Genomic DNA, 102,983 nt, shown 5'->3' with positions numbered 1-102,983 from the left:
AGGGAAAAACCGGAGGACCCGAAAAAAAATCTACGCGACCAATTGGAGAACATGGAAAGTCCAAATATACAGGCAACAGGGGCTTCCTCCAGCAAACTCCACTTTCTTCCCACATGGCGAAACACTCATTAAGAGAATTGGCCAAACATTCCGAGGTGTGAATGACCCTCTTGAAATGGAATCAGTTGAAACAATTGAGTGAGGGCGTCATTCTGGCACAGACTGCTGGTGTAATTGTTCAAACTGCCACGCGGTGGTTGCAGTCTCCAATGTATTGATAGGGACAGTGAGTGCAATAGATGTATACTGTACTGTCAGTATCTTGTAAAAAAAACAATAAATCCTTTGCGCATTCCTTGCTTGATTTTACAGACATCCATGCTTTTAACGGGTTGCAAATGCAGCGTGATATTTAAAAATCACTGACGATTAAACATCAACATTTTGTCACTGCATGACACTGCTTGTTCAATCTTGCTTCATTTGCCGTCATTAGCTGGCTATGCCACTTGATAAATTAGCTCTGAGCCTGGGGAATTAACACAAGTCCTAAAGGTGCCTTAATTAAGCTCTTTGTTGTAGCTTCATTCCTAATATAAGCCAAGAATGTGTGTCCCACACGTGACGTCACTCCACATGCCGCACCCCTCCCCAATAACCATTAGCGGGTGACGTCACTCCACATGGGGCAAGCCCCCCCCCCCCTATTAATAATCATGAGCTGAACAATTTTTCTGTTGAATGTCAGATTTACTGCAATACACACCCGTCCTTGGACGGCCAAACAAGCTAGTTGATTATAATACACAACTACAAATGTCCGCTTATTTTTATATTGAGATGTTAAATTGTATATACGAGCACAGGTATCCCTCGATTTACAAACGTTTGGCTTATAAAGATTTAGCGTTAACGCAACATTACATATTATTGGCACTTTTGCGATGAACGAAATCGAATTTCCTCGTGAACGAAACGTCACGTGGCACGGCGCCACACGAGGTCAAACAAGAAACACCCCGGGCGGCTGCGTCACCCACCCGTGGAGCAGGAACGCCTCCACGTCGCCTTGACAGCTCAGAGCGATTTGTGAGTTCCCTGAAAATGCTATTTTTTTCGTGAAATTTATTATTCAATCGATTTTTTATATTTATGTTCTTCGTTATCATTTTTGGTTTTGCGGAGAGTGATGTAGGTGTATATTTCTTGTTATTTTCCGAGTTGAGTTGGAATGACTGACTGAAATATATCTCAATTTTTTTATTTAATTAGTGGGAGAAACCATGCCAATTCACGTACTATTATTTTACGCCTGTTTTTTTTAAGAACACCACTCGTGTAATCTTGATTTAAAGCTTTCGTGACTGCAGGAATTCATATTCTTTGGGCCTTTCGGTAAAGTCACGTAGATAGGTTCAAAGAAACTAACAAAAAAGCTCACAACACTCGTGATGTCATATTGTTCCCATGTGCCACACATCACGTCCACTCTGCACCTGCACTGACTATCTGGTGCAATCGACGTATCGGGTTCTAGTGTTAGGATACGGAGTGGGGAGTCTATCCAGCAGCGGATGTACAAAGGGCTGTGAATTGTAGTGCTAATACCGTTAATGGGATTGAATGGGGGACCGGTTGGTTTACGTTTGCAGGATTCAACACGTTTTAACTGGTGGGTATATAATGTGAGTATACATTTTGCAAGGCGATGAGTGATTTCATTTTTGGGGGGAAAAGTTCATACCAAATGTAGTAAAAAAAATAACTTAAAATGAAATGCGATTTTATTATTATAAAAGTGGTGGTTAAAAATAATAAGGATGAACTTTAAAATAAAGTTTGCAAGTTGTTGAGCAATTATACCAGAATCTACTCACATGAGCATAACCGTACTCTTTGGTTCTTTCGGTAAAGTCACGTAGGTGAAACATTAAAAAAAATCACGACGTTTCGATTGCAACACAAGCAATGAGCATAACTGTTTTAACCGTTTGCCAAAAAAAAACGTGAAAAAGTGTTCTCTCATGATCAATAATTCTGAAATTAATAGTAACTAGCTTATAGCCCGTCCAAGGACAGGTGTATTGCAGTAAATCTGACAAATCTTGACTTAAAGCTTTCGTGACTGCAGGAATTCATATTCTTTGGGTCTTTCGGTAAAGTCAGGTTGATAGGTTCAAAGAAAATAACAAAAAAAAGTACGACGTTTCGATCGCAACACCAGCAGTCTGCTTGTGTTGTGAGAAACTCGGAGGACAAGCCGAGCGCGCCCAGCATTGCCTCACTCCGACTAGCAGGCAGGAACATTGTGACTAGCAGGCAGGAACATTGTGACTAGCAGGCAGGAACATTGTGACTAGCAGGCAGGAACATTGTGACTAGCAGGCAGGAACATTGTGACTAGCAGGCAGGAACATTGTGACTCGCAGGCAGGAACATTGTCACTCGCAGGGAGGAACATTGTGACTAGCAGGCAGGAACATTGTGACTAGCAGGCGGGAACATTGTGACTAGCAGGCAGGAACATTGTCACTCGCAGGCAGGAACATTGTGACTAGCAGGCAGGAACATTGTGACTAGCAGGCGGGAACATTGTGACTAGCAGGCAGGAACATTGTCACTCGCAGGCAGGAACATTGTGACTAGCAGGCGGGAACATTGTGACTAGCAGGCAGGAACATTGTCACTCGCAGGCAGGAACATTGTGACTAGCAGGCAGGAACATTGTGACTAGCAGGCAGGAACATTGTGACTCGCAGGCAGGAACATTGTGACTAGCAGGCAGGAACATTGTGACTAGCAGGCAGGAACATTGTGACTCGCAGGCAGGAACATTGTGACTAGCAGGCAGGAACATTGTGACTAGCAGGCAGGAACATTGTGACTAGCAGGCAGGAACATTGTCACTCGCAGGCAGGAACATTGTGACTAGCAGGCAGGCCGTGCAGAGATAATAAAGAGACTCGAGTCAGAAGGAACAGTGCTGGATTGTTCATCGTTTATCGGGTAAATAATCGGGAACCTTTCGGGCGCGAAGTGTGTGTTGAGCGTCGTGATTGTGTGTTCGGTGTGGTGTACTTGCAATTTCACGTTGCTCGCTCCTCGATATTACTCGGGCAGGACAACCGCTGCCTTTGCCTGCGTGACTCCGCCGTAAATACACGCTTCGCTGCTTCTTCACCCTCCGTGTACGTCTTCTCCGAATGCACGTGTATTCTTCAGTCGTGAAAGGCCTCCCACCTCGCTCTGAATGCAACATCATTTGTCCGAGTACTCGTCTCTCTGTGCACAGTTGTCACTCGGGCCCGCATTGCCATACGCGTGGGCACTTTTGTGGTCTCCAGAGCTGGACTGCGTGCAAGCCAGCAGGGGGCAGTGCAGAACATTGAACTGAAAAAGCACAGAGCAATGAAGTGAATGCTGCCGTATGTTGATGTTAAATTCAGTCATCGAAAGACTTAAGCCTCCGTTGAGGAGCTTTATTGGTCAGAGTGTCATCAACACATTGGCACGTATCGATAAAAAAAACTCATATCTGAATAAACGTGATAATGTTGTCGGGGGATGGAGGGTTAAACACTAGACACGTGTGGAAAAAAGAGCTTCATAGCTCATTGGAATTATCTTGGATAAATAGAGATTCTGATTCTAAATATAATGACAATCGTTTTGGGCATAAAATGACCACGTGGCCCAATAATTGCGCTGTACTGTGCGCCTACTACGTCCACGTTCCCCACCTTGACGAATCCACACTGACCGGCGGAGTGAAGGATGCTCATTCAACTCCACACAGCGACTCATACAGCGTGGGGAGCCCCTCAAACAGCAGTGGATTTACAAGTACATCGAGACGTGATAACACACCGTGGAGAAAAACATGAATCTACGAAATAATTCACTGGGTGCTCAGCTAATATGAAAATTGATACAAACCCGTTCATTGTATATTATACTTCTACAGTAGTTGGACAATTCTACTTTTCGAAGACGTAACGCTAATAGGGGTACCAAAAGGCGAGGCTTACACTAAACAGCACTTTCACAGTTTCATACACTCCGTTGCGGCCATCTATGAAACTAAGAGGCGATCACCAAAACAGAAGCAGTGGACGTTTCACAGTGTTACCCTTTACCAAGTCACGGTTCTTTCGAGTTCTTCACGGACTGGAAGTCAAACTCACACTTCACGCCGCTGATGCTGTCCACGCTGGGCTGGCTGCTGACCTGCTGCTTGTGGCGAGACACCGGGCACGAGGCCTCGCAGCGGCTCGTGCCCGGCGTGGCCTCCTCTTCCAGCTCCCTTTGCTCGCAAGCCCCCGGCGCCTGCACGACGCCTCGCCTCGCGAACTCCGGTGCCGTGAAGCGACGGAGCAGCCGGGTGCCCAGCGCGTGCAAGGGAGACGCCCTCGCGTTGAGCAACGTGGCCGGGCTCTTACCCTTGCGTAGCGGCAGGAGCTTGTCGGCCGGTGCGGCCACCGCCAGCGGGCTACTACTGCAGGGTAGGCTGCTCCGCTTCTGGTAGTAGCAGTCGTTGAATCTCCGCACGCCGTCGTCCACCTGGCAGTTGCTGAATTGCAGCCGCAGCTGCCCGACGTTCTTGCTGGCCTTGAGCGACGATGCCTGCTCTCCGTGGAGAAGCACCTCCGGCAAGCTGCGGCGAGACCTGGAGGGTGGGTGGTCCTCTATCTGCGACCTCGCACCGAGCGGCTCCATCGCGGCCGGCGGCTTCGAGGCGTCTCCGGGAACAGCCACCGGGGGCAAGAAGCTACGGCGGTTGTCGTGTACCCTGGGGACGCTCTGGGACTCCGCTGCCTTCGGGACGGGTTCTCCGCACGAGCCGGTCGGCGTGTCGTCGCCGTCAAACTCCTCCTCGATGGAGTCCATCGAGTTCAGCCGCTGGCGCAAGATTGAGAGTCGCGACGCGGCACGGGGGTTTCCGCATCGAGCATCTGGTGATGATGATGTTGTTGTTGTTGGGCAATAATCTGCTGCTGATGATGATGTTGCTGATGTCTGCGGCGTAAAAAACGATGTTGACAGTGGTTCCTCCAAGACGTCTGGTAACGGAGCCCGGCAAGGGGTCCCGTAGCAGCGTGCCGGTCTCGCGACCTTGAAATGCGGCCCGTCGGCTGACAGCGCGGTTGTCCATCGCCCATCAGCAGGAGGCGGCGGTGCATCGACTTGTGTCGCGGGCTCCACGTGGCTTCTGGACCCACCGCATGCGGACAGCACCGCCACGCAGTCGTGGTGGCCCAGCCAGCGAGCCACCTGATGGGGCCGAGGGATGGGTGGATTCGTAAACGCAAAGGGCAATTCTCTCAGGAGTATTTACTTAAGTACTCGCTGAAGGCGACCGCCGTGCATGCATAACAGGTGTTACAGGCTTTCGTGGTGACGTGGTGGGCAGCAGAGGGCGGTGCAGCAAAAGCAATTGTTTTACAGTACACGTACCCGTGTGCTCCCACGTCTCTGTGGTTATGCCTCACCATCGCCCCGCACTGAGCCAGATTGGTGAAGTATAGTCACTTAACTCCCACGTGGGGAGGCCCTCCTCCCAAAGTGGGTTTACAGAGCGACGTCGAAGTATATTTGTTATGCTCGTTGTGCCGTGTATTGTATGAGTATCACAGGCATGTAACGATGCTTCCCCGCAAAAGATTCGATTAAACGTCACGAAGCATATAATCAACATGGTGTTTGAGAATCGATTATTTTATATCGGCTTTCAAACCGTCTCTTTTGTACTGTTCCTCGTTTGTACGGTTATTTTTGTTCCTTTAGTCCAATGGTTCTTAACCTGGGGGTGCGAGATGCCCTTTCTGGGGGTGCGAGACACGTTCAGATTGTTTTAGAAGGTGAATCATCGTAACACAAATTAAGTGCAACTAATTTGTTTCATCAAACCCATGTATGTATTAACATTATACTTTGTATTAGGATTGATAACCAAAGGGGGTGCAAGGCTGCAGTGACGTTTAAGAAGCACTGTTTTAGTCCAATGTCACACTGACAGCCCTTAATCAACACACTGCTGGATGAACGTCTTCACGCTGCTCAGTTCGGGTTAGTGAAGGGGTAGGTGAGAGTTTAAATATCACTCGCCACCGATGTTAGCCGTGGTCAGGGGCGGAGCCAGGATTTTGACTTTGGCGGGGTTGACTACAATATTCTGAGATATCCAGAGTAATGTTTTCCAATGGGCGCCACAAATGTATAAAACAAATTTGATTGGATTTGAACGCGGAGTTTATTAATAGGTCGGAGCCGCTGATGTGGCTAATAAGTTCGATAAGTTCGAAAGGCTGCCGCTCAAGCAGCCTGCAGGGCAGCACAAGGTGGCAGACAGCATTTTGCAGCAGCCGGATATCCGGCTATCCCGATTACCGACTTCCCAAAATTTCAGGGGGGGCTGAGCCCACCCAGCCCCCCCCCCACCAGCCCCCCCTGTGGCTCCGCCCCTGGCCGTGGTTGGGAATCAAAGTCATGTCGCCTGTGGTTCTCCTGCTTCTAGATGGAGTTTCCAGATGCAAGTATTCACGAATGAGCCATGAACTTATGTAATGAGCTCATGGACTTAAATGCTATATTATTTCATGGCGATGATGCATGCCGATTGCGCTTGTAGAAGAGGTTTTCAATTACAGTGAGGGAAAAAAGTATTTGATCCCCTGCTGATTTTGTACGTTTTCCCACTGACAAAGAAATGATCAGTCTATAATTTTAATGGTAGGTTTATTTGAACAGTGAGAGACAGAATAACAACAACAAAAATCCGGAAAAACGATGTAAAAAATGTTATAAATTGATTTGCATTTTAATGAGGGAAATAACAAATAAGTATTTGACCCCCTCTCAATCAGAAAGATTTCTGGCTCCCAGGTGTCTTTTATACAGGTAACGAGCTGAGATTAGGAGCACACTCTTAAAGGGAGTGCTCCTAATCTCAGCTTGTTACCTGTATAAAAGACACCTGTCCACAGAAGCAATCAATCAGATTCCAAATTCTCCACCATGGCCAAGACCAAAGAGCTCTCCAAGGATGTCAGGGACAAGATTGTAGACCTACACAAGGCTGGAATGGGCTACAAGACCATTGCCAAGCAGCTTGGTGAGAAGGTGACAACAGTTGGTGCGATTATTCGCAAATGGAAGAAACACAAAAGAACTGTCAATCTCCCTCGGCCTGGGGCTCCATGCAAGATCTCACCTCGTGGAGTTGCAATGATCATGAGAACGGTGAGGAATCAGCTAAGAAATACACGGGAGGATCCTGTCAATGATCTCAAGGCAGCTGGGACCATAGTCACCAAGAAAACAATTGGTAACACACTACGCCGTGAAGGACTGAAATCCTGCAGCACCCGCAAGGTCCCCTTGCTCAAGAAAGTACAAATACATGCCCGTCTGAAGTTTACCAATGAACATCTGCAAAATTCAGAGGACAACTGGGTGAAAGTGTTGTGGTCAGATGAGACTAAAATGGAGCTCTTTGGCATTAACTCAACTCGCCGTGTTTGGAGGAGGAGGAATGTTGCCTATGACCCCAAGAACACCATCCCCACCATCAAACATAGAGGTGAAAACATTATGCTTTGGGGGTGTTTTTCTGCTAAGGGGACAGGACAACTTCACCGCATCAAAGGGACGATGGACGGGGCTATGTACCGTCAAATCTTGAGTGAGAACCTCCTTCCCTCAGCCAGGGCATTGAAAATGGGTCGTGGATGGGTATTCCAGCATGACAATGACCCAAAACACACGGCCAAGGCAACAAAGGAGTGGCTCAAGAAGAAGCACATTAAGGTCCTGGAGTGGCCTAGCCAGTCTCCAGACATAAATCACATAGACAATCTGTAGAGGGAGCTGAAGGTTCGAGTTGCCAAACGTCAGCCTCGAAACCTTAATGACTTGGAGAAGATCTGCAAAGAGGAGTGGGACAAAATCCCTCCTGAGATGTGTGCAAACCTGGTGGCCAACTACAAGAAACGTCTGACCTCTGTGATTACCAACAAGGGTTTTGCCACCAAGTACTATGTCATGTTTTGCAGAGGGGTCAAATACTTATTTCCCTCATTTAAATGCAAATCAATTTATAACATTTTTGACATGCATTTTTCTGGATTTTTGTTGTTGTTATTCTGTCTCTCACTGTTCAAATAAACCTACCATTAAAATTATAGACTGATCATTTCTTTGTCAGTGGGCAAACGTACAAAATCAGCAGGGGATCAAATACTTTTTTCCCTCACTGTATGTTGATTCAGGCTGCCATCAGTTGTCCGGCGTTAATCAAAAACACGGTCGCTCACAAATGAAATGGAACAAAAGCTGAAAAATTCGAGAGAAAAAAGCTTAGAGAGAAGCATGCTTGGAATTGCTCCGAGAGACAGAAAGGGAAAAGCTTGATTACGGGCACAACCCAAATTTTTTCAGGCATCATCTTGGCTGAATGAACTTGGCCTGGGGCAGAACGCGCATCGCCAGAAGTGAGACAAAGACCCCCCGTGGAGGCTTTAACCGCGACACCGCTGCCCACGCACACCCGGTGCCCAGGCAACTCCCATCGCGTCACCTGCAGCGCCGAATGCCCATCGCGGTTGGGTCGGTGAACGTCGATTCCGCGACGGTCGAACGCGCGCACGAGGCTCCTCAGCACCCCCGCGTTGCCGGCCGCCGCTGCCTGCACCAAGGCGCTGTCGCCCCAGCGGTCCTCGAGCGCCGGGTCGGCTCCTCGCCGCAGCAGCAGCTCCACGAGGGCGGCGCTGGCCGCGGCGTCCGGCAGCAGGGCGGCGAGCATGAGCGGCGTGTGGCCCTCGGGACCGCGCGCGTTCACGGGCCGCCCGTCGAGGGCGTCCAGGACGAAGCGCGCAGCGCGCACCTGGCCCCGACGCGTGGCGTCCGCGAGCGCACGGGCGCCCGACGCCTCGTCCGACGGGACGGCTGCCCGCCACGGTCGTCGCTTCATGCTCCTTTCGGTCGGTGCAGCGAGGAGTGTGTGGTGGTTGTTGTGGTTGTTGTTGTTGTCGTGGTTGTTGTTGTGGTTGTTGAGCGGTTAGAGCGCTGCTCTGCGAACCCGGCGGGCGACCCGAGTTTGATTGCCGCTCACGGCCAACGGCGGTGACGATTATCCGAACCGGTCATCGGCCTCCCCGATGGTCGATTCAGCCTCAAATGTGTACCTGGTGCGGTGTCTAAACATCACCACTGAGAAGACAAAGACGGCCGGGCGTGGTGTTGGCCACCAACCCCCTCGTGTGCCGTGCCGGCCTTCATAGGTGCTCGCTAACAGCACTTGCCCCTACAGTCTGTTACACGTCTTTGTCCTTGGTGTTGCTTCCACTGATGATGGTGATGAGACTTGTGGTAGGTTTATGAAGGCGACTTGTGTACTAAAGTCGGCTGATGATGATTATTCTGCTGTGGGAGTCGATCGTTGAATACGATTGCGCTGAATCTATGAGTGGTGCTGGTAGTTAATATTGCTTCGACTGACTGATGATGATAATGATGGCGATATTAGTAGGATAGTCTCTTGGGAAGAGTTGTGTACAGATACTGTATTGATAGAATTCAATTGATAATTATGACGAGTCCATTATTATTATTAGAAGGCAAGTGGTAGACTGGTTATATAGGCCATCAAGTGGAGTATAATCTATTCGTTTTTTTAGAGTTGTGCCTTATAATTCATTTTAGATTGTAGTGTTCAAATTTTTATAATCAATTCACAATAGTAGAAGAGTAGTATTCATCGTCTTCAGCTGATGATTGTTATTGGTCGTGCACTCGTAGCAGACATACGCTAGTACTAAAGTAATCGGAGGCTAATTATTGAGAGTGGTGTGTCAGGCTAGCATAAGTAGTGTAGCGATGTGCACTTACTGCTAATTTGTATTTTTTATTAAATTATTATGAAATGACCATTAGTTGAATACCGGTAGTATTAGTCCACATTCGCAATGCTACTCATACGGCAAGACTGCTAATTGTAATTATATTATCAGGATATTATTCATCTGCTGCTCATTCGTTTTTTTCTGCTGTGGCTGATAATTCCAAAGACTGTTCTTATTGAACTACTGTCAGCACTATTAGAGTATTAGCTAATTCGGCAATTTGTATGAATGACGCTACATAGATTGAAACATATAAAACTATGATTTTTAAAATGAGAATTCAACTACAATAATTGCCCGTCTGTTGTAATTGCTAACGCCAACGTATATTCTTATGCCGATCGTTCTTAGATTACGATTTCTGTTATTAATATTCCACTGCTGCTAATCTGCTATTGTTTGTGATTACAATAATATTTCATCCTATTTATTTTGTAGACTATCATCAATTATTTGCACGTCTTAAACTAATTGTGTGTTCAAACACTTCTGTTGATTTCGTACAGAGATTGCCGGTTACAACAATTGTAGTCGTTGTGGTTGTGGAGGTGTTGTTAGGTATCTTGCTGTTGCCCTGTCGTTCCACTCTACAAAATCGTGCATTATTGTTTTTGTCTTCTCTTGCCGAGTTGCTTACCAATTAATCTTACCCTGCAACTGACTGCAAAACGTCATTCATGTCTGGATAATTGTCTGTGATCATTCTGCACCCTCGCTAATTCTTGCACCTGTGCCAACTATATCCTTCAAATTACTCGTTATAGCTGCATGGACTTAATACATTCTGCCTTACGATTAAAATAATATATATATCGTATTGTTTAAAAAAAAACATCACCACCACATTGGTGGTGGTGATGTTTTTTCACTGCCTTGTAAAAACGTTTCGGGGCAAGGGCCCTTAAATGTTCGTATACGTATTTCGTCGATTATCTTGATTTGAAGCTTTCGTGACTGCAGGAATCCATACTCTTTGGTTCTTTCGGTAAAGTCACGTAGGTAGAAATAAAATTAAATCAAACAAAAAGCTTTCCTGACCGCATAGACGCGCGTTCGCGAGCCCAATCAATGGAGAAGCAGCCGTGTTGGTCGAGACGCGTCTCCCGCTGTGTGGAGGGAGCCGTGTTCACTCGCCGTGGCTGCTCTGTGCTCTCTCGAGGCGCTTTATATTCTCGTGCCACCCACAGGAGGTACCGTATTGCCCGGATCAAAAGACGCATCCCACCCCGCCACCTCTACCCTGCTGTATCTTAACGTTAACAAGGTTGGGCGTGCGGCTATTTCTCACGTTGTCTCCCTTCGCCTGCTCCGCAGGAGGTTCGTGGGCTTCGTTGCCGACTCTGACGATGCCTGTTGTATGTTTGGAGTTCGCGTGTTCTCTCTCTCTCTCTCCCCGTGGTTGCGTGGATTTTATTTCCGTGTGCTCCGAATTAGCCCCCCACATTTAGAAACATGCGTTTGTATTCATCGGTTGCGACTACACATCCCCACGTGTGATGGTGGTGATATCAGCCACTTCGATGCGCTACCACGCGTGGCCAGATAGCCTCTGAAAAAGAGCTTATAGCCCAGTGGGTTTTTACCTTGTAGAATACAATTGTTTAGTGTGTGTGTGAGAGAATCGATTTGTATAACTTTATTGATGCCGGTCACAAGTTTAGGATGCATCTTACTTTCGGGAGCGTCTTATAATCCATAGAATACGGCAATAGCGCAGAAGCACTTGACGGCCAACGCACATACACTACAGAGACATAAGATCCCCTGTCGACACTTGTAAGACTGTCAGGACCAGTGCTTATTAGCGAGCATGTATTAAGGCTGACACGCCCGGCCGCCTTTGCCTCTCCAGTCTCGGTGTTTTTATACACGGCGCCAGGGACTCGTGTAAGGCTGAGCCGACCTAGGAGAGGCCCAGAACTGGTTTACGTATTCACCACTGTTTTTGGTTATAAGGGGGATTGGAACTCGGCTGGCCGAGTTCATAGGGGAGCGTGCTCACCACACGCACACCGCACACCGCACACACACGTATACACAAATGCATAGGCAGTTTGTTTATTGGCTCCTGAATTGTAATGTCAAACATTTCCTTGGCGTTATTACTGAAATGTTAATTCCCCTGTGATTTTAGATAATCGCAGTTGTAATTTGCATGCCAAGAACATGTTTTTTGGCGAGATACTCCACAACCAACGTGTATTGAGTACAAATGCAATATACATAAATATTATAGCTATTTGTCATATTACTCCATCTTCACGATCATTTAAGACAATAAACTCGGCTCAGAGTAGTTATTCTTTGTAACAGGCAACCTTGTCAAAAACTCGCGGTGTTTGGGGAAAAAAATCCCGGTTTTTTCCAAAAGTATTGAATTCCATAGAGAAAGTCCTTGTCCAGTGTAGCACCTCAGATCGTGATATATAATAATATATCCAAGTTGAAATCAATGTCAAAAGTCAGCTCTTGTTTCTTTACACTTGGCAGGTATTTGATAAAGTTTTAAATAATTTTGAGGGTTTTTTTCCCTCTCTCTCCATGATTGTACTATCGGCGTCACGCGTCCCGAGACAAAGAATCAGTTTGGATGTCTCGTAGAGACATGCAACCCCATTCGTGCGAGAGAACGGCCCACGGCAGCGAGCACCACGGAGCGACATCTGAGAGCCCTTCAAAATGACCTCTGTCTGCACACTAGGGGGCAGCACTCTCACACTCGCCCTTCGACCGAGAGTTGGGCTCGTAGCATGGCAGTCGAACTCATTCTCGTTTTAATCTTCAGACCTGGAACGTCTCCGAATTAAGTGCCGAACTAAATTTATTGTAATCGGGTTATTGTTGTGTTCAGCCACTGGTGACCGGGCTAAGATCATAAACTGACAACACTTGAAAACCCAGTTTAGCAACACAGCTGCCTGGATTCGAACCAAGGTTCTCACTGGTGCCAGCTCAGCGTTCTCTCCGAAGAGCCACCTGGTCTGCGATTATTATTGTTTAAAGACAAGGGTGCACCTTCAAGCCATAATTACATATCACGAAGATCGTCCCTAAATCTTGTCCCAAAATAATGCATGCAACAAGCCACATGATACTCGTTCACGTTAAATTTAAATCGTACTCCAGTACTATAAACATCATCTATGCCTCGAGTTTCCTGGCTGGCTGCTGGCTGGGCTCCTGTCCACCTCAACAATAATTCAATTGTTAGTGGCAACGAGCAGTTGCTACTGAAACTTACTGGACATCTGTGAGAAAGAGCTGTTGAAGCAGAGGAATAAGTTTGGAAGACTCATAATAAATAGCGACACCGAAAGAGTGACAAATAGGGAATACTGATACGGTTCATTTAAAATTGCTGTAAATGTGAAATGTGTGCTCGTATTCATGTCGTTATTTTTCCAGAATAGTTTCTTTTTTAAACCCTAGAGAATACTGTAAACACACAAAAAATACTCACAACAACGTATTATCTTGCCATTTGATTACGTTAAAAACGCGGATTAATTAGAGATGCCCCCGAGCACGGAAGGATTGTGAGAAGAGATGACAACTGCAACGGTCTCTTGTTTTCCATTGCAGAGCCACGGGTTCTCCTCTACCAGTACATTTGGATAATTTGTTTTATTTAAAGCCCTTTGGTAATCCACTACCGGGCTAAGACCTCCTCCATGTTAATCTTGGCGGTTGTTTGGCCATGCTTCGCCACGCTGGTCAATGCGGTGAAGGCGGGAGGAGGGCAATTGGGATCAGTACAGGTTCAGATATCACTGACCACTGATGTTAACCGTGGCCGTGAATCGAAATTAATTAATTGATGTATTTTGTATCTTAACAAAAGCAATAGCCCATTGATACAACACAGTTTCTACAATTTTGATCTAAAGCTTTCATGACTGCAGTGATTCATACTCTTGGTTCTTTCGGTAAAGTCACGTTGAAGGGAAAAAATAAAATAATAAAAAATATATAAAACAATAAAATTCTCACGACGTTTCGACTGCAACACAAACAGTCATCATCAGGTGTGAAAACCAACGGCAAGAACATTTGAAAGAAGTGGCGGTCTGTAATAATTTATTTATGTTTAAACGTTAGCACCACGGATAGCGATTTGACAGTTTGTTTGGATGGACGAGTCCATCTATGTTCAGAAAAGAGGAGGGGGGAGACGAAAAATTAATGTATGCTGTCTGAAAGCCACCGTAAGCGTGAACAATCAATTAAGACCCGAAATGGTTTATCAAATCCTTCCAATGATTGCTAAGCCAGAATCCATCTTCTCGGTTGAAATTGTCTCTGTGTTTGTATATGTGGATAGCTTCATGAACGAATCTCTCATGGTAGCCAGATGGCTTGCAAATAACCTCTGTCTTGGAGAAGTCAATGTCATGTGAGCCTACTGAATTATAACAGTGATCTGCCACGGCCGAGGTGTTGGTCCTACCGTGATTAAGGTCTGCTTTGTGTTCACGAGACATGTCGTTTGGTTTCTCCAATGTAACTACTACCACAGAGGCAACTTAGTTTGTAGACACCAGGGTACTGTATGTCCGGAATCACATCTTTTACAGACGGAACCAGATCACGGATTTTATGTAATGTGTTTATACACAAGATCCAGGTCCGTTTCAACACATTACATAAAATCCGTGATCTGGTTCCGTCTGTAAAATATGTGATTCCGGACATACAGTACCCTGGTGTCTACAACCTAAGTTGCCTCTGTGGTAGTAGTTACATTGGAGAAACCAAACGACATGTCTCGGACCGCATTCGTGAACACAAAGCAGACCTTGAACACGGTAGGACCAACACCTCGGCCGTGGCAGATCACTGTTATAATTCAGTAGGCTCACATGACATTGACTTCTCCAAGACAGAGGTTCTTTGCAAGCCATCTGGCTACCATGAGAGATTCGTTCATGAGGCTATCCACATATACAAACACAGAGACAATTTCAACCGAGAAGATGGATTCTGGCTTAGCAATGATTGAAAGGATTTGATAAACCATTTCGGGTCTTAATTGATTGTTCACGCTTACGGTGGCTTTCAGACAGCATACATTAATTTTTCGTCTCCCCCCTCCTCTTTTCCGAACATATATGGACTCGTCCTTCTAAATAAACTGTCAAATCGCTATCCGTGGTTCTAACGTTTAAAAATAAATAAATACAAACCGCCACTTCTTTCAAATGTTCTTGCCGTTGGTTTTCACACCTGATGATGACTGTTTGTGTTGCAGTCGAAACGTCGTGAGAATTGTATTGTTTTATATATTTTATTATCTTATTGTTTCCCTTCAACGTGACTTTACCGAAAGAACCAAGAGTATATATACAGTTTTTACATGTATTTTTTTGTGAATAAAACGAACATAACGGCAGAACAATAATTAACATGCACGACTTCAGTGAGTATTTAAATAGATCAGCCAACGCAAAAACAGAATAAGTCAAGGCATCGTCTGCAAGGCATCGGTCTGCTTTGAGTTAGCGCCGTCTCCTGCACTGCGGCGATGAATCGAAGTAGCGGTGGGTGTGGGGTTGGATGATTTAAGATAAACGTCGCCTATATTTAATGAGATCTCACCAAGGGAAGGCTGCAATCACCCTGTCGCCGCCGACGCTACATATCCGGTCGGTGTGGGCGGGCACGGCACGGCCGCAATGATTGACAATCCGACCGAAGCTCCTTTTGTATGTAACAATGGTACAGCGCGGGTTGTCGCGGGGCTGCTTACGATACAGTTGACTGCACCCCCCGTTGCACTTTGAAGCCAAACATGTCGCCGTGTTGTAAGAAGAATTCATTGGATGGCCCCCTTGGAGTCAATTCTGACAATTCCACGTCGAAATTTTGATTTAAAGCTTTCGTGACTGCAGGGATTCATATTATTGGTTCTTTCGGTAAAGTCACGTAGAAGGGAAAAAAATAAAAAATAAATTTATATTTTATTATTTTATTGCTTCCCTTCTACGTGACTTTACCGAAAGAACCAAGAATATGAATTCCACGTCTCTTTGCGGAAAGGAATTGGGCAACCGACTAATCCACACTCGGGGCACGAGATCCAGACTGATGAGCGTGGCGAAGTATGGTCCAACAACCCTCATGACCGACGGGGCATGCAGAGGCCAGTAGTGAATTGAATTATTATTACAGTACCGCATTAGTATTATTATCGGGATGTATTTTTAAACATTCGCTCTTTATAAATGACAGTAAACGGTTCCTATATTTTGTATACTCAGTATTAACGTTCAATAGAAAACTCGGACTTCTAGCCGTATCGACAACCAAAATAACAAGAAGAGCCACTTTTCGTTCGAATTCGGTCAACCCCTCCCGTAATGTTTCAAGGGCCGCAATGCACGTGGTAAATGCGAGACGGTGGGTCCTTCATAAATAACGTCACAAGTCCTTAAAGAGCTACAGGTTGCCGACCCCTGATATAGGCAACAAAATAAAACCTTTGAAGCTTGGGCGTACCAACTTTAGCTTAAATATCAAGCGAAACATGAAATCAGCATCGGTTGTAATTAATTCTATTAGCCACAGGCTGCATCAAGGATATATCCCCTCCCCCACTCCCACCTTTACCGCATGCTGCACCTCAAGTGTTGCATAGACACAAATATTAATTAGCTCTCGCCAATCGCAACCGGTCTCAGGCACCGGTCGCCGGGCGAGTTCGTGCATTCATCGTCGTGTTTGGTGAGAATGACAAAGGCAGGGACCCCAAGGATTAGGCCGACTCGAGTGTTGGGGGGGGGAAGAGATCTTTCTCGTGCTCGGCCTCGCTGATAACGCTCGCGGGTGTACAGAGCGACCCGCATAATGAAGACACCCACACACACACATAGCGTTTTGCCCAGCGCGCACGTGCAATGCACGCAGCACATGAATAATGACAGTTCATACGTACAGCATCGCGCGTGAACACGGTGTGCATGGCCAGCTCATCTTCAACAACAACAACATCATCATCATCGTCGTAATTATCATCATCTACAGCTGAGTTGGTCTATATGTTAAATAATGTACATTAAATGATCTTAAACGTCATATTGTTTAAAGTAAGGTTTATTTTAAAAATAACTGAATATGCAAAGGGAAACAATGTTAGGGGTAAATTCAGTGGGGGGTTTACAATAAATCAGGACTACACTGTGCACATGGGATGTAGCTGTGGTTTCATAGGTGAGCACACTGGTTTGCAATTTAGAGAGACCGCCAGTTATATACTATCTGCCAGCATGGCAGTGAAAACAATTGTCAAGTACCTTGAATCATCCCCGCCTCTGTCCACCGAGTACTATAAATGGGTACCACGACAGTTAGTCGACCTGCGGTTAAAGTGTGGGGACTACCACCTCTTCCAAGACATCTGGCCTGCCAGGAAGAGTCGGTAAAATAACCCTCGAGCGGAGACTCTTCCGGCGCGAACAAGACTTTGCAGGGCTGCACCTTTATCCTCTTGTACAGCAGCAGCATGGATACGCGGTGTGGCCAGATATGGCGATGCTGAGTGATGGGTACCCCCTCGGTGCGCATGGATTTTCTCCAGGCACTTTGATTTTCTTCCACCAGTCAAGCACACAATCGAATTGGCCACAGATCTCATCGTAGCAGGAACCTCCTGACAAAGATCAAAGCGTCTTTGCGACTCAGTGTTTCTCGCCTGAGTCAAACGTTTTCATTATGTTAAACTTGTAATAAACATGATCGCGTCACAATATAATCCACGGAGGGGGTTGGGGGGGGGGGGGGTCTGGATGAAGACTTCGCTGTGCTTGAAAACTCTTCGCCTGAGGTTCCGTTTAACCGCAGAACATGACAAACTTCCGACGTGCACACCACTGATGAATGCCAAGTCCCGTTGATCCGTCACGAGGAACACACCATGGCCTCTTGTATTGTTTTGTCTTCACCTATCGCTCATGGCGCTCCTGGCGGCGATGATTATTACGGTGGAAACACGCGTGTCACGCGATAATAGCTGGATGACTTGAGCATGCAGCGCAAGCGTGTTGGGAATATGCCTGAGGACTAACCCTCCGTACAATTAGGTCTTTTAATTACAATTTTTAATTGCGATGATTCATATTGCACAAACGTTAGCCCCCGCCATGGTGCCTATGAGCGCCTGTGATCCACCACTGTGGAGGCGAGGGTTGATGGATCGCACAAACGTTGCGAGACCTCGTTGCCATGGCTGTCGAGGTTCACTGCACCTATAATCGGACTTGCCAAGGAAAATTCTGTGCCGCAAATGTGACCTCAAACTTTTCTACTTTATCTGTATGGGATAGGGTGTTGCCCCCCCTCTCCCCCCTCCTATGCGTGGGGTATCTCTGGGTGATGTAGTCTCCTCCCACGTTAATGGAGATGGCCAAAGCATATCTATGTAGGGCCACAGAGCTTGGGCCAATTGTTGACGCCGGTTCTGGCCGCCTTCCCGATTGCCTGTGGTTTCACGCGCCTCTGAATCTACGGAAACATGTGCAGCGAGTTAAACATTTGAAACTTTAACTTTTGTTTTTTTTTATTTAACGAGTTTCACTGACGCAGTGTCTGCAGTCCGAGAAATTCGCAATATTGTAAGGAGCCCTGCACATTCCCTCATTGTACTAAGTAGCATTGCCACATCAGCCTTGCGTATCGCTGTTGATTAGACAATAAACACACGCATGCTTCTTCGCGTATCCTTCAAAATACCCAGCGTTTAATGATGAAAGGGTGAGGTTGAGAACACATAATGTTCAGAGAGCAGTCCATTTATCTTCGTTGTTGCGACGTAACGTACCTGGGTCATGCAGATGGCAATGAGCCTGGTAAATGCCATCAAAGCCTTCAGCACCTGCGGCTGCTGGACAGCGACTTAATTAAAGAGCTCGCCTTTTGACACTAATTGCATCTCGGTGAACTTACCCGTGTGGAATCAGATTACACGCCAACATAGCCATTTAAAATCCTGCTACAGGTCAAATTCAGCCCTTAGCGCTCATGTTTCATCTATTTTTAGTTTAATCCATCCATTGCACTATTGTTGTTATCATTGGTATTGTGCTATTTGGAGTCAAGCCCATGACACGAATACGTTTTCTATTCGGAGTTTTTATGTAGGAAGGTCTCTAAAGCATGATGTCATAGAACTAATTCTAATTTCACATCCATAAGTCGTTTTTTTCCACAATAGACGATTCATATATTAAACGTCTTACAAAGAATGTTTGTCGCATGGTAATTATACATTGTAATGCTCAAAATTGCTTTTAATAAACCAAATTAAACGTTTTTCTTGCAGTCATTGGAACTGCTTTTTGTGTTTATTGTCCCCCCCACTGCCCCACCTCCGTTTAGCACGGTTGACTATGTACGGTGCGAAAGAAGGTCAACATACACACATACCCATTATCAACACGCTACATTTAAGACGCCAGTACCCAAATCCGAACTCTGGGTCTCAGCAATGCCGACTCATTGCTCTGAAACGTCGTTAGCCCCATGAACCATCTGGCCACCACCTCTCACAATGGAAACGTGTTTAAGTACAGTACACATGTTACGACCATTACATATGTTGGACGTTCATGATAACAAGTAATGTTATATCAGTGTGGCATAGATGTCTCTAAACCTGAATAATGAATACGATGTTTGGGTTCCAGTTAAAAGTTATACATTTTAAACGTCCCCTGTTGAATGGAACTGCTATATTATCATAATGGTTGCAATACTGAAACGCAGCATACACAATGTGACCGAAGTAAAACGCGTTTAATCAGTGCCTACTGCTATCTATGACACGTGAATTTAATACGGAGACTGATTGATGTAATCATCCCACAGAATAAAAACGGGTGCAAATAGAAAAGGAGCAACACATGAAACAACTCAAATGAGCGACATATCAACTGTTAAGAAGAATGAGGCTTGTAAAGAACACATCCAAAAGAGCAAGACACAAAACAATAATTACAACTAATTTTTTAAAAAGTTTACCAGGTAAAACCCCACTGAGTCATATAGTTTTTTTTTTCAGAAGCGACCTGACCACGAATGATAGATAGCTCAACGAAGTGGCTTATCATCTGGAAATGTATAGCAGCCAACTACTCTAAACGCACGCTTCTGAATGTAGAGGGAAAAACCGGAGGACCCGGAGAAAAATCCACGCGACCAGGAGGAGAACATGCAAACTCCAAATATACAGACGTCAGGGTCGGGATCGAACCCACACCGACCTTCTGAATATCAGTCGAGTTATTCAATATCTCGCCGCAGCGGCGCTAGATGACCCATCGACGAGACTGGTTACACAATGACAGCCAAAGGAGGGAACTCACCCGCAAGTGTGATCGCCGTGGAGATGGAGCGATAAGATCAGCTCAAGCGCAGGAGTGAGATGGATTGTGGCATCCAGCAGTGAAAAGATAAGCAACGGCCGCGCATGATGATGACAACACTATGTAACACAATTTCTGTTCCTGGGTAGTGTTATTTCGTAATTGCTTATGCCTAAAAAGTATAGAAAAATGCTATTATTCCCCACAAACTTTGCTTTTGTGACCAATACAGTAATATTTAGAAATGTACCTATTTTCAATGAGAAAATGGGCGAATTTGTGTATTTTCGTTCACATAAAGTCAGAACAAAACAACATATGAATACAAATTTACATGTATTTATACTAAAGAAATACAAACATTACTACAAAAGATTTAGAAGTGAGTAGTTTTTCGACATTTACGATTATACTGTAAATCACTTTCACAAATCAGCCCCCAAATGTAGTCTCCCATCATGTTCTCGTTATACTGTCCTTGCAATGGCGTTCAAAGTCCAGTATATCAAGGATATGGACTTTGAGGGACATCCTACAGCCCATTGTGTTGTAGTTCTTCACCACAGTCTCAACCAGCTCCACATAGTTTTCGACCTTGTGATTGCCCAGGAAGCCACGAACTACTGCGACAAAGCTGTTCCAAGCCGCTTTCTCCTTACTAGTGGGCTTCTTGGGGAATTCATTGCAAACCAGGATCTTCTTTATCTGTGGTCAGACGAAGACACCTCAAACATCTTAGCAGATGCTTCCACAGAGTACTTTGTCGCTCTTGTCTTGATAAATTGGCTGCAGACATAGCAACATGAGTCTGCCGGATGCTTGCAGCCTCTTGATGCCATCTCAGAAAAATGCAGATATGTATCCACTTAGGCAGCTGGAACTAAACTGAACTGGTGTGCCTAAGGCCCTTGTATTTATACTACTATTTATATTACTGGAAAGTTCTAGAATGTTCTAGAAGTTACTCCAAGTTTACCCAGCACTGAATCCATCTGGAATGTTCGGGAAAATAGGTAAATTTCTAAATATCACTGTCCTGGTCACAAAAGCAAAGTCTGTGGGGAATAATATCCATTGTCTGTACTTTCGAGGCAATTCGGAAATAACACTACCCAGGAACAAGACAAATTGGTATACGTTATTATTCTGATCCTGATGTGAAATTCACCAAATCAACCACGTGGCGGCAATGTTCTCTATCTTTAGTGACGTTAAAACCCATAAGCAAACTATCGCGATTTGCACGTTAGGGGGCAGCCTTGCATCATTAATGCGAGCGGATGAAATAAGTTTTAGTAAAGTGATATGCTGCAGGTAACAACGTTGTTTTTATTGACCCAGGAAAGCCTCACGAGTCTCAAAACGCCTTTTTCATGATGCTGTTGCACTGGGATGTTTGGCCAATGCCATTAATACGTTTTTGGAATGTAAGAGGTAATCATAATATGTCACCCAAGCAATCCCAGGTGTATGATCCAGGGGGTAAACGTACAACATTTTTGCACAGATGCATTTTGTAGTTTATTGCTGCACTGTCCATCTCCTGGTCACCTAGCAATGACTAATTGTCCCAGGGCAGACTCTCATACAAGTGCTGAACTCACCCGGCCCAAGCCCTGCGGAGCTTACAAGTATCAGACGGGATGGGGCGCGTTCAGGGTTGGTTTGATCGTGGGTGAAAAATAAATAAGCACTTCGGGGATCCTGCGGACGGCACGTCATCGGATTCCGCAACTGTGGGGGAGACAAATGTCTTTATTACGCTTTCAACGAAGATGAATGGTCTAATGCATTCTCTCCGCCCGTCTGTCTATAAACAAGAATTCTCGAAAAGATTATCCAATAGCAATACAACGTCAAAAGGAAACCGACCAAATTCATCCAAGGGTACTTAAACTAAACGTATTATTTTATTTTACCAGGTAAAGTCTACTGTGCATTAAAGCTTTTTTTCAGAAGCGACTTGGCTATTACAAATGATAGCTCAGCGAAGTGGCTCATCGGGAGGAAATGTGTAGCAGCCAAATACTCTAAACGCGTGTTGATTCTAAATGTGGAAGGAAAAACCGGAGGTGCCGGAGGAAAAACCACGCGACCACGGGGAGAGAGACACGCAGACTCCAAATATACAGCCAGCGTCAGGGTCGGGGTCGGGATCGAACCCACGACCTCTTGCATACCAGGCGAGGTGGCTAACATCTCGGCATCTTGGTGAGACGTTAACTACCTCGAACTGAGCGCCTAGCGCGAAAGCTACCATTATTATTCTGAACGAATCGACTACTTTCTGCAGGGCAAAACTCATGCTGGAACGCATTCAAGAAAACCATGCATATGCACGTTTTTTCTCCCTTTGTTTGTTTCCCGAGTTAACAACTTCATGGCATGCGCACGTAGTGTGGACGGGCGATGTGTAAATGCTTGACTGAGTTAATCCAGGTTTGACGAGCGGTAATACTGCATAGGCGAGGCGAGGAAGACGTGGGAATGTTAACACATCCAGGGTGAATGTATAGCAAATATCATGCCAAATCATAACTCCGAGACATATAATGAAAACAATTGTAAACACTGTATACCAACGCATATGACTTCCAGAGACGATCGTACATTCTAAAGATGTTCAAGAAAGCCTCGAAAGTCGAAAATTGGCAACAATATAAAAATCGTAAAACCAACATTTTTACAACGTGGGCCACTCAAAACTACGCTTTTTTTCCTATTTGAACAGGCTCAGACTGAAGTTTTACATTGCTCTCATTCTCGTGTTGTGATACGCGACCTCCATCAGTGAATCCAGAGTCATTTGCTCCCCGTGGAGTGCGAGGCTCAAGTCAGTATGAAGGTAGCGATATTCCACCCCCCCCACCGTCTCCCCAATCGGTGAGCAGCACATCCATGGAAAAATCTATTGGAGTACTTAGGGGGGACCCTTACGCACGTGAGTTCACTGTTTCCACGAAGCGTTCCAAATGCTTGAGCGGTGTCAGTCGTGGACGTGAGCTGTAAGAACACAAACACGGGAGACACGGAGATCTCCTCCACCCACTCGTTTCCCTTCGCTCACCAGACCGCACTCCCTCATCCTCACCCAGAACTACAGGAGATCATCGGTTCATTGTCTGACAGACTGTTGGGGCAAGCGTTGTTAGCAAGCACCTATTAAGGGCGGCACGGCGCGCGCAACGGTGGGTGGCGTCGTCAGCAGACTCGGCACCCACGCCAGAACGCCTTTGTCTCCCCCCCCCGTGCCAATGTATGGAGACATCACGCCTCTCGCCTCCTCGTTTACGACTGAGACGACAACCTGGGGGAAGCTCAAGGATGAGCCACGACCACCACTCGCCATTAATGGTCTCCGTGGGCCGAAAGTTCGACTGAAGTCACCGTGCTTTGTACCGCAGTGCACTCACCGCCGCACCGCTCCCCACGTGCCACAGGCATTGTGCGTTCATACCCAGCGCTTCGAGAGGCTACATACGACCTTAATTTGGCTTTGTACCCAATTACAATTTGTTGTTGTTGTAATTTCCTTAACATCAGGCGTATTTTGTTTTAACTCAAGAGGCCAGGGCGAGTGTCGTTTGCAAGAGTAAAGTTGGTCTCCAAAATGACAAAAAAAAACAGAGAAACATAAACGCCAAGTAGAGCAACGAAGTAGAGCAACCGGATACCAAAATAAAACACCGTGTCACACGGGGAATGGAAAATAGAGCAAAAAATATTGCAACGTTATAAATCAAAGCTTAATATCACATTAACTGCAGCGCAACACTGAATGTGAAATTCCGACATTCGTTGCTAATCTGGGATATAACTGAGTCCATCTGGTCGTTTCGCAGTGTGCACCCGAACACGTGCAGCAGATACAAAAACAAAGATCCCCCGTGTAGCCTACACACACAGTTGGGGCAAGTGCTGCTTGCCAGCAGTGCGCACGAGGGGGCGGTATGGTCAGAGCCACACCCGGCCACCTTTGTCTTCCGAGTGGATGATGGCTTCACACCGCACCAGATACTCATTTAAGACTGAGTCAACCTAGGGGGTGGAGACGCAACATCGGTTCAGACATTCCTCACTCGCGTTGGTCGTAGCCGGAAAGCGATCTCGGGTCTCTAGGGACGTGGCGCAGTGCGCTGACCACTGCACCACCGCTCCTCAATTTCACAAAACAAGGACAAAGATGATCACCTTAGAGCCTTTAACAAACTATTGGCGCCAAGTGCTGTTAGCGAGCACCTATGAAGGCCGGCACGGCATGCAGGGGTTGAGTTTCCAACACCACGCCCGATCCGCCTTTGTCTCCCAGTACCGATGTTTACACAGCGCACCGTGCACTAATTTAAGGCCGAGTCGACCTAGGGGTGGCACAGAACTGGTTCTGCTATTCGCCGCTGTTATTGGTCGTGAGCGGGAATCGAACTCAAGGCGCCGGGGTTCATAGCGCAGTGCGCTAACCACCGCGCCACCGCATTCAATAAAACTCACACACACACCACGCGCACCACCCCCATCCACACAACAGCTCCTGACGTTCGCGTGTGTGAATTCATTTGCCCCACTCCTCCAATCACCCCCAGGGAGCCAGCGAGCCGGGGCTGCAGAGAGCGAGCGAGAGAGAGAGACACTCCCACGCTGATCCCCCTCCCTCCACGACTGCTGGCCCGTGAGTGTGCGCGGTGGGGTTAATGCGCGCGCGCGTGTGTGAGTGAGTGGGTGAGTCGGGGGAGGTGGCCGAGGCTGTCTCTGTGTGTGTAGCTCGTATGACCAACAGCATTGGCGGTCCCCCACTCCCCTACCCCTTTTTTTTTTACCCGAGCGTAGCACACAAGGCACACACCACCGCCGCAACTAAAACCACCTCCCCTCGCCTCCAACCCAACCCTCTTTGTGTGCGTGTGTGGAAGAGAGAAGAGGAGGGGAGGAGCGCCTACACTCCCGACTGTACCCGCAGTTTAGCGGAACGGGAGCAAACGCAGCGGAGAGAGAAAGAGAGAGAGGAGGAGGAGACGCAAGCAAAGTCATCATCATCATCAGTGCCATTTCGCTCTCTGCTCCTCCAACAGCACAGGCGCATTCCGCCCGAGACGGATACGCAGCAGCAGTTGGGACGGGAACGGCCGTGCGGTGAAAGTTGAAGTCAATTTTGTGTTCTTCGAAGCCCTCCGGTGAGTTTTGTTTTAGCCACTTTTGGTGAGCGAATTACATTTTTGGGTGGATATGATTAGCCAAAACATGTGTGTGTGTGATGAATCTTGCGGTCTTACGAACCCCAGTTAAATAAAAACAAGTATTGAGCTGCGAAGCCATTGTATGGTTGTGTCATCTCAAAAAGTTACTTCGCGAGTTGTGGCGTTCACTTTACGCGGAGTTAAATGGACAAGTGCCCCGTTCGGAGTCGATAGCAATTGTTGCGTGCGGGTGCTTGGCGGATTGGATTGGCGCCTGGAACTGTTTCTTTTTTCTTCCTTTCGGCGTAACATCACTGTTGTGCCCTGCAAAGAGGTGCGCCTCGATTGTGATGCTTCTCAGCTCCCGAGGGTGGCTTTTTCGATCCGCCGTGATGATGATGATGATGTTTGCTGGTGGCTTTGACGCACAACGGCAGGGCCGAGGCCCCTGCAGCCATTTCGTGAAGTGCAGGGTTTGTGTGTGTGTGTTTGGAGCAGACAGCGAGCGAAAGAAGAGCCGAGTGGAGTTGCGATGTTTTCGGACGGCAAGGAAATAATTGAACGCGGTTGATAAAATAATATTTGCACAAGGCTCTCACCCTCCCCCCATCGCACGTTTATCTTTGTGTGAATAGGTGTGTGTGTGTGTTTCTCTTGGGGTGGTGCACGGTTTGCACGTGCTTTCGGAATAATCCAGCGGCTGCTTTCGCTGCATGTGTCTTTCCCAAACGTTGGGACGCACCAAGGAGTGGGTTGCCTCGAACGTAGCCACGTGTACACATTCTGGCCCAAGCACATGCCCGGCAGAGGAAGGATGTGCGGGGTGGGGGGGATTAAACGCCCATTGTGGCATAAAAGTCGAGCTTGCCAAAAACCTTCTACCTAATTAACTGAACACAAAAAACTCCGTTTGCAAGAAGGGGGAGGTTGGTTGGGGGGGGGTGCTACTTCGATTTGTGTAGGTGAATTGTGAATAGCAGGATGGTTTCTTGGTATTCTCTACTTTTGAGTACACGTGCATACATAGATAACACACGTGCGTGAGTGATTGCGTGTGTGGTTGATTTAGTTTGGTCAGGAACAAGGTGGTGCTGTACTCAAAACATCCTTTGAGCAACAACGTTTGACCCACGGTGGTTTCGGAGTTTTAGCGGCAGTCGTTTTCCCACGGATAAATCGCGTTCCGAGCGAAGCATGTTAATGTGGTGTGTGTGTGGTTGTTAACCCGTAGCCCTGCTGGGGTTTTTTTTCGAATTTGTAAAAGATTCGCGAATTAACGCATTGATTTGGCTGGCAAGTCTGAGTGCTCATTATTACGTGTATATTTTTTTTAAGTTTGTCCTTCCCCCGCACCTCCGATAAGCACGGTTGGCTACGTACGATACGAAATAAGTTCAACATACATACCCACATGCATTGTTATAAAATACTGTACATAATGTTGCACACTTTTTTGTTATACAACCTTCTTTGGCATTGAGGGGGCTACCTTGTGTTTGTCATTGTTTTATCTGCGGTCGATATTCTATTGTTAGCGAAAAAAAACCCCTACCCTACTGAGCAAAACATTGTGGGAAGGGAGATGGATGATGATTTTACAGGAAGTCCACTAGAAATTGTTTTACCGTTATCCAAAGCGAATGCCAGGGTAGCGAGGAGAGGAGACTGTTGATATGTTAATTTGTACCCAAGCTGCCTTGCAGAGACCACCGAAGCACAATGAATTACTAACCCATGCAATTCACCTTGACGCATGTAACACGCATGTAACACGTGCCTACCGCGCATGCAAAGAACAATGGGCAGCCTTGGACGGGGCAGTGTGACAACAGCACGTGACATTATTAATACTATTCAGTGTGCCTCTCGCAGACCTGCACTATACTCTACAGTATGAATTTACAGAGCTTCTTAAACAAGCAGCGACTGCATCTCAACACTCTGTGCAGAAACACCACGCGTTTATTTCACGGTGAGAAAGAGGCAGTCGGTCCATAGGCAGTGAGGGGGGGGGGGGTTTGCCAACTCTGAGCCTGAACTTGAACAGGGGCAAGGAAGGTTTTTGACAGCGACGCATGACCGCAGCCGACGTGGTTGAATTCAGAGCAACCGCGAAACATCGGGGACCGATCGTCGTTGCTGAGCGTAACTTGTTCTGCCCTTCCCTTTTGCAGCAGCAGCAGCAGCATCAGCAGCAGCAGCATCAGGAATGACGCAGCCAGCGATTGAGGGCATACGCATGCCGGACGGGCACTATGCAGACGGCACGTGGGAACTGCGCATCCTGGTGACGGACCTGCAGCAGGAGGTGATGATGCGCGTCACGGGGGAGCTGCACATCGGCGGAGTGATGCTGCGGCTGGTGGAGCGTCTGGGTACGTCGGCGTCGTGCAAGTCGGCCGTCATTGCCCCGTGTTTGGGGTTAGGGATGGGCTTTTGGAATATTTAAGCAATCGGTTGCCTATACCGATTATTATCCGTTCGATTGGACGACTCGTCGGATAACATGGAAATACAGTAGTTGGTGGGTGTAAATCACCTCTCCCCCCATGTGTGTTGCTGGACGGGAGGTGATGGGCGGGGCTTGATGACATCATCTGTATCCCCCACCCAGTCACGCTTGATTTGGCTTGTAGTGGTGGCTGCCATTTTCAAAGAAGCTGGAGCAATCGACTACAAAATAAATATCGGATGATTATTTCTCATCCACTAGTTGGATTTATTGACTCATCATCCCATCTAGTTTATTATTTGTGTTTGGAGCTCGAGTTCTGCAGTCACGAGTGTCCGTTAGTTTGCTAGGTGTCCATTAAGAAGTATGTGAAATAAATGCTTATTCGATTCAACATTTGTTCAATTTATTTGAGTGACTTTCAGTTTTCCAAAACAAAAGTGCGTCTCTAACAGCCACAAGTAACGTAGTTCTATGCTGTGATTTAGGCAGTTTTTTTTTTAAGTTCCCTTTGTTGCATTTGTCATGCGTTGCTTATTTTGACTTAGAATGTATTAATTGCGTTCGAAATGCATTTTTGTCACAATATATAAAGACCGCTTATATTATTGTCCTGTTCACGGGTTTGATCACGTTATGGAAGGACGTCCACACTTTTATCAATCATTGATTTAAAAAAAATTGATAGAACAGCACTTATTCGAGCAAAGAAATGAATTATAAACCCAGTAAGTAAATTATATTATGATTAATCCTTGATGCATGTGAGTGGCTTGTGCCATGGCTCACTATTTTAGGCTGAGTATATCCAAAGGAGGTTCTCACTTTGGTCGTAGGACAAGAACCCCAAGCTTAATAATTTCAGCAGTATGGATGATTAAAGATAATCTTTATTCATCCATACTGCCGAGACACACGAAGTGCTAAATTAATGTGTTGGCAGAAAGGCAATGCCCACCAAATTTCCAGTGGAATTAGAACCAAATTAGCAGCAAATGGTGGCAATTTGGCCATTTGTCTGCATGGTTTTTGGTGGAAACATCCTTCGTACCAACACATGACCCAAGCACTTAGTGTCTATGCCAGACACATCAAGGATGCTTCCGAGCAATATGATTATAATAACGTGAAAGCAAAACCTGGGTCCCTCCCCGCATGACAGGAATGTTGCCGTGGTGGTGCACCTATAGTGAACTATTCCCATGCTTGAGACCGACAATGTTTATATCCCTCTCCAGCTACCGTAATTTCAACATCTCAGCTGCCACTTACATCTTGCATCGTCACATTTTAACGGTGACGTTTTCTGTCGCGATTTGTCGACGTTTTAAAAGCAGCGCATTGGCACATCTTCACCGTGGGTCTGCGCCACGTTCACCCGTCGGAGCGATTCACAGAGCACGTGACGCACACGGCTCATTTGTCAATCCTAGCTGAAGGTCACACAGTGGCCGCTCGGTCCTAGCAGGTAGTGTGCAATTGTCCGTGACATTAGTAGCCCCACATCCATGCTCGGTCACATAGTTATATACCCCAGACATGTTTGTGGTCGAGCCTGCAGAGTGCACATTGTTTTGCGGTTGATGTAATCGTTTCATTCATTCATTCATTCGTTGTTCATGCTCAAGGTTTCTCAGCGTGCTATGTTCTTGAGGGCCATTAGCAAGCTGCTGTCAGGGGCCAGGAGACGCCAATGGAACCTTGAGCATCTTGTGTTTATACGGTGTACTATAATTAATTAATAATGCACTCTAAAGTTATGCTCGCTCAATGTGTAGATGTTCATTTCGTGACACTGCATTTGGCAATGTACAAGGGATGATGCCCTTTAAACATGTCTCGCTATTATAGTATCGCTTTGATCATCAACGCTGGAGGTACATGTCCTCCAGCGTGCATGTTACGGTGCTGCTTCGTGATTCGATTCAATTCAAGAATGGATAAAAAAAACCCGTTGGGCATTTCTTTTTTTAATCTTATTTGTATGGTTTTGAAAAAAATATCCTATCCCATTTGTGCGCTTTAGTTTGCTTTATTAGCCTGAGCGTAACGTGAGCTTAATCATGTTTCACATAATTCGCATACATCTTAAATAACTGATTCCCGTGTGCACGAGTCAACCGATGAGTGTTTCGCAAGCGTGAAAAATGTATTCCCGATCAATGAATCAATACGTCGTCACAGGCCTGGACAACAATTCGCGCACATCTGACGCTTGCCTGACCAACGCTGCAGCAGCTGGCTCGCTCGGACAAACGCCAAGCATTCACATGCCGGTCCCGCTCGTACAGGCACTGCCCCATGCGAGTGCCTGTACGAGAGTGTCTTCTGGGAGATAGCCGCGCGGCATGCCTGATATGTCACTCCTAGTGTTGCGCGCTTCGCATTCTGCCAGCGCTTGCAAGGCTGTGTTGGGCCCCGTGTTACAGGGGACACAATGGAAACATTCTAGTGCTCTCGAGCCGTTTATAAAAGTGGCTTGGAAAAGATATTTTTTTTTTCTCTTAGGGCGGGAACTGTGGGCGCGAGTGGCGCTCGCTTGGGAACAGTGGAACGGCTGTTGCGGGAGGCCGGTATGGGCTGCTGTAAACATCTGTGGCATGCGTTATGCAATTGATTGCCACTGATGGGCGCACGATTTTTGGAACAAGTGTCACTTGTGTGGCCCAGTTTTGAAAATTAAGCACCGTAAATTGCGATTTCCCCCCTCCCCCCCAACTCACTCTTTACGGTAATGTGTTTAAACTGGTATAGGTTAATCAAATAAGTTAAAGCGTCATAAAAAACAAACATGGAAAAGGTTACATTGTAAAAAAAGCAAGGCCCTCGGCCGTTAATACGTGACCTCGAATGGCTCTGACTGCCACTAAGTGTTTAATGCGCTGTAGCGTACCCGCTGTACAGTACTATACTTGCTCTCAGCACTGTGGTGCAGATGTGGTGAGTTTCACTCCCCTCGGTATTGGACAGTCACGAGTATTAGTGGAACAGAGTGAAGATTGCAGCCAGCGAAACGTGGGCTTCTACCGTAAAGCCTATGTTAAGCCCGTTTCCTTTGAACGCCATTGTGGCAAAGCTTTTACACAAATGAAACCGGCACACATACCTTGCTAAAACTGAATTGCCAAGGTAAACGTTGACACTTTTTTTTCCCCTTTCACCTACGTTGGAGCCATGACGCAAAACAAGCGTGCCTTTGTTGAAAACGTCAACGAGCGGGATAAACGGACGGAGAGCTTTTGGCGTCCACGATGTTTCCCGTTGACCGAATGGCAGCGCTCGCTTGGGACCTGCGTGACGCCGCTTCGTGCCGTGGTTTTGGTGTTTGCCCCGTGGTTTTGGTTTTGGTGTTTGCCCCAAGAAGCGCGCCACGTGGCCCCAGGTCCTGCGACGCGGCTGCTGTACGAGGCTGGTGTTGGTGACACGCTTAATGATGGGAGCGTCGTCGTTGATAAAAAACAAATTATTGTGTCCCCCGAGTCACCGATTGGCAAGTCACGTGTTTTAAGTCGAAGCTTGATTACGGGCCTTATTGTGATACAGACCAGCCGAGTTGAATTCAGTCCCTAATCGACCGATGTTATCAATCGTAATATGTCATTGCACAAAAGTCATGTTGGTATTCCGTACCACGCGAAGCATCATTTACTGGGTGTCTTAGTTCACATTTTTTATACACCTAAGTGACTTGTATTCAAATATAGGTTACATGGAAAATTGGTATGATGGAAGTTTATTTTTCGCTGCATATTTTCTAAATTGCTCACTAAATATTTTGTTTTGGGTCACTGTAAAACTGGAGTAGGCATGTGACACTGTCAGCCACAGTTAAAGCGATGGTTTTATGATGGACATGGTGTGCAGGGTGCGGAAATATTTTCCTGATTGCCAACCCAAACAGGATAACACGGTGCATGTCCTTGATGTTTGGTCAATGAAATGCATTTAGTTTTAAGGTAAATGAAGCTGCACATGATGGATTCTGTCCAATCAAAGATCGTTATAATTGGGGTCCATTTCCTGCAAAAAAAAACAAGCACATGATTCCATTGAAGAGAAACAATAATATTTTTGGAAAATAGTTACTCAACTTAGATTTTTTAAATTGAGGGTTCTTGAGCACAGGCCCCAAACGCCAAGCCGTTAAAAACAACCAGCCCTTTTTAACGTGTAAAATCTAAAAGTTAACTAGCTTTATTACATTGGGCAAGGACGCAATGTTGTAAGAGCTTGACGTTGATGAAAATGGTAACCATGGCAGAAGCGACAGAAGAGTGATCCAGGAGGCGACTGACCGCCGCTGAGCGAGCCACCAGAGTGAAACCAGTGAGTGCTGGATCATCGATGAGAAAACCCCACTGCTTTAATCAGTCGGCTTCATTGAGTCGCTACTCCTCCTGAGGCTGGACAAAGCGGTGATCAAGCGGGCTCCGGAAAAATGGAATCGTCGCGGAAGATTCCGATGACGATCACTTTTCTCCAAAGTCTTTTCGGAACGCCCAGTGATCGTCAAAACATTCTCACCTATGTTTTCGTCGCCCTATCATCAGGTTCTCGTTTATCTTCACAAGTTCCTCGCCACGTGACTGCCACGCACTGAACAAATGACCTATTCATACGCCGAAGGACCTTTCCAGTACAGTAATTATTTTCAAATTTAAAAATGTGTTGCATCTGCGTTCAACTTTGGGGGGAGCTCGGGGAAGGTTTGAAGAGGCTGCGGGGTTCTGTAAAAAAAATACAACTCTTTGATGGTCATTGATGTCAGATGGCAGGGTCCCGGCCCGCTATTCTGGCTCGCAAGGAAACTGTTTGTCCAGTGCTCGGCGTCACACCGTGTCAACTAATTCATCTTCTTTGTGCGCGACGAGACGAGGAGATGTGGTCCGGCGCTTCTCCGATCGTTGGCGTCCTACTAAACACACAACTGTACACACTGTACAGTGTTGAGGTATTTGCTACGAGTTTTTAGTTTTTATTCGTCATGCAGTTAATTTCAAATTGAGTTATTCTAAATGACTTCACCAATCTGCACTAAACTGTGCGGTGAAGTATGGCCAAATAAACCCCCATAACCCACCCGGGTCTTGAGGAGGCCATAGTCCAGCAGTGGATTAACAAAGGGCTGAACAGTACATTCTGAAGACTTAATAATGTTTATAGTATGGCTTCGTAACTTATTGTCTCATCAATAAAAGTTAACAATCCAGTGTATATATATACTTGGTTCTTTCGGTAAAGTCACGTAGAAGGGAAACAATAAAATAATAAAAATATAAAAATCAAAATTCTCACGACGTTTAGACTGCAACACAAGCAATCATCATCAGGTGTGAAAACCACAGCAAGTGGAAACGCCGTGAGAATGTTATTAAGAATATGAATCCCTGCAGTCACAAAAGGTTTAAATCAAAATTTAATCCAGTATATAATTAAAAAAATGTTTGATGGTAACAATTGGAACTTTTGAATGCATTAAAACGTCTCTAATCGGCTCATATGGGAGCTGCTCTTGGCCAAAACAATTATTTCCGTTGATCCACGCAATTCCCACCAACTTATCTGCATGAAGATGCGGCGGAAATAGAAATAATCGGATGGGTTTGTACTCTTGTCTGCGGGGTTAATGCTGATATAATTTGTGTGGCTAAAGTCAAAGGAAAGAGAGGCACCGAATCTCAGATAAGCTGAAAGAAAGTCGACTAGAATGGCTGAAGAGAGGAAAATCGCTTCGCAGGGACGACGCTAAACCATGGAAGCACCAGGGCTGAGACCAAGGAGGCAGGCCGAGGAAAGGCTGTTGACCCTTTCCCGTTCCGAGACGTCTGAAAGTTGCAGGGGGGGTGTCCCGCTCACCGCTGAATCTCGGAACGCGCAAGCAGTTAGCGTTCATTTTTATTTAGAGACATAGCGTCGTTGTTTTTAAAAACATTGTGCTCACCGCGGAGAACTGTAGCAACACGACCGCACTATGATAGCTGGCGCAAAATTGTGCCACACACCCTCCCACATGGCCTTGTGGGAGCCTCGGTACATCTTCCAACTTGAAGACGTACTGATAAAGTGATTTTATTTTCGTTTTTCTTCCGATTCCGTTCCAATGACATCTATGTACATCATCGGAATGGGAAATGATTAAAATTTGGTGAGCCGGGACATTTGTTACCATGAAGTAGCGAGCTGTGGATGTGAAGGACTGTGAAGTTGATGAGGTGCTCTTGGACATAAATGAGTGGAGAAAGAGGTTCAAGAAGGCAGATCCTCCGCACTCCATGAGCTCTAGACCAGATATTTCACTTGTCGGTGACCGCCTGGGGTGATGTAAATTTAGTGGGAAGAATTTTCTTAGTGTGGCCAGACAACGGTGAATTATGTCAAATACCCCCCCCCCCTCTCTATCTCTCCTCCCTGGCTCCTCCCCCCTCTCTTACCTATATAGCCTCTTGTCACGGCAGCCCTTTTGCCCACTTTGTTTCTTGCTGTGGTTGTCCCACCTGATGACGGACGCTTGTGTTGCGCCCGAAACGTCGTGATTTAATTTATTTTATACCTACCACGTGACTTTACCGAAAGAACCAAAGAGTACAGAAACAATAGTTGCATGCAGGAAAGCCGTGCGTTTCAAACAAACGCCTTCGGGAAATGCTGATGGCGTTTTGCGCATGCGCGATGGCTGCGTGCGTTTTTTGCGTCTTGTTTGAGTTGGTGAATCGTGGTTTTGGTAACTGTTCGTAACGAGTGGGCCGCCAAACGATCCGCTGCCATCGGCCGTTTTGCAAATTTGCGTGGGCACCAATTGGTGCTCTGGTCCATGGACTGACTGTCCATGAGTGGTGAATAATGCCAGGAAGACGAAGATGTGCAGTGGTGGTGGATGATGCGTGTGTTTATAACGGAAGGTTCACTGCTCCTTTTTAAAAGACCAGCTAAATACGGCCGGCGGTTTGTGTGCTTTTATTGAAATTGGTCGCATTGTGGAGTACATGGATGCAACGCTGAGAGAGACGGAAATAGCCGCACATTGATCATAGAAGAAAACACAAGTTCGGGGCAACGTATTGACGGAGAATAACATTAAATGGGCTTTTGGCCAGCTCATGTCGCTGGAATGGATGATGTCCAGTGCACCACCGAATGAATTGCAGCCAAAGGAGAGAACTCCTGCGAGAGGACATTGGCCACGGAGATGGAGTGACGAGATCAGCTCGTATGCAGGAGGTCGTTGCACTGTTGTGCCTCGTGATTGGGAGGCATGGTTTTTGGGAAGGCTTCAATCAACGGTGGAGAGTTGATGGCCGATGGTGAATGCGTGAAGTTGAACTATAAATGTATGTGCTCTAACTCCAGCCTTCATCAGCTTGTCCTTGTCTGGTGTAAGACAACACGGGTACCTAATCAGGAATCTTTGAAGTGAAAACTGTGAACAAATTCCATCCATGTGCAGAAATGTCCGATGTCCCAGGAATGCTCATTTTGGTGGTGGCAGGCAGTCTCGGTGTGTCACGCACAGGAGTCAAAACCCGTGGTGTCCTCAGGGATACCACCCACGCCAACATGTGCTGCGTGCTTTGAGGAATTATGGAATGCAGTGACATCATGGCTTGGAAGCATGCTTGGCAGATTACAATGTTCAGTCCTCCAACTTTATTTTGTGTTGTTGACGCAACTTAGTTCATCCTCTCGCTCTAGCCGCCTCCCTGCCTACGACATACGAATCGTAAACATGAACGTTGACAAGGAAAATAAGACGAGAGCTGAAAAGTGTGCAAACTATCACGGAGAGCCGCATGCCTGGCATTACACCGCGAGACGGAAAGAGGAACCCAAGTATCAAAGAACATACGAAAGTCAGAGACGTCATATTCACTGTTAAGAAAGGTAATTGGGCTTGGGCAGGACCTATCACTTTGAAGGGATGATGGCCTGGAGGCCGAGGCTATCTACGGTGTGGCAGCCAAAGAAGGGAATACGCCTGAAAGGATGACCACCACGGATTTTGGGAGCGTTGAGGTCAGCTCGTGTGCAGGAGTTGGATGGATTGTTGTTGCATCGCGAGATGGTGAGATAACGGTGGCGGCTTGTGGGAGGCCCTCAACCACCAGTGGATAGATAACGGCAGATGATGATGAGCTGCCTCCCTGCCTCATCTTGGTACTTGGCGTCCGTGTTCGCTTGGTCGGTCACTCGCTCGCTTCGCTTTAGCTTCTGTGAAGTTGGCAGCGCATGAAACAAATTGACAGTGGAATATTTTTTCTCGCAAATGTTAGTGCGCGGAGGCCATATGCTTTTAAAGATTTAAATAATGAATGTGGCTTCTGGAGTTAACCGTGATCTGTGCCAACGGTTTGTCATGTTTTATTCAAAAAGTCATTGCTCAAAGTTGCCTTACCTGAAGTTTAAGAAAAATTACCGATAATTAATATTTGAACTTTTTCAGTAACGTGTCAGATGCTGATTTTCCATTGCTTGATGTTCTGTTATCTTAACAGATTCATTGATGCAATGATGGAAAGGTCCATTGATGGAAAGCGAATGATAAGGGAATTGACTCTTAGACGCATTTGTCAAAACCACTGTTCAACGGTTAGCGCACTGCACCGTGAACCCAGGTGGCATGAGTTTAATTCTCGGCCACGAGCAAGTTCTGAACTGCTTACGGTTTACCCGGCCACTTCACTCACATTGCAATGACCTGCATGGTGAAGTATGACCACAAAATGTTAAATTCCTTGGTATGTTTTGTGGCGTGGTGTACACATGAAACTGATAGCGAGTGGTTGTGTGATGGTTAGTGCCTTGTGCTGTTGTCCTGGAGACCTGGTTTTGATTCTTGGCCCACATGCCTACATCAGTGGCGCGTGGCAATTGAGCCTGCCGTGGGCCTACTTTAAGTCAACCCAGCCTAAAATGAGTTCCTGGCACACTGTAAGAACGTCGGCAATGAGCAAACAAAGGTGTTTCGACATTGGTGATGATAACCACCGGCACTCTGGCCTTGAATAGGTACTCGCTAACAGCACTTTACCTTCTAGTCTGAAAGCTCTCAAACGTCACTCATTGGGCATGAATTTCACGATTTGGAGCATTCCTCACGGTCTCATGTTGACGTTGCAAAAACCTCGCGCATTACCAATTTCTCAAATCTATTCAATAATGACTGAGAGAGCTCGTACAACAACCCCGCCACTCACCTGGGAGCCGACCAATCAGCTACGTGGAACTACTTAATTACAGGCGCACACTCCCCCCTCGCCCCCACCCGCCCCAGCCCGACCCCGCACTGCTCCCACGCTGACACCAGCCAATCTCACCCCACCCCCCTACCGGGAAGCCTCTCGTGCATGACCATCTGACCTTCTTCCATACCTCACTCGGGTTAAGAGCTCGGTAATCTACGAGACTGAATGCCGATGAGACTCTGACAAACCCAGCCCCAGAGTTTGCTGCTTAAACAGTTGCAGCTGGAAAGCATTGGTTCAGAATTCCCAAAGGCTGATATAATAATATATCCCTCTATAAATACACCATACTCTCCAGATTATAAAACACACTCCCCATCCCCCCCCCCCACCTCTGCATTTTAGAGCGAAAGTTTTGGGGTGCATCTCATCACCTAGTGACCAGATTTGTACAACTTTAATGAAACCGAGAACACGTTTGGGGGTGCATATTACTTCCCAGAGCATCTTGTAATCGGAAGAATAGGGTATAATATTTTTTTTATTTTACACAGAGGAACAGACTTCATGTGCTGTTCATTATGCCGTCGATAAGGCCGTTCGGGAGGTGTCCGTACCTGATCCTGTGTGCCGACGATGGCTCCCCCTTTTTTTGCCCCTACTGTGAACAGAGATGAAGAAGGACTGGTCGGACCACGCGCTCTGGTGGGAGCGCAAAACCACGTGGCTGCTCAAGACGCACTGGACGCTGGACAAGTACGGCATACAGGCGGACGCCACGCTGCACTTCACCCCGCAGCACAAGCTCATGCGCCTGCAGCTCCCGAGCATGAAGTACGTGCGCGTCAAGGTCAACTTCTCCGACCTCGTCTTCAAGGCCGTCGTGGACATCTGCAAGACGTTCAGTAAGGGCCGCGGTTGCTTCTCCCGTCGTGCCGCGTTTTTGTCGTGGTGCACGCACGCACGCATGCACGCATGTTGAACCTGTTTCGCACCGTACGTAACCAACCGTGCGAATCCGGGAGGTGCGGGATGAAGGACAAGAAGCTGAACACAAAAAGTGTTTCTAAAGAAGTGAGTTTTCAGTTTAGATTTAACAGTGACGGTGGAGAGGGCCGAGCGGCCTCTGTCTAGATTGCCATAGACAAGCGGGCCCTGTCATTGGAGTGGGTTGGCTTCCTTTTAAAAGTGAGCCGCATGCTTTTAACTGGGAAGTCGTGATGTCATAGGGTCAATGAGTGCTCAACAGTGTCCATAATTTTAGGTCGACTTCAGTCTTGTGCCAATCTTAAAATGCATGGAAAAATCAACAGAGTAAGTTTGTACTAAAAGTCGTCTATTCTAACCCAGGCATACGTTTATTTTTTTCGCAATCGCTATCCAGCATGGAGGGTGGGGAATGGAAGGCTTGGGAGATGGAGCAGTGGTGGCTGTCTGGCTAATGGAGTGTGGGGACAATATGTGAGTTGTGCTGATGATCCCAGAACGGCCCAGGAACATTCCTCGGCCACCGATGGCACTCGCTAGTCGTCACGGAAACGTGGCATGAGTCGATGTGGGCAGCATTTTGTTGTTGGCAAAATCGGATGGAACACCTCTTCCGTGCCTCTTGCATTCCCATGGGTATTACTTGTACAATGAAAAGGTGTGGCTATATGGGATGGTGCCATGGAAAAGCAGAGACGCAGGTTCCTTTACATATGTATGTATGTTGAACTTATTTCGCACCGTACGTAGCCAACCATGCTAAACGGAGGACGACAAACTAAACACATAGCATTTTAAAAAAAATAAGTGCATACCTCCAGTAACTTCCTAATATCGAAAGGAAGTGCGTTCCAGATGGCCGCAGAAGTGCATCTGAAAGCGTGCAATGCGGTGACCATCTTTATTCAATGGCTAGCCAAAAGCCGCTGCGAGGATGACTGGAGTTCACGTGATGGTTTATGCTCCTTGATGGTCACACATCTTTGTTGTATTTGTTACATTGAGCAGTATTAAATCGGATGTAAAGGCTGTCCGTGTGCCCCATGTTAAAATGCCCCATGCTGTACATTCAAAGCATTATGATGTATGGGAGTAGAATTTAAATTATGTTTGCTGCTCACGAAAAACACAAGGGAAACATCGATTTTCTTGGAATAACTGGTATTGAATCTGTTTGTTCCTGCTGATGGCAATTCAATTATTGTTTGTTAATGCATGACTTGGTTGGGGCCCACTGAGACACACTATCCCTTTAGCCAGGAATAGGGTGTCCTTCCCTCACACCTCTGATTAGCACGGTTGGCTACGTACTGTGCTAAATAAGTTCATACGTACAGGGAGACCAGGTTAACCAGAAATACAGTGCAGCAAATTCAAGAAAAGGTATGTTGTTCATTTGTGTATGTTCAATAATCAATCCTAGGTATTTGTTTACGCATTACATGTACGTGTTGATATGGATGTGAACCGAGAAAGCTGCGTATTTGCTCTGGAGCCAGAGGCCATTTCTTATTTGAATGTGTTCAACTGTTGGAGTTGCACACGCCAAGCTGCCAAAGGTTAAAGGCCGTGTCACATGACCCCACCTGCTGTGCATGCTTTGTGCCCGAGCGCAGCTTGAAAATAGCGCCGGTCCTTATTAGACTCCAGACGCTGCTGGGTTTTCTGGAATCCATTGCTTTTGAGCGGCAGCACTTGGAGCTGATTAGAAAAGCCCCTCTTCATTTCGGATCGAATTACCTTTTACGAGCAGGAACTGTCCAGGATTTCTTCTCGATGGATTTCTCGAGTATTCACTTTTAATAAGATTAGATTGCGCTTGTAATCGGACGATGAGAGGTGGTAGTACGTTAATGTAAAGAGCATTTGACAACCTGACAGCCAAACTTTTTGCTGGTGTGATTTTATTTTTTAGTTTAGTAGAAATAAGTTCGACAAACCAGTCAATTAAGTGGACTGTTAGAGTTTACAAATCCTCTGCCTGCCACTCGTTAACATAAAAAAATATATTTGCTTGTGCGGAAGAAAAATATGGAAGGATTGCCGCTAAGCACGAGGCATTCCATAAAGTGTGAAAATGAAGAAATGTTCCGCAAAAAACTTGGGAAAAAATATACCGGTTCATATAAATGCAATAATCTCACTCGGAAGGTTTTGTTGTCTAAGTAGGTTGGATTATTGTTCAGCGGACCGACACAATTTAAACGCTTAGCATTGACATAAGTTAGCATATATTTTACAGCCGTTTGTCCATCCACTAATGGATGAAGGCCTCCTCATGCTGCGTCGGTCACGGGAGTTTGTTTGGCCATACTTCACCATGCTGGTCAGTGCGTACTGGTGAAGGGGGTTGCCCCAGACCGGTTCACATTTGGCAGCTGTGACCAGGAATCAAACTCGGATCTCCGTGCATTCACACTGCTGTACACTCACTATCGTGCCACCGCCAACACTCTCAGCGGTGACACACAGACCCACGCGAGACAATTCCCAAAAAGGGAACTTGGTTTGGTTTATAACTCGACTTGTAAACAAATGCATTATACTAATGCACTGGGCAGTGACGCTTTGTAGCCTGCGTCTGACTCCGTCTCTGGACCGGGTTAACGAAAGCAACTTTTCCACTGTCTACATATCACGAACCCATAAAAAGTGTAACTTTGCTTCTGGTCTAAATGTGACTGAAGCTTAACCCCTGCAGCCACCTCAGCAGTTGTAACCAATACCTACGTTTCCCTGTCATTTAATCGCCGTTGACGGTGTTTGTTTCCACCGTCGTTTTCATTTTAATCACCCAAGCCAAGTCGATATCGGACCATCGCGGCTCTCTCATTCTGTTAGTCGCATTTATTTGATTTATTATTTTGCCGCTATAAATTTCCACGTGAAGAGGCGCTTTGTTGTTGAGCTCTCGTTTGTGGCCAGGTCGCTTCTGCAAAATACCTCCGGCAGGCTTTGCCTGGTAGGATGGGGATGGTTTGGTTTTATTTGTTTGTTTTCGGGCGATTTGTTTGCCTTTTGCTATACTTTGCACTGCTGTCGTGTTTTTGTATTGTTTGTTGTTGTAGCGTTCTTACCACGTGCCCCTACTGGGCATCTGTGAAAACGAGCTTTATAGCTCATCGGATTCCTCCAGGATGAATAAATAATTCTGATCCCGAGTCGGGGCTCCCACAGCGGGAGCTTTGGGCTGTGATACGCGGCGTGTCACGGATGCACGTGCACACGCGTTCGCACACGCCGTGAGATTTAAATAACGCCGCGTGGAAATTGACACCTGCCCTGCTGAGCTGCAGCCATTTTAATTAGCCGCGAACAGGGCATTTTTAAACTCTGTCCAGCGTGCCGCTCTGCTTACCTCACGCCTATTTTAAACGGCCGCGCGGTAAACACTGAGCTAGCACGGCTCGCAACGACTAAGAGTATGCTCCTAATATGGCCATTGTATTGCCGATTGCCTCCGTTTGCATGACGTCAGTCGCCGGGACTCCCAGACTGTTTCGTGCGTTGGTTTAAACATCTAATTAGCTTGCAGTCGGGGATTTCCTATTTCTCAGCCGGGAACAAGTACCGACTCCCCGATAGAGATGTGTTGTCTGATGGCTTTCGCGATGTCTGACAGCAGGACCGTCTTTGACAACGACCAGTCGTGAATGTGCCCGAGCTGGTATGGGCGGAAGCTTAACCAGGGTTGAGTCTGGTTAGCAGGTGGTTGGGAGGCTGCCTGTGAATTCCATGTGTTTGTGTGGCTTTGGGGCTGCAAGGTAGGCCAGAAGATGTCAGCACAACGATAGATTATTGAGTCTTATCGGTGCGTAGCGTTGAGTGTTATCCCCTAATTGTATGCGTGGCTTTTCTCTGGGCACTTGCAGTTTCTTGCCACGGAGACAAATATTCATGAATGGCATTAGCCAAACATCCCAATTATGGACCTTTTTTGAGTTTCTTGAATACTTGGTGATCATCGTGGCTTTCCTGGGCAAATAAAAAGGCATAGTTTTTTTAATCTACTTGTCCCGTTCATTTTCACAATACTCTCGATCATAAAAAGGGATCCAAAGTAAGGTAATAGAGGCAGAAGAGAGCAGCTTGGAATTATTTTGGGAAATTTTACTTGATAATGAAAAGCAACATGCCACAGACCTAAAAAAAGGAACGTTTATATTCGGTGCATGTTACGTACAATGACATTTGGATCAGAAACAAGGACACTGAAGCAAAAAGAAACGAGAGTTTAAAAGTGCGTATTGAGTCATGGAGGGACACATGTTTTGAATCGCACTGAGACACGTAAAGTGAAAACGCACGATTCGGAGAGCAAATGCAAGTTGGAGACGTCGCGTTCGCCATTTAAGAAAAGTACGCTTGGCAGGATGCGTCGCTAAAGTGGATGATGGCCATGAGTCATGACTAATGACAGTGTGGCAACCAAAGGAGTGAGCATGTCCAAGAGGGATATCCGCCACAGAGGTGGAGCAATGAAATAAACTTAACATGTAAACGATATTTTAAGTTACCAGATGAGGCCCACTGAGCTATTTAGCTCTTTTTCAGAAACGACCTGGCCACATATGATAGCTCAAGGGATGGGGCGTATCATGTGGAAATGTATAGCATTCAAATACTCTGAAAGCACAATTCTAAATGTGGAGGGAAAGACCGGAGGACCTGGAGAAAAATCCACACGCAACCACGGGGAGAGAGACATGCAAACTCCAAATATACAGCAGGCGTCAGGGTCGGGATTGAACCCATGACCTCTTGTGTACACCAAGCGAGGTAGTTAACATCTCGCCACCATGGCGCCCTTGATATGAGCTTGAGTGCAGGAGGAGCTCGATGGTTTGTTGCATCGCAGGACAGTGGGAGACAGTGATGGCTTGCGGGGAGGCCTTCAGTAAAGAAGGCTGATGATGGTCTGTTTGGGGTTATCGCTGTTTTGATGTCACATGGACATGGACACTTCCGAAAAGCGATAATTAGTGCCACTCATTACCCTGTTGCCGGAAGATGCTTGGGGACATCTGAACCCATTACAAAAACGGGCAAAGTTGTTACGACACTCGCAGAGTTATGCACAACACATTAGAAAAACAACGGCAATAACATGCAACGAACTTGCTGAACATTACCTCCCGCAGGCTAGAGATAAGAAAGTTCACCTTTTAAAGTGTATTAGTGTGGAGACCTTTAAAGTGCAATTTAAGAGGAAACCTTCGAGCCATAAGCAATTATCGTAAATGTGCGGGCAGCTGGGCTATTGCTGTTCAAACGTGTCGAAAGTGCACCTGGCTCACCCCGGTTGTTTACGTTTCTCCCTCTCCTCACTCTTTGCTGCGTGGCGTGGAAAATAAAAACAGAACAAGAGTTCACGAGCGCCTTGTTTAGCCCAGGCCAGGCCAGGCACGCGATGACCCAAGCTCTGGGCAGGCAGCTGGGGTTTCCTATTCGTTCTCATGGCAGGGAGTCGATCCGGCAACGTTCGTACGTTCGCGCCGAGGGTTGGCTAGCGAGCCCGTGGACGGGCTCTCGTGGGGCAGTCTGATGAAACGTGGGAAATGCTGCCAGTGACATGGGCAGTGGCGGGCTAAATGCGGTTCCACGGGCGGTAAGATTTGTGACCGCAGTCGTGCACCGTGGGCTATTGGTAATTGTCCACTGGTTGCAGCAGAGGAGATCACCGTTTTGGTGGCTCGGTAGAAGGATGTAGCGGCTCGCAATGAGAAGGTTGCGCGTTCAAATCCTGGTTGGGGGGTCCGACTTAGCCCATCGTCCGTCTTGGGTTGTCAAATGAGTTGTCACTTTGTGGCGAAGCCAACAGTGGTTGTGCTGTGGATAGACTCGTCCCCAACATAGGAATGTAGATTTTCCTTCACTGGATCAGGGGCACGGTCAGCACCTTCGATTAGCATAGTTGGCTACGTATGGTGCGAAATAAGTTCTACATACATAGTGCATATAACGGGAGATGAGGACCATCTCACTGCTCATTTGACCAGGAAATCGCTTTGATTTATTTGGAAGGAGATTTCCACATAGACTTGATGTGCCAACACGACAGACAGGAAAGCATCCCACCCGCCTCTGCAACGCAAGGTCTAGCATACTTGCTGGATAACTGTGTGATGAGTGGCAGACGGCACTCGCAAAGAGAATGGCGGGGGGGGTGGGGCAGCTGCTAATCCGTAGGCTGTGTACGTCCCGGTAATAACAAACCTCCATTCTGGTGAAACCCATAATCTGGTTACATAGTTTTGCTGGAAAGTTAATCCTTCACAAAGTGGTTGACAGTTAAATTATAGTTTGCATTATTTTTATATATGCGGTATATGTATGTTCATATGTACGGGGAAGTTTTTTCCCTATACTTTTAATATAGGTATATTTATATTTATTTTTTCTCACCGTATGTACTGAGAAACCTCAAAGCATGGAAATAAATACACAGCTTTGGATTTTTTCGTGTAATTTGTTTTGCAAAGATATTTATGGAATGCAGGTAAATGTATTGGGTGAGCAGTCGGTTAGTGCACTGCTGTGAACGTAACCAACCGAGTTTGATTCCGGACCATGGTTAATATGAGTCGAGAGTGACATCCAAACCTGTCCTGGGCCTTCTCACCTTCAGGGTCGGTAAAATATTTAGTTATTTATTTATCCAGGAGCCTCAAGACTTTGGTATTTTTAATGCTTGGATAAAAATGTAGTTATTTTTTTGTACCCATGTTCCGTTGCTTGGAAAATTTTTTACACTCAGATAGAAAGAGGAACACACAATCAAAGGACACAACACACAATTTACAGACTTCATATTGACTCTTTATGAAAGTAAATGGGCAGGACACGTGCCAATGTAAGAGATGATTGCTGATGGACACAGGATGACCACCGTGGTATGGAGCAATGACTTACCTTTGCAGGATGTAAATAGATGCTTTGCATCATGTGACTCGGTGGCGGTGATGACTTGGGAAAGCTTTCATACAGCAGTGGATGGATCTTGGCTGATGATGATATTCCAACATAAAGCTGTCCGAAGGGAACCTTCTGGATTATTGTGCGAGTAAGAGGGATATGTCAATGAAGACCAAATATCTTAAATGTTAATATTTGTGGGCAGAGGAGCGGGTGGCCAACAGTAAAGATTAATATACATTTATTTATCCAGGAGCCTCAAGACTTTGGTATTTTCAATGCTTGGCTAGTTCCTTAAAACGTGTTTTGCATATTTGCCAATATTTGTATTCAATAAAATTATTAAAACATACGTACATTACAATACATTAATAAACAAAGTAGGCTGTCAAATATTTTAACAAAGCGAGGGAGCCATGTATAACTGGTGCTTTAAAAATTGCGGTTTCGAGATCATGATTTAAAAACAACTACAAGCGATTTGAATTTCCGTTATGTCACAACTACATAAACCTTCGCTTTGTGGATAATATATAGATGATACAGGTATGACGTTTCCAACAGCATATATAAGTTTCTTCCCGTGAGAGAAACAAAAAAAATTACACGACTGAAACTGAATCCGTGTGCTCTGCTCAAATAACTCGGATATTTATTTTAATTCTGAAAGACGGTTAACAATGGAGAGTAGTTTAACGCAATGTGGGAGGACCTGTTACTAATCGTCATTTTCACACCCGAAATTATGAAGTAGCGGAACCGAGTCTGAAGACTCGACTTGATCCATGGGGAGGGTGGGGGAGACAAGATACAATGTAAACTAAACATTGCTTTGCAAAAAAGATGAAAGTAAACATGCTTTTTAAAGTATAATGCTGACGTTAACAGGAATTTAATTAAATTAGAACAAGCGTTTAATTCAGTAACCCTTCGTGAAGAATCTAAACATGAAACGCATGCAGTTTTATGTGCATTAATAATCTTCTAGTTTAGGTAATAAATCTCCCCCGAAACATTTCATTGCGGCTGCGTAGGTGATGAATAAAAGTGCGCAGGGTAAACCCATAGAGTCCATTATCCGCGGTGTGAGGGGTAATGTTTTATTGTACGAGATTGATTTTGTATTTATTGTGGGTGATTAATTGTAGCTTAACTGTGGTCTTAAAAGGGTTTGTGAAGAATAAGTGGCTCTTTCATTTAATATTTGCAAGCATACCGACTTAACGTCCAACTTAACCCTATCGTGATGCACGAATTCGTAAAATAAAAAAATCAAATTAGTTTTCTTTAAGGTGATTTTAGAAGTTAAAAGCACGCCAACCCAAATATTTTTCCATAACATTTCATATCATAGCAGTCCACCATTGTGCATGAGAAGGGCTAGAGAGGTAACAAGACAGCAGACTCGTTATCACAATTGCCTTCAAGCATCACCAGGGGCATGAAATGAGATGCAAGTCTGGACAAGGAAAAGTTATAAAAAAAATGAGTGGGGTGGGGAGGTCAAAGAACTGAGCTGACACCACTGACATCTTGGGTTGAGTCCAGGCAGCTGCCATTGATTACCCTGGGCTCTCGAGTGTAGTAGCACGTTGATGGTGTCGGCCCGGTCACCAATGACTGCATACGAATACAAAAACGTTTGTCAAATTTGGCCATCACTTAACTTGCCAAAAATGCCAACTTTGAGAATTGACAAATCTTGAACTGACTGCCGTGCGATGAATATCTTTCCGGCAGGTTGGGTTGGAGAGTGCAGCAGCCCTTTTATGAGTTAGAGGTCACTCCAAGGGATTTCAATAGTGGCTCTGTGATACTAGCCTTTTCCTGTTTTGTAAACAGGGGGCGTGGGGGGGATATACCACGCTGTGAGAATTCTGAATTTATTAATCACATGACATTTTGCCTAGAGTGCAATTGGAACCAAATTGTAAAGAACACGGAAGACAATAGAAATGTGTACGAGTTATTTCCCCCAATGATATTGAGGTGATCATTTTTCCCCGTTTTTTTTTGTTCTTTAGACATCCGCCACCCGGAAGAACTGTCCCTCATCAGGAAGCCTCAGGATTCCTCCAAAAAGAAGAAGAAAAAGGGAGGAGAGGAGAACAACCACGAGGAAGTGACGGAGTTGGAGGGTCCCCTCATCACGCCCACGGCCAGCCCCGGTGAGTGCAGCTCAACAGTGGTGTGTGCCACCTTTTGACAAACAGGGGTTTAACAAGGCGTCGAGACCAGGGGTTTAACAAGGCGTCGAGACCAGGGGTTTAACACGGCGTCGAGACCAGGGGTTTAACAAGGCGTCGAGACCAGGGGTTTAACAAGGCGTCGAGACCAGGGGTTTAACAAGACGTCGAGACCAGGATCGGTGGGCGGGGAGAATGGGGTTTTGAGGAGTGAGCCAGTGGCAATTACTGTACTGCGATCGTGGAGGCACTGTAGCCGAGGGGATAGGGCAAGAGGTGACTTGGTTATATACACCCGTGCTGTTATTCGCACGTATGTTTACTCTTCGAATGAATACATTTGGTTTCTGCCAGCGTTTCTATAGGGGTTTCTAGTGGAGGCTCAAGTGTGCCTCCCTGAGTCTGCTAAGTTAAGGGGGTCGGAAGGGGGTGATAGACTCCCCCTGCCCCCTCGGTGCTATGGCCTTCGGTCCTAGGTGGCCCATGTGCCATCACCTCCACCCCTACCAAGGGCCCCTTGGTGCTGCTTGCATGACTCGTGAGTGACTCGTCGTGTGACTAAGCAGGAGGCTGGCTCGACAGTTTCATGGAAAGCGTGGGGGGGGGGCCCTCTTGGTAAGTTGCCATGTTTGGGTGAGGTGTAGATGTCATCTGAACCGATAAAGAATAGGTGCAATTTTCTCGTGTGTAACTTTGCCTCATTCTTCAAATGTTGAGCAACATTCCGTGTCGACCACTGCAGATGTGTCGCTTTTATTTTGCAACGTGGACTTTTACCGAGTTGCAATCACAGCCCATGTCTCTTTATAAAATAAGCTCCGGGTAGAGGGGGGTGTAGGGGTGTGCTGGATGTGGAGGCTCAATTCCTACCCCCCCTCCTCTCACCGAGGTGGTCCTGCCCAGGGTGGCCAGCAAAGAATTCGGGCAAGGAAAGGGGCCAACTTGGCCTATGACTAATAGTAATAATTAATAGCAATAAATTGCAGGCATTGTAGATTAGTAAATGAGATTGAAATAATACAATTTAAAAAATAAATATGGCGGATGTGTTGCTTCCCTTGATCAAGAAGGTTTAATTAAATTATCTTGTCAAACATTTCCAAGCCGTCATACACATAACGAAACTATTCGGCCATATGTGAGCGGATTGCCATAACGACCAAGAGACTCAATCCAGCCAGTAATTGCGTTTTACATATAAACATGCAATAATAAGAAAACAAATATTCAAAGGCAGCTTGAATCCATGACTTCCGTGTTCTTGCCAAACATCTACGACGAGCTGCCATACATCAGCCATGCTGGATCAGAATTCAGCCATGCTGGATCAAACTATGGAGTTGCTCGCAAGATTATTGCAAGAAAATTACACACTTCAATTTTGCATATGATGTCTCATTTTCGTGGGTGTATTTTAGAGTACATGTTTCTGTTCCGGTTAAATTAAAAGCCAATTAATGTTTTCTTTTTTAAGTACATGTATTTGTTTATTTGAAGAATGCTGACGTTTATATCAGTCATACATGACGAATGATGATGATGGTGGTGGTGGTGGTGAAAATTCTGATAGTTGTGTGTGGAATTTCATGTGCAACGGCTGAGTTTGTGTTTCATCAGTAAGTTTAGAACGGGCTCGAACACAGACCCAGCTCTGCTCGTGAACATTTTAATTGATGTTTAAAAATGGTTTGGACAGATAAGCAAACAGCCGATTGGTTACTTGACAAACTGTCCCAGTGTACTTTTGGGTGGAGCCGTTATTAATGACATCCCTTAAACATAACAAGACCAACTTGATAAGCAGAGACTTATTACTCTGTTCAACCACAATTGTCGACATTTCCACTCGTGCAGATTTCCCCGGGCCAATAAAACACACATCCCAGCCTGTTCCGTGCGAATTAGTTTAACTGTCACCCCTAGACCGTTGTTTCATTTTTATTTACCCAATGGCTTAAATGTGGTTAAAATGCCCGAGCTGTGGCAGGGGACACATTACACCTCCTTGAGCTTTATCTTGTGTAGGTTTGCCCAGGTAAAGAGCAGTGTTTACATAAAGGAGGCCCTACTTGGGTGGGGAGAGTTTCGCAGTTACTTGGAATCTTGTACTTCAGCTTACGTAATATCTGGCTTGACAGGCATGTGCAAATATAGCTTGTGTGAGGGAGTAACATCACCTGGTTTTTAGGTGCTTCACGTTTACCGATGGGTGTTTTTTTTCTGTGCCACTTAAAAATCTGAAATCCAGCAGTAGGTTCCATAAATGCTTTACTTCTAGGGCGCAGCCGCTCCAGCACTCCGTTAACCAACTTGTTTATTTTCTTGATTTTTTTTCTAAAGGGCTTGGCATTTCCGATTAGCCCCTGGGAAAGTTAGTGTAAAATGCCGCACGCGGAATACGAGTGCGAAGATTACAACTTCACGAGTAATTTATAGGATTATGAAAGTTTCGAGCCGAATGCGTGTAAAAAAAAAAAAGCTGCAAAAACAAAAGCGGCATTCGAAAACGAGCTCGGACGACGGTCCCCATTGTCCTTGGCAGCCCCCACCGCCACGGCGCGGCCATTCCAAGTCTCCTTGGGACCCAGGGAGGAGGATTTCTGCTCAGGAAGGAAACGAACTCTGGCGCAGGGGAACTGCAGCGGCAGCAGCAGCAGCGGCATCAGCGGCCTGTGTCCACTGTGCCCCGCGGTGAAAAAAATGGCAACGGTCCTTGAAGCCGAAGTGCCAAGATCGCGCCCAAATAGGCAGTAAACACGAGTCCGCCTCGCGTCCCATTCCACCGCGGAGTCGTTTAACAACAGCTTCCCCGAATATGGGCAAAAAAAACGCTTGGCCCTGCGTCAGATTTTTCCGGACACTTTTTACCGAAGGCTAGCGCTCTGAGACATCCCGTGCCTTCCCCGAGCTCGGCGTGCGTACGCGCGCTTTTTATTTGCCCGTCCGTGTGCTCTCGTCGTTACGAGGTTTTTCGGGACGTCTTGTACCGCGAGCAGCGCTGCTTCATGATGAAATCCCGAACGTAATTGTGAATCTGGCCCCGTGTCTCTGACACACAGGCAGTGCGCGGGGGGGGGGGGGTGGCGCTTCCTGTGTGTGACCTTACAGTACCCGACTGTGTGGTGCACGTTTGGGAGCTCCTGGTTGGACTTTTGCGTGGGATGACCGGGGGGGGGGGGTGGAGAGAGGAAGAGGAGGAGGAGGAGGGGTGGTGGCGACGAGAGGTTGGAGGAGGAGGGGGGGCAGTGTCTGACTAAACCTCCTGCCCTTTGCCTTGTTTGGCCTTGTTTGTCAGTTGCGGCTGAGGGTGGTTTTCTGAAGTATTTTTTCTACATAAAGTCTGCATTCTTGGTGATATTTTTTTCATTTGACTATTGGAATAACCATGGACCGTGATGTTCAAAAAATAAGGAAATGGGTTTATTTTTCATAGAGCACTCTTTTATTTTCTCACGTGCAATTTTATAACTTATTTAATTTAATTGATTATTTGCCCCACTTCATCAGTGTTGGTGGGATTTCTTCTCCTCTTCACCTTGTTACTTTATTAAACCACACGTATTAAAATGGGAAAAAATGTCCACCTTTTTGCCGCCCATAATAACCTCATTACAAAATTCTCTTTTAAAATCTGGACAACTCCGATGGTCTCTGTTTGTGTTCCACCAAAGTTATTTTTATACTCAATTTAAACGCGTTAGATCCAGTTATGAATTTCAAGTACTTTACCGTAACTGTAATTAGATTCCCTAAGCGATTTACAAAAAAATCCTGATTAAATTAAAGCTTAAATTTCTAGCCTTGTTTTCACAAATCCAGAGCGTAGCACTCTTGTGATACCATTAAAACGAGATGTGTACCGATCCACTCTGAACCCCCCACCTCCTCTTAATGCCCAATCAATCCGTTTATTCAAGGTCACAATTGTGGCCAATGTAGCCGTCACTTTTAGTGAACTCTCCACAAACAACATGCCATGCGCGTTATCGAAAAAATAACCGATGCTTACGTATTCTTACTCGGCTTAATAGTCTATAGCAATCGATTGATTGGTGCACCTCCAGTTAACACGTTGAGCTTTTCAGCTTCGCGTTGAGTGTAACACAAACTCACGGGTACAGTTTGTCAAAGGCACGACACCATCACCTTACTTGCATTCCCATTTAAATCTTTTTTTTTCCTCCCTCTCTCAATTTTCCTTCCTTTCCATAATCTCTGCCTCTCTTAGACAGCAAGAAAGATGTTCTTTATATCGGTCCGGTGAGAGGTAAGTTTCTCGTGTGTGTTATTTTCCTGCATCATGTGCTTTGTCTCAACCCTTTCACCTCTCCGTGCATTCCTGCTACTTGTTTGCTTTGGTACTCGTTTATTGTTCTTTGTGTTTGTGTGCGTATTTTGTTCGTTTTTTTTACTAAGCAGTTATTCCCGTGCACGCACACGCATCTACAGATCGCCCTAAGTGACCCCGAACATTCCGCAAGATTGCAAAGAAAATAGCGTGCACACTCGGAAGGGCTCTTTAGCACTGCGATAGCATCTGAAGGACTTTTCTCACTTGAGGGTTATTGCTCTGCATGTTTTATTGTTGGCCTAAAGTAGTTGAGGTGAGTTAGGAATGTTATGCATTGTGCTGATATTTATCCTTTAGAAAGCAAAACCTGTTTGAATTCTCACATAGGTGTCCTGGATTGGTATGCGGCTGTGCATAACAGGACTTTTTTTTTAATGTCACGATTGAAATGATCAAATAATGCACAGCTGTTTGCCAATCCACTGCTGGATGATGACCTCTCTAACTCTACATAGGTATTGGGGGTTTATTCTGCATACTTCACCATGCTTTTTGGTGCGGGTTTGTGAAGTTGGGGGTGCCCAGGACCTCTGTAGATGTTATCCGTGGCCAGGAATCGAGCGTGGGCCACCAGGTTCAGAGCGGAATGCGTTAACAAATGTGCCACCGTTATTCCCACGTTAAATATAGTTTACATGAAATGTTTGAAATAATATGAGACGGATATACAAGTAATAGCACATAAATACGTTGTTAATTCATATCACAGCGAGAGATGCATAATGATCAATTTAGAGGACAACAATCCATCGGATTATATGGAAGACAAATATGAATTATCATTATGCTTAGCATTTCCAAAACACACAGATTCAAATTTAATAACTATAAACTGGTGCCGGTCATTCAAGCACTCACAAACCAAGGCCTTAATAAATTAAAAAACACGTAGAAATATACCAAAAAAATGCAAACACATTGAACAGCTACACTGAGATTGCGTGAAGAAAATTACAACATACAAATCGGAAGAGGAGTGGGGCATGAAGGTGGATGGGAAAAACATAAACCATCTGAAATGTGTCAACGTCACAGCCATTATAACAACTGATTGTAACTAATTAAAGGAAAATGATTGCAGACCATAACAAAATAATCCTGCAAAGCTGAGCAAAGGATAAATGTGAGCAAAGAAAATTAAATGAAAATGGACGGATGTAATCGTTTGGGGTGGCACACAATTGTTGTATTGTGTCTGTCAATTATTGAAGGTGGATCGCGATCAATGTAATTAAATAAATAGGCAAGCAAGAGCAAGGTTGAGTGTGTTAGCTAAATGTAATCTAATTATGAAAAGCAAAATTACAATATGACCAAAGAATAACATTTTAAATATTTGCATATTGTCTGTGACGACATCACAACCAGAAACAAGGACATTGAACAGAAATCTCGAAAGTAAGCAAAGGCGCATGGACAGATGCAGGCTGGGAATGTTTACATGAGCGATCCAAAGAGACTCTCATAGATCGCAGTACAAGCACGCATTGAAGACCTGTTGCTGTTGATGAAAGTAAGTGTGCTTGGGCGGAACAAATCTCTAGCGCAAGGTTGAAACCAGTGCTGGAACGGGCCCGAGAGGACAGCCGCCATGGAAAGTGAACGATGGAGATCAACTCGCGCAGCACGTGAGCCCAATGAGTTCTGACATGGCAGGATCAGGATAGCGATTGCAAAAGCTTGGGGAGCCCTTCATCCAGCTGTTAATTATTATAACGAAATGTTATAGCACGTTATAATCTGTATTTTTTTCCACATTTTTATTTTTCCTGGAGAAATCTGATGAACTATGCAACTCTCTTTCATAGATGTCCAGTAGGGGCTAAACCACATAGAAATGCACAAACATGCACTTTGCACCGTCATGTTCCACTTAATATTGCCGTCATCCTATTTTCTCCTCTCCTAAAAATGAATCCACACTCGAGGAAGTGAACCGCAGAATTTCAATGGTTATGCTTTTTTATGTTTTGTGCGCTTGATGCAGCAGTTTGAAATCGAAGTGTGCATGCGTGACTAATGAATTAACTCGATGTTAAACCCTTGAGATTGACGTGCCCTCATCACCTCTGTCGCCGGAAAAAAACAAAAACTCCCCGTTAAATTTCACCTCCAGTCGTTTTGATTTTACCACGATTCACTAATTGTGTCATCAATACAGCCCGTGCTGCCAATGAAGGGGCCTTGCTCATGACTGACTGCTCTCCAGTGGTTGCACTCGAGATGCTTTCTACTGTGTATGTGTATGTTTGTTGAACTTCTTTCGCACTGTACATAGCCCAACCGTGCTCATCAGAGGTGCGGGGGAAGGACAACAAACTAAACACGAAAGGCACTCCCAAATAAATGAGTTTTAAATCTAGATGATTTTTAAAGTGCATAGCTGCAGTGGCTTCCTAACATCGGAAGGAGGAGCGTTCCAGACGGCCGCAGATAGTGCGTGATGCAGTGACCGTCTTTATGCGATGATTCACCAAGGGCCGCTGCTGCGAGGATGACCTCAGTTTGCGTGACGGTTTCTGCTCCTTGGAATGTGCGATCACCGACATCCCCACATTTCGCCAGTTTTAAAAATGTGCGTTGTTTCCGAGCGGTTTTTGAGCACCTTCGAGTCTCCTGCCGCACAGCGACACAACTAAACTGCCGCAATATGAATCTGAAGCCGCTCTGTAGTGATTTGCAACTAGAGCTGCATTGCGATATGTCCCAGCTCTACAATGTTTATTTTATAAATTACTTTTTTTTTACTTTCTGTTATTACTTACATCCCAGTTTCATCATAGTTGCGTGCTTAGTGCCCGGTCACTTAACCCCGGCCAGCAACAGCCCCGTATCGCATTCGGATGACAAATCTATTGAAACAACTGTTTTGATTGCCGTTACGTGTGACGTTTGCCGTGTTTTCTATGTGGCTGAGACACAGGATCTCGCTGCACTTGATAGCCTCGTGTGTCCACGGCCGGCTAATCGGAACCAAGCCCCCAGTGTCTGAGCAGTAACAGCTCATGGGGTCTGACAGGGCTGTACAGAGGCGCTTCAGCTGCTGCTTGGCCCCACCTCATCATTGATATTTGTACTCCATTAAACCCAGGTTTCCCTATAAGTAAAGGGTCGACTGTTTAGCCTATTTGGCTACCAGGCATGCAGCGATGAATTCATGTTCTGCGTAATATTGATCTCGCACGGTCAAGGTACGTGCATGTATTTTTGCGTACAGTATATGCAGGTGACACTGCAATGTGACATTTAAGCTCATGGGTGTAAGCAAAAGTGCAACTGACAGAAAAAAGAGAAACAAAGCCGATAAATGATCGAATCAGATGGATGCCCCAAACCGCGACTATTCGCCAAATCTCACCGACAGTGGCATTAGGAGCCAATCGCCCCAAACGCCGAATGCGCCCTCCCGTCCGAACAACGGGGAAGGGCTGGCGGCTCGCGCGATTTTTAAATCCATCGCCCTCTCCGTCCCCCGCCACGCAGGCGGACCCTTCTCCAGCCCCGGCTGGTACAGCAAGACCATGACGCCCACGTACGACGCCCGCGACGGCAGCCCCCTGTCGCCCACCACGGCCTGGTTCGGCGACTCCCCGCTCGCCGAGGGCAACCCCAGCGCGCTGGCCGCCGCGCTGCCCAACACGTCGCCCGAGGTGCTGGCGCGCATGTACCGGCCGCAGACGCTGCTCGATAAGGCGCGCATCAATGGCGGGTGAGGCCCAGCGCTCCTGCAAACGATGCCCCCCCCCCCCCCCCTTATGATGATGCTGACGATTGATTCCGTTGCTGCTAATGATGCTGATGAAACTGCCGTTGCTGATGATGTTGCTGCTGCTGCTGCAGCAGCTGATGATGCTGCTGCTGCAAATGGTACCGTTGCTCATGATACGGAGGATCATGAGTTTTCTGCCGATGATGACGATGCTGCTGGTTATGATGGTGATGATCCTACTGCTGTTGTGGCTAGTATTGTTGCTGTTTCTATTGCTGCAAATTCTGCTTCTGCTATTATCGCTGCTGCTGCTACTACTACTGTTGTTGACTGTTGCCGCTCTTCCTGCTGCTGTTGCAGCTGTTTCTTCTGTGGTTTTGAATTGGTCTTTGTGGTAGGAAGTGGCTGAGAGAGATGACAGCATGTGGTGGAGTGGGTGGTAGCAGCAGCGACGGGGGAAGACAGATGTGAAGCAGGGATGAAGGAAGGAGGTTGATAGAGCGTGCGTGTAGGAGGCAGAGAAATGGTAGAGAGGAAGTGAGTGGGGGTGATGACGTCTCGGATTCTCCACTCCAAAATAACCATTGTGTAGCGTTCTCATTCATAAAGACATTTGGCCTCTCATATGCTTCAGAGGCAAGTACACTCATTTCACAGCAAAGTTGTATTTCCCTATCATTGAATGGAGTACGATGTCCAAAACATAATTTTAATAATGCCTTTTTATATACAGAATAAAGCCTCACTAAGTTTAAGACTCATCTTCAGGATGGTTTCCCATATTGGGACCTCTTGGACATTCCCAGAAGGAAGCGTTTTGAGGGTAACACTCAAAGTGCCGCACAGATAGATTCAAGAATCCATTTCCGTGCTGTCATCTCCTGGCCGCTGCGCAGTTCCATGCGGCCTCTCGGCCAAGTCCAAACCCAGCTCAGCCCTGTTTAGCTTCTAAAATGCGATGAGGCTGTGCTCTCTCTACAGAGCGAATTTGGCCACAGGCAATCGATGACCAATTACCACATTGAGCTTTTGCAGGCATCCTCATTAAGAATTGAACCAGGAGGCATTGTTCAAGTTAATGGAATCACGCGTGCCAATTAGTTTTACGAAATAACGGAATATTTTAAAACGACGGCACGTGTGCATGTGTTGTGCAGTGGTGATATTCAGAAGTCATTGGAGCTACGCACTTTTAAATAACCTCGATTGAATGCTTTTTATGTTTAGTTTTGTTGTCCTTCCCCCGCACCTTTCAATTAGCACAGTTGGCTATGCACGGCGCAAAATAAGTTCTACGTACATATCGACACAGAGACCCACATACACCCAGACCCATAGAGACCGACAGATTAGCACGGTTGACTTTATCCGGTTTCGAAAGAAGTTCCACATCATTTGTAATAGATTTGCCATCCGACTGTGTAGAGCGCGCCGATGGAGGAAGGGTCGGCTGCAGGGAGCGGGGTGCTGGGATGAGAAGGAGCCTGTGACTCATGGGGGGAGTGAGGTGGCAGGGCTATGTTGAGGGGAAGGCACGTCATCGTCATCATGTTCACCATCGCCATATTCACCATCGCCATATTCACCATCGCCATAGTCACCGGAGTAGAATTGATGTGGGTGTGTGGGGGAGTCAAACAATGGGCGAGGTGAGCAGGTGCGATTACGAAGACTCAACATCGTGGGTCGTAGTTAGTCACGTCGTCTGTTTTTTTCAGACACGCCATGACGCGCTTGTGAACGTTAGACGTGCCACCTTGTGTCCGTCCTTTGCGGAATGCTGTCCTTCTGCGAGCTTGATTCGCGGGTCATTTTTTGTTTTGCCGCGGTGTTGTCCAGCCTTTGAACTTGGTCATAATAAATGTTTGATGTACCACTACGTTAATTACAATGCTTTCGGTTTCTCTGAATTCTGCGCGCTTAGCGTGGCTTTAATGTCGTGCAGCCGTGCTTTGGGGACCTGATACTGCCAGTGACATAATCTGATAGCGGAGGAGAAGCGGAATGCCCCGTGTGTGTGTGTGTGTGTGTTTTTTCTCGCCATTTCACACTTCAGAGCTTTTTTCCCAGGGAGATTGGATAACTGAACACACCTATTGTCGGTTTCTTTTGAAGTACACCTCGCATTTCACCCATGACTCGATTTCACAAAAAAGCAAATTCGGCTTATGGCAGAAATCCGGATGGAAAATTTGGAATTAAATGTCAGTGTCAATCTCGTGGTTTACAACTGCATGGTTTCTAAAGTAACAACACCTGAAAGCCAATTTTGTTTGTGAGTTTCAACTGTTGTGTTGCTGCTCTAACTAGTAGAATTCGTATTTTATTCAAGCCTGCTTACAAAAGGAGAGAGATATAGAATTTATTTTTAACCCGGCGATATTTAATTGAGATAAGTCCCTTTATCGATGGGTACCTTGTAAAAAAAGAATGTAAGTCCACCGCAACAAAGAAGTATTAGAAATTCCATGCAGTAAATAGTTGACGTACATAAGGGAAAACTATTTCAACGTAAATATTGAAACTATTTTTAAACAGATTTAAACAAAATACAGTTACGGGCCATCTTGGTATATATAAAAACCGCACTTGTACACACCGATAATTAAATGTACTTTGGTTGCTCACAGCTAGTGCTTGTTAAGCACTGTACGTCTTTTATCAACAAATCCCCACCCCCCCCCACGCCCTCCGGTTTAGAAGACCTCCACAGAGGTCAGGGGGAGTTACTTTCACAGCCGCCTCCGTCGTTTTCCCTGAACTTGTGTGTTGGGCGTGCAGTTGGCTGGACTCGTCGAGGTCTCTCATGGAGCAAGGCATCAAGGACAATGACATCTTGATGCTCCGGTTTAAGTACTACAGCTTCTTTGACCTGAACCCAAAGGTGAATTGCATTCAAATGTAACTCTCTGGGCCTATGTACTAATGCGGCAATACACGGAACCCAGTTTCATCATAATTTGCTCTTCTGTGTTTCGAATGCTTCATGTTTTATGTACTGTCCGGTAATTACATTCGCTGCATTATTGCTTCGGTAGCGCATGGTGCAGTGGTTTTGTGCACTGCCCTCTGAGCCCAGCGACATGGGTTATATTGCTGGCCACGGATAACGCCGGTGCCACGTGTCGTCGTTTGAAAATGGATGCCGTGTTTCCCGCAACGTTGACCCGGATGTGAATGAGTACACTCAGTGTGGCGTGTAAACGTCCCGCAATGGGGAGACAAAGGCGGCCGAGCGTGGCGCTAGCCGTAAACCACGCACTCTCACGTGTGTGTGCCGTACCGGCCTTTAACAGGTGCTCGCTAACAATCTGCTGCACATTAAAATCTCTCACAATGTTCAGTATGTGTGTATAGTTTTATCAGCCGAGTTCTAACTGCTGTCTACATATTATTTCTTTAACTATTAGCATAACTATTATGGACTCCCAATATCACCAATCTGTGTGTGCGCATATATATTTAGAATTGTATATTTCTTGTACATTATTAGGTGTCGCGAAATAATATCCGATGTCGAAAAAAATCCTCAACATTTACACCACATCTTTGTAAGTTCAACATTATTGTTACTGTATGCATATTCACGCAGTGTAAGCGGCGTGGAGGCCGGGCATCGCATGTTGACAAAAGAGGCCTTGTTTTATTTTGGGCAACATGACTTGGTGGTTAATTTTGCCGTGACATGGGCACACAGTGTCCTATTCTTAAGCAGGGCGTTGCTGGAGGTTTTTTTTTTTTGCGTCCATGAATCGCCTTGCAGCGGAAGCCAGCGCAGCATTCTCTGGAAGAAACGGCATTAGCCTGCTGCTCTTTGGCGGCGTGTTCAGCACAGAACCTATTTTAGACCGAAAACAGGAGACATTTCTCCCCAATTCTGGTTGCGGCCTGATGAGGCTGGTTGTGATTGGCTGCGAAACGTCACAGTACTCGAATTGTAAATGTTGTGGGTTTAACTCTCCAACGGACTGGTGAGCTGGACTAGGAACTAATTGCCACGTTTGGTTCACTTGACAAAACTAACTTACGTTGTTGTGTCAGGTCGGTGGCGAATTTTAGCGACGCGTTTATGTTCACGCGATCTAACCCAAAAAGCCTCTTGTGGAGAACCTACTCTTGTGACAACGCGGCACTATGGAAGTTCTTGCATTGACCAATGCCGACTGGCGTAGTGTGCGTTGCATGCAGTAGTCAAGTGTAGACATGGCTTGCTTAAACGGTCGTCCGACTTGCTGACTTCGATCTAATTTATTGAACCAGCAAAGCCTTCGTGAGTCTCAAGACTCTTTGCAAGAGCGCCATGCATTGCAGATGTTCGACCAGTTCCTTTGTAAGGAGCGTTTGACGAATAGGGGGGGGGGGGTGTTGGACACTGGGGCGCTCTGGGAAAACGCACGCACACGAGTGGATAAAAAATACTCATGAATCCGCACAGATGAACTTGCAAATTCACTTGCTCTACTGCCATCTCCCGGCCATCTCCCAGTCCAGCAATCCTTGCCTCCGGAGTCCTGGATTACAGGCGTGCCCCTCCATGCCCCCGGTTAGCGCAGTGCACAGTCTCATTACCTCGGTCGTTACTTTGTTAGAGTAAACTTTATTTGATGTCCATTAATTTGGTTTTCAGGTCACTGTTTCGTGACAAGATAAAAAAAATGTATACATTTCGTCCGAAAACGTCTTTTAGTCACAAGCAAGGGTAAACATTTACGCCCTTTGCAATGTTGTCAATTAAATTAATTAAGGATGCGGTGAAAGTATTTTACGTCAAAGTGTATCGTGTCGAGCTCATTCCTTGCTGTTGGGGGGTGGTGATCATTGGCGGGCTGCTCTAAGAACGAGGCGTGACTCACAGCACCCGATGACAACAGTGGCCACTGACGAGAAACACTTCCTTTTTGGAAAACGGTGAAAGATGCTCAACCCGTTGAAATAAAAACGGAACATTTATTATTTGAATAAGGAAACCTATTTCTTCTGTTTTGTAATAGCAGCCCAGTTGATTATTATGACTAAATTGGACAAATTATTCGCAATTACTAATATATATCTTCTTTGATGCCCTGCAGGAACTAGGACTGTTATGTGCCAAAGTGCCAGAAAGCAATACTCTACGGATTCGGCACGCTGATGCACAGATTATGAATAGCATTTAAATACAAAGAGCCCCAATGTACTGTGCTCTTATCGTCTTCATAGGCCATTAACAGACTGAACACGGTGTCATTCCAACGAGCTTATGACATGTGATCGTCAACGCATTCGTGACCGACTGGACACATATCAGTGAGCGATAACAAATATTTAGGCTTACCCCGCTTGCTTTTAATCCCGATTTCACGTCCCATTAATTGTGTTCAACGGGACATGATTTGAAATCCAGCGTATGTTTAGCGACCTCGAAGCCAGCAGTGATGTTTTGGGACACATAACTCAGTTCCTGTGTCTCCCCACCCCACCCCCGCCTGTTCTCAGTACGACGCCATCAGAATAAACCAGCTGTATGAGCAGGCCAAGTGGGCCATCCTCCTGGAGGACATCGAGTGCACCGAGGAGGAGATGATGATGTTTGCCGCGCTGCAGGTGCGGGGCTTCTCACGGGCTTGAATGACGACGACGCAGCGGCGTTTGTGTTCGCTAAGCGTTCGCGTTACATGTGCTAACACATTGTCGACGAACTACAGACTAAACGATTTTTGTTTTATTTTAGCAGGTAAGGCCCGCTGAGCTTGTACAGCTCTTTTTTTTCAGAAGCGCCCTGGCCACACAAGGTCTCGGCTCGCTTCCGAAGCGAATTGACTTGTCACGTGTAAACTTCTAGCAGTCAAATACTCTAAACACACGTCGATTCTGAATGTGGATGTAAAAAACGGAGTACCTGGAGAAAAATCCACGTAACCACAGGTAGAGAGACATGCAAACTCCAAATCTACAGGCGTCAGGATGGAACCCACGATTGCCTGTATACACAACGAGGCAGTTAATGTCTCACCACCGCGACATCCCTTTATGAGACTTGGCTACAGCTGCAGTCCCTCTTAACAGGGAAAGAGAACCAATGATACGTGTGTCGCTGTGCTTGGAAGATGGCTACAAGGCAAAGCTTGTAATTTCAAGTTTATAATCTCATCGCTCATCCTTGAATGATAACACGCGTAATTACATTCAAATATACCCGAGCAGACTTTGCGAAAAAAAAACCATAGCATTGTCGTAATCGGGGCAGGAGGGATAATGATAACGTTATCTTTGGGACGCTAAGGATGGCGTAGTGGTAACACTTGTGCCTCGCAGCAAGAGAGGCCTGGGTTCGATTTCACACTCAAGCGCCTACCTGTGTGAAGTTTGGATGTTCTCCCCCTGTTCTTGGTGGGTTTCATCCCCAATAACAACAACAAAACGTACAATGCCAATATCGGTTCACATTTGCAAGCGAATTGAAAGATGACCCACAGTTACTCACATGCCAATCATCACCCCCTACTCGCAGGGTATAATGCCCATCGTCCAGCCAGTTGTTGCGGGTCACCTTGTGCAGCGCAGGGACAGCTGCCAATAGGGGGATCTGCGCTCTTGAGACGCGTCGCTCCATGATGGAGCCCACTGTTATTGCTAGGCAATGCTTAGATTATTGATGGTGGACACGTGTACTGATCCTTTTGTCAATCCACTGCTGGATGAGGGTTTCCCCAAGCCGTGCTGGTTGTGGGAGTATATTTGCCCATTCTTCACCATGCTGCTCCGTGTGGGTTGCTGGAGGTGGGGAGCATAGACGCGAGAGCGTAGATGTACGGTACAACAATAGATTTTGCTGCGCTACTGTCTGGTTCCCATCGGTGAAATAGTCCCGCAGTCTATGGCAACCTGCCGGTGCATGGTGGTCGCCAATCCCAGCGATATTCGGGCTCAGACCTGCTTAGTTTATGAGATCGGGTACAGTTATGGAGATTTGCTCATAAGCGTAATGTTGATATTGGTGTTTAATAGCCATGTTTGTTTGCCCTGATATTTTTGTTCAAGCAGTGCCTTTTGAGTTTATGCAGAACACGTTATCGGAGTCTACGCAAGGAATGTTGACGTGAAGGAGAGATGTGGAAAATGATTAGAATTGCCAACCGTGACGTAGAATTCGCTGAACTATGGAAAACCGTTAAGGAAATAAATGAGATAAGACAGTCTGAGATCACAACACAAGAAAGCTATGGTTATCTCACAATCATTTGAAGCACTGCTTCTTTAAATGCATCTCCGGGGGGAGGTTTTTATCATTATTATAATTTCTGGCCACAGTATCACATCAACAAGCTGTCTCTGATGACGGAGGGGCACGCGAACCACAGCGAACAGGAGGTGGACGAGGTGGACGCGGCACTGTCGGACTTGGAGATCGCCCTGGAAGGCGGCCGGAGCTCCTCGGGCCTGGTGAGACGTCTTGACCGTGCGATCTCAAACACACGCACGCACGCACACGGTGGCGAGATGTTATCTCCCTCGCCTGGTATGCAGAAGGTCGTGGGTTTGATACCGACCCTGACGCCTGCTGTATATTTGGGGTTTGCATGTCTCTCCCCCTGTGGTTGCGTGTGGATTTTTCTCAGGGTCCTTCGGTTTTTCCCTCCACATTTAGAATCGACGTGCTTTTAGAGGGTTTGGCTGCTTTACATTTCCACGTGATAAGCCACTCCATTGAGCGATCATTTGTGGCCAGGCTTGCTTCTGAAAAAGAGCTTCATAGTTAAGTGGGCCTTTACCTGGCCACTGGAACTGAACCAGCCTTGCATCACGTGGCCTGCAAGTTTGTCTTGCAGAGACGAGGGTCCGAACATTGAGATCCCGCTGTCATCGACGACGTATGACCTCGTATTTATCTTGCACCTCAGCTGCGATGCTGATGCAGTTGACCTCTCAACACAGCACACAAGGGGCTCTCTGTTGGTCCCCTGAGGCTCGGCAAGGAATGCTATAATGGGGGGGGGGGGGGCATTATTTCACGTTCCGCAATCTGTTATGGGGGGGGCCCCCTTTGTTGTAAGGCCTCGAACAAATTGCCACCTTTTGCCACGCCTTCCCAATCTCTGTGCAGCCCTGACATCATCTGCACGTGCGGTACATTTACTGTGGGGTGGGCGGGCAGCTTACTTTGATCTGGGGCTGCCTTTGAGAAGTCTTGCGGCTGCATGCAGGCTTTGTGCATTGCATTCAAGTTACGGTTGCACAATGCAAACGCGGAGCTGGGTAACAGAACACGAGCGCGTGTGGTGTTCCGATTTCTGTTGCAGCCTTGTTTCACTCCTTACAAAAATAGAGCCCCCTTTCATAATCTGAAGTACCCTCCCCGCACGTGATTTTCTGCACGATGCCTCCGTGCAGGAGGGGTGGAGGGGGGGGTACTCTTACATCATTGCCTGGATCGATTCGCCCCCGCTCGTTATCCGATGGATTGTCGCGATTCAGGATGGTGATTCTATCCGATGGTTAATTACGTTTTACAACGGTGTTGAATGTATGTATGCAAGTTGAACTTCTTTTTCACCGTACGTAGCCAGCCTTGCGAATCGGAGGTGCACCGCCGAGTGGTTGATTACGTGGACTGATTATGTACAGCTTGCACAATATGAAACGCTATCTCTTCTTGCACGCACGATTCGATGCATATATCATAAGCCCAATAATACATTTTATTTGACGAGTCAATGCAGGTTATACACTGTCCATTCTTGATTGAAAGACCACAAAGGCGAAGTGATTTCCTGCGCAAATGAACATTGAGCTGGTGCTCATCGCCTGTTTACAGATTCGAGCCTGTGGTGGGAATTCCACATTCCGATGATGGGGGTGAGGCTATCCATATGATAACCACTGTTCATTTTCTCACAAAGAGGTATTTATTTTATATGCCCCCAGAGGGATTATGGGCTGAGTCAACTCCCAACCACCAGGATTTTAACTGGAAACCTTCCAATTACGAGCCTTTCGCTCTTCCGCTGGAACCAACCAGGCTGAGACCATCATTTTCTTTATTAACTTTGACATTTGTTAACTCTGACGTGAATTTGTCGAGCTCGTTCAGTTTTTCTTTTGTACTCGCTAATGCGGCAACATTTTAATGAAATTCAAAATTGTTTTCTTGGCTTGTCAAACATTGCTGATGATGGACGGATTTTCCCTTTCTTGCTTGTTTGTGATCATAGAAAAATAAACAAAACTCCTCAGAGCCAATGTTCAAGCGCACATTGTCCATGGCAACCATTCTGAAGCCAATGTTTTCACAGAGCGGCCCAATGCCAGCTGCAGTTGCCCTTTCATGAGTGTGCTTTATTGAAGTTTGCCGAGGCAAAATGCCCACTGATTTATTTTTGCTGGCTTTTTATGAACATGTTTTTTTTCTTTTCCCAATTTCAGCGGGATATCATGAAAATCCCGGAGCTCTCCGACTATCTGAAGATGTTCCGGTAAGGCTTTCGAGCGTTACGAGCACCGTTTGCCGTATTAATCTTGCTCGTGCGATTCTCTTCTTTGTTGCACATTGAGGATGTGTTTGATGGTTTTCATGGATTAATTTTTTTTTGTGGCAGGCCAAAGAAGCTGACCCTGAAGGGCTACAAGCAATACTGGTTTGTGTTCAAGGATACGGCCATCTCTTACTACAGGAATAAAGACGACCCCAGACCTGTGCAGCAGATCACCCTCAGAGGTAAAAACTTGCCCCAGCTGCCGATCAACTCCAGTCTGTGGTTAATTTGTCTCATTGTCCCGCAGCTTGCTGTCTGAAATAGAGTGGCCACAATTGAGAGTTGTGGTCTAAAATGTGGCTGTGTTGCAATATACACGCGGTTTGGTGGTGGTGGGGGGCGGGAGCACGTGCCACTTGTAGCAGGTGAGAGGGCCGCATCATTGCTCTCACTTGCAACTTTTGCTGTCCAGAAATGCCCTTTTGGGTGTTCAAGTTTATTTTGTTTAACCGTGAGAACTCAAGAGAACAGGATAAGCCTCGTTTTGCAATCGTGACCCGGGTCACCAAAATGCAAGGAAAATAAATACAAATCCGAAGAGAAGCAACCATCATTCGAGGAATTTTAAAAAAAACTGCATACCCTGCAGAGCAAATCGGCTCGGGTAGACTACATCCAGACTGAATATATGGCACGGCAAATGATTAGTCTGCACAATATCTGGTCCTATAATTGTTGTTGCCCTCTGTCTTCAGTGTGTCTCCTTGTGGATAAACTCTGTGATTTAGATGGTGTTTAATAGTTATAGCTTTAAAAAACTTTGCTTATCCAGGAAATCTTTACTGTATCTTCAGAATTCTTTTTAATGGGATGCTTTGGCCACATTCCTTTTAATGATTTGATTTTTACATATGAGCATAAACCGTGATACGCGAAGAAAACTCACACGTGCCATTAGATAATGAAAGATCCACACAACCGGGTCACAAGCCATATTTGCTGTACGGTCTTCTTTGAATAACTTTGCATTTCAGTGGGTTCGGGAGTTTTACAGATCTCTACGTGAACCACCAACCTTTGCCTCCATGGCACTGGAGTATAAAAGGAGCATGCCTGTAATATTTATTTATTTAAAGGTAAATGTCAGACATATGCTCGTGCAAAAGGCCAGCTGTCCCCCCGTGTGCTTTTTCCACCGTTGTGATTTGCGTACAAACTGTTGATCAACTACCATGGATGCCGTGACCCTGTTCTTTGAGGGCATGACCCGGTTGTGGCAGAATATATAAATTATCTATTCGCTGCTGGTCAAACCATATAAAAGAGTCCACAAAAACTTTAACATCCTAGACATCTATGTGCGCTAACAACGACAAAGATAGTCTTAACAGACTGTTGGGGCAAGTGCTGTTAGCGAGCACCTAATGAAGGTCGGCACGAGGGGATGTTTGGCCAGCACCAAGCCCAGCCGCATTTGTCTCCCCATTGGCGATGTTTACGCACCGCACTAGGGACTCATTTATGGCTGAGTCGACCTAGGGGAGGCCCAGGACCAGTTTAGATAATCATTACTGGTGTTGGCCGTGAGCGGGAATCAAACTCGGGTGACCGGGTTTGTAGTGCAGCGGGCCAACCGCTACACTCCCGCTCTGTTTGGACACTGCCAAGCACACGCACATAGCTGCCGTGTACACGGTTAAACCACACACTTACTGCAGGTGCATTTGGCTATGGTACGAGCGAGTGGAGTAGATGCTCCATTAATTTTTGTCATACCCAAAGGATTGCCGCAGGCACAATATAGGCATTCGAGAAATTTCAGTTGCAAAAAATATACGTTTAAAGTTTGATATACAGTAGCTACTTGCATATGCTTGCATTCATGGGAAGTGTCCCTGGTGGCCAGCTCACCACAGCTTCTTGTTGGGTGCAATATCATAATATCTCTGTGTCTGCGTTGAGTGGGGAGTGGTGATGCTTAGGATAGCGCACTGCGCAATGAACCCAGCGACATGGAATGCATTCTATGTGGCAAACATCATTGGATTGTGATACCAGAACTAGTTTTGGTCATCCTCTCGATCAACTCGGCCTTAAATTATCCGTAACAGATGCAGCGTGTAAATATCAGCAGGGGCAGGGGGGAAAGAAAAGCCTGGGTGTGGCGCTGGCCACACCTTCTGTATCGAATATGATATTGGCATTAATAGGTGCTCACTAACAGAACTGGCCCAAACAGTGTCCAAGGCTACATGGTGGGAGTGGGATCTTTGGGAAGAGATGGAGAGGATGGAGACAAGATAACGTATTCCGTGATGCTTTTCCTGCAACAGTGAACCAAAGCAAAAATTAATTAATTCATTATAAAAACATTGACACAGGATAAGTGGGGGTTCCATCATACAATAGAGAATTTTCCCCTCTGTGCGTTAGAGAATTGGGAGAAGTTATTGGCAAATGCTTCGGGGAAATTTTAGCCAAATGTGGGCTCGTACAAAATTATCTGTTTCTCAGAGGATTGTTGTGGAAGTTGCTTTCATATCTGCAAGAACGCATACAAACGCATGCTCAATGAGTTCATTGTCTGAGAGACCTTGACTCGTGTGGACTCGGATTATAATCCGTCATCTTGTACATGTGGCGTTCACTGTCCTAGATCGGCTTGTGTGACCTTGCAGACAAAAACATGGCAAGCAAAAGTGGCTGTTTTCTGTTTGCATCACTTTGCTGCGAGTTGTGCTTGAGCCCCAGGATATTTGATGCAAGCTTGTCCTTGGCTGGCTACTGCCAAGCATCTTTTTTGTGTGGAAGCAAACAGACATTTAAATTAATAATCACCATTCGGGGTGTCAGATTATCATGTCATCTTGTTTTTATTGTATTGTTTGTATTTTTTTATCAGTTTTCTGATCTCCATTATACCGTATTGTTCGCTTAGTTTAAATTTGACAAGAGAATACAATTTGCATATAAATATATATTATAGTAATTGACGGCACTTTGTCAAGTCACTGCTTGATGAAGACCTCTCTACACCGTATCAATCGTGGGTGTTGTTGTTTGACTATACTTCACCATGCTGGTCGGTGCAGGCTAGTGAAGTGAGGACCTAGGATCGCTTCTGACATCATTCACCAGTAATGTTAAAGAGTGATTGGGAATCAAACTCTGGTGACTGGCTTTAAAGTTCGGTGCTTTTGCCACTGCGCCACCAATCCACCCCATCATTTGCATCTGTAATTTTCATCAACTTGATTCTTACAAGGTAATATTGTGTGAGCCTTAAGAATCAACATCGATTGGTCGTTACACCGCTCGTCAATGTTCCAGTGAATAATTGGATGGATAAATGTATAAAGGAATTGTCCGTGTGATGTCCTGTGTGAATTGCAGGATGTGAAGTCATTCCGGACGTCAACATAGCTGCACAGAAGTTTAACATCAAACTGTTGGTGCCAGTTACCGAGGGCATGACTGAAGTCTGGCTCCGTTGTGAGAGTGTAAGTAGCCACTGCACTGTGGCAACGGAGCACAGCGCTGCCGTGTGTTTACCCGGTGGGTCGCCTGTTGAGCCTGCCGTGGTAGTGTGGCTTTCTCTTGAGGACGACACTGGTCGAGTGAAAGCATTGTGCTCGTGTATCTGATTGAAGTTTTTTTTATTTTTTTACTTTTATGGCCACGCTTTAGCAGTATATTGCAGAGGTGTGTCCCGTCCACAATGTTCTGCCACTCTGAACTGAGTTGGTGCGGGTGGATGGGGGTGGGGCTATTGTCTCCTTCAAGGAACGTTGGTTCTTCACGATGGTGTTGTGAGTTGTATTGAGCAGGGATGCCTCGCCCATTACTCGTTACCACAAGTACATGTGTGGTCCTTGGACGAATCGCTGCTGAATGAGAGCTTCCCAAAACAGTGCACATCATGCGAGTTATTTGACTGTACTTCTCCATGCTGATCCTATCACAAGCGCAGTGTAAATAGACTAAGTGCGGTTAACCACTTAAGTCATCAGCTGCACTTTAAGTTCGATAGAAGGTAAAAGTGCAGCCCTGCAATTAGTTGCCTATGCCACTGTTGGCAGAAGGGCCTCCTGCCATACAGAGAGCTCTAGATAGTGCCTGTTGATGGTGGATAAACGGGATGATTCATACCTTTGTCCACCTTAAGTGGGAATCCCATTTGGAATCCTTAGCTACTCTCAGTTGAGAGTCCAATGTGTAGCATTGTCAACAAACAGATGCCTTTATAAAGAGACAAATGTCCCTTTTTTTAATTGCATCACGGACAAATTGTGTGTTCAACATCATGTACAGTTGGAACTGGCAAAACCGCATGGTATTTTGGTGAAAGGGAAAAACAAGATTTTGTAAAAACAGGGAGCAAAAAAAATCTACTTAACTGCACCAGGAATACAAATTTAAAAAGTTAAGCAACAATAAATAAAACGTAGATATAGCCATTGGCAGAAATAAACTACAAAGATCTGATACTCAAACCTTGGGAAAACATTAAACTGGAAGCAGGCGCCACGAATACCCGCCCACATGAATTGCCAACCCATAGTTAAACAGTAATGGCCAAGAAAACAAGAGCAGTCACTGATGTTTATGGCAGTGTTGTGCCATAAAATAACACTTGGACATGCTGCGCAAGAGATGAAATGAGTTTGGATGGGGGGGTCACCTGTTTTTCCCCTTTCAAGGTGTGCTCGCTTGCCGATTGAGAGCTTTACAGACAAAAGCTCGGTTCTGATTTATCTGATCGACCTTCCACTCGAGTGTAAATTGTTCTTTTCAATATGCCAAGTGTTTCCCTGCTGGCTTATTTAAAAAAAAAACAAATATCTTGTTGAGGAAAAAGTCAAGGTAGAGGCACAGCCCTGCTATTGCATGCAGTGGCTAGGAGATGTTAACTACCTCGCCTGGTATACAGGAGGTCGTAGGTTCGATCCCGACCCTGGTGCCCATATATTTGGAGTTTGCATGCTTTCCCCGTGGTCGCGTGGATTTTACTCCGGGTCCTCCGGTTTTTCCCTCTACATTTAGAAACATGCGTTCAGAGTATTTGCGTGCTATACATTTCCACATGATACGCCCCTCCCTTGAGCTATCATATGTGGCCAGGTCGCTTCTGAAAAAGAGCTCTATAGCTCAATGGGCCTTACCTGGTAAAATAAAAATGAAAAATGGCACTGCTGGCAGAAAGGCCTCCACGAGGGTCTTCTATAGAGAGACTCTAGATTACATTTTGGCAGCCTCTTCCTATGCTGGCCAGATGCCTTGGAAGCTGTGGGGGAGTATACCCACACTTTACCCCATTGTGACCTGCAGATAGCTGCCACGCCAGGATTTCAAACCATCGACCTCTCGATTTTAAGTTGTGTATGCCGACCATTGCACCAAAGCAGATGGCTTGTTTTTTACTCACAAATTAAGCAGGATTCGCTATCCACACTACGTGTCTTTGAAAAACTTAATGGAAAGTGGCTTTCGTGACACTGTCTTCAAAATTATTTTGGCTGTGTTAAATTAAGCGATACATAGGTAGGAGGTTTGTGAAACCTTTTCAGAACAAGCTTAAAGCATTTTAAAATGTTTAAAAAAATGTTTTATTATCCCTGTAAAATTCGTCATATACATAGTAGTAGTAGGCATTTGACAATACATTCCTCATCATGGGATCTCCTTTGCCAGTACCAAAATGTGAAAATAGGTTTTTCCCCTTTTTTTTCTGGCAACAAAACAGGTGTTAAGATGTTAAAACACCAAACTGAAACCTTTTAGAAGGAATCATGGCTGCAATAACCACAATACTTGTGGTCAGAATGCAAACAAAAAACGTAGTCTGATAAATGTTTGCATTGTCCTTGAAACAGATTGGTCCACACTAGAGACATTTCTTTCGAGCCTCGTCTCAAACGGTGTTAGACCAGAGGCGTGTTTGCATTCTGACCACAAGTATTGTGGTTAATGCAGACATGATTCCTTGTTAAAAGTTTCAGTTTGGTGTTTTAACATCTTAACACCTGTTTTGTTACCAGAAAAAAGGGGAAACCCTATTATCAATACATACCTCACCGAATTGTCACGATTAGGGGGTCACAATTTTATTCAATAATTGATTGAATTTGGTCTCGTTTTTTTTTAGTTTTCTTCATTCCATTAGCCATGTAAAACCGTCATGCTTCAAGTTTGCGGTCCGATTAAATATAAATGTTTTACAGCTTCAGATGTTACATGAACCCCTCATATACAATGCACAATTCGATGCTTGTATTTTGAGCCTAAGAATCTTATTTAATTCTCGCATGCCCTGCATCAATGCATTGTTGCCTCATATTATAGCATGTGATCACACAAGAGCGGCCTCCTTGGCGAATGTCATAATTGAGATGTCCCAGCCTTTGAAGAGCCTCTAATCTGTTTGTTGACACGGCTTCACATTCCAGGTTACACGCAAGTGTACGGTAGCGTGGAGATGGAACCCACACTGGCATTGCTGCGACCGGCACGTGTCTTGGCAAACACGTGCCATGGGTCAGCCAGTGCCGGAGTTGTGTGTGTGCAGCTGCGTGCTTGAGATGTAAAGTTACCTCCTGGATCAGTGCTGCACCGAGGAGCACTCTAGGAACAGCTTAATCCAATCGTAAAGTTTAAAGGGAGAGGCACGTTAGATATTTTTTTTTGACGAGTGAGAGTCAGGTTATGAGCTTAAGTACCTCTGTAAAATGTCATCGAGTTTCTTTTAACCGGCTGACTCGAGGTGCAGCATCAATTTCTGCTCAATGAGTGCTGTCTTCTTGGCCCTTGAATGGGAGTGTCTGCGCTGTATGTGTACCCCGTTGTTTGAGGTTGGTTCCCATGTTTGTGTTGGCTTTGTGTATTGATTTACAATGCTTGTGTTGACGCCTTCATTTCCATTCAATCATCAACTTTTTCCGCTTTTTATTTAGTTTGCTTTCAGTTACCTATATATAGTTGTTTTGTTCGCAATGTATTTCATAAATAAATACTGTCTGCTCCTTTTTTCCATCTCTGCATCAGCATGTTTTTTCTATCCTATTTTAGACAATGACATATTTTCGTCATTTCCTCTAAAGGGCCGCACTATTTATACTTGGCTATAACATTTAATCCGGAGTGAGGAGGTCACAAGTCCAGTATTTCCACACTCAACCAAGAGTGGTACAAGAGTATATTACAAATCACCATCATCCCCTCTTGGTCAATAAAATAGGTACCACTATGTGGGGGAAGTCAACATTGGTCATCCTATGGGGAGACTCGCCCCCTGAATTACCAATATGCATGTACGTGTGAACTTTTTTCGCTCAACGAAAATGAAATTGGCGTGACCCGTCCGGCGCTCAGGAGAAGCAGTACGCGGAGTGGATGGCGGCGTGCCGCTTGGCCTCCAAGGGCAAGACCATGGCGGACAGCTCCTACGCGGGCGAGGTGAACAGCATCCTCACCTTCCTGAAGATGCAGAACGTGAGCCTGGAGCCACAGAGCATCTCTCCGCAGAACGTGCCCGACATCAACCCCGAGTCGTTCGTGTGTCCTCGCTACATGAAGAAGTACAAGGCCAAGCAGGTGAGCGGGAGCGGGTTTCGAGCGGGTCTTAGTTGGTGATGCGCGTCTCGAGGCTGTCTCGCTTCATCAGGAGTGTCGACATTGCACCGTAGATTTTCTTTTAATGCGTGCACGTCAAGGTAAGTCCTAGTTTATTTGTTACCCAGGTGAGAACTCAAGGGACAAGGATAGGAGTGTCATTTGCAACAGAAACCTGGGACACCAGAAATGACGAGGGCACAACGAATAGAATGAGGGGCAGCAGTCAGGCGAATCGAAGTTGGAGCAAAAACAACTTGGTCGTCACCGTATGAAATTAATATACTGCTCAAAATCATAAATCGGTGTTAAATAACACATTCCATGTAGCTGAGGATGACTCGGGAAAATTTTGTTTAAACTGATCCGAGTACAATTACGTTTACAGGCACATTATAGTGTTATAGTGACTATATTGCACTCGTGTGTAAACAGGGTATATATGTCAAATTCAAATACAGGATGAATGAAAGTGAAATTTTCTTGCACACAACATTTTTGCATTGTTGGAGTATCGTGCAATGTCCTATGTTAAACACCACGACTTTGTTGCTTCTTTTTCGCAACTGTTGAATGTGACAGCCCATGTCTGTGTGATAAAGTAGAGGCTAGGAGGCCTGACCCCAGCCCTCTTCTCTTGCCTGGGTGGGCCAACCTAACGAGCCAGGCAGGGGACCTAGGCAATGAAAGGTGCCTGTTAAATGATGATTGCATTTCATTGCAGTCGGTGATTCATACTAAAAAGCAGTGAATGCCTCCATAGCATCGGTATATCATTACATGTTTTGAAGTGCAGGTTAATCAGCATGTGCTTGTTATCACGCACCATATAAATCACTCTGGAATATAGCGGCATACTTTCCTATGTAACCTTCTCGTGATATGGCAGCATACGGTAACACCTGCACACATCTTGAGCTCGTATCTTGGTATCCTCTCAAATAAAACTGCGTCAATGTTGCTGCTTGGTGCTGCCCTGTTTTTTCACTTTTATCTTTCTCTTGGGTCTTTGGGTTCCCTCCGCTTGCTCCTGAACTGCATCTTTCAGACGGTTTCTGTGCGAGACTTGGTAAGTGTGCATGCTTGCATGGGTTAAGTCACACGTGTGGAAGTGTGTTTCCTCCACTAAATACACTGACATTGTGACATCTATGACCGCATCATCCCGAATGCGTGCCCGATCTTGTCAGATCTCGGAAAAGCTCAGCATGGTTGAGCCTTGGATAACTTTTGGATGAGTGACCCACCGTGTGTGTATGTGTGTTGAACGTCTTCCGCACCATACGTAGCCAAACGTGCTAAATTGTCGGTGCGGACAGGTGTGGTAGGAGTTGTGGGCTGGGCAGCAAATCCATTGTTGTACATTCCAAACTCCTATCCCCACCTTCACCAACCTACACTGCTGGCCAGCGTGGTGAAGTATGGTCAGATGACTCCCACGACCCCCACAGCATGGGGTGGGATTGACAACACGAGCTGTAAATGTGCACGTGAATTCTAACGCATTTCTTGAATCATTTAAAACGTGAGACTGACACGTGGCCATTGAGTGGAATAACTTTTGTGAGTACTTCTAACCTGGAGGCAATGACTTGTAAAAGTTTTTTTTTTTTAGAATGGAACCTCATTATTGTGTTTCCTTTGATGTTTTGTAATCTTTGAAATGCCGATGTTATCAATACCATCTGTAGCCCCTGGCAGTGACCATGCAGTGTAAAGGCTTTAGGTTTTTTTTACGAATACCCTTGCGGATGCGTCACAAATATGTTGGAAGTTTTTACCAGGCACGAGGGCTTGGCGTTAGCATGCATGCTCGCGAGAATCGGTGATCACGGTGCACTGCCGTGCAGCAGCGAGGGCAATACACAAATAAATAAATACATTCGCAAGCATGCCTCTGTCCATGTCGGCATTCCTTTGCTGGACACATTGCGAAGAGGAGAGGGACGTGGTCATGGCAGTAACATCTGGCAACCCCTCAGTATTGGTCTCACAAGCCTCACTGCTGATGAGACCCTACAGGGCAAATGCAAGTCCCACAGCTTCAGTGCTCAAAAAGTTGCCGATGAATAACACAATCCCAAATGGATGATCAGCCCCACGCACGAGAACGTTTACGTGATCCATCACGGGCACAGCCGCGTGCCGCGACAGCCGTAAGGCGCTCACGATTCCCGCCGTTGCTTCCCGCAGCTGACGGCGCGGATCCTGGAGGCTCACCAGAACGTGTCGCACATGAGCCTCGTGGAGGCCAAGATGCGCTTCATCCAGGCGTGGCAGTCGCTACCCGAGTTTGGCATCACGCACTTCGTGGTCAGGTGGGTGTGTGGCATTGGTTGGCGTTTGTTTGGGTTTGTCTGCCGCAAGCAGAGCGCGAAGCCTTTGGCTGCGGACGTTCCGGGAGCGGGGTGGGGAGGGTCGGGACCGAGACCAAAGGTCCCCCCCCCCACTCCCCCCCGCTTTCCTTGTGTGTGGGCCCGCAGGTCACCCCCCCCCCACCCTTAGCTACGTTCGCACCACCGAAGATGGCAGAAAAGAAAAAGGTTGTGTTGTTGAGAATAGCGCTGCGTTTTAGGTGGATCAACCGCGGTGCCTCCTTTACGAGTTGATTTTAAAGGATTGAATTGAGTGCAAGCGTGAGCGTGTGTAGGACATATGCAGGAAGTGAAAATGTTTTCCCGTTGTCAGAAGTGTTTGGAGAGTGGAATGCACCTTTGTGTTGACATTTACTTTTTTACGTTCTAATATACTCACTTCCAATGTGAGTGCTATTAAGATTTTAACCAAATACCATTAAAATGTGGATTATACATTGTCTAAATGCAATCGATCGATCAACTGCTGAACGAAGGCCTTCCCAAAACCCCACCATCATCTCTCGCTGTCTCTCACCGTCCTGCCACGTGTAACGATCTATCTCGCAACCGGCTGCACCCAGCGATTCCATCGCTCCGTCTGCACCCAGCGATTCCATCGCTCCGTCTGCACGGTGGCCTTGGGAGGCTTTGTTTGGTTCTCGGCCTGCTGCTGTGATTCGTCTCGACCTCCAGGGTCATCGTCGCTCCTCGTGACGCGTCCTTGCCCAAGCCCCCTCTGCCTTTTTATTTTTTTCCCCCAAAAGTATTTTCGACGAACAAAACGACTCTTGTCCAACACCACAGAGGATACGAAAGAGCGTTGACGTCAGCACAGACACATTACAGATTACAGTGCAATGGAAACCTGACTAAGCCGCACATTTCAAGAAACTTTCTATGAACTCGACAACGCTCGTGTCTTCCCAAGCTCTGAGACCTCTGTAGGAGAAGAAAAAAAAGTGAGGGAGGGAGCGGGGTGCTTAAATGCTGCCATGAATGCTCTTAAGAATCAATGCTCACTGGTGGAGAAGTAGTGAAGGGCTTCCATATTTGGTGGTAAGCTTCCTCCCTGCCCCTTAGTTTTGCACTTAGATGTTCAGCCCTGCCTTTCTTAAAAGTTGTCGTGAGATCCCTACCTTGCGTGCATTCGGTCACCGCATCCCGTGCTTTCAGGGGCGCTTCTGCAGCCGTCTGGAACGCTCTTCCTTCCGATATTAGGAAGCCACTGGAGCTTTGCACTTTTAAATCTAGATGGAAAACTATTGTTTGTAGAACTGCTTTTTATGTTTGGTTTGTTGTTCTTCCCCCCGCACCTCCGATTATCACGGTTGGCTACATATGGTGTGAAAGTAGTTTAACATACGTACATTCTCGCGTAATAAAGCTTCAGTTTGACGTCAAATTGTCAGGTGAACGTGCCTAAAGATTTGTTTTAACCACCCGTTGTAAAAATATGTAAATATATAGAATGCAGAATTTGAATAAACCAGCAAGGTGGCTCTGTTCGTGGGATCCCTGCATTGCTTATCTTGTTTTTACGTCTTCATGCGTGATAGCCATTGACTATCTGTATTGCTGCCAGTTGTTTTCTTGGCTTTGGAGGATGCGTCTCATAGCGAGCAGGTGGTTCAATTGGCCGTGTCTTGTGGGGCCACTGGTTTTACTGCCGTAAGAATCTGTCGCAAGATGTATAGCACCCACACGTGAGACAGGAAGGCAATGTTAACGTCCCTTCATTATTTATAACGAGCCTCAGCCATACCCACGTGGCCGCATTCAGGCAATATCACTGTCTAATCCGGACAGATCTCTCCAGCACAAACTATGAAAAGACAGGGAATTTTGCATATTACCGGTGTTGGGGAAGCCAGGTCATGGGAGAGCAGTAGAAACTATCTCTCCGATGTGTTTTCAGGTTGTTGCCGCATGTTGTTCGGCACGATGCCCGGACGAGGAGAGAAACGCGTCCTCATAGTTTTATTCTGTAAAGTTTTCGTCGTATACTCAAGGCCCTCTTGCACTGGCCTCTCAGCCGCCACCGCCGGCAAACGTGATGGAAGGCCTTTCCATAATCGCTGCGGCTGCTGGCCGCTTCAAGTCTGCTCTGCGCCTTTGCATGCTGCTTGTTACCGGTGACGGACGGCTGCGCCCGCCCGGCGGTTTTGATGTAGCCGCACGTGCCGCTGATGTGGTCGCTTTGAACACCGGCGACGCCAACCGCAACAGGCCGAACGTCATCAAATTCCAAAGCCGCAAGGGGGAAATATCACCAACTGCTTGGAGCAAAATTGAGCCCAAATTAATTTCGATTTTCTCACCGTGCAGTGGCAGTGACCTTTTCATACCCTCTGTCAGAACACCCTCATTTATTCTCGGGCTAATGGGCATTTTTAAAATGCTCATAATATTAAACTGTGGAGGTCTGTAAAATAATTTCAAAAGATGGGCTAGTGGTATCCCAAACTTTCACAGCTGCTTATTTCTCTCCACTCATTCACTCCACTCACTCACTCCACTCACTCCACTCCACTCACTCACTCCACTCACTCACTCCACTCACTCCACTCACTCACTCCACTCGCTCCTGGTCCATCATGGCCCATGCACCTCCTATGTACATCGTGCTCATTTTTACGCTAATTCCTTGGTCAAGCGTTTTGGTTCCTCCCACACAGCGTAAAGGATGCGACCTGGGCTTGGCTGTTTTCACTCCAACGCTGTCCTCATGACAGCACGGTCCCTTCACCTGATGAAGGCCACTTGTGTTGTGGCCGAAACGTCGTGATTTTTGTTATTTTATTTTTTACCTACGTGACTTTACCGAATAGAACCAAAGAGTATGGGCTGGGTGGTTCCAGAGGTCTGAGTGTTCAGGTGCAGGCACCGTTGAGATCCTGGGTTCAAAGCTAAGCCTATGAGTAAACTGTTCTCAAGCATAGTGAATTAATGGTCTCGGCCTGGTCACCAACAACCGTGTAAAAACATCGCCTTAAAAAACTGTTTAAACACTTACATTTGACTAAATTCCACCTCCTGAGATTTAGAACTATTAGTTTGATGGCCATGTGTTGAACATCACTAAATAGCAGAGTGGGTGGCAAAGAAAGGGCTGCCCCTCCCCCTGACTGTGTCGAATATGAGGTCACTTGAAGAAATCTCACTAGGCGGTAGCTCTATGATATCCGCTTCAGTGGGCCGTTCTCTAAGAGGATGATCGCACTGCTCTGCGAGAGATCCCAATGGATTCTTGTTCTCAAGTAGTTGAGAAGCATTTCTGCTGTTGTCTTTATTCAACTCCACATTGCAAATGTATATTTATTAATAGTATTTGTCTTTAAAAACATTCCATTGTAGTCGCCCACATTTTTTTTCTTCAAAAAGCATAGATGTGCATTACCATGTGCATCCTAAAGCTCAGACTGGCATATTTAGATGGCTTGATTGGCTTTGATTTAGCAGTGATTGCCTTACTTATGAAATGGTGGTAACATACTCTGCTGAATGTTCCTTGTTAATTCCTGAGGGATGAGTTAGGATGATGCCCTTCCTTCCTCTGTTCGTAGGAGGCATTTCCTCTCGCATCTCCTCCCACATTTGTACTCGGGAAAATAAAACGATGAATAATGCAGTCACCTCCAGCAACGTGCGTGGGCTCGTATAGAATGCCGTATTGATGTTTACAGGTGGGTAAAACCACAAGCCCAAAACCTCAAACCAAAACACTTAATCGTATGCGTAACCATTTCAATTAACGTTACGTCTAAAAATATACGTTTGAAACTTGAGTACAGCATTTTCTTGTTATTCACGAATTTGCTATCCGTTATTTTTGGCTATCCGCGAATCGCTTCTGCAACTCGACAAGACTGCATCGAGAGAGAGAGGGAAAGTGATGAAATAAAGTGATGAGGGAGAACGTATTTATTAATTTATTTAAGGTAATTCATTAAATGCTATTCACATCTCCGGAACATATCCCTTGCGAATTACGAGGGAATACGGTATTGTCCAGCAATATAATGCCTGTTTACACAACTTTAAAACATTTTTACGAATATTATGCCTATTTTTTTATGCTGGGCCCTGCTTTCTGCGACCTGGGCTATATCACGGTGGTGAATGCTCCTTCCTTTCTCCTCCCTCGTCTCCCCATCACAACCCCTCTCCTCCTATCCCAACGTAGCTCTTCATTTTCGAATAGTGCCTTGAGACACAGTGACATTAACCGTTGTCGATCTGGGTGTTTTTAAAATCAAGAACTAATTTAAAGTTGGGGAGAAAAAAAAATGTGCTTCATCATTTGTGTACGGTCCTTTGCGGCAGGCAGAAGAATGTACGATTCGAGCTCAGCATGTCTCTCTCCATGTGGTTTCCATAACATTGCCGGCTACATCTGGCAGAAATAAATTCTTATCCTGCCCGCTGCCACATTTTCCAGCAGCGACAAAATGCCCCGTAATTTTCCCAAGACGCACTTCGCTAAATACCAACTTCCTGTTTACCCTGCAAGAGGACACAATGCTGGTTGAAGCCTCAATTGTGCATTGCTCCTCTGTGTCGCAGTGACAAGTTTACCATTGGTACACTGTACAAACTTCCGCAGCGTGATCATGTTAAGCAGCTTCACTGCAATGCAGTTTGGACTCTCCTTGTGAGTCAACGATTTTTTACAATTCAGTTTGTTAATCGATTTTTTTTTACGCATTGTGACGAATGGTAGCAGCCTCTCTTGGCTATGTAGGGTCCCCGTGAACCCACTGAATACCAACGAGCTGAATGCGGACCACCCATCTGATGATCCCATCTCGCGTCGAGAGCGCGTGTATCGCGTGTATTCTCCGTCGGGTGTGTTTTTTTTCTTTTGCGTGCGTGCGCTCGCGAAGGAATTCGGCGAGGCCCGTTCTGGTTGAGGTGACCAGAATGACCGTAAAGTTGATTAATGCATTGGTTGTGGATGGAGTGTGGCAGCTGGGCCTTAAGTTAGAACACGTGCCAACTCATCCCCCGTGTGCTCGCACACTCGGCAAGAGGGGAGCGGTCTCCTGGTGGTTACACTTAACTTGACGCCGCCACTACTGCATGGCCGTGTAAGTGTTTAAAGGTACAGGAACGCCTTCTAGCCAAGAGCTGCTTCGACACAGGCTTCTCTTAAACGGACTTCGGATTTTCCCCAGCAAGTCATGGTTGTTGTTGTTGTTGGGTCCTTTTGATGGCCGTGCCTTGCGATCATTGTAACAAGCGGAATTGACGTGGTTTGCACGCGTGCTTTTTTTGGTCCTTGAGGCTTGGCTCCAATTATTACCCATGTACGCCATTGGTAATTGCTTGCAGTGTAGCAATTCACTGCAGCTCGCAATTAAACTTATTGTCACATACAGTGAGGGAAAAAAAGTATTTGATCCCCTGCTCATTTTGTACGTTTGCCCACTGACAAAGAAATGATCAGTCTATAATTTTAATGGTAGGTTTATTTGAACAGTGAGAGACAGAATAACACCAAGAAAATCCAGAAAAACGCATGTCAAAAATGTTATGAATTGATTTGCATTTTAATGAGGGAAATAAGTAATAAGAAATAACAATATTTGACCCCCTCTCAATCAGAGATTTCTGGCTCCCAGGTGTCTTTTATACAGGTAACGAGCTGAGATTAGGAGCACACTCTTAAAGGGAGTGTTCCTAATCTCAGCTTGTTACCTGTATAAAAGACACCTGTCCACAGAAGCAATCAATCAATCAGATTCCAAACTCTCCACCATGGCCAAGACCAAAGAGCTCTCCAAGGATGTCAGGGACAAGATTGTAGACCTACACAAGGCTGGAATTGGCTCCAAGACCATTGCCAAGCAACTTGGTGAGAAGGTGACAACAGTTGGTGCAATTATTCGCAAATGGAGGAAACACAAAAGACCTGTTAATCTCCCTCGGCCTTGGGCTCCATGCAATATCTCACCTCGTGGAGTTGCAATGATCATGAGAACGGTGAGGAATCAGCCCAGAACTACACAGGAGGATCTTGTCAATGATCTCAAGGCAGCTGGGACCATAGTCACCAAGAAAACAATTGGTAACACACTACGCCGTGAAGGACTGAAATCCTGCAGCACCCGCAAGGTCCCCCTGCTCAAGAAAGCACTCATACATGCCCGTCTGAAGTTTGCCAATGAACATCTAAATGATTCAGAGGAAAACTGGGTGAAAGTGTTGTGGTCAGATGAGACCAAAATGGAGCTCTTTGGCATCAATTCAACTCGCCGTGTTTGGAGGAGGAGGAATGCTGCCTATGACCGCAAGAACACCATCCCCACCGTCAAGGTGGAAACATTATGCTTTGGGGGTGTTTTTCTGCTAAGGGGACAGGACAACTTCACCGCATCAAAGGGACGATGGACGGGGCCATGTACTGTCAAATCTTGGGTGAGAACCTCCTTCCCTCAGCCAGGGCATTGAAAATGGGTCGTGGATGGGTATTCCAGCATGACAATGACCCAAAACACACGGCCAAGGCAACAAAGGAGTGGCTCAAGAAGAAGCACATTAAGGTCCTGGAGTGGCCTAGCCAGTCTCCAGACCTTAATCCCATAGAAAATCTGTGGAGGGAGCTGAAGGTTCGAGTTGCCAAACGTCAGCCTCGAAACCTTAATGACTTGGAGAAGATCTGCAAAGAGGAGTGGGACAAAATCCCTCCTGAGATGTGTGCAAATCTGGTGGCCAACTATAAGAAACGTCTGTCCTCTGATTGCCAACAAGGGTTTTGCCACCAAGTACTAAGTCATGTTTTGCAGAGGGGTCAAATCCTATTTCCCTCATTAAAATGCCAATAAATTTATAACATTTTTGGCATGCGTTTTTCTGGATTTTGTTGTTGTTATTCTGTCTCTCACTGTTCAAATAAACCTACCATTAAAATGATAGACTAATAATTTCTTTGTCAGTGGGCAAACGTACAAAATCAGCAGGGGATCAAATACTTTTTTCCCTCACTGTGTCGGGGTCTTGATTTGATTAAAAAATGTTATCTCTTTTTGTATAGTGCACGCATCAGCCTCCTGTGGCTGCATGGGCCACATGAAACCATTGCATACAACATAGGAATACAAATTAAAACATACTTTGATTCTTACACGTGCAATATGAGAGCTTAAGAAATGTGGGTTTTGAAATCTGTTATAATCAGTGTGTCATTACGACCCTCGTTAAGGAGTCGTTGGTACTTCAGTTAACAGTAAATAGCATTTTGATGCAAACTGACAGGATATTTTACTACCACTGATCGGAAGAAAAAAAAAACTTTCATCCGAGTGGATTGCTTTGGTGGAAAATATTGATTGGAATGAGGACCTGGCAGGGCCTCCACCATAAATTCTATCATGCTTGTCTCCAGTACTTCCAAAAGCGCTGTGCTGGCCTCTACGGGCATGTGACGATCGAACTTGTCCCAACCATAGTCTGGTGAGTAAAATGGAGGCTAATTTGTCTTTCTTATTCACAGGGTTGTCATTCCCAACTCCTGTGATCAGTTTCACACGTAGTATTATGGAACTTCGATATTTATAACCTCTTTTTAGAATCCGGACACTGTTGTTTTCCAACGTTTGGATACAGGCCACCAATGTCATAACATGACTGAGTAACGAAGTGGAAATTATACCCTTACAGTATAGTGTGGTTTGAAATAAAAACAATACGCTCCTTGTTAAGCACTGTTAGCTCATATTTGATCTAATTATGGGTTGATATTTCTGTTTTCAAGGGCATTCACTGCCCTATGCAGTGGGCTGGTCGTGCTTGGTGTATGTTTTCGTTTTTGTTTCATGTATTGCTGCATGTATTGGTTTCACTCACTAGCGTTGTACGAAAAAAATGTATCTCTGAAACAAACTGTTGTGTGTAAACATTGTCTTGATGCGGCTGTATTTAAAGTTCGAATTCAATTAAAATCCCAATACGAAGGAATGTGCCTGGTAACAATTTTAACTGCGATTTAACAGTAGAGGACAAGAACAAGGAGGGTCAAGAGTTTACTAGCTAGTGACCCCCGATGTATGTTGTACGTTGAACTTCTTTCGTATGTAGCCAACCGTGATAATGTGAGGTGCGGGATGACATGCAGCTCTAGAAACATTGACACTGACGAGGAAAATGGAGGAACGCTGACTAGTCCACAAAGAAAGCATGTGTGCTGGGAATACATATGAACACATGGAAACAGGGAATAAACTGGGGTTTCCAAATCTCCAGGAATTGGCATCGCTGGTTGGGGTGGCAGGAATTGATTTGAACCGAGCTTCGGTACTGGTATTGTACTAAATTGTATCAAAGTGTAACTGCACAGTATTGTCAGATTTAAGGTGACTGAAAAAACTACGTCCAGGTTTGATCTACAGCAGAAACGGTGGCAGCTGTAGACGAAATACAACAACGGTTTGATTGTTTTAAAGATTATTTAAAAGAAAGTTTTTTGTCGCATATTAGTTGCATTTCAACATAGCTTAGCATTTACGGTAAACATTTTTTTTTTAAATCAGAGTAACATTGCTCCGCAAACCAATGTTATTTGATGTGGTGTTCAGTCTAAGACGCGTGAAGGAATCGGGTTTGTTTAATATCCAATAGCCAATTTGCATTTTTAGGTAAAGCTATTGTGTTAATGTATCTGTTGAATGAACGGTATGCAGTATGAATATGAGGCATTGCTCTGTTCTTTTTGGATTTTCACTCCCACCCGAGATCACAGTCACTCCACACGTAGATTTGAAGCTTTCGTGACTGCAAGGATCTATACTCTTTGGTTCTATTCGGTAAAGTCACATAGGTAAAAAATAAACAAAAATCACGACGTTTCGGCCACAACACAAGTGGCCTTCATCAGGTGAAGGGACCAACCTGCCCAGAGGACAGCGTTGGTAAAGAACCAAGAAGTCACCTACGTGACTTTACCGAATAGAACCAAAGAGTATACTCCACATGTAGATAGTTATTATTGGAAGCTACGTTCGTGATTCTCCTTTTTCGTGACCTGGGTTTTCGTGTGGTCCTGTTCTGTGTTGCCACCCAGATTCCGCGGTGCCAAGAAAGAAGAGATGATGGGCATCGCCTACAACCGGCTCATCCGCATGGACCTGTCCACGGGTGATGCCATCAAGACCTACCGCTTCAGCAACATGAAGCAGTGGAATGTGAACTGGGAGGTCCGGCAGGTGAGGCACCCCGTAGCGCGTACGCCTGCCGAGGATAGTCTCCATGGCTTGCCATTCGAACTACAACAAATACAATGCCACACCTCCCAAGCGACTCCATGACTTGTCGCGATTCAATTAAAACATCGTTGTTATTTTTTAAATATATATTGTATATGTCAGGTTTATATTGTTCCTATCATTTGTTCTGTCTCTCATGTGCTGCCTGTGTCATATAGGTTGTCAAACTTTCATCATTCCTATCTCTTATACTGTTTTATTGGTCGTCTCGTTTATATTGTCTGCTTCTCATTTATTCTGTGAGTTTCGTTTGTAACTCTGTCCTTTGTCCTGTCCATTTCATTGATATTGTCTATTTCTTTCACCTTTTTTTTTACCAAGGAGGGTCCTGGCGAGGTTTTTTTCAGACCGGGGTGGCCCGGTGATTGCTATTTATAAACCAATTGAGCCATTTTGGGGTCCAATTGAAACAAATTTGGCAACTGTGGACGATGACGCCGACACACGATGGCGTAGTCTTGTGAATGACTTCCACCACGGGAAGCTGACGACGCGCACTTCCGCCCTCGTGTTTGTTACCACGAATGCACGTAGCAGTATTCATCGCGGGGGGGGGGCGGGGGGCGGTGTGGGTGACCACGAACCTCCGCAACAAGCGGCGGCGCAACCTACCGCTGGGCCGTGGGGCAGATAGCGAGATGCTCGGATCACTTCTTGGAGTCGCTGTCAGCACGTGCGCCGAAACGTCGGACGTCGTGCCCAATAGTACGCAGTACAAAGCACGACGTAGAGCTGTTCGGAAGGTGAGGTCCGGCGCCCTTGCTTACGAGTCTGGCGTTGGACTCGCGCCTGATTCCTGCCGAACCTTTTTGCCGGGGCACTCTGGGCGGGCTTGCCCTCGCCCTGTGGATGTTGCAGGGGCCCTTGACCTCTGCTAGAGTTGGTCATTCTTTGCCCAATTCTGGTGAGGGATCACCTGCCTGCATTAAAGTTCTAAGGACAAAGCACGTGCTTAAGCACACTTGCTTGCAGAGAAATACAGTATCTCATGACTGGCAAAAAAAACGCTGCCAAGTTTAGCGGTGTTCATTGGAGCGCTGTCTTCCCGACAGCTCTGTTTCTTCACCTGAGGACGGCTGCTTGTGTTGTGGCCGAAACGTCGTGAGAATTTTATTTTATTATTTTTTATTATTTTATTATTTCCCTTCTACGTGACTTTACCGAAAGAACCAAGAAGAAGTTAATAGTTCATCTGGGCAATGAACGCTCTGGATGAATCATTAGCCAGTTAATCCAATTGATGTAGGAATGTATGTTGATTTTGAACAATGGCCACATAATCAGGGTGTTGGCAACTGGTCACATCTACGGCTGTATGACTTATCAATGCAGTAGTTAAAACAATGGGCAGGTTTCTTCAGTCACCCCCGTCGCACCTGTGCCCAGCAGTGGAGACAGATCGAACTCAGTGGGTGAGGCAGGTCGTGCGTTGCGAGGTACAATGCGGGTATTGTACCCCACCACGCGCTCCGATCTCGTCCAAGATGTCAGGCCTGCATGGAAGCGTTAGACCAAGATACACTCCAAGAATCTTCCACCAGCAGTGGTACCAGCAAGGAATTGCAGGGCCGCACCTCTAGCCATTTACCTGTGTGTGTGTGTGTGTGTCATGTGAGAGAGACATAGGTTGTCTGTATCTTAGCCTTTTTCTGCCAATGTGTACTTTCGCTGGCCCTTGTAAGGCAATACAATCTGTTACTTTCATGCAAATAAATCCATTGGAAGGGCATTACATTTCACAGGAGGGACTTGCAGGGCAGGCAAAATCAATATCACGGGGACCACCAGGCACGGGCTGATCAAACAAAGCAGTTTTTTCTTTCCATGTCTCGTTTCTTTTGCCTCAAGGCAAGGAATCCAATACCGTCCGTAAGACTTGTTCTTGTGACATTTTGTACATGGGAGAAATATATAAAGACGTATACGTACCAGTGGTTATGCCCAAAGCAATTAACTGTTTGTAAGATGTTACAACAAAGCAAGACCACATGTCTAATTTTACCAAGGGACCTCTTTAGGCGACTTATCGCTATGCCTGGAAGGTTTTATGATCTTCAGGCTGTCCAACTGAGAACACTTCACATGTTTTCAATAAAAGGACACAATCGGTCCATGGAGCAATTGGTACGGAACTTACCACGCTTGACACACTTGCTTACCCATCTTACGACTGTCCATGTCCAAATGTGAATTCTTTTTGGGCAAGATTTAGCAGTGGCCGGGACCCAGCTGGTTGCTCATTCGCCGCTTGTTTGCAGAGGTCCGCGGTTCGGTTTGAGTGGCAGCCCTGATGAATACCGCGGTATGTTGTCTATTTGAATGGTTACTGAGTAACATTGTAAACATCGCCCCCTCCGAGTAAAAACTTGCCAGGAATCTCCCAAAAGAGGAGTCGTGAGACTCTGTGAGGCTTTCCTGGGTAGACAAGCATAATTAAGTAATAATAATGATAGTGAAATATTGACAATACTCAGAAAACATTTTTTTTTATTTTACAACACCTCACTGGGTACCAGCACTATTAGCAAGCTTAACTTGGGTGAGTGGGTTTAAGCATGTGCACCTAATGCGTGCATCCCTCTGTATGTCTGTACGTGTGTGTTAATGTGCACGTATCTGTACAAGTTGAATCCCCTCACTAAATGCAGGACACCTAAGTCCAGCGTTCCTCAACTCCGATCCGCGCGACCGCTAACGGCACAGCTTTCCGTGATTGCGTTACTTCCGGATAGCACGGTTGGCTACGTACGATGCGAACGAGGCTCGCCGTGCATGCGTACAGCCATCGGGCGCACGAGGTGTGCAGAGGCATAACCTCGATATGCACGGACAAGATTGGTGATCGCCTAAAGGTGCACTCTGGGGGGAGGGGGAGGGGTTGCCAGGTGTGGAGTTGAGAAACACGGAATTCATTAATGGACTAACGCGTGGCAGCTTGTCCTGTTTGTGTCTGTATCCGCTGCTAATGCTGCCGCTAGTGCATCTGCCGATTTTAGTTTCGCTAGCCGGTCTGCACTTCCGCCGCTACTGGCAGCTGATGCCCCCGTCCGTGGGGGCAAGGCCGCCCCCCCCCAGACGGGGGCGCCACCACCGCCGTCGCGGTTTCGGCGCTGGCACCGACGGCGACGTCTCTGCACCCCGCCCCCCACCCCCGCCCCCGCCCCTAGGTGGCCGTGGAGTTCGACGACGAGATGCAGATCGCGTTCCACTGCTCGGACGCCGACTGCAAGGTCGTTCACGAGTTCATCGGAGGCTACATCTTCCTGTCGACGCGCGCCAAGGACCAGAACGAGGCGCTGGACGAGGAGCTCTTTCACAAGCTGACCGGCGGCTGGGCCTGAGGACAGACGGAGGTCCCGGGGGGGGGGGGGGTGGCCGCGAGGAGCCCCCCAACCACGGTGTCGGTGGCGGGGCGCAGTGGTGGAGTCGCACAGAGGCAGAAATCACTACCTTCACAAAAACGTCTGTACTACCGGGACAACCTACACGTGGTAGTGCTGTGTAGATGTCCGATGGCATTTTTTTTGGGTTGTGCCGTGACGCGCCGCTTGGCGCCTTGTCCGACGTTTCGTCCCCAACGTGCTGTGGGGGAGTGGGGGGGGGGGGCATTTTCAGGAACTGAAATTCAGTGCTGGGAGCTAAAATGTCGGGCGCCGTGCCGAAACGCTGCGCGGCACAACCCAAAACAGCACATCGCAGAACATTTTCTGTTTTTAATTAAGGCAACATTTCCATAGAAGCATTTCTTATTTGTATTCAGGTAATGTATGAGCAGTGTTTTTGTTGCTTCACTTTCACATTTTCTGCATCAGCAAAAGACGGATGAAATTTGGTCAAGGGGAACGTGCATTTTTCTTTTGTCCTGAGAGGTTATATCTAACGACGTTAATGAATTTGCTTTACGAATAGAACAGATTTCCCGTTCGTTTGCCGCATGGCTGTAGCATTACCTTTTGGACTTGTGTTTAAGCGCAATTAGCGCTGTACAGATGCCATGGAATGTTGCGGAAGCCTGAGGCCGTTTTGACAGGGTGAAGCCCAGTAACGTTACACAACTGTCATTGGGACTTCTCGATGGACTGTCATCTGTCGTAGATGCCCGGCAACTTTCTGCACCCAGCAGCTGTTAGCGGTGCATTGGCAACAAAACGCGCAGTGACCACCGTCACTGGTGATCTTTGACGGTTGTGTCCATTGCTTCTCCCTCCGAGCTGTGTTTGGCCGGTTTATACACATACACACACTTCGCGAGCGATCAGCCCGGCGTCGTTGTTTTTGCGGGAGGCACCCGTCCTTTGTGGATTTCTTTAACCAGCAAGGTGGAGTGTGCGAGCAACAGTGAGTGCGAGTGTGCCTGCGTCATCAGCCGGTCTCGCCCTTAGAGTTTGATTTCACATCCACGCCGCCGAAGTTCATCTTTCTGTGCCTCGGCTCTGCACACTACTAATTGCCTCGGATGGTCAAATCTCTTCAATACTGCTGTGCACTTACCATTTGCGGATGAGTCTTGTGTCCTTGCCCCTGTCTGTGTGTGTGTGTGTGCGCACGCGCGTGCGGTCTTTATAAGCAGGAGGCCCGCCATAGAATGTTGATCGACAATCACGTTATGCAGCCTCTGGTGCTAATGTTATGGTATGCAATGTACAGTATATAGTGAGTATAAATGAACTGACAAGTGGCGTGTAGTTTTCGCTTAGTGTTATGCAACGATGTGAAGCGGCGTCAATCGGTGAACACAACAAGACCCTCGACGCAGCATTTGTGAAATCTGTCGCTGTCGTCGGTGAGAGACGCATTGTGGAGAACTGCAGGATTAATTTTGTTTCTTGGTTATTTTCTTGGTTTACACGATTCATGTTTTAATCGATACAAAACAATTACGAACTAAATGCTCCTGGTACATAACATCACTTTGCAGCAGTCTGTCGTGCTTCTGTAGCAAGGGGGTTTGCTCTGACGCGCTTTGGTCGAGGTGTGGTCCCAGCGTGTGTGTCAGAGTCCATTAATCGTGAACCACTGGTCCACAAAATTGCATTTAAATGTATCCACACGAGTCAATGTGCCCTTTCGTGTTAATGGAATACTTTGTTATTTTGCCACATGCCTGTTGGGGTGGGTGGATTTAAAGATGTCTAATGGCTAAAACGGTGGCTATGAATTTAACCCCGACTCGGTCCTGGTGAGTATCGGAAATGTTTATTTTTTTAATGTTTGTTGCGTGCAGGTCAAAACATACCCTATACTTATTATGGCTGCATATTTCGGAATGTTAACATCAGTAATTCTGTATATCGAAATATTTTTAACTATTGATATAATTTTTTCCTTGATTGTTTTTTTTGCTGTTAAATTCCGTTTAAAGGTTTTTCCTTACATAGATTATTTTTTAATCACGTGTTACATTTTGTGAACAATGGATTGTGGGATGGGCTAAAAGGAGTGGACAAAAACTGTCAACCTAATTTAACGCAATTACCAACTTTACATAAGTGCATGGAACTTTGTATGCGAGTTAAAAGTTTATTATTATTTTTAATTAGCGTGAAAAAACTCATACAAATTCAGAGGCTGGAGTTTTTCTGTTAATACAAGCAGACACAAATATCAATTTACAAGGCTTTTTAAAAAAAAATATGATAGTTATATAGCAAGTACTGTATTTTTTGTTCGATGAACTATAGCAATGGACAACTGTTACATTGAATACACGTGTGGCATTTCTAACCGCCTGAGTAGCTGCGCAATGATATTAAACCTCCGAGCAGCTAAGTCTGCTTGAAGTTATTGTTCAGTGTTTTCAATGGCGCCATACCCCAAGAGTTGTGTACAATACGAGTGGTGGGCTTCCTCGCTCGTGGTGGGGGTGGCGTTCGGGGTGCCCCCCGCCCCGTGCCCTTGGATGTGGACGATTTCTCTGGGTGCAATTGTTCAGCTCTGTAAAATGTTGATTTTACGTTCTGCGTTCACGTTCACACCTCCACAGAAGAGCAAGCAATGTGTTATTTATGGAGTTAACGCCGATATAAGGGACTTTGAAAGATTGCCTGAGGAAATTAAATACAACATTTGATTATCACAATGCTTTTGGTGCTTGGCAGGTAATGCAGCACAGTTCGAAAGTTTTACTGAAATAAATTTGATTTAGAAGTTACATAAGTATCAGATTAATCAGATACGATTAGTTTATGTTCGATTTGTAATACATTTTATGCAGTGGGGGTCGTGTGATTTCTGCTATTCCACTGGAGGCTGCTATATTCGCCAAAAAAAACAATCCGTTCGTGACTCAAATGGCAATCCCGAATGGTAACCAATTGATCTCGTCGTGATGAGAGCGAAAGTTACGTTTTTAAAGCTTTCATTTGGCAGGTTTTTTTCTTCTTCACGGCTATAGCTTATGAAGTTATTTGCAAAATGGAAGTTGTTTCCTTTTCTTCACATGTGTTCTTAAGGCAACGGTTCCCCCCTGGTTTTACTTTGTCACTTCACTTGGCCATGAACTCGGTGAATAAGGTGCCTGGCGGGGGCGGGAGTGGAGAGTAATTTTCAGTGGAAAGGCGTTACGTGACTTGTGGGAATAATAGTGGGAGGGCCAGAAGTGGGTTTGTGAGAAAGAAAAACGAAGGACTGAGTCAGATGATCCCGGTGGCCTCCTCCATTGTACCTTTGTTATGCTTCTCCGCTGTCGTTCTCCGTCGGGCATGCATCGTCTCCGCCCGCCGGGTTTTTAGGCTTTGCGGTATCTCTCACCCGTCTCGGCGGCGGTGGATTTAAAGCCACCCCATTGTTGATCTACCGGGAACGAAAAAGCATTTTTAATTTCTCACCCGCATCCAAATTGTGCCCCGTCCCTCGGCAGAGACTTCAAACCGCCATTGGATTCTGTCCCACAAACAAAATTGTGCTCTGAGAGAGAGCGCTTGAGTTTAGTCGAAAATTCCACGGAAGAGGTTTTTTTTTTACATATGCGATTGTTCTGCTCCATGGCCGCACAGTCGGATTATATATTAGTCCAAATTTACAACAAGCAGTCAGTCACCAGGCGTCTTTTGATGTTTGTCTTGGCCTGCTTTTGAGGTCCCTTATATTGTTGTTAATTCTGCTCTCAAGGCGCCTTTCGCAAGGCCCTCGTACTGCAGCAGCATTGCCACGTGTGGTCTTTGTATATTTTTATTGTATGATATAATTACATTAACGGTTTTACTGTACTGCACTGCCAATAAAACACTACTTTACACTACGTGCACATTTCCTTTGGTTTTTGAGCGCATTGGCGATCTTGATTGTAAATTTATTTTTTTACAGACCCAAATTACTTATTTGTAATGCTGGATGAAAGATGAGAAGGAGCTGTATGTGTACTTTGTAATCAATCAACTGTATGAATGTTCTTAACAGCGTATGCGCACCGTTGTATTAAATTAGAATAATGTAAGCTATACAAAATAATCATTAATACGTTGCCATACATATTGTATTCGATCATTGAAATTATGTACAACCGGTGTTGTAAATTGCAGCGGTGGTGACGCTTCAGATGGCTTGCATGGAGACGTGAAGCTAATCGTCTCTTCAGTTTTGGCCCCGTGGAAGTTAATTGTAAACCTGTTTATAACATAATAGTTCATGAAGCCTATCTTCGCCAGGCAAATATTTTCAATGGATATAAAAATTTACCTGATGTGATTTTTTTGCAATTGTATGATCAGACACTTAACAACTACTCTTAAAAAAATAATTATTCAGATTTGAACATCACAAAATGCGTTTAGTTCAAATCCACTTTAATCAGAAATACCTCTTTTCTGTTTAACGCTCTATTTTGAACGGTTTATGAATGACGCGCACAAACATGTTTATGGGGCACTTAAAATCGAGATTTGGGGGGCTTAAAATAAAAAATCTCGGATTTCCAGATTGTTTTTCTGTCGTTTGTGTCCTAAAAGCTACCTATGTACCAAATTTCAGCTTTCTACCTTGCCGAGAAGTTTACCCTCGAGTTTTTTTTTCAGACGTCCAGACGAAGGTCTTTATTTATTTAGATAGCGTGCGTGAGTCGCAAGGAACGCCTTGCCCCCCTCATCCCGATGCTCTCTTGCTCACGGCCAATTTGAGGTTCCGCTGATGGCTGTGAGGCACCTTCGCCGGGTCAAACTCGGCCCCGAAACGAGTGGCCACGTTGTCGCGACCGCTGCAAACGATGCTGGCAAAGGGAGGGGGGGGGGGGCTCCTTCAGGTGGGATGATGTGGCGGGGATCGTTCATTTAAGCGAACGCTCGTGGTCCGCGTGAATTATTGGGCGCTCAATTTACACCCACGCTGTGTTGCGTTACTGTGCAGGCGCGCATGATAACAGCGGTGGTGGTAGGGGGAGTTCAGTAAATTCCTGACTTGTTTTACTTCTTTCCCCGGCTGTACTGCGGCGCTCGCTCTCCTCCCTATTCCTCCCAGCGGTGTCTGCCGAAGTCTTCCAACGCACACCACCAAAGGCGTGCAAGGGCAAGTGACAAAAACAAGTTGCGTCCGTTAATAATTCGGTTACGAGTTTGTAATTTATGGGTCCCGCCCCCCGCTTCGATGTGGTCAAAATTTCACACCATTCTTATTTTCGCGTGGTGGCATTTGAGAAGCAACAGAAGCCGCATTTGTAAGCGCGTGTGTCGAGTTTGGGGAGCCGTTCAATTACGTCCGGAGGCCTTCTCCCAGATGGGGGTTGGATTTGCACCTCCTGTAAACAAAAGAAAAGCGTGCACTGCGCACTGGTTGGTGTTTGTGAGTGATGGATTACACCCGTCACTCGCATCGTGTGACGCGTGGACTCTGAGAGATGCGCAGGCTCGGAGAGCCGGATAACACGACGTCGTGTGGTGCGGGGGATCGGTGGCACTTGAAGTCGCAATTTGGCAACTCCCCAATTCCCAATTTGCGGAGGAGGTACCTGCACCTCGGAGTGTCCTCAACCAGAAGCCGGGATAGGATCCTTCTTTCACTTCAGTGCTAGACTATGCATAGTGTGACTATTGAAGGTGGATTGGGATCAAAACGATGAGTTAAAGACACTCAGAATCTGCATTTATCCTGGAGGAATCCGATGAGCTCTGAAGCTCTTTTTCACAGACGTCCAGTAGGGACAGGGTCGGCAACAACGAAGAGCAGGCGAGAACGCTTTTGGAAAGTTTGACTTAACAATGAAAAGTCTCCATAGAGAAAAGTGTTCTATTAGTTCATATTACTGCTGATATGACCTATGGATCAGAAACATGGACACAGAAATCAACTGGATCCAAGAACAAATGCAAATTATGGACATCGTATTTGTCTTTGAAGCAAAGTGGGCTTGAGCTGCACACATCGCTCAGAGGGATGATGAGACTGCTGGCAAAATCGTGTCCAAAAGAGGAAACGCACCAAAGAAGAACATTCACTGCAGGGACGGAGCAGGGAGATCAGCCGCATGCACGAGCAAGATGGATTGTGGCATTCTAAACCCGTGCGGGAAAACGTCGGCATAAGGAGGCCTTAATCCAGCAGTAGATAGATCAAAGTGGATGATGATGATTTCATTGATGCCAGGAATTGAATGGTTTCCGGAAGCTGTCCCTGGGAGTCGACAGCTGTTGAGCTGTGTTTAAGTTGCCTTCATCACTTTCGATGTGTTGTCCTCTGTCTCCAGAACGAACTTTCAGAGATCACTCTTGCTTTGGGAACCAAGAGAGGTCACATGGTGGCAAACAAGGTGAATGAGATTGCGTCAGAGAAATCTCGAGACCGTCAGGGTGGCATGAGTGGGTTATTGTTTTGGTTTTCTTCTTTCGTATGGCAAGGCAAAACGAGAGGCGTATGCGTATATCGAGGTTACCAAGTCATTCGTTAGCCTCTGTGGAGGATTGTTTTAGTGAGGACACATTTCGTCATACCTCCACATTTTGGGGACACCGTCAACAAATTGTTGCGAAGCAGGGGACAGGCAGAGTACGTGGAGAAATAGATACAATTATCTCTGGGCAATTTTAACACAATGCATTTGTTTTTTTTATCATCCCTTGAATTAAATCTTGACTTAAAGCTTTCGTACCCTGACTACTACTACTGTACGTATACATTGGCATTGGATGAGCTGTCGTCTTTGCGGAATTCTGTGCTGGTGTTTTAATTTCATTACGCGTTGTGTTTGTTTTGCTTTGGACCGTGTCCTTTAATCCTGAGCCTTGTTTTGATTTAGATCATTATTGCATTTTTTGTAATTGAGCAGCTGACCCCGAATGCCAATATTTATATTCATAATAACAACGGTGACCCCATTGTCAATACACTGCCTACCCAAACCTTGTTGGTCATGGGAGCTGTTTGACGATGCTTCACCAAACTGCTGAGTGCGGGTTGGTGAAGAGGGGGGTCCCAAGATTGGTTTGGATCTTTAACCGGCCACCGATGTTAGCCGTGGCCAGGCATCGAACTCCGATTGCCAGGTTTATAAAACAGTGCGCCTCAGCACGAATACAAACATTGGTAACGTTTCACAGCGGCATTTAATGTTCTTTTTGGAAATCGCCAGTTTGTAAAAGTGTTTATGTCTGGTAAGCATTTATCAAAGTTACATTTATGCTGGCTTATGAAGTTGTGCAATTTTTTTTTAACTAATGCACATTTCTGTTGGCTGCCCCTAATGTCCTACTGTTTCGTTGCAGAGTCATCACAGCATGAGATGACCTTCATTTTTCAACCAGCCCTCCAGATTCAAAACCCTTTTTAAATGTTTTGGCCGCCAATTCACAAGCATTTCGTCATGAATTATGAAAAAAAACTTAAAATGCCTGCCACCAAGTTTACCTAAAAACTTAAAGCCACCACGTTTGCGCGCACGTGTTCGTTCGTGTCTTTGTCATGGTCCTACGATGATTAAATCACAATTAAAAAAACTCTGTAACAATATTAAAACTATATGTAAGGTTGGAATTAACGTAGTGACGTATACATGTCCTTTTTAGATGTTATTACCCCACCAATCCCGCACTGCACGTTGCCCTTAACACGTCAACATTAAAACTAACTTTCAGTTCAATGTAAGTTGGAGCTTATGACCAAAATTTTAAGTGAAATAATACATACATACAACTCTACTTTGTAATTGCGTGTGATACATTTTACTGCATGTAATGTCTGAATTATGATTATCTTCATTTCCCTTACGTATTTAATGAAATACTTCTCGTGATTTAAAATGCAGGTGTTTTCAGCGGCTTCTGTTTCTCTGGCACGGCTGAGCCACTTTCACGCTTGCGACATTCCTGCTCTGTCAGTGCCAGCCCCGTGGCGTCTGCGAAGGCTATCCAGCGCCATGGAGCCTCTGGTGGAGAATTCAGCCCATCCCACGCAAATTCCACCCCCTTTTTTTCCTGAGAAAATCTTAATTTTTAAATCTACCGTACAGTTTGCCGGCTGCGTTAATTCAAGGAGGTACACTCTGTGGCTCGTTTACATTTCTTCAATCAAGTCCCTTTGCGATATTCCCCACGCTTAACTTTGGACAAGAACCTACCTTTATTGTGTGAAAATAAAAAGTTAGGTTTGGTAAAAAAAATATATAGCTCAGCCCATCATCCCTCCACAGTCAAGAAAATCACTACTATTTTGTGGAGAAGTCAATAATTGTAGTCTCAATGGATTGATTTGCCCCTGTCATAGAAAATGTGGAATTTCCGCCACTGACTCAGGGTTGTATACAGGAGATGGGCATTTCCCCACTGCTCAATTTGAGTAGGAAATCATTATGACTTTTTTTTAAAGGTCTCATCTCGAAACAATGTGTACTGTATCAATATGGTGATTGCAGATACTCATGCTTGCACGGCAGTCATTGCAATAACCATTCCGTTACATTTCTGGGGTAATGCGACTTTTTTTATCCAAGTCGTTGCATACACAGAAGCAATTTTACCTTTTGTGGCCTTGTGTCTTTGTCAACACATGATCGCGAAATATACAAAAGATAAATGTTGTTTGGTTTACATTGGCCTACATATTTTAAGCAGAGTATGATTGAGTGTAAAGCACCATGCCTACACTCTTTTCGCAGCTGCTGCAGCTGTGTGGAAATTGTCCAAGCTTGACAGCTTACAGGGTTACAGGGAAATACGCCTCTCGATATGGAAAGGAGCGCGCAACTGTACTGCGCTGTAAAAAATATATAATAATGAAGTGGAACTTTACCAAGGTTTTCATAACAAAGGAGGCCATCTCTGAGATAGATAGTCCACCAGATCTGGCGATACGTTGTGGAGCCAAGGTGGTAGTCTGATCTGGCACTGACACAGACACGCCGGCGTATCTGGCATCTCGCCTTCGTGCTCGTCCAAACCCACATTTGCTTCTGATTGAATCGATAACCTCCTGCGGAGATAACTGCTCAATTTAAATAAATAACAACGCTTCACCTTTTCTTTCGCTTGATTGCTACTTCTACCCTTGGCAAGCCTTCATCAAAGTATCCCCCCCCACCCACCCCATGCTAAACAGGCACAGTGTGGTACTCTTCTCTCCATTGGCTGTTCTGGGCCATTGGTGGCCATTCTACATTCTCATGGCGGGGCTCGGCCAGGGACACGGCCACTGTGGCTGATGTGGCTATCGTCATCCCAGCAACACTTTTACATATGGCTAAATAAATGCTCACAACACATGTGCTTGCCTGACACCTTGAAATACACAAACACGCAACACGTTCACCAATAACACTGCCTTACAAGGAAAGTATGCACATAATAGGTGACGTTTCAGGCAATAGCCCATTTTCATAGCCCTTAAAAAAATACACAGTAGCACAGTGAGCAGTAGGCTGAGTACTGCGTAATAATAATTTTAGAAATACTTGTAATGCGCACGTATGTCACGAAACAGACACATCGTTGATCAATCGCTAACCCGGAGGCGCGGAGTAGCGGGTAGCTGTGTGTATGTACTGTAATGTAATTGTAGTGCAGTAGAAAACTCTTCTTGTCTGTGCTGAGGGACTCGAGGGCGAGCTTCGTGGTTCCTGTCTGTAATCTCACCAAGAACCAGCGGGAACCATCCCCTGCTCAGACATCAGCCACATACACAGTGTGACTGCTGGGCAAGGCTCAGACCAATGTGCATGCAATGCGGTGGTTGTGTATGGAAGGCATGATCGGAGTCATGCCTTTCTGTTGTCTGTGGCCACTCTGCATTCCCACAGTGGCGCTAGGCCATCTGCGAGAAAAGAGCTTTCGAGCTCATCGGTTTCCTCCATCACCTCCTTGTGCCCAGTGAGCATCGCTTTCCTTCTTTCTCTCTTTTTGCCCCGTTGCACCCTGGAACAAACTCCCGCTCCACGTCAGACTCTCACCCTCGCTTTCCACCTTTCGCTCGGCCCTCAGCTTCCTTTCTCTTCTCTATTGCTTGTTCTGTTCCACTGCCTCCACCCCTACCGGTTCCTCTAAACTACTCCCAGCTCCCCAGTCATCTTCCTCTGACGTCTCACTCTCTGTGTGCACCAGAACCACATCTTTCGCCCAGCCCTACGTTGTGCTCCTCCATCAGCTCAACTGTCCGGCCACGAGACCTCTGCCCCTACCACTCTTCACCTAACCTCATCCATGCCCATTTCACCACTTCACGCACGTGCCCCATACCCCACCGCCGCTCATCCACGCTGCACCCATCAGACACCCTCACTCACCATCACAGTCCACCTTATTCTGCCTTACCTACCCCAGCAACGTCGGCTCAATTCACAGCCCCTGTCCCTCCATCCGTTCCCTCACCTTCCTCACTGAACGCCGTCGGCTTGCATTTTAAAGCAGGGCGCTCTATAAATCGGAAATAGAATAGAACAATGACAATGTGGACTTACCACGAGGTGGTACCAGGGCCACCCGGATGTTCCTAAAGGCCCAGGGGCTGGACGCCCAGGGCAGAATGCCCCATGAGGATCACTTGGTCATTCGCAACGAAAAGCTGGCCCAATGTGGGCCCTCTGGTGTGAGGGCTGGAGCTAATTTCTTCCCTTCCCCACATCCCTCTCTCCGTGGTTCTTATAGGCCTCAAAAGCACGATACACGGAGTTTATCCGCGATTGAGCTTTGAACCAACTATAGTTAGAGATCGTGAGCTGGGCAGTCTGCCCGCAGTATCGCTCTGCCAGCGTTACATAAAGTAATGCATACAATTAAGTATACTGTACTCAATTTCAGCTTGCCTAGCTTTAAAACTTATAACGGGGAATGGGGAATCAAGCTGTCAAAAAAATAACAATTTCAAAGTCGAGGGGAAAAAATACAGAAATTAATTGCTTTTCTGCCATGTTTTTTGACATATATTTCCTGGATTCCTCAAAGTTTGAGCCATGTGTTTTGAGTTGAAATTACAATAGAGCAAAACGTATATGCACCACGGTCGATTAGACCTGCTACTTTGACTCGAGCCTACTATAGGTTTTATGAGAAACAAATGTGTTTTTTTCATCAATCTTTATGAAAGGGAAAAAAACCCCATCCTGTACTGTCCAAATGAAAAGTGAATGCATAACTGTACGAGGTTTTTTTGTTTGTTCTCTTTCTCCAAAGTGTCACTGTGGTATTCAAAACACAACCCTGAAGATTTGACGGAATTCCTCAGCAGTAAGAAAAAAGCCACTTGTCAGGAGTGGAAATTCCAATCATTTTCATCCTCGCAGCTCACTTACCAACTCCTCTGCATTTCGGGTATATATAAGGAACGTTTTTGGCACTTTGATGCCAATGTTTATTTTTTTCCTGTGATTACACCTGTCAGCAAAATAGAAAAAAAGTGAGCTTCCGAGCGTGAAGATTTAAAGTGGGATTCGCCCTGTGCAGTACGCACGCACGCACAGAGTAATAATATGTGCGGAGGTAAGACAAATTACGGTCTCATGCTTTGTGTGAGTTATCACAAATACCTTGGTATGATAAATTGGTCACTTGGTGGATGTGTATTACTTCTTGCTACAAAGTTTCATATTTTGGTGCAATTTTGAACGGTAATTCTTGGAAAAGCACTTCTATTATTTGAGAAAAGTTCAAGGTGCAGTAGATAAAGATCAACACATTGGTCAAACACGTTCTTAAGTAAAGGTGGTAAAGGCACAGCCCTGCAGTTTTTCGCTGATGGCACTGCTGGTGTAAGGGTCTCCACTAGGGTAAGCTCTAGGGAGATCCCCCGAGAGGATATTTGACCGACTCTTCCATACTGGTCATATACATCTGGGAAGAAGTGGGAGTGTCCACACTTTACCCCACCACACGTGGCCTGCTGATACACTAACATTGCTGGACTAAGTGATAGTTGCGCAGTGGACAGAGGCAGAAGGGTGTAAAGAAGTTGTCCATTGTTTCAACTGCCATGCCGGCCGGGATATCGAACTGACGGCCTCTGGATTCCAAGTGCCAAAAGTACACTCAGGAGTGGATCAGTCATCTTTTGTGTGAGTTTCTAAGCATCAGGGAATTATAATCACCAACTTTTCTTGGTGGCATGAATGACGGTCTTTTCAAGTAGAGTGTCGTGTATTTGTTTGTTCCACTTTAAAACAAAACATTTATGAATGCGGATGGTTCTTATACCTCTCACACCACTGTATATAGGAAACAGTGCTCACTTGCGCACACACACACACACACATGAGCACAACTGTTGGGATTGTTCTCTTGAGGAATTGCTGAGCCCACGTGCCCTGCAGCTCAGCTCTGTTCTAGCAATGCCCTTAGGCACAAAACTCGACCCTGCCTCCCCAACCCTCTCTGGCATGGCCCAATAGCCAACAAATCTATACCGTGACCTTTACATGCAGTGACAAAGACTCATTCAGTGTGCCCTTTCCAGTTTACATTTTTCTTCGGTTAAATGATGAATGCACACGTACTTGTGCAGCTCTTTTTTTGTCAATCCACTGCTGGATGAGGGTCGCTGTCCCCACACCGTGTGGGTCACGTGGGTGATTTGACTGTACTTCACCACGATGGTTAACTGGGCCACCTAGAGGTTGCTATAAGGCCCGAGGCTGGAGGCCCGGGACAGATTGCGACCTGCGGTCCCACGATTTATTGCGACAACAACAAAAACATGCGCCCGTTGTGAGGCCCTCTTTAGTCTTAGGCCCTGGGAGAGGAACCTTTTGCCCAGCCGCCTCTTGGTGGGCAAGATGGTCAATGCGAGCTGGTTGAGATGGAGAACCTAGACTCTGGGGGCATAGTACATCAAAACAATGACTTTTCCTCTGCTGGCAATGTTTATTATGTACAGAGTGATCCAGATGTCTCGTGACCCCAATTCATTCGCTAAAACTTGCCAATGGTGGTCAATTAATTGGGGGTCACGAGACATCTAAACTACCCTGTACATAACGAAACACGTGTGCCTCGTGAAGATGAAATATAAAGCGATTTAGTTACAAATTGTGACATCGATAAACAAAAGCGAAATCTGTTGTTGCCATTGGCATGTCTTGTGCACGCACACATCGGTGTAGAGGCAGACAAAAAAAACAATCTGATTTACGCGAATGGAACGAAATGTTTATGGCTCAAATACCACAGTGTGCGTAATGATACCTGTAGTTCAATGTGCACCGAATGCTCACTGCGATCACAGCTCTGCAAATGCAATCGCATCTCTCGTTCTCGACTCGCAGTGTGTGCAAAAAGAGTCCCAGGAACTGGTCGGGTGGCATTTCAACTTGGAGGTTGTGTTCATGTCGCCGCGTATCCCACCGTCGATGGCCAATATGTGACCATCGATGGCCAACATGTGACCGTCGATGGCCAACATGTGACCGTCGATGGCCAACATGTGACCGTCGATGGCCAACATGTGACCGTCGATGGCCAACATGTGACCGTCGATGGCCAACATGTGACCGTCGATGGCCGGTTTGGCGCAGGGGCCAGAGCACTGAGCCGGCTGGGCTAGGCCACCCGTGACGTTCCAGCGGTCTTCTCAAGTGCGGTAAGTTGATGGTCTCTGCCCAGTCAACATTTCACTTGCCCACCAGCACTCGCAATGGTTGTTGTTGTTGTTGACACGCGACGGACACTGTTTGCAGGGCATTATCAGGAAGTCGCTTGAGATGTGCACTTTTAAATCTTGATTGAAAACTTATTTGTTTAGAACAGATGTTTGTGTTTAGTTTGTTGTCCTTCTCCCCCCACCGCCTCGCAACTCCGATTAGCGCGGTTGGCTACGTACGGTGCGAAGGAAGTTCAACGTACACGTGTCCTGTCGTGGATAACAATAAGACGTCCATTGAAGTGACTTCAGAAGTAGTTCTCTGATGTCATTTTCCGGAACTCTCCGGAACTCTCCGGAAAATGACATGATGCCGATAACACAATTGAAATATAATCGACATCATTGTTCAAACTTTACATCTGATTGTGTCTCCACAAGCGCATGCCAGATTGAGCTGTGCCTAAGCGATGCCTATTCATCAGATTCATCAGATTCGAGGAAGTCACATTCCTCCTGCCCTTAGACTAGAGACAGAGCGGGTTCAGTGTGAATCGGCCTTTGAAGCTGCTGTTTGTCGTCTTCGCCAACAGGGGTAATGTGTGACCACATCCCACAGCTGCACTGGATCTGTCTTAGCCACGGTGGAAGTAAATTGCAACATTTGTGAGCCTCCTCGAACTTATTATTGGGCAGGGGGAAAAAACAATGTGGAAAATACCTGCAACACAGTACGTAGCTACATTGGCCTGGAGGGATAACTTCCAGGCCGCATGCTTAAATTGCATTGCACTGCCCTCTGCTGTCAATGCTGTAATGTTATATCGTGGTGCTCGACGAGTCTATGACGTTTGCCTATCAGATTTATCCGTTTGCTGCTTTGGGTCGTAGAATCTACGGGTAAATTACTGCTCAGTTTAATTTGTTTAACTTAATCCCATAAGTACGTCCCACCATTCCACACTGACCAGAATGGTGAAGTATGGTAAAATTAACCCACGTTACTGACTTTTTGTGAGAAGGCCCTCCATCCAGCCAGTGGGATAAATGTATACGGTATATTAATTTTCCAAATTCACGTTGAGAAAATCCAATCTCACAGAGACTCGGGAAGTAGGTGGGACAGTATTGGCTTGTGCTAGAACGCACTGCACATAAATTCAAAAGGACAACATTTTAGCTTGTTTTTTTTTACTGTTAACATTTGCGTAGCCGTAATCCAGATGACCAAATGCCTTCGTTTCACCGACTTTTTGTGCTGTATGAATGATACTTGGTTTGTCGGCAAATCAGCAGCCCTGCATTGCTCTGCTTACACCATTGCTGGCAGAAAAGCCTCCAAGCAAAGGGAGTACGTTGACAAAGCTCCTCTCGAGGGTACTTGGCCAACGCTTCCATGCTGGTCAGACGTCTTGGAAAGTATATGTGTTGAACTTCTTTCGCACCGTACGTAGCCAAGCGTACTCGTTGGAGGTGCGGGGTAATGGCGACAAACTAAACACACAGATCAGTTCTATTGAAATTAGTTGTTTTTAATTGAGGTTGAAAAGTGCGTAGCTCCACTGGTTTCCTAATATCGGAAAAGCGTTTCAGACGGCGGCATCATCAGCATCATCATCACCATGATCATCAACATCATCATCTAGATTTGAAGCTTTCGTGACTGCAAGGATTCATACTTTTTGTTTTTTTTTCGGTAAAGTCACGTAGGTAAAATAAAAATAAAAGAAAAAATTGAATCACGACGTTTCGGAGGCAACACAAGCTTCCGTCTTCAGGTGGAACAGTCACAGCAAGATCGCTGCATCAAGTGGGGAGGCTCTGAGAGCCTCGAGCTTAAATACAGGTTAAGGTGGGGGGGGGGGCAAGTGGGGGACATTGATGAGGTGCGGGGCTAAGTTAATCCGTCTTTTGTTATGTTGAGGGTGCGGTGGATCCGGTGGGTCACTGCACGGGGGCAATGAAAAATAGAAACACAAAATGGAAAAGTTCGGAAAGAATACGCTGTGTGTTTATAAGGTAGCTAAAGTTTTGACTTGGTTTATGACATCTTGCCAGTGGTTGCTTAATTTAAAACCATCCTCTCGGTTGAAGTTGTGTCTATGTTTGTATCATCATCATC

The 102,983-nt window shown here is 45.9% G+C and overlaps 2 protein-coding genes across 11 annotated transcripts; one reads left to right on the top strand and one right to left on the bottom strand.

Annotated features, from left to right (window-relative positions):
- Positions 1 to 3,436: 3,436 nt before the first annotated feature.
- LOC116943177 (uncharacterized) lies at positions 3,437 to 11,289 on the bottom strand. Its single transcript, XM_032955799.2, has 2 exons — positions 8,576 to 11,289; positions 3,437 to 5,271 (listed from the first exon to the last, which is right to left on the bottom strand). The coding sequence occupies exons 1-2, from the start codon at positions 8,966 to 8,968 to the stop codon at positions 4,141 to 4,143; spliced, it is 1,524 nt and encodes a 507-aa protein (XP_032811690.1). The 5' UTR covers positions 8,969 to 11,289; the 3' UTR covers positions 3,437 to 4,140.
- Positions 11,290 to 24,935: 13,646 nt separating this feature from the next.
- Positions 24,936 to 91,121, top strand: FERMT2 (FERM domain containing kindlin 2). Of its 10 annotated transcripts, none has more exons than XM_032955805.2 (17): positions 24,936 to 25,422; positions 27,618 to 27,800; positions 37,728 to 37,961; positions 46,983 to 47,126; positions 51,373 to 51,411; positions 54,979 to 55,204; positions 57,986 to 58,088; positions 60,680 to 60,787; positions 62,495 to 62,626; positions 64,607 to 64,656; positions 64,780 to 64,898; positions 68,050 to 68,156; positions 72,025 to 72,246; positions 73,313 to 73,333; positions 74,458 to 74,582; positions 83,680 to 83,821; positions 87,049 to 91,121. In XM_032955805.2, the coding sequence occupies exons 2-17, from the start codon at positions 27,635 to 27,637 to the stop codon at positions 87,220 to 87,222; spliced, it is 2,112 nt and encodes a 703-aa protein (XP_032811696.1). In that variant the 5' UTR covers positions 24,936 to 25,422; positions 27,618 to 27,634; the 3' UTR covers positions 87,223 to 91,121. The 10 variants fall into 10 exon arrangements, with proteins under 10 accessions (XP_032811696.1, XP_032811697.1, XP_075923835.1 ...); XM_032955806.2 differs by having other exon boundaries at positions 27,615 to 27,800; XM_076067720.1 differs by having other exon boundaries at positions 27,612 to 27,800.
- Positions 91,122 to 102,983: the final 11,862 nt, after the last annotated feature.

This window comes from Petromyzon marinus, chromosome 17 (assembly GCF_048934315.1).
Source record: "Petromyzon marinus isolate PM22_M1 ecotype Great Lakes invasive population chromosome 17, UKy_Petmar_22M1.pri1.0, whole genome shotgun sequence".
Lineage (NCBI taxonomy): Eukaryota > Metazoa > Chordata > Hyperoartia > Petromyzontiformes > Petromyzontidae > Petromyzon > Petromyzon marinus.
Note: the sequence above shows the minus strand (reverse complement) of the source record. Positions and strands in the feature narration are given on the sequence as shown.

Bases quoted from the DNA above. Each gene is read 5' to 3' on its own strand.
- LOC116943177 (XM_032955799.2), bottom strand. From the start codon at position 8,968: ATGAAGCGACGACCGTGGCGGGCAGCCGTCCCGTCGGACGAGGCGTCG. The intron at 5,272-8,575 runs GTGACGCGATGG...CGGCCCCATCAG, and splicing joins ATGGGCATTCGGCGCTGCAG to GTGGCTCGCTGGCTGGGCCA.
- FERMT2 (XM_032955805.2), top strand. From the start codon at position 27,635: ATGACGCAGCCAGCGATTGAGGGCATACGCATGCCGGACGGGCACTAT. The intron at 55,205-57,985 runs GTGAGGCCCAGC...TTGGGCGTGCAG, and splicing joins AAGGCGCGCATCAATGGCGG to TTGGCTGGACTCGTCGAGGT. The intron at 83,822-87,048 runs GTGAGGCACCCC...CCCCGCCCCTAG, and splicing joins TGAACTGGGAGGTCCGGCAG to GTGGCCGTGGAGTTCGACGA.